General features: G+C 42.2%; 8 protein-coding genes across 8 annotated transcripts; all 8 read left to right on the forward strand.

The window, feature by feature from the left end:
* The first annotated feature begins 24,069 nt into the window (after window positions 1-24,069).
* On the forward strand, window positions 24,070-24,528 carry LOC133366437 (olfactory receptor 14C36-like). Its single transcript, XM_061589516.1, has one exon. It carries the CDS (start codon window positions 24,070-24,072, stop codon window positions 24,526-24,528), a length of 459 nt encoding a protein of 152 aa, XP_061445500.1.
* Window positions 24,529-48,878: 24,350 nt separating this feature from the next.
* Window positions 48,879-49,820, forward strand: LOC133367669 (olfactory receptor 14I1-like). The gene has a single exon (XM_061591764.1). The coding sequence runs from the start codon at window positions 48,879-48,881 to the stop codon at window positions 49,818-49,820; it is 942 nt and encodes a 313-aa protein (XP_061447748.1).
* A 13,421-nt stretch (window positions 49,821-63,241) lies between these two features.
* Window positions 63,242-64,249, forward strand: LOC133367670 (olfactory receptor 14I1-like). The gene has a single exon (XM_061591765.1). It carries the CDS (start codon window positions 63,242-63,244, stop codon window positions 64,247-64,249), a length of 1,008 nt encoding a protein of 335 aa, XP_061447749.1.
* Window positions 64,250-73,497: 9,248 nt separating this feature from the next.
* Window positions 73,498-74,454, forward strand: LOC133367671 (olfactory receptor 14A16-like). Its single transcript, XM_061591766.1, has one exon. It carries the CDS (start codon window positions 73,498-73,500, stop codon window positions 74,452-74,454), a length of 957 nt encoding a protein of 318 aa, XP_061447750.1.
* Window positions 74,455-85,569: 11,115 nt separating this feature from the next.
* LOC133367672 (olfactory receptor 14A16-like) lies at window positions 85,570-86,526 on the forward strand. The gene has a single exon (XM_061591767.1). The coding sequence runs from the start codon at window positions 85,570-85,572 to the stop codon at window positions 86,524-86,526; it is 957 nt and encodes a 318-aa protein (XP_061447751.1).
* Window positions 86,527-101,582: 15,056 nt separating this feature from the next.
* On the forward strand, window positions 101,583-102,539 carry LOC133367673 (olfactory receptor 14A16-like). The gene has a single exon (XM_061591768.1). It carries the CDS (start codon window positions 101,583-101,585, stop codon window positions 102,537-102,539), a length of 957 nt encoding a protein of 318 aa, XP_061447752.1.
* Window positions 102,540-116,544: 14,005 nt separating this feature from the next.
* On the forward strand, window positions 116,545-117,501 carry LOC133367674 (olfactory receptor 14A16-like). The gene has a single exon (XM_061591770.1). It carries the CDS (start codon window positions 116,545-116,547, stop codon window positions 117,499-117,501), a length of 957 nt encoding a protein of 318 aa, XP_061447754.1.
* A 21,080-nt stretch (window positions 117,502-138,581) lies between these two features.
* LOC133367675 (olfactory receptor 14A16-like) lies at window positions 138,582-139,204 on the forward strand. The gene has a single exon (XM_061591771.1). It carries the CDS (start codon window positions 138,593-138,595, stop codon window positions 139,202-139,204), a length of 612 nt encoding a protein of 203 aa, XP_061447755.1. The 5' UTR covers window positions 138,582-138,592.
* Window positions 139,205-144,179: the final 4,975 nt, after the last annotated feature.

Genomic DNA, 144,179 nt, shown 5'->3' on the forward strand with positions numbered 1-144,179 from the left:
TGCTCTACTCCAGAGAGTAATGGATCTGGATGGTTTCCTGGTGGAACTTAAGAAGTTTTCTATTTGCAGCTTGCAATTTTGTTGATCTTTACCATACATAGATGGCTCACACACTACAACTGCTGCAAGGTATTCTTTCCCAGCAACTAGATACCTGCTAGTCTTGGGAGATTTGGGGTGACAACAGTTACAACACTGAATTGATAAATCTACCCTTGAGCTGCTTTGGAGGCCTGCTCTGGCAGTGATGGCAACAAGCACTTTTCACTGCTGCCATGGCTCCTGCACATTGTCATCCAGCAGAGCTTTTCTGAGTGGTAATGGAACTTCTTAATATTGGATCATAGGTAGAGCAGTAGAGCCTGCTGTGACATTTTTTGTAACTCCCGATGAAATTGCTTGCTTCCAGTCTTCTGGCCTGGTTTTACAAACAGACAGGAACTATGCAACTATGACTTGGATGTAGCTGCTGCTGTGAAAACAGCAGTTCATTTTCTTCCCGTTCTGCTCCCCCTGCAGTAATGCCTAATATACTAAACTGGTGTTGTAAAATCAATGTATGAGTTTCTGTTCCCTTACCTACTTCATGAGGGCTGCCCACCAGTACTTGAATACAACATGGCTATGGTCCAAACTTTCCCCCCAACTTCCTGTCTGATGATGAAATTTTGAGGATCAGCTTAGATTTATTTATTTATTTATTGTGGTCACAAATTTGGTGCTAGAGATATTTGTTACAGCTAGAATACTTCCATCATCATCAGCTCCACCAATAGTGGTCTCTATAACCTGTATATAGCCCCTAGTTTTTAGCTCTATGGAGCTTATTCCAGTGAGGAAATGGTGATAACCAGAACGGATCAGAGACTGACCAAGAGTAAAATAAATAGGAAGATTAATGTAAATCACAGCAGACAAGTGATGGAAACACATAAACTCTGCAATAACTAAAATTGTCATAAACAATACAGAAATGAAACAGCAGTATATAGAAGGAAAGTACATTAAAAGATACAGCTGCAAATAAAGCATGTGTATTGCTAATCCTAATTTTCATCCTCCTAAAAACTTCATGCTCAAACAGCTTTAAAATAATTTCAACAGAATGATGGAATTGAGTGAGACTCCTTAGCAATTGTACACAGGATTTCACCTTAAATTTCTCAGCACAGCTTAATTAAATTGCTTCCACTTTCCACCTTGAGCATATTTCCTTTAACCGTCCACTGGCTTAGTAACTGTGAACTCCTCTTGAATTTAATGCTAATAGTATTTAAGTATTTAGTTGAAGAGGAATTCATAGGTGCCATCCAGTGGATAGCTGAAGAAAACAAGCTCATGCCATCTCATATAAGTGGTGAAAATAAAGCCTTTGATTAAAAACTAGCATTTAAAAAAAAATCATGAAACTACTGACTTAAAGGAATTGGAAGCAAATACATTGCCTGTATTTTGCCTGTGCTGGACAAAATTGGGAAAGTGAAGGGCGATAAGCAGATCATGCAAAAAAAAGCACTGCTCAGAGGTGGACTGTGATGTCCTTCCCTGGCACCACCTGTGTCGCTCTCACTCGTAGCTACCAGCAGTCAGGATCATTCTGTTTATTTTTACCTCTCTCCGCTCTAGCACAGATCTCAAAAGATCCCCCTGCTAGGCCACACTACCCAACACTCTGTGTATCCAATATAACCTCTAGACTGTGCCTTAGTATCTTCCTGGTTATTTTGATACCTTGTGTCTGTGTGTATAGGTAATTCTCAACCCCCCTGAAGCCTCTTGCCTATGAAGCTCACAGCTCTGGGTTGCTCTGTGGTACTGGATGGTGATACAATATCTCTTCCTTCACCGCTACCACCATTCAATACTATTTCTTCTTCAGCCTTGGTTACTCTGCCTCTCCCCTGGTCTGTGCACCCCAGCTGAGGAATCAGGCTTTTAAGTAAACCAAGAAAATATTTATTGATAACACTAAGAATAACAAGATTACTTATAGATTTCATTGACAAGCATATGGTTTCATATATGTTTGTTATGTTCCTAATTCCTAATATTTGCCTCAGAACTCCCAGTCCAATCTCTCAACAGCTACCTCTTACTCTCCACCTCAGCCTCCCTGTCCACAACCACCCTGTCCAACACCCCACCACTGACTCAACTGTCATCCTCCCATTTATACCTTCAGCCATTCAAACACACAGCCAATCATTCAGCATTCTACAGCCCATGTACTCCCATGTACTCCCCTTTCTCACTCACTCCACTTACCATATTTCCTATAATAAACCGGCACTTACCATATTTACATTACATTCACATACAGGAACATCACATGAACCAAACTACTTCCATGTAGCAGTAAATTGTTTCCTCCCAGAAATTCCAGCCCAATACCAAGTTGCTAAGCAAACAGCTGGAGTCAACAGTTCTCAGTGGTCAACTTGGCTGGGGAGGGACACTCAGTGTGAGGTCACAATGGCCAGTCTCTCTTAAGGTAAGCTGCAACAGTACCTTGGCCAGTTTCGTAGCAGCAGGAGCAGTGTTGGCATGTCTCCCCCCCCCTCAGAAGTAGGAGTGTGTGGACTCAGCCTCTTTCTCATAGAAGTGAGCAAATGCAGAACAGACTGAGGGAGGTGGGCAGCAAACAGTATGTGGCCACCAGTGTCTCATTGAAATGAGGGCTGAGAAGCAGAAGGTGTGGAGAAGAAGAGTTAGTAAGCAAGCACTCCAGCTGTTACAGAACTATCTGTGACAAGTGCCTCAAATTGGCCCCAAAAGGTGTGGAAATGGTAAAAGTGACAGAGGAATATTAGCAGCACCCCAGGTAGGCCCAGGATCAGTACTAGGCCAAATAGTGCCCCAGGCAAGAAACATCTTCAGCACCTCATATCATTGCAAGACGTAATTTGGTGAGTTACTTGCAAATGTAACTTCCCTGACTTAAGAAACCTTTTCAGCTGCAGAATGGAATATGGCTGCACAACATGAGCCACGAAAGCTGAAGCACAAGCTCTCCATTTCCAGCACAAGCCCTGTCTCTGTTTTCATTTTGAGGCTTTAAATTCAGCTTTAATAGGTCTGAGGGCAGATCTAGATAACTATGGAAAATATGATATTGCCCCCACCTTTCCTATACATCATGGGCTAATTTTGAGGGGAAGTGGAGCAACGCACAACATTTTTTTAGCATATAAAAGGTAAAGGTGTCCCCGTACTTGTAGTGCGAGTCGTTTCCGACTCTTAGGGTGATGTCTTGCGATGTTTACTAGGCAGACCGTATATATGGGGTGGGATTGCCAGTTCCTTCCCTGGCCTTTACCCCTCCAGCATAGGTTGGGTACTCATTTTACCGACCACGGATGGATAGAAGGCTGAGTGGACCTCGACCCCTTTTACCGGAGATTCAACTTCCTCCTTCCATTGGAATCGAACTCCGGCCGTGAGCAGAGCTTTGGCTGCGTTACTGCTGCTTACCACTCTGCGCCACGGAGATCTTAGCATATAAAGTAAGAAAATTCCCCTTCAAACTCAAAATCTCCCCCCTGAAGTGCCCTGTTAATTCTGCTTGGCCCCAGTATACGATTGAAGGGAAAATGCAGCTTTAGATGCTGTTTGTGTTCTGTACGCTCTGTGATTTAGGATTTGACATCCTGTAATCAATAAGCTATGTGCCTATGTAGCCCATATGACTTAATTAGACCTATTACTTTAAGGAGATTCAAGACTTTTGAGCTCTTGTGTGCAGACGGTTCTTTGGAAGCCATTTTGATGAAGAGTTGCAGGAGTGGAATGCAGGTAGTTTTTTTTAAAGGGTGAAACCCTACCTAGTTATTTTGAGGTCTCTGAAATTCATATGATGGGAGGAGCATACTTATAATAAAAATCCTCACAAAGATACTTCAACAGTTTCTAGAATCAATAGAGCCGGGAGTCAAGAACGCAATCAGGCTGCTCTGCTGGGACTCTTTCTCAGCAATCCTGCCTTTTGAGGTAGGAGAGTTGGAGAAGCAAATAGAGGTTCAAGGTCCTGGATGGAAGAGGGCTTTGGCTCATGGAAGTCTCTTGCTTTTTTCTGTAGTTAGAGCTTTAAAAGCCTGTTTTGAAGTACAGTTGAAACATTGGTCCTAAAAACCATTGAACTCAATAAGCATGAGTGCGGTCATCAGGAGTTTTGGAGTGCATTGCCACCAGTACGCTGATGACACACAGCTCTATTTCTCCTTTTCAACTTCTTCAGGTGAGGCTGTCAATGTGCTGAACCATTGCCTGGCTGCGATAATGGACTGGATGAGAGCTAATAAACTGAGGCTGAATCCAGACAAGACTGAGATGCTGTTGGTGGGTGATTTCTCTGATCAGATGGTGGATATGCACCCTGTTCTGGATGGGGTTACACTCCCCCTGAAGGAGCGGGTTCATAGTCTGGAAGTACTCTTAGATCCTTCCCTGTCATTCGAGGCTCAAGTAGTCTCGGTGGCATGGAATGCGTTCTACCAACTTCGGTTGGTAGCCCAGCTACATCCCTATCTGGGCAGGGAGGACCTCACCTCAGTTGTCCATGCTCTGGTAACCTCTCGATTGGATTACTGCAATGTGCTCTACGTAGGGCTGCCTTTGAAGACGGTCCAGAAACTACAGCTAGTGCAAAATGCGGCGGCCAAGCTGATAACGAGGACCAGGCGGTCCGAACATATGTTCTGGCCCACTTGCACTGGCTACCTATATGTTTCCGGGCCAGATTCAAAGTGTTGGTTTTAACCTATAAAGCCTTATATGGTGCGGGACCACAATACCTTCTGGAACGCCTCTCCCGATATGAACCTGCCCGTACACTACGTTCAACATCGAAGGCCCTCCTCCGAGTTCCAAGTTATAGAGAGGCTCGGAGGATGGTTACTAGAACCAGGGCCTTCTCAGTGGTGGCCCCTGAATTGTGGAATAGTCTTCCCATTGAGGTGCGCTTGGCGCCGACATTGCTATCTTTTCAGCGCCAAGTTAAAACCTTTCTCTTCGCTCAGGCATTTTAGTTTAATATGTTCAATTTGGTTTTAGATTTGTGGATTTTTATATATATGTTTTTGTACCGATTTATGTGATTTTATTGTATATACTTTCTGTTGTACACCGCCCAGAGAGCTATGCTAGTGGGGCGGTATAAAAATTTAACAAATAAATAAATAAATAAATGATCAAGCCTGTCCTCCCGTGCCCCTTCCTTTGCTCCTCCTTCTCCAATCCCCTCCTTCCCCCTCCCCTTCCTTCTGCTCCCCTCTCTTTCTCCTTTCCTCTCCCCTTCCCCTGCTCCTCCCCCATGGTCAGTTTTGACTTTTCCTAACCATGATTATGTAGGAGTAAATCCCACTGAAAATCAATAAACATGCAAATGATCAGACCTGCCTTTTCTCTCCTTCCCCTCTCCTCTCCCTTACTCCTCCCCTCTCCTCTTCCTTCCCCAAGAGGTCTTCTGTATCTTTTAAAGTTGTGCAGGGGGAAGGGAGAATTTCACTTTGTGGTTTTTCCCATTTCAGTGTTGCAAGAAAACCTGTACTTTGCTGAATTTTCTCTTCTCTTAAAGATACAGAATCATTCTCAGACCCTGAGCCTGGCAACCCTAATAATCGCTGAGTATTTTAGTAACACAGCATGCAACTAAACTGCACATACCAGGGCATAAGGAGAAACTGTATCTTGAACTTTGTTGTTCCAGGGGGTCGACAACTTTTTTGGGCCAGTAGGCACATTTTGAATGTTGAGCATGTGCCTTGGGTGCCAGTCATGAATTGGCTGCTGTAAGGGTACAACATAACACAGGACACCTGCCATGGAAGTGCAGCATAACACAAAATGGCTGTCACCTCTGAAAGAGCAGAAAAAGGGACAGGACCACAAAATGGGTTGGGTGTGTCATCCCATCAGCTGCCCCATCAGATGAACAACACTGAACAATCAATACATTTCTTTCAATCCTGCTGTAGTTTAAATGACATAAGTCTTGAACCAGGTCAATCAAGGCCCATTGAACTACAGCAGCTGCTAACACTCCTACAGGGCAGGCAGGCCTCTCCCAGGGACTGAAAAATCTGTCAATTTCGGTTCTTTCAGTTTCTAATTTTTCATGAGAATCTTCCAATCTTAAATTCAGTTCTTCATATTTCTGCAAAAATGTGTGGATTTCCCTCATGAAAATATATCATTATAGTACTTATCTCTCCTCATAAACACATTTTTGTATGCAGTTTTGATTAATGTACACATTTTTGCAACCAATTTCTCCTAACATAATGCATGTTTGAATGTTATTTTCACTCATATATTCATTTTTATGCACACTTTCCTCTAATATATCTATTTTTATAAGCATTGATTGGTTGGAGAAAAGCAATGCAGCATTTGGTAAATGCAAAGTTCAAGGGATGGCTGTGTTTTGATTCTCATATTGTTTCAGAACCTGCAAATTTAATAGATTTGGCTTTAAAAGAGAACTAAATTAAATTAACCCCCATCCCTAGCCTCTCCTTCCCCTCTTCACCACTGATTCACTGTACTTAAGCTTGATAGGCCAAGGCTTAGTTTAAGTCAAATATTCAAATGGGTCTCTCTCAATTGCCATATATCCTATGGTCATTTTAATCCACCTTTAGATGCTATTCTTGTGGGGGTGTGTGTGAAGGAAAATAGTGGTGCCTGAAGTGTGCAGGAAACCATGTACATCACAGGGAAAACAGGCTTTTCCACACTCAGATGCTTAAAACCTCAAGGGCTGACATAGAGGGTCCCATGTGACCATCTTAGTTTAATATTCCAAAGCTAAGAATGAATCAGGCTATTGGCAACTAAGTTGAATTTGGAGCTGCTCCAACTCAGACACATAATTCAGTGTTTGAATCCAGGTGTGTGCTGTGTGGATATCTTCTCATTTTGCTATATATAAACTTAGAGTACTGATCATTCATTCAGGATCATTTTATCACTGAGTTTAGATGGCGATTTACTACTGAAACAGTGGTCATGGTAAGCACCCTAGTAGAAGCTCTTAGTTAATTTTAAAAAGAGAGAAAAAAGAATTAAGTTAGAATAATCGAGAAAGGGAAATAGATAGAATCCTAACCTAAGCCAAAACTAAATTGATTTAGACTTGATCAGCTTTTGTCTTTCTTGCCTAGCAGATCATCATTTTTTTATCACCTTTGAGTCTTTCTTCTTCCTGGAGTAACTGCAATGCTGTAAGTATCTTGACCTTGTACCTCCCAGAAGATTCAAGCCACTTCAACATTTGTTCCTTTTCTCTATGAATAATGAATTTTAAATCATTTGTTGAACTGGCAGTGTTGTATTGCAGCCTACCATAACCATTGTAGCATAGCCATTGCAACATTTAACTTGTTGATTCTGTGAACCACTTTGAACACAGTGTTTGTTCAGAAAACACATGAGAGAGGGGTTTGGGGGATGCCCACACTAGCTCTGCCCCTACACCACACTCTAGTGGTGATTGGCTCACATAGGCTCACTGCATATTTTAGAATCCTGATTTTGTAAGGAGAGCCTTCATAGGTGTAGAAGGCTCCCTGCTGCAGACAGTCACCCTCTATAAGTTGAAGAATGATGGAAATGGCAATGGGATTGGAGGCAGAACAAGAGCCCTATTCCAAATGATTAGAGAAATTAAAGGGAAATTTAAGCCAAGGGTAGGGATGCTGAATAATCAACAAAGGAACACACTGACTAACCAAGATGAAATAAAAGGAAGATGGAAGCAATATACTGAAGAACTCTATAAGAAAAATGCAAGGATGACATATTCATTCACAAACCGTATGATGAAGAACCAGAACTTTTAGAAAGTTAGGTGAAAGCTGCTCTTAAAATACTTGGAAGAAACAAATCACCAGGAACAGATGGCATATCAGTAGAGTTGCTACAAGCAACTGAGACTGAATCTGTCCAAATTTTGACAAAAATCTGTCAACAAATATGGAAAACTAAACAATGGCCCACAGATTCCAAAGAAAGGGGACCCCAGGGAATGCAGTAATTATCAAACTATTGCCTTAATATCCCATGCAAGTAATGCTCAAGATTCTACAACAAAGGTTCTTATCATATATGGAGGCAGAAATGCCAGATGTCCAAGCTGGGTTTAGAAAGGGAAGAGGTACCAGAAATCATATCGCAAACATATGTTGGATAATGGAACCGACCAAGGAATTTCAGAAGGATATCACCCTGTGCTTTATAGATTACAGCAAAGCCTTTGATTGTGTAGATCGTGAAAGACTATGGAATGCTTTAAAAGAAATGGGGGTGCCACAGCATCTGATTGTTCTGATGCACAGAAGGAAAAAAGGGGGGAGAGTAATCCCCAAGCTGCAGAAGAAAAATATTTATGAAGGTAGTCCAAATGTTTTATTAAAAGGAAATGAACCCAACGCGTTTCGGCCACCTCAGGTTTGGCCTTCGTCAGGGGTGTCATGAAATCTAGCCCCCAAGAGCCACGATTTGCATGCTTCAGACCCAATTCCCACCCTTTGGGCAATTGATCTGGAACCCAATCACCAAATTCCCCTTGCCAAGGCTGTGCAAACCAACACCAACCTTGCAAGGTAGAAGATAGGCTGCCAAAACCCCTTCACTGGTTCAACTCTGAGCTAGGGGAACTCAAAGCCCAGAAATAGGTAAACCAAGGTTCAAATAGACAAGAGCCAGACACTCCTTGTCCAGAAACCTCAGAACCTCAGGATAGGCGGCTGGACAGGTGCACCCCCTTCCAGCTGCTTTGGCTGTAGAAGTGGCATGCTGTCCTCAGCTTCTTCATTCTCTGAGGCTCCATTTGCCCCAGCAGTTTGGGATCTAGTTACAGTCTTCTGCGACATCCTGCCACTGGCCTTAACTACCCAAAATAACAAATGGTTGTGCCAGAAATCTCTCTTAATTAGTTTTTGCTGCAATGCACTTAATTACACAGGTGCTCACCAGGAGTAAGTATGGTCACGAATCCCATGGCTGCCACCATGTCATGAAATCTAGCCCCCAAGAGCCATGATTTGCATGCTTCAGACCCAATTCCCACCCTCTGGGCAATTGATCTGGAACCCAATCACCAATTTCCCCTTGCCAAGGCTGTGCAAACCAAAACCAACCTTGTAAGGTAGAAGATAGGCTGCCAACACCCCTTCACTGGTTCAACTCTGAGCTAGGGGAACTCAGAGCCCAGAAATAGGTAAACCAAGGTTCAAATAGACAAGAGTCAAACAGACACTCCTTGTCCAGAAACCTCCGAACCACTTCCACCTCAATGAACACACCAGGTTAATAAGAAGTAGCTTTATTAAAAATATAAGTGCACATTAATATATAGAAGCAATACAATTCCTCAAAACCACACACCCAACCAGGGGTTCAGGTATAACATAAGAGAGTTACACACAACAGAAAATAACAAACTATCTAGCCTGTCTACTTACTTAAGAGGTAGTTGATGTAAGTCTCATCTCTCCTCAGAGAGAATAGCATCAGGTAAGAAGCAGTGGAACCCCACCTAGGTAACCACCCATCAAGATGGAATCCCAGGGGAACATTCAAAGGAATGTCCAGGGGGAACAAAGGCTATGGGTCTCAACCCCTATACTTAAGGAAAAAAGGCACCCAATGGTCCAGGATGAATTAACCAACCAGGGGCTTTCTGATGTAATCCTCTTCCTGAAGCTCCTTCACTTTTTCGTGCTTTGCAGCCCCCCCCATCTCTGATCTCAACCTTCTCAGGCCTGCAAGACCTTGAGTACCAGGCTCCCAGTGATTAGCAGAGATAAACAATATTTCTGTTCAGGTCTCCCCAACTGCTTGCAGCTGGAAACAAAACTTAACATTTTCCTCTCACAGAGGCCTGTCTCCTGCCAGGATGTAACTCCCATAATTCCTTGTAACTGAGCCAAGATACACAAACCAGGTTAACAAATGCACAGAAATTTACAATTTCATGACAAGGGACTGAAAGTTAAAACATACAAATATATATTCAGTAATTAAATCTCTGGTTTTTATCGTACGGTTCAAAATCACATGGTATGGGAAAAACACAACAACCATATTACTCACATACCAAGAACTAGATGTAACTTAGAAATTAACTTCTAGCTGATTGTTTCAAATGTTCTTGATAAAGATCCTTTGTAGTAAAGAATTGTCCATGTAGCATTTCTGATCATGAGCATAGGATTAAATACCTGCATTCAGCTGCCTGTAGGCTATCAGCCAGGGAAATAGGCTACAGCTGTGTCCAAGGGAACTTTCAAGGGAACGTCTCTAAAGTGTAAGACTCATAAAAAAGGAAGAAACTCCAGCTCTCCATTCAATCCATTAGGAATTTGTGTATTAAGTTCTATGATCCAAGCCGTCTCTCTCCTCAGTAAAATCTGTGTGTTATGCACATTTACCTTCTCTACCGCCCAGAAACTGAAATCTGTCGGAAAATGTCCACACCTGACGTAATGCTCGACCTGCTGTGCTGTTTTTGATATTGCTTATATGTTCACCAACTCATTTTTTAAGGATTCTGCTCGTCTGTCCTATGTACAATTTAGGACAGCTGCATTGGATGATGTATATGACGTTGGTTGTGTTGCATGTGGAAAAATGTTTTAAGGTATACTCCTGGTTAGTAAGATTAGTAAATCCTTTCCTCTTGTGTGTGTACTTGCAGTAGGCACAGTAGCCACAGGGGTGGTGTCCCATGGGGGCTTTTGTGCCAGCTATTGTCCTGAACTTTTGCAGATTCTCTTTGAAAGTACTTCTAACCAGTATGTCTTTTAGGTTCTTTGTTCTTTTGAAAGAAATCATGGGCTTTCCCACACATCCCGGGATGTGCTGCACAATATACCAGTGTCTATGGATGCTGTTCTGTAGTCTGTTGGTGTTCTGTGTGTTCTGATGCACAACCTATACTCTAGAGAAGAGGCTACTGTAAGGACAGAATATGGAGAAACGTTTTGGTTCCCCATCGGAAAGGGTGTGAGACGGGTGTATTTTATCACCCTACTTGTTTAATCTATACACAAAACATATCATACGGAAAGCAGGACTGGACCAAGATGAAGGAGGTGTGAAAACTGAAGAGAGAAATATAAATAATTTAAGATACGCAGAAGATACCATACTCTTAGCAGAAACCAGTAATGATTTGAAATGAATGCTGATGAAAATGAAAGAGGAAAGCACAAAAGCAGGACTACAGCTGAATATCAAGAAGACTAAAGTAATGACAATAGAAGATTTATGTAACTTTAAAGTTGATGACGAGGACATTGAACTTGTCAAGGATTATCAATACCTTGGCACAGCCATTAACCAAAATGGAGACAATAGTCAAGAAATCAGAAGAAGGCTAGGACTGGGGAGGGCAGCTATGAGACAACTAGAAAAGGTCCTCAAATGCAAAGATGTATCACTGAACACTAAAGTCAGGATCATTCAGACCATGGTATTCCCAATCTCCATGTATAGGCGTGAAAGTTGGACAGTGACAAAGCGGGTAAAAGGAAAATCAACTCATTTGAAATGTGTTGGAGGAGAGCTTTGCAAAATAGATGAATAATTGGATGTTAGAACAAATTAAACCAAAACTATCACTAGAAGCTAAAATGATGAAACTGAGGTTAAGTTAAGGGCAGCGGTGCACATGCAGCCGCAAAACACAAGACAGAAAGATAGGCAGAGCGAGGGAACAGGCGGGCAATGCTATCTGCGGCAGCGACTCTGCCTCGTATTGTGGAAAGGGAGTGCTACTCCCCCACCCTAAAGAGGGACCCTTTAGGGGCCCCTCTGGACCACAGGGCCCTCGGCTAGGGCCCAACCTTGCTGTCCTTTAGAGCTGCCCCTGCAGTTCCCTGACCAATGCTCTCATATTACTGAATTACAAATGGTACATTGTAATGTTGTTCTGTATGATATCTTATTTTGAAGCACCGAAACTCAAAATCAATTATTGTAAGGTGACATTTGTTTTATATTGGGAAATGTTTGTAAGAAACAAAAAAGTAAACATGTTGCTTGCAAAAGTATTCAACCCTGTGCTGTGTTAGCTCCCAGTTTACACAGATGAAAGGAAGGTAATTTATTTATTAGATTCATATCCTGCCCTTTCTCCCAGTAGGAGCTCAGGGCTGCTCCTGCTCTCCCACCTCCCTTGCTGGAGCAACCCTTCTATCCACCATGGGACCCCCTCTCTCTGAACATCCCCCCCCTACAAAATTAGCCTTGTTTTATTCTCCCTGTTAGGCCTCCATAACAAAGTATTTGCCTGCTGTAGCAGACAAAAGGTAGAGGTGTCCCCACACTTATAGTGCGAGTCTTTTCTGACTCTTAGGGTGACGTCTTGTGACGTTTACTAGGCAGACCGTATATATGGGGTGGGATTGCCAGTTCCTTCCCCGGCCTTTCTTTACCCCCCAGCATAGGCCGGGTACTCATTTTACTGACCACGGATGGATGGAAGGCTGAGTGGACCTTGACCCCTTTTACAGGAGATTTGACTTCCTCCTTCCATTGGAATCGAACTCCGGCCGTGAGCAGAGCTTCGGCTGCGTTACCGCCGCTTACCACTCTGTGCCACGGAGGGGTAGCAGACAAAGTTCTGTAGTAATTCAATCTTTGGACCAATACTAGGAGAAATGCTTACTCCTATCTCTAGTGGCAAATCCACTTAAAGTGATTAGTATAATGTCTGATTTAGACATAGGCTGGTTTGGACTCAAATGATACTAGTGAAGTCTGGCAGTTTTACTTCCAAGTTTTTGCCGTTAAAGATTTAGTGAATTAGAAACTAATTGTGGCTTCTAAACTTTGCTTCTCCATGGAATTAATTACACTGGTAAAATTGTAATGAGTTCATAGTCTTCCCCATGAGGATAGAGAACTTTGAAGTAAATTAACATCACAAAGAATTTCAAGAGCTGATCATCAAGATTGTATTTTTGTAACAATCCAACTACCATTGTTCACCTATGACAGCTGGGGGTTACAATGCAAAGGCAGACTACCCAAGTCACAAGCCACATCATTTTGTGTTCTACCATTGATATCACTTGTACTATTCTGGATAAAATTTGGTTGGTCACTACATAGATCTGTTTGTTTATTTATATTATTTATATTCCACCTTCTATAATAGAATCCAAGGTAGCATACATGCAGTTCCCAGGTGGTCATTCATCCAGGCACTGACCAGACTCACACCAACTTAGCTTCACCAGAGTGATAGTTTCATAAGGAGCACATTTGAGCAATATCATTTTAATCAAATAACAAAATTACAGATATTCCCAATGTTTAATATGTTTCAGTTAATGAAACTTTTTTTTTGAACTTGAATGAACTTACAAGGTCTGAACAGGGTGATTCATGACAGATGCTATTGGAGGTCGCTAATTCATAGGGTCGCCATAAGTCGTAATTGACTTGAAGGCACATAACAGCAACAACAACAACAAAGCTCTCTTCAGGAATTCCAGCTCATATTTTTCATTCCAGATTTTTGTTTTGAAGGCTTTGGTTGCTGGTTTTGGGGAGAAATGTTGGTAGTATCTGTATGTTTTATTTATGCCAACCTTCATCTACACAAATCACTGGTTTGTTTTGGTTCAGAATGACATTGTCTAGTTTCTAGTTTCAAGATGGCATGTGTTACTATGTCAGGTATGCTTTAAGTTGGATTCCTGCATTGAGCCTTGTAGGCCCCTTCCAATGCTACTGTCCTGTGATTCTATGTGCCTTCAAATCATGCCATGGGATCAGATAGCAACACTACATACACTGCTGTTTCAAATATCCTTACAAGGAAGCAATAATTTTGTCTACAACATCTGCATTAAAAAAAACTACTGGAGCATCTCTAACTAATTTTTCATGCTTGCAGTCAACTAAGTCTTACTCAGAGTAGACCTATTGTCATTAATGAACCTAAGTTAGTCATGTTTAATAACTTTAATGGGTCTATTCTGAGTAGGACTAGCACTAAATACCACCTATAATGTTGGGAATATATTCACATTAACTGTGCTGTACGTGCTCCAGTCTGCATGAAGAACAGCAAACAAACACTATTCTCCTCTAAGAATATGAAGTTATGCAACTTCTTGATACAAATTATGAACATGTGATCAGTCCTTTTAGTTTGCATAATTTACTATGCTAGGCACGTGGGGAGGCAATGGCCCTGCAGGGCAGTGTAGCCCTATCCTCTGAACTTGAAAATCTTATTCAGCAACTCCACCAGCTTCTAACACTTCATCGAGCCTTGCTGACACACTTTCAAGCATATTTTCTCAAACACAAGGGCCAGAAGGTGTTTTGCATATTTATTTACTATATTTCTCCTACTGGGAGGAAGGGGGGGAATATAAATTTAATAAATAAATAATAAATTCATACTCCACGTTTCCTCCAAGGAGTTCAAGATGACATCCATGCCTTCCCCACCCCCATTTTTATCTTTACAATGGCCCTGTGAGATATGTTAGGCTGAGAGTTGGTGACTGGCCCAGGATCACCCAGTGATTTGAACCCTTCTCAAATCTATGACATGTGTAAGCTGAGATCTTCAGGAAACTATACTGTATCTTGTGCTTTTCATACCTGTGTGGAATCACACTGCCCTAAACATAGTGTACTTGTGTTAGAATGACTGGTGTGTAATATAATTGTTCAATTACATTAATAATTACATATGATTAATAATAACTTTCATATTGGATTACTGCAATGCTCTCTATGTGGGGCTGCCCCATACTTGGCCTGGAAGTTGCAACTAGTGGCTCAACTGCTCAGTGGAGTAGAATATGACCATCATGATATACAGCTGCTGAAAGAATTGCCCTGGCAGCCAACTAGCTACCAGGCTAGATTCAAGGTGTGCAAAGCCATATACGGTTTGAGACCAGGTACATATAATATTGCCTCACACCTTATAAGTAATGGCTGTTGGGGTGATGTGGATGGGGCTGCATTGCTCTCCCATCTTGCCAACACTGGGGTTACTGCTACTTACCAAAAGGGAGAGGAGGAGGTGTGAGGGGCAGGGAGCCTGGTATGGTGTGCTGCACAGTGGCAGCCGCTTCGGACTGGGGCTGCCACTGTGCACCAGTGAGTGCCAAATTCCCTGTGCTTCCCCGCTTGCTAAGCGGCAGTGACCCACACTATTGGGAAGCCAGGAAAGCAACATAGCACCAGCAGCTACTGCCCCTTATCTATGACCCCAAATGATTATTGTGCTCTGCAGGAGAGGACCTACTGTAGGTACCATCTCATCCGAAAGTCCATTTCTTTTAACTAGAGATTTTTATCCCAGTTTGTATCTGTTTTAGACTTGATGTTGTTTAAATAGGTTTTTATTGTTGATATAGTCCTATTTAATGGTGGGTGTTCAATTCAAATATGAAATTAAATGGAATTACATGGCAGGGTAGGATATAGATGTAAAACAAACAAACAAAAAATTCAGACATGAAATTGTGGTCATGCAATAAGTGGTCATCCGTTTTTACCTTAAATTTCTGAACTTTGGAAGAAAAGAGAATAAGTTTGTCATTGTGCTTTGGAACACTTGGAACCCCCCTCCCCCCAAGTCTGAGTAGAGTCGCTGCTCATCCAGCACTGCCTACTACAATTCCCAGGTAACAAGGAGGGTAGAATGTTTTCCTATTACCAATGACTTGACACCAAGGAGGGAGGATAACTCAGTGTTGTATGATGCAGACAGTGAAATACTGCACCTGTGAGGAAGCCAAAAGCAGCCTGCAGTGAATTGTCATTAGTTTGTGGTGTAGGACAATGGCCCACAGCCTAGTTAGGCCCAACATGGGTCACAATTTGTTCCATGCGGCCATTCCCCATCCACCACACTAGGGATGAGTGGGAAATTCAATTCCGTTCACATTTAAAGCTGAATCTATTAAATTCGCCCTTTCTGAAACAATATGAGAACTGAAACACAGCCATCCCTTGAAATTTGTACTTATTTGAATTTTGCAATGCATTTTGCCAATCAAACAATGCTTACAGAAATGCATATGCTGAGGGAAAGTGTGCATAAAAATGAATATATAAGTGAAGATAACATACAAAAATGCATTATATGACAAGAAATTGCTTGCAAAAATGTGTACATTGGTCAAAACTGCTTACAAAATTATGTTTATTAGGAGAAAGTCTCAGTAAAATGCTGGGGAATTTTCATGAGGACTTTTTACAAAAAAATGCAAATTACTGCAGAAATGTGGAGAGATAAACTTAAGATTGGAAAAAAGAGAATCTGAGAGAACCAAAATTGACAGATCTTTCTATCCCTACACCACACCCACCCACCCCACACCTGATGTCTTTATGTCACAATGATTGACATAAACATTGAACATCAGACATGCTCAGTAAGCATCAACTGTCAGTGTTCTAAAAATCCAGACTCGGCTGCTTAGCTGATCAGGTGGCCACACTCAGGCCAGACATTTATTTCACTTTAGACAGTGATGTCTAAACAAGCCTGGGAATTGTAGTTTGTGAAGGATGCTGAGAATTGTTAGGAGACTCCTATTCCCCTGGCAGAGCTCCAGCGGCCAGAGTGGTTTAACAGTCAGCCCCTCTTCTGGAGATTATAGCTCTGTGAGGGGAATAGGGCCTCTCCTAGCAACCCTCAGCACCCTTCACCAACTACACTTCCCAGGTTTCTTTGGTGGAAGCCATGAGTGTCTAAAGTGAAATAAAGGTCTGGTGTCAATGTGGCCTTTGACAGCTTTCGCTTAAATTTGGGTGCAAATTTGAAACAAGATCAGCACAGCACAGCACAGGTCTTGTTTCTGTTATTTGGGCTAATTGCAGGTGTTGCCACCACTCACCACATGTTACCAAATTCTTCCAAACTACAGGAAGTGGATTGGACTGTGAAAGACCAACCCAAATGGTGTTTGCATTTTGACACATTTGTAGGGCAGTACAATATCTCAGAGAGGAGGTTAGGTTAGGTCTCCTGCTCCCCTGGTGCATTCACTATAACTGTGTAATTTCCCTGCTTTTTAAAGTTTGATAGAAATATCTGTTGGCTATAGGTACATGCTTAAAACGCAAGGGTTTTTTTGCCTGTTAGTGAAACAAATCTTACCCTAAGTTGCTTATTGTGGATCTATACATCAGTTATCTACAAAGGTGGCTCAGGCTGCTATAAGCCTTTGTTGAGGCATAGTGTCATGTTGCCCGGCAGCCAGAAGTCAACTCATGGCAGCTACCACAATTCCCTGTAACCTAGGAAGGAGCTTCTAGAACTATGGCAAGCATGGTCATGAGGACACCAGAGGTATCTGGAAGGCTATATCTGCAGACAGACAAGATAAAGCTGTGGTATGAACCAGCAAGGTAAGTGTTAAGATCTTACAATGGTGTCTGCCCCAAGACTATGGAACAGTTTACTAGTAGCTTAGCTCCCTCTTGGATCTATAGGTAGATTTATTCTGGTTGGGTTTAACATGCTAGGTAAATAAGGTTTTCTAATGGTTTAAGTATTAAAAAAAGCAGGGGGAGGCAGAGAGATTCAGCCTTGGCTTCCAGATATACTGGAGTCTCACTGTGTAGGTTACATACAGATTTCGAACATGAGAAAAGCAGCCTATTAAATAGTCTGTGCAGTGGAATGTCAAGATCTCTTACAGCATATAACATTTACAGGTGACATGATATATATAATTAATGTACGGTGTGCAAAAAGGAATAGTGACATTTTTCTCCCCTTCTCATAATGCTAGAACATGGGGACAACTGAATGTTGGAAGATGAAGGGTGGACAAAAGAAAATACTTCTTCATATAGTGCACAGTTAAACTATGGAATTTGTTTCCACAAGAGGTAGTAATGGCCACTATCCTGGATGATTTTAAAAGAGGATCAGACTATCTACGACTACTAGCCATAATGGCTATTTTCTGCCATCTGTTTTCTGTTGGAGGCAGTATGTCTCTGAACACCAATTGCTGGGGATCAGAGGTGGGGAGAGCACTGTTGCACTCAGATGGTTATTGTTATTGTGTTGCTTTTTACATCAGTGTGTCTCAAAGTGACTTACATAATAAAAATAATCAAATAATAAACATAATAAAACTAGAAATAACAAAAAAGTTAAAACCAAATAATACAAGACCTAAGGTTCTTATCCAAGAATATATACAAAAGGAACAAATCTTATCCACCCCACTTAAAAGAAAGTGCATAAAAAAGAGGCAGCAGACATAACTAGTGCTCTCTAACTAAGGACCAAAGGCCTGGGTAAATAAAAATAGTTTTCCTTGGCGCCTAAAAGCTAATTGTGGTGGTGCCAGGCATGCTTCTCAGGGAGAGCATTTCACAAGAGGGGATCCATGACTGAAAAGGCCCATTCTTATGTCACCTCCAGGGGTTTAGCTGTCCAGGGTCTTGGGTATGGGGTCTTAGACCCCTTACCTTTTGGGTACCAGTCCCCAGCAGGGTCCCTATGCCTACAGCATCCTATGAATCAATCAGCATGAAAAGGGAGTGTGCTGGACACTGAAAATAGCCTTCTAACATGCTTCCTTTTCTTTCCTGCTGATTGGAGCCAAGTAGAGAAAAAGGAGATGAGCCAGCCACTGAGAAGACTCTCCTCTGTAGCTAGCACACTCCCCTTTCATACCAATTAGCTCCTAGGGATGTCTGTTGTGGGAGAAGACATTAACAAGGATAGAGAAGCAGAAAGCAGTATTCAAACCTGGCCAGATCTTTCTATAGCCTTGGAAGGGGTATGGCTGTGAGGGGGTGTGGCTGTCACTATCATGAAGGGACCCTGACCTTCTAAATTTGCCACTACACTACTGTCGTCACCCTTCACATCTTCCTCAGAGAGGGCACACAGGGGGCCTCAGGTGCTGAATACATTGTTTGGGTTGGTTCATGTGGGGAGAGACAGTCCTTGAGTTACTGGGGTTTTGAGATGCATAAAAATGTATAGGTCAAAGTAACCCTTTCAAATAGGCCTTTGAATTGAGCCTAGGAACTAACTGGTAGTCAGGGCAGTTGTGCCAGTGTTAGTGTTACATGCTCAGACTATCTCGCCCAGGTCAGCAATCTGTCTTCTGAAATCTGCACGAGGTGCAGTTCCCAAACTGTTTTCAAAGTCAGCCCCGTGTAAAACACACTGCAGTAATCTAACCTAAAGATTAACAGCATAGACATCAATTTAGGACATCCCTATCCGGATAGGGGTATAGCTGGGATGCAGGCTGAAGTTAATGAATGCCTTCTACACCATTGAGGCCACTTGTGCCTCATGCAAAAGTCATGGATCCAGAAGTACCCCAAGTTATGCACAAGCTCCTTCAGTGAAAGTGTAACTGCATCCAGAGCAGGTTCTACTTACAGGCTTCCCATGGGTATTTGGCTGGCCACTGTGAAAACAGGATGCTGAACTAAACGGGCCATTGACCTAATCCAGCAGGGCTCTTCTCATGTTCTCATGAACATGGATTCTTTCATTTCCCCAAGAAACCACTTAAACCTTATAGCTGAAGTGCTTTTGAAACAGATCCTTAACTTGCTCTGACCAGCGACCACCAATTTGTGATGATTCCTACTTTGCAGTTGCTCCTCAGCTCTCTTCCTACAGCTTCTATCTACAAACAGCACAAACTTTGTGCTATGCCCTTTGCTAGTTTCCATGCCTGATATTTCTTCAGTATAAATTCATATGTTGTACAAACATTTGGGGGACAGGAAGTGTCAGTAAGCTGTGCTTCCCCTTACCTTTCTTGCTTAGACATCCAGTGCTGAGCCTGGGCATCTCTCCCCACAGAGGCTGAGAGTTATGTGGGCTTAACTTTGGATTTTGAAATGTCATGGAAAAAGGAAGTACATCTATATGTACCAAGGCTGTTTGGGAACCGTTTTGTGGCTTCTTTCCATGCCACTTTGGTTACATCTAGATGGAGGAGCGTTCACGTGACAGGAAACCACATCATTTGCTCAGCCCATAGGGATCTTCTATAATCTGGAACAAATAGAATATTGGATTGCATGAAATGGAGTGTAGAAGTAGTGCAGGCTCTGAAAGTCTGTCAAAGTAAAAAATAAGAAGAAAAATACATACTATTTGCCTCTGGACCTTTGAAACTGAGATGTACAGGGCTACAGGGAGTTAATCTCTGGACATCCACAAAAGCTAGATACTCCTTTCCATAACAACTCCCTATCACATCGAAGTGCTGCTTGAAATTAACCAGACACTCAGCTTATATACATATAGAGCGATGGGTTCATATGCCATCTATCTTCAGCCTTGGCCAAAGAAGTAGGGGACTCACTGTGGATGACAAAAAGGAATCAAGAGATGTAAGACTATTAATCTTCTTTACTATCCCATTCACGAGTGAAAGAAGACAATAGCAGATGGACAAACAAGCAAACCAATCAAGATAACCAGGCATCAGCGTGCCAAGAGAAGGTTTGAAGGAGCATTTCCACCAACCAGAGGAAGACGTTTAAAGAGAAATACGGTATTTAGCTGCACTTTGTGAATCTACATCTGTGGAAATTCTCATCCTATTTCTTATTTTTTGGGGGGTCACCCATTTATTTCTTTTCATTACTATTTGTCTCTTTTTCAGTCTATCTGTTTAATTATAATTCACTTTTTTGATCCCTTTCCCCCTAATCTCCCCTATTTGTATTCTTATTCCTCCTTTTCCCATTATTCCTTTTTAAATATTTTTCTAATATCATAGTTAATTAAAATATTTTTATTCATTTGGTGCTATTTTTCAGCAGATGTGTAAGAGTAATATTAGTGGGGAATACAAACTTCACTCAGACAAACTATCCTATTTTCCGGTAGACTACAAGCAATGGACCTGTTCCAGCTAAAATGACTTGCACTTCAGTCTCATTGAAAGTAATGGGGTTTTGGAGCACTGATAAGTTAGCTCATTGCTTTTGATGGGACTTGGGCACAGCTAACTCGTATCTCAGGTAAGCAGAAGAATTAGGACTTAAACTGATGCAGTCATGGTAAGGAGATTGAGCCATCGAACAGTGTGAACTTTTTTAATGATCCAAAAGCTCTGTAAATTAGGAGATGCTCTTTTTATTATGATTACTTGTTTATTTGCCACTTTTCAGCTAAATCATCTGCACCTTAAGAAGGATGCAGACAAACCTGCACAGGTTCAGAGGAGGGCAACAAGGATGATCAGGGGACTAGAAATAAAGTCCTATGAGGAGAGACTGAAAGAACTGGGCATATTGAGAAGAGAAAATTGAGGGGAGATATGATAGCACTCTTCAAATACTTGAAAGGTTGTCACACAGCAGAGGGCCAGGATCACTTCTCGATCATTCCAGAGTGCAGGGCATAGAACAATAGGCTCAAATTACAGGAAACCAGAGTTTGGCTGGACATCAGGAAAAACTTCCAAACTGTTAGAGCAGTATGACAATGGAACCAATTACTGAGGGAGGTGGAGGGCTCTCCAACACTGGAGGCATTCAAGAGGCAGCTGGACAGCCATCCTCGAGTATGCTGTAACTTGGATTCCTGCATTGATCAGGGGGTTGGACTTGATGGCCTTATAGGCCCCTTCCATCTCTATTATTCTATGATTCTATGACCCCCTCCTCCAAGCAGTGAACTGCATATTACCATGAAATATACAGCAGAGTACAATAAAATGCCACAAATCAATCAGCAAACAATATAAGAAAGCAAAATCACAACATAGGAAGGCCACAAGAAAGCCTTCTGAAGCAAAAGGATTAGAGGGAGCTCTTACCAACCCTACATCCCACACACTTAGGGGCCAGAACCCTGAACAGAAACGCTAAAAAAGCTTACCCCAACTAGTGATATCAGAGAAATCCAGTAAGAATAGTTTATCAATCAGATTTCCGCCTATCTGATAGTTTGTCCTTCCTTGCGGCAAGGATTCTTGTTATGAATGTTTTTCACCTTGTTTTTTTACGATGAAAATAGATATGCAAATTCCTTTGCAATGTATGTATGCAGAGAGAGTGGGAGAAAGTATACAATTTGTGACTTGAAGCTAGATAATTATGGTTGAGGGTCCTGATCCATCTAAAGTTAATTGTGCTTAAGTCCCTCTGAGAGCAACAGGGCTACAGTTAGTCATAACTAACTTGGCCCAATGAGTTTAGTAGAACTGGAGCACAACTAATTTAGTGGGATTCTGGCTATGGTCTCATATCTGCCATCTACATCAGAGTTAATCAGGAGAATTAGGGTTTAAATTAAAGTAGTCTGGTTAAGGTTGATCTTAAAACTCTGCAATTATTGATTAAATAGAATTGCAGATTTGGTCTTTATAACTAGAGCAGGGAGAAAGACCCTACAATTTGCTATTGTTTGCTTGATCCACAATCCACGTAGTTTAACACTGTGTTGTCTGTTATTAGGCAGGAGGGATGGACAAATCTATCAGTTTTGGTTTCTCTCTGTTTCTCATTTTTCCAATCTTTAGTGCTTCACATTTCCACCTCAGTTTGTGGGGTTTCTTCTAAAAAAAGATCTTCATTAAAATTTACTGGTATTTAAGTGCGAATTTCTCCCACTATACACACATTAATGCAGTTTTGCCAAACAGAAACATATTTGGCAAAGCAATTTCCCCAAATATGCATTTTACCTGCTATTTTTACTACTTATATACATGTATATGGACAATTGAGCCTAGTGCACGATGTTAGTATTTTTTTACACATTACTTGGCTGGAGAATTGTGGTGCAAAATTTGGAGAAGTGTGAATTTTAAAGGAAGGCTGTGTTTCAGTTTGCTTATTGTTTTGGAAAGTGTGAATGAGGTATATATGGCAAGCAGACTGAATCCAATTTCTTTCCCATCCCTGCTAGGCAGACAGCTGCAAAAGGGGACTTTGCATGCAATCTCCTGTTGACATGATCTGGTTATCAGATGTATACTGCCTTTGAACGTAGTCTTTACTATTCACATAAGGTAGAGGAGTGTAGGATGAAAAAGACAGTAAAGGTAGAGGAAGGGAAAGTATGTTATTATTTTGAAGAATTATGTTGAACTAAGGATGGCCCTTACTTGTTTCCGCTCTGAAACATTTTGGAAGGGAGCAAAATGTATCCATTCTAGTCTGCCAGAGTAGAACATTCAAGTTGAAATGAAAGTTTGTCAGGGTGTTGGCACAGCTTTGGGACCATCCCATTGGTTCTGCCACTGTGCCTGCACCCTGCTCACCTTCCTCCTGCCTTGCCCTCTCCCCTCCCACTCAGTAACCAGCAGCGATGCATCATGTTGGGAAGTCAGGAGGGCAACATAGCCCACCCACATAGCCTTGCTAGTGGCTACTGGATGTGATGGATTTCTTTTAAAAATTATGTTACCCTAGAAGGGATCTTTGGTTTTCACTACAAATGAAAGATACTGGTGTACACTTCTGGCAGTATCTCCTTATTTTAGCAAATGCCTTATGACAAAATTTGTCAGTTCCTGACCTGTTGCTGCTTTTTGTGGCAAGAACACACATTTGAAAAATGCAATATTGAATGTTTTGGCAATATATTTTGAAATTTATGAAGATAAATGATAGTGTTCCCATGATATAGGTTATGATTTCTGGGTTCTGATGATCAACAATTTGTGTGAAATCTTGAGCATGATGGAGAGAAAAGTTACCTCTGAGCCTGAGGAAGATATTTACAGTGTAATGTCTAATATAACTATCATCAAATATTTCCTGCTTCTGGGATTCTGTGACCAACGAGAGTTTCAGCTTTTACAGTTTGCAGTCTTCTCAGCAATGTATCTGGCTATCCTTCTGGGAAATCTTCTCATCATCATTCTAATAGTCCTCAACACCCACCTTCAGACACCAATGTATTTCTTTCTTGTCAACTTATCAATTGTGGACCTTGGATCCACCTCCGTCATTATTCCTAAGTCAATGGCCAGTGCCCTAATGAACTCAACATGGATTTCTTATTCTGAATGTGTCACACAAATGGTTTTCTTTGTTTTTTTCCTGTCATCAAATATGTTCCTCCTTACTGTCATGGCCTATGACCGATATGTGGCCATCTGCCACCCACTGCACTATACATCTGTGATGAAGTGGGGAAGGTGCATTCAGCTGACAGGTGGGGCATGGATGGCAGGTTTTCTTAATGCTGCTTTGCACACTGGTACCATTTTTTCAATGCCTTTCTGCTCCAATGTCATTAATCAGTTCTTTTGTGAAATCCCACACTTAATGAAGATCTCCTGCTCTGATTCATACTCCAGTGATGTTTGGGCTCTTCTCTTTAGTTCTGCCTTAGGGTTTGGCTGCTTTGTATTCATTGTCATGTCCTATGTGCAGATCTTTACTGCAGTGTTGAGAATGCCCTCCATGGCAAACAGGCAAAAGGCCTTCTCTACTTGCATTCCTCACCTCATTGTTGTCTCTCTCTTGGTTGGTACTATTCTTTTTACTTATCTCATGCCAACCTTCCAACTCTTCATACAATCTTGATCAGGTGCTTGCTGCGATATATTCTGTGGCTCCTCCAGTGATGAACCCAATAATCTACAGCATGAGGAATAAAGATGTCAAAGCTGCTCTGAGGAAGCTACTTTACTGGAAGTATCCAACCAAGAAGACAATGACTCATGTTCATTGATAACCCTGTGATTGTTGTTATGTGCCTTCAAGTTGATTATGAGTTATGGTGACCCTATGAATCAGCAACCTCCAATAGCATCTATCGTGAACCACCCTGTTCAGATCTTGTAAGTTCAGGTCTGTGGCTTCCTTTATGGAAGCAATCCATCTCTTGTTTGGTCTTCCCCCTTTTCTACTCCTTTCTGTTTTTCCCAGCATTATTGTCTTTCCTAATGAATCATGTCTTCTCTTTTTTTTTTTACAATAATTTTTATTCAAATTTTCATAAAACATAGAAAACAAAATCATAAAACATTCAAAGACAAAAAACAAAACAAAACAAAAATGATTAAACAAAAAAATAAAATGTTGACTTCCCATTTGTCACATATCAAATCAGTTATAGGTCTACAATATATAACAATCCTGTCTCTTAAATCATATTATAAAATCACTTTCCTCCAGTAGTTATCTTAATTAATCATCAAATCTCATAAACATTACTTTATTCTTTCCACAAAAAGTCAAAGAGAGGTTTCAATTCTTTAAGAAATATATCTATCAATTTTTCTCCAAATAAACATGTCAATTAATCCATCTCGTTAATAATTATAATAATCTTATTGTCATAACCATAGTCCAAATAAACATTTCGATTAATCCATCTCATCAGAATCTGTTAGGTCCAATAATTTCAATAGCCATTATTCCATTATCCCTATTAGTTCCATCTTCCATCTTCAATAGTCCTGTTAAGTCCAATAATTTCAGTGTCCAATCTTCCATTATCAGTATTCCATAATAATCTTGCTGTTGTAGCCATAGTCATATAATAAGAGTCTGATGGGAATTTCCTCTATCCCAAATATTTTCTTGCCATCCATTCTGAATAAGTTGCTGAAATACTGTTGTAAAGTCATATCTGTGTTCTTCTTTTTTACAAAATACACTGGCTCATCTCTTAAGAGTTTTTCCATTGTCACATGGCTGCAGTTAATTCCATAGATTTTCTCTATATCAAGCTCCATCACATCATTCCAGTCCAGAAGATTATCCAAGCCATTGATAACTTTATCTCTAATATCTTCATTAATTTCTTCAGAGATAACGTTAAATTCCAAACAGTAGATTTTATTTCTAAAATCCATAAACTCCAGATCTTTTTCCAATTCCACATTTGTTCCAATCTCCAGGGCTTGTATCTTCCCTTTATTTTTTCTTTTCTCATCTCTGATCTCATTCTCCTCTCTCACAGGATCCCCTATTTCTTTAAGCTCCTGCGTCATTTTGCTCAGTTCAATTTTCAGCTCCTTACTACCCTGTCGCAGGGTTTGTTTCGTTATCTCAATCTCATCCATTATTTTCTGAAACATAGTTACTTCCAGATTCTCAGCCACTTTCTTGATTGCCATTTTTAAAACCACGAAAACAAAGCAAAACAAAAATAAAGAAGAACCACTTCTTATTTCAGCAACAATTGGGTTAATATTCCAGGCTTGATGACATCACAGTATAAACAGAGCAGCCTGCCTTATCTCTCTATGTTCAAGAATGCAAAACAAATGTAGTTCCCAGCATCAAAACAGTTAGTGGCGTCGTGAAGAAGCAGATTCGTCAAAATAAAATAGACCAAAAAGAGAATAGTCCCAGACAATATAATATTCCTCGGAATAGAAATCAGGAATAGAAATCCCTCTTCTGTTTATATCTTTAGAATGCACTTCCAGGACAGCTTTTTGCGACAGAAACAGAGATAAGCTGTTAATTTCGTGAATAACAGAGAAGAGTTATAGCTCACCCAGAAGTTGTCCAAAGCCGATCAATCTGACAAATCTCCTTTTGCTGCAACAATTTAAACCAAGTAAAAAAAATAATAGAAAGAAGGGTGCTTGCCTGTTAGTCCGTTCTCTCTTTAAAGAAAAGATAAATGTATCGCTTAAACAGATAGAGCTTGTTCGGAAGTCCGTCCGGCATTGTTGGCTGGACCTTATCTCATAAATTAATGAAATCCAGTCCTCCCAACAAAAACAGGCTTTTGAGGTTGATCTCTACGTTTCTCCCTGCCCGGGAGAAATTTCATCAGTCAAAAAAAAATGTTCTGACTGATTTATATCTGAATAAGCTTCTTTTGAGGCGGGAGCCCGTCCCAAAAGCAGGCACAAGCGAAGTCACCCTTCCCGGAACTAATGATTCTAATGAATCATGTCTTCTCATTATGTGTCTAAAGTATGATACCCTGCTGATTACTTGTGCTTAAATATGGAACATCTTAATTAAAAATTGTATCAATTTTGTCTCATTTGTTCTTAGTATAGGTTTAGCTTTTAAGCACTTGTTGAAAACCTTTCAACATAAAAATTATGCAGGCAATTAAGAAGATGCTTTTTTCGCAACACTTGACCTTTATGTTTACTGCATTTTAGTGTATTTATTTTATTGCTATTGTGGTTGTTTTTAATGTGCTGTAAACTGCTTTGATGTTTTTAATGAAATAGCAGTATACAAATAGTTTTATAAATAAAATAAAATTATAAATAAAATGTATGACTAACAGTGTGTTCCTCTGCACAAAATGAAGACATATTTTCTTGATGGACAACATTTTTTCCTGTGATAATAGTTTCATACATTATCTCTGAAACTGCAAATAAATTATTGCTCATTACAATGTAAGAACAACATGGTCTAATGTGAGCTTCATTGATAGCATGTACTATGGGATAAATTACTTCCACAAGCACAAGGAGAAGAGGTATGGGGATTTACAACTGCCACTGTTCAACTGAAAAGGATTTCAGACATTTTTCAGGCAATAATTAGGCAGCAACTAGCTGTACATTGTTTAGTAGGGCTGTCACCTACATAAAGAAACCTCAGCTTACATTTTTTAAGAGACTTGGGGTGCAATGCAAATTATACTTGCACTGGGCTGGGGGGAGGTGGTTGTGGCAGACCCCAGCTGAACTGGCAAGCTCCCGGCAATGCCAGGCTCCGCTGGGCTCCACCATTAGAAGCCCCCATCCTAGAAGAGCCAAGGTGCCTCCAGGACCCTGCCAGTGCCACCAGGGATCCTCCAGGGACAAGCAGCACAGCGGACAGAGACAGGGCAGAATGCCTTAGGGAGTTCCAAGGGTGTGGCATGGGAGGAGCTGGGGGGGACTTACGTGACATCTAAGTCCCCCTTGGAGTGCTCCAACAGGTCACAATCCCCACAAGAATTCTGGTGGCTAATAGGCCAGTGCAATAAAAATATTCCCATGGCAGTCTACAGGAACTGCTTACTCCCCGGTAGGCCTGTTCATGGAAGTCGGCTCTTCCCTGCTTGCTCCCATGCTCAGCTCTCAATGGAGCCGATGCTCAGCCGGGTTGGTGGCTCCCAAATGGGGAGTGGATGCCACAGAGCATTCTGCCAGCTTCTCCTCCACCAGCCCCCCTCCCACCACTCCCCATCATTTGGATTGTGCTGTTATCTGGGAGTAAGTCCAATTAGCAGTGGATGCACTATACATCAATTAATTGTAGGAGTTTTAGCTAATTAATAAATTTATAAAATCTCCATCGATTTGCATATGACAAAAATATTTCTGTATGAAAAGCATAATTCTTTGGGTCAGAGCCTACTTTTGAGTAGACATTTATATGATTACACTACACATCGTTAAGGTGTTTCTTTATTGGCCTTACTACAATAGCCTAAATACTAAAAACATGATGCCTGATTAACCATTAGCACAGTTTAGTCATGGGAAGCCTTTTATTAATTAATAGAACAGATTCATTGGCTAAAAATTTCAACCTTAACAGTCTGTATTTTGTGACAAACCACAACAAAACCTCAATGGCTGCCCACCTAGCAGAGCATTCTGTAAATTCCTATTTCTTGGAATGAACTCATTCAGTTGAATGAAGTTCACAGAATTAGTTCAAAAATATCTGAACTACACTTGAAAGTAGTTCTCATAGTTATTGGGTAAACTAAAGATGAATTAAGTTCTTTTTGCAGCAGAACTTTGAACAATTTCTACTTCATCTTCACATTCATTTCCTCCCCTCCCAAAAAGGAGGCTTGGACTCTTAGATTAAAAAACAACAGTCAATTGGACATCTATAAAGAAAGATAGACAGCAAATTGTAAACATTCTAAGGATTATTAGGCAGAAATGGAGATGCTGCTGTTGGTAAGGGATGCTAAGTCACTTCATCACTGTTGCTAAGCAATCAGAAGGAAGGAATATGAGACATTTCTTGTATCTTCCCAGATGAAGACGAGATGAAGACATGATAGATATCACAGTATAGTTTCTATGGCTCTTCTAGAATGGCTATTCATAATAGCATTAATTAATCCCTAAATAAGGAACAGAATATTGTTACATGCCACCAAAATCTCTGAGCGGTGAGAGACTCCCAGAGGTTCCTGTGCTTTACCTGGGGTTTGGGTTGCTTGGAAAGAAGGTCAGCAGAGACTGTGGTGTCTGTTGGAAGCTGGCAAAAATGTAGTCGTGTAAGACACAGAGGGAGGTAGCAATAATATACAGCAGTCTATGTGCAAGAATACTTTACTTGTGCGTTCAGCATACAACATACAGCATTCTGGTTACAGATTACAGGATACACGGCAGCAGCATCAGTCCCCGACAGCATACAGTCTCGATATACGTAGCTCACTGTTAACTTCATCCCACTTTCCCCCCACACTCAACACATTCCCTCCTGCTTGCTTTATAGGGCCTTGGGCTCATTAGTGGTTACAGCTGCCTGATAGCAGTAACCTGAGTCTTGTTATCTCCCTGGCTCTGCCCAAGAGTAGCTTAACCCTTTCCTACCTTGTTTGTGAGGGCAACTGCTGGCTCTATGATAGCCAACATTCCCCACTTGGCATCACAAACATAACAATCCATATTTTTGCAGGGTGTGGTTACTAAGCTATACATAATACATGATATATTTTTATAACATGGGGTACATTTTCACATACATTAATATATAGGTTTACATATCTAAATATTCAGGTTCAAGTACATTAGGTTTCATCATATTCTAAGTGGTCAATCCAATCCCTTCCCCCATCCAACATTATGAACCAATTCCTATAGTCTCGTTCTGTCCAGTCATCTTTCTCTGGTGTTTCCTTTGTTACAGGGGTAGGTACTATTTTCTGTGTTGCTGCTTGCCTTTTTCTTTTGTCTACACTTGGTAATGTCTGCTTGTCTGGTTTAATTTTGGGTTTTATCTTTCCTTCACTCTCTGTGATAATAGACACTGTAAATCTTTCTGGTGGTTGTCCGAAATTGGACCTTTGTGACCGGCGTGGTCCAGTTTCTTGCTCTGAGCTTTCTGAATCTTCACTGCTCTGTTCTGCTCTAGCTACTGTGCTGCTTGTCGGCTCTTCATCATCAGCCGAGTCAGCCTCTGCACATTCCTGTTTCATTCCAGCAGGTTTGCTTTCTTTTCCTGCTTCACTGAGCACTTGAGGTTTTACTGCGCTATCTTGTGAAGCTGTGCTTTCTAAATATACCATGTCAAAGTGCTCTGTTTCTTCCCATGCTTTATCATTTGCATTAACACTTCTACCGACAATAACTCATCATTTGCATAAACACTCCTACTGACAATAACTCTTTCATCATTTGCATAAACACTCCTACTGATAATAACTCTTTGTTTGCCAGGCACCCATATTCTATACGAACCGCATTCATAACCTAAAAGGTTTCCCTTTAATGCACTTGCAGCTAATTTACCCTTCCTTTGTGCTTTAGGTATATTAGCCCAACAGGTGGTTCCAAAAGTTCAAATGTGGTTTAGCTTTGGCTTACATTTATACAACATTTCATATGGGCTGCAATTTACTGCCTTTGCATAAAGCCTATTCTGAACATAGCTCGCATACATTAGGCTTTCTGCCCAGAACATTGAGGGTAATACAGAGTCTTTAAGCATAGCACGTGACATGTCCTGCAGGTATCGATTTCGGCGTTCCGCCAAGCCGTTCTGAGAGGGTGAAAAGGGGGCTGTCAGGGAATGTTTTATCCCTTGTTCTTTAAAGAAGTTTTGCAGCCCTTGAGATAAGAATTCACCTCCTCGGTCTGAGTATAGCTGTGCTATCTTTTTACCAAACTTGTTTTCAACCCATTTAACGAAATATTTAATTTGCGCAGCAGCTTCTGCTTTGTTTTTCAATAAATATACAAAACCATATCTTGTATATGCATCAACCAGTATTAAATAAAACCTGGCTCCGCCTTTTGATTTCCGAAACGGACCAGCTAAATCCATGTGGAGTAACTCAAACTCCCTTGACACTTTTATATTACTTGTTTTCTCTACAGGCGCTGCAACAGATTTATGTTCTCTACATACATGGCAGTCTACATAATGGTTACAGCTTTTATAGGTTATGTCTAAGCTGTGCTTGGGTGTTGCTTGTAAGGTTGCGTAGCATGCATGCCCCAGTCTTTCATGGTACATGTGAATGCATCCATTATGGGGTGGCTTGTTAGTTATAACATTAGCAGTTCTCTCTGGGGTTTTAGCAATTACATACAGGGAATCACTTATAGTGCCTCTAGCAACAATATTCCCACCTTTCCTTATTTCACAAATCCCTTTAGAAAAGTTTACATCATAGCCCATTTTGTTTAACCTTATAACAGATAATATATTTGAGTCAAGCTGAGGCACGAATAGAACGTTTGTTAACAATGTATTTAGACATGGCATATACAACGTGCCCCTCCCTTTTACCTCTATAGTTTTCCCATCTGCCAAGGTGACGCTTTCACTTGCAGGAGTTAACGTTTGAAAGAGAGTCTTTCGTGTTGCAATACAATGGCTCGCTCCAGAGTCTATCGCCCATAATGTTTCTTCTTCAGTTTGATTGGAGTCCTTTCCTGCTCTTACTACATGCACTTGGTTGAGTTCCTTCGGCTGTTTGTTCTTCTTCCGGGTGCAATCTTTACGTAGATGTTGATTTGAGCCGCATGTGTAGCATAGTTTCACAGCAGGCGCTTTCCCTCTTGCTTCTTTTGGCTCTGGATAGCTAGTGTCTTGCTTCTGGTTCTTTTCTCCTCTCCTTTCCCATTCTTCAAGAAGTTTTCCTTTTACATACTCTAGAGTAAGAGTAGTCTCATCGATAGTCTCTAATGCGCAGACCAACGAATTCCAGGAGTCATTCAGTGTTGACAATAATAAGTACACCTGTTGCTGGGGAGAGTAAATAACGTCCCTCTCCTGCAGCTCCGAAAACAGGCTACTTAAGGTATGTAAATGTTCATGTATTGAAACCCCTTTCTCGAGACGCAATTGAAACAGCCTTCTAGCAATTCTTATCTTGCTCCCTGCTGTTTTCTTAACATGAACGTCCTTGAGGGTTTCCCAAACATTTTTCGCTGTTTGTTGATTTCTTACGTGGAGCAGCTGGCTGTCCTGTAGTCCTAAGATAACGCAGGCTTTGGCTTTCTTGTCCATACGAAGCCATTCAGCGGAGGATGGAGCTGTGGGAGGAAGACTTTCTATAACACACCACACTCCTTCTCTGCGTAGGTACATCTCCATTTGGACCTTCCAGGTGGCATAATTGGAGTCATTGAGCCTCTCCAGGGGCAACAAAGATGCATATGATGACATCATTGCTTCTTACTGCCTTCATTCTAGCACACTGCACTTGCTTACACTTTCACCTCTGAGCATGCACAGACTACAGTGTGAGCTCTGGGCCCATAACCCTTTGTTGGAAGCTTGCAAAAATGTAGTCGTGTAAGACACAGAGGGAGGTAGCAATAATATACAGCAGTCTATGTGCAAGAATACTTTACTTGTACGTTCAGCATACAACATACAACATACAGCATACTGGTTACAGGTTACAGATTACAGAATACACAGCAGCAGCATCAGTCCCTGACAGCATACAGTCTCAATATACGTAGCTCACTGTTAACTCCATCCAACTTTCCCCCCACACTCAACACATTCCCTCCTGCTTGCTTTATAGGGCCTTGGGCTCATTAGTGGTTACAGCTGCCTGATAGCAGTAACCTGAGTCTTGTTATCTCCCTGGCTCTGCCCAAGAGTAGCTTAACCCTTTCCTACCTTGTTTGTGAGGGCAACTGATAGCCAACAGTGTCTTATAGCAGATATGGTTTATTTACACATATATACAGCCTGAGTATAATATGGAGGGGTTCTCAGCATTAACAGTCCATCAGATCTTGCTCCCAAAGTCCCATAGCTTTGGGATCCCTTCAGACTCAAAGAGCAAATGAGCCTCTCTGCCTGTTTTCAGTTCCTAGCCTTTCCTCAGACTCACACTAACAGACACACAAACTACTTCCTTGTTGGGGGGGAGGCCTCTCTCCTGAAAGAGTTCTTAATGGCCCACATTGCTCTCCTGGCCAAACCCTACATATGTTAATGACAGACTTGACTGAATCGATTAGCTTATGAATGGAACTAGGCTGAGCAGTAGAGCACATTTCTTGAACTGCAGAACCCAACTCTCAGATACAGGGTTCCAAATCAAAGGCTGGAGAGGGGCCCCATAGGAATAATCAATCTGAACACCCAATCCCATAACAATATATTTCATTTTAACAAAAGCAAGACATAGCCAAATGTGAATGCTTCCTAGGAAGTAATTATGAATTTGAAGAGCTAAATATGTAAAAGCTATTCACTATAACACACAAAAAACCTTGTGGTTTAAGAATGTACCTATAGAATGTACTTTAAAAAGCAGGGAAATTGGGCAGCTATAGTGAATGCACCAGGGGAGCAGGAGACCTGAACTCCTCTCTGAGATATTGGATTGCCCTACAAATTGGTCAAAATGCAAACACCATTTGGATTGGTTTTTCACAGTCCAATCCACTTCCTGTGTAGGTTGGAAGAATTTGGTAACATGTGCCTCTGAGCAGGTTTGATCATTTGCATACTTATTGAGTTCAGTGGGATTTACTCCCATGCAATCGTGATTAGGATAGGTAAAATCCATGCAATAATGCATAAGATAGGTAAAATTGACCATGGGGGGGATGAGGAGAAGAGCGAGGAGGAGGGAGGTCTGGAGTGGGCAGGGGAGGAGGAAGAGGGGAGGGGAGGAAGAAGGGAGAGGGCAAAAGAAGGGGAGGGAAGGGGCAAAAGGGAGTTGATGGGGGAGGAGGAGGGGAGGGCAGGTTTGATTATTTGCATACTTATTGAGTTCAGTGGGATTTACTCCTGTGCAATCATGCTTAACATAGGTAAAACTGAGCATAGGGAGGGGAGAGGGGAGAGGAAGGAGAAGAACGGAATTGGAAGGGGATGGTAAGGGATAGGAGGGAGGCAGGAGGAGGAGCAGGAGGAGGAGCAGGAGCAGGAGGAGGGGAGGGCAGGTTTGATCATTTGCATACTTTTTGAGTTCACTGAGATTTGCTCCTGTGCAATCGTGCTTAGGATAGGTGAAACTGACCTGGGGGAGGGGGAGTGTGGAAGAGGGAGGGGAGGAGATTCGGTGGGTGGGCATTGGGCAGAGGGGAAGCCCTTTCCTTTCCAAAAGGAAAACATTGTGAACAGTAGCATTTTTTTCAACATTTCCCTCACCTTTTATTCTACAACAGGCACATGTAGTCTCCCACCCAAATTTAAACCAAAGCTGTCCCTGGCGACACCCACACCAGACCTTTATTTCACTTTGGAGAGTCATAGCTTCTCTCAAAGAATCCTGGAAAATGTAGTTTGTGAAGGGTGCTGAGAAGTTGCTAGGAGATGCCCTGTTCCCCTTCAGTCAGAGTGGCTGACTGTTAAACCAGTCTGGCCACTGGAGCTCTGGGGAATAGGAGTTTCCTCTCAGCACCCTTCACAAACTACACTTCCCAGGATTCTTTGGGGGAAGCCATGACTGTCTCAAGTAAATTAAAGGTCTGGTGTGGGTGTGGCCCTTGATTAGGCAAGCCAAGCAGCTGTGACTCTGGCTTTTAGAACACTGGCAGTTGGTTCTTATTGAGCATGCCTGGTTTTCTTTATCATTGAGTTCAATGCTAAATTTCTTAAATTAATTAAAAATCAGCTAGGCACTGTTAAAACTTTTAAACTGCAGAAGATGAAGGTCAGGGCACGGTCAGTAACAGGATTACAGTTGCTTTGTGAACATGGCTGATTTTTAATTTCAACAAATTGTGAGAACTCTGACAGAAAAAAGTCCAACAGGGGTCTGCTTTTTTCTTTTTTTACAATTTGAACTCTCTATTCTCTCTGACTGTCCTGGGTATTGCCATGAAAATTGAGATGGTTGTTAAGCAAGCATTTCTGAGTTCAGGACTATAAGTTTTGTAAGGTTTTGTTTTGAAATGAGCTTATGGGAAGCAGCAGAATGGCATGGGGGAAGTTTCAATTTAACATTGTGGAATGCGAAAAATCCACACTGGCTATAGTATACAGCCACTCTCGTGGCTGTGTAATACCTACATTGAGAACTGGAATGCAAGGAGAGAGCTTTGAAAGATGAAAAATGCTTTGAAAGGGGCAAGTTAAGAATGACAATGTTTGCCCCTGGAACTTGATACAGAATTGCACAGAACTTCCAGGGAGTTAATCCCTAGACACTGTTGCTACACTTGATAGCCCTTTGCCTTACAAGCCCCAAGTGTGTCTAGTGCATGCCTGCAGCGCGACAGGTTGCTTAATTCAAACCTCAAAGAAACAGGAAAGTAACAGTAAGTAAATGAAGTAAACACGGCCATTCTGTTTGCTGTCCTGCGTGATGATGAAAAATAGGTGGAGGGATGAATGGGGAGATGAAGGGATTGACAAAGAGGGTGTTATACATGAAGGGAAGAATTTCCGATGTGGTCTGGACCAAATTTCTGGAAAAGACAGTAGGATTTTAAACTCTTGTTCTCAAATCTGTCTCTCCTTCTTGTTTCCCCTATTTCAGTATTCTTTGTATCTACATATCTATTGCTAATTCCTCCCAACGTTTCCTAATCAAATATAATCTTTGTTATTTCCCCCTATAATATATTTTTGATGTTCTTCTGACATGTGCATTAATTTGACATAATAATTTCATTCCTTTATTCTCTTTGTGGGTGCCAATTCTCAGCAGATGTGTAAAGATCATATCATTAGTGTGATTCACAAACTCATAGTGTGAATCATTAGTGTGACTCACAAACCAGGGCTCGGTGTGATGTTTACCAGACAGTTATCTTCCCTGTTCCATGGCTTCCTGTGTTGTACAGAAATTGTGGAAAGAGAGGTAGTTGTCAAGTTACATTTCCTCTAAACAAGCTATGCTTGTTTAAGCATCCATTGCTATGTCTGTGCATGTCCCCATAGTGGAGTATTTGCCAACTGAACTACGGCTGCTTTCACACTGCACTTTATTCTGCTATTCTGTCAATTTCTTACCTGGTAATTTGTGCATTATATTTGATCTTTCACATGACATACAGCCTAGTTCTGAAATACTAGTGGAATATAGTCAAGTTTAGTGCTAATTTTCATGATAAATAATACCAGGAAAAATCTGTTTGCAACCTTGGGAACCCGGAAAACTGCAGGAGTTTTTTTGCTAATGCAATAAGCCCCGTATCTGAAAGCAGCCTATTGATGAGGGTTTTGATCCAACTAAAACTGGGAACACTTGCTGAAATCAATAAGGCTTGAGTTAGTCACAGCTAAACTGGACTATCAACAGCTGATTTCTGCTTTTTGCATAATTTTAGTTGTATTCTGACCATGGTCTCTCACATTCCAAACCAGAACCAAGTCAAGCAGAAAAACAAGGATTTAAACTGATGTTGATATGGATCAAGCCATTAATCTCACCAATTAAACTGCATATTAGATCGATTGGTTGCTTACTAGAAACAATTAGCTTTAAAGTCAGAGGGGGGAAAGAGAGAGCATATAAACAGCAATGCTCAGCTTGACCAGTGATTCAACTGTCTCAGCATAATGCCTGTCCTCTTCCAAAAACTAGCCCAATGCAAATGGGAAATGCACACAGAGTTTCTGAAAGAGATGATTATTCCTCTTGTTTGAGTCTGGTACTCAGACACATACTGCTTCTGAACAGAAAACAAATCATTCTTAGCTTTCAGGCAAGTACCAATTTAATGATTTAGGCTGCAATCCTAACCCCATTTACTTGGGAATAAGCTCCATTGAAATAATAGGGCTTACTTTTGCATAGATATAGTTAGGATTAGTTAGCAGCCTAAATCACACAAAGCAAAGTTTTCAGAAAGAAGTGATATGGTGTTAAAACTACAGTATGTTGTACAACATTGTACTGTTAAGTACAGGGATTTTTACACAACTGATCAGCATGCCTCCCCCCAATCCAGATTGGGATCCTAATGGGGGGGGAGTAGAGTGCTTTAATCTTTTACCTCCTTTGTGATCCCTGTCATGAACCAGCTCCGGTTCAATCCCAGGACTCAATTTCCAAACACAGGGCAATTGATCCTGGCAAGGCACAAACCCGTGCTTCTCTTACCAGGGCTGAGTAAACCAACAACAACCCTGTAAGGTCAGAAAAGTTCAGGGATTGTACACTCTCCTTTTCCCTAGGTTGCAGAATTTCCTGGGACTTGCCCACAGCTCCAACAGAAGTCTTAACCCCTTTTTAATTACTTTGATGATATCCAGACAAGATGTTCCTTCATTTCTGTAGGTTGGATCCAGAGGACCTTCCATTCACAGAGGAAGCTTCTCTGAATCCTATCAAGAGTCTTTTAATGTCTTGTGCACTGAATTTAGATTGTGACACTGTTTGGATTGTGACATTTCTATTCAGAACCAGATAGTTACAAACTCTGATAACATCACAGACATATTGGATAATTATACAGCCACAAGAGTGGCTGTATACTATAGCCAGTGTGGATTTTTTGCATTCCGCAATGTTAAATTGAAAATATCCCCCCCCGCCATGCTGATGCTTCTCATAAGCTCATTTCAAAACAAAGCCTTACAAACCTTATAGTCCTGAACTCAGAAACGCTTGCTTAACAACCCTCTAAATTTTCAAGGTGACACACAAAAGAGTCAGCACTGAGAGTTCAACGTCTGAAAAGAGAGGGGGGAAAAACCCCAGACCCCTTTTGGACTTTTTTTCTGTCAAGGTTCTCATAATGTGTTGAAATTAATTAAATATCAGCCGTGTTCACTGGGTACATGTAAGTAATCCTGTTACTGACTTTGCCCCATGCTCTGACCTTCCTCTTCTGCAGATTAAAACAATGCCTGGCTGATTTTTAATTAATTTAAGAAATTTTACATTGAACTCAATGATAACATTGGGCATGCTCAGAAAGAACTGTCAGTTTCCCAAAAGTCAGACTCACAGCTGCTTGGCTTGGCCAGTTGGGGCCACACTTGAGACAGTAATGGCTTCCCCCAAAGAATCCTGGGAACTGTAGTTTGTAAAGGGTGCTGAGAGGACACTCCTATTCCACTGACAAAGCTCCATTGGCCAGAGTGGTTTAACTGTCGGCCGCTCTGATTGAAGCTCTGTGAGGGGAACAGGGCATCTCCAAGCAACCTTCAGCACCCATCCTAGGATTCTTTGGGGGAAGTGTCTAAAGTGAAATAAAGGCCTGGTGTGGATGTAGCCAGGGGCAGCTTTGGTTTAAATTTGAGTAGGAGGGTATATGTGCCTGCTGTAGAATAAAAAGGTGGAGGAAACGCTGAAAAGCAATGATACTGTTCACAATTTTCCTTTTGTAAAGGAAAGGGCTTACCCTCTGCCCAGTGCCCACTGACTTAATCTCCTCCCCTCCCCCTCTCCTCCCCATTCCTCCCTCCCCTTGCTGCTCTGCTCCTCTTCTCCCCAGGTCAGTTTCACCTATCCTAAACATGACTGCACAGACATAAATCCCATTAAACTCAATGCAAATGATCAAATCCACCCTCCCTTCTCCTCCCTCCTATCCCCTCCCTCTTGCCCCTTCCCTCCCCTTCATTGGCCCCTCCCTCCCCCTCCCCTTCCAATCCCCTCCTTTCTCCTCCCCTCCTCCCCAAGTTCAGTTTTACCTATCTTAAGCATGATTGCATGGGAGTAAACCCCACTGAACTCAATAAGCATGCAAATAATCAAACCTGCCCCTCCCCCTTCCTTGGCCCCCCCTCCAATCCCCTCCTTCCCCCTCCCCCATCCTCCTCCACCATGGTTAGTTTTACCTATCCTAACCATGATTGCATAGGAGTAAATCCCATTGAACTCAATAATCATGCAGATGATCAGACGTGCCTTCCCCCTCCTTCCCCTCTTGTCTCCCTCCCTCTCTTCCTTCTTCCTCCTGCCCTGCCCACTCCAGCCATCCCTCCCTACCCCCCTGGTCAGTTTTACCTATCCTAAGCATGATTGCATGGGAGTAAATCCCACTGAACTCAATAAACATGTAAATGATCAAACTTCCCCTTCTCCTCCTCTCCCATTCCTGCCAGTTCCCATCCCCTTCCTTCCCTCTGCCCTTCCTCCCCTCTGCCCTTCTCCTCCCCTCCTCATCCCTTGTGGTCAGTTTCACCTCTCCTAAGCATGATTGCAGGGGAGTAAATCCCACTGAAAGAAGCATGCAAATGATCAACCCATTCTCAGCAAACTTGCACAGGATCCCATTTCTTACCTCCCGGATTAAAAAGCAGGAGAATTCACTCATAAGCAAAAAAACCTTGCGGTTTAAGAATGTACCTATAGCCCACAGCTATTTCTATCGAACTTTAAAAAGCAGGGAAATTGGGCAGCTATAGTGAATGCACCGGGGAGCAGGAGACCTGACCTCCTCTCTGAGATATTGGACTGCCCTACAAAGTTGTCAAAATGGCAACACAATTTGGGTTGGTCTTTCACAGTCCAATCCACTTGCTGTGCAGCTTGGAAGAATTTGGTAACATGTGCCTCTGAGCATATGGTGAGTGGTGGCAACACCTGCCATCTCCAAAGATAGAGAATTATATTTTTGTATGTTTGTTGGTGTTCTTCTTACTTTGCTTCTTTCCTGCGTTACTAATGTTTCTACAGAGAATCTAAACCAGAAAATTTTATTTCCCTCATTATTCATCCCAGAAATCTGTGTCAAATTTATTTTTTATTAATTTCAAAGCCTTTTTATTGGTCAGTGTCATATGATGGTGAAGACAGCCTTTTGTGTTTCAAACTGGAGGTTATGTTCTATTTCTATTTTGGGTGCATTAACAGTGGAATCTGAAACTGTAGTTTGATGTAAAATCAGACTGATTACACTATGTTGCTACTTCAGCAATGACTCTAGCTGTTGGAAAAAAGAGGATGCATGTTTTCAGCCTGCTAAGTTTAAACCACTTCATTTAAGGCAAGGTGGGCACAGTCAATTAAAAACATAGAGCACACCTAGCATTTTGCTAGAATATATTTCACCTCCCACTGTTTTAACTTGTGCAAATTGAGACACTCCTGAGGTCCACTGGAGACTATTCTGCAGAAGTCAGTGCCATTATTCCACAATTATGTTTGGAGTTTTTTGAGTGTAAATTTTGCAAAGAGTTGCTGTACTTCATATATTCACAGAAATAGAAACAAAAGAAAATGATTTCCTATAGGAAACTTCATTAAAAGTGCAAAGGAAATCAGACATATTCAAAGTGACCATCTCAACTATATCAACTGTCTTAATAATGTTGCTTCCTCCCTGCTAAAACAAGATCAGCACAGCACATGTCTTCTTTCTATTATTTGGGCTGATTGCAGGTGTTGCCACCACTCACCATATGCTCCGAGGCACATGTTAACACATTCTTCCAAGCTACACAGCGAGTGGATTGGACTGTGAAAGAACAACCCAAATGGTGTTTGCATTTTGACCAATTTGTAGGGCAGTCCAATATCTCAGAGAGGAGGTGAGGTCTCCTGCTCCCCGGTGCATTCACTATAGCTGCCCAATTTCCCTGCTTTTTAAAGTTTGATAGAAATAGCTGCAGGCTATAGGTACATTCTTAAACCGCAAGGTTTTTTGCCTATGAGTGAATTTCCCTGCTTTTTAATCCGGCAGGTAAGAAATGGGATCCTCTGCAAGCTTGCTGAGAATGGATTGATCATTTGCATGCTTATTGAGTTCAATGGGATTTACTCCCCTGCAATCATGCTTAGGATAGGTGAAACTGACCACAGAGGATGAGGAGGGGATGGGGAGGGGAGGGGGAGGGGGGAGGGGAGGAAATACAGAGGGAAGGACTGGGATGGGAGCAGGCAGGAGGGGAGGGGTGCAAAAGGACAGGTTTGATCATTTGCTTGTTTATTGAATTTACTCACATGCAATCATGCTTAGGATAGGTGAAACTTACTGGGGGGAGGAAGGGAGGGCTGGAGTTGGCAGGGGAGAAGGAAGAAGGAAGAGGAGAGGGGAGGAGGAAGGGAGAAGGGAAGAGAGGGGAAGGAGGAGGAAGGAGGGGGAAAGCAGGTCTGGTCATTTGCATGCTTATTGATTTCAAAGGGATTTACTCCTATGCAATCTTGATTAGGATAGGAAAAACTGACCATGGGGGAGGAGGATGGGGAGGGGGAAGGGGAAGGAATGTATTAGAGGGGGGCAAAGGAAGGGGGAGGGGAGGGTTGCCATATTCCAGTCCCACAAATCTGGGCAGGCTAATTTGCATATCATGCAAATTATTTGGATATTATTTGCATATCATGCCAATTATTTGCATATTAATATTTGGATTGTCCAGTTGTTTTGTTTTTGTGCCTGGGAATTACCACCAAAAACTGAGGAAAGATGTGAGAAATCTTTTTTTTTTAAAGCAACATTTTCAGCCTTAAATGCCTAGACTCTAGTTTCCAACACTATGGAATATTGATTGATTGATTAAGAGGATTTATATCCTGCCCTTCTGCTGTTAAAAACAGAGCTCAGCACAGTTTACAAATATAATAAAAACAATAAAAATACACAATCAATATAAAAACATAATAAAAACACAAAATAGCAACAAACAAAGTAAGTCAGGGCAGCAGTACGGTTAACCATTACAAGAAGCCAAAATGTTAGGAAAAGGAGTCTTTCACCACATGCTCAGTTGTAAATACTGTTGCAGCAAGTTTTACAAGTTCCTCCAGTATTCCACTGGTGCAGGCACTCAGACATTCAAAGTATCTGTATGTTTCTTAGGTTTTATAAAAGCAGAGCTTTGCTTAACTCAAAATTTCTTCTCCCTTTGATCAACCACATCTACACAGATTCCACCTCCATACTCAAAATGAAACTGGGCCTGGAAGTGTGCAACAATCCCACACATACCTTGCGAATTAGATTACCAATGCCAGGATGTCTGTCTTATTGACTACTCTCCTGCTCCCCCCCCCCAAGCAACATGAAAGACCCAGTCCTGGGCTCAGAAAGAAAATAAGTATCTGGTCCTCTTCAAAGCACTGATAAGCCTCTTGTTTTAATTAAAATAATAATTATAAATTCTTGCTCTTATCACTAATGGGAGTTAATTATCTTGCCTATAATGCTGTTGCTTCTATGGCTGTAATGGAGTGAGGTTAAAGATAAGTGAAATGCAAATAGGAAAACAACAACACAAAAGGCAGTAACACTTTCCTAAATGTAATACCATACCAACCACAACAAGATTCCTATGAGTAAGGCAGAAAACTCAGCATCCCACAACCAGTCAGGATTCATAACCAAAAACCCAAACTAAAAAAATCCTAGCAGACAGTCAGCCAAGGTCACAAAAATCCCCATGCAACAAAACCTGACCTAGGGACTGCAGTTAATGCAGAATGCTGCAGCACAATTGCTGACATGAGTGAGATCCTATCAGCACATAATACCTCTGCTCTGAAATCTGCATTGGTTGCTGATTTGCTACCAGGCCAAGTTCAAGCTATGCTTTCCATGTTATGGGTGCCACATAGTACTTGTTCTGCTCTTGTTAGAAATCAGTCCTTTTGTGTGGCATCACCTATGCTTTGGAACTCCTTGCCTATTGACATTAGGCAGACGCCTCTTTTCAGCACCTGCTAAAATCAATTTTCTTGAGGCAAGCCTCTCCAGGCATGTGGAAACTATTGTGTTTTTAAATCTGTTTTTAACTCATTGTTGGTTTTATTATTTTGAATGTTTTTAAGTATCTGTCGTTAACGACAGGGTAACAAGCAAGCTGGCTTTACCAAGCCCATTCATAAAGCCAAATGGAATGTGATCTTCTAGGTCGGATCATGCAGTCAGTTCTTGGCATAGGCAGCTCTCTCTAGTTAACTGTACAACGGCAAGAGTTCTGTATTGTTTTCCATATCTGTGGAGTGATTATTTTCTTATTACATTAAAGGTTTCAGTTGCTGGCTGCAAAAACTAAACTTGTTAGTAGATGCAAGAGGAGGTTAAAATTAAGGCTATTCATAAGAGATAAGGCAGGCTGTACTGTCTACACTGTGACTTCATCAAGCCTGGAATATTAACCCAATTGTGACTGAAATAATTTTTGTTTTTGTGGTTTTAAGAATGGCAATCAGGAAAGTGGCTGAGACCATGGAAGAAATTATGTTTCAGAAAATAATGGATGAGATTGAGATAACGAAACAAACCCTGAGACAGGGTAGACAGGAGATGAAAAATGAATTTAGTAAAATGACGCAGGAGTTTAAAGAAATAGTTGATGAGATTAGAGATGAAAAAAGAAAAATTAAAGGGAAGATACAAGCTCTGGAGATTGGAACAAATGTGAAATTGGAAAAAGATCTGGAGTTTATGGATACTCGAAATAAAGTTTACTGTTTGGAAATCAACGTTGTCTGTAGAAATTAATGAAGATAATAGAGATAAAGTTATTAATGTCTTGGATAATTTTTTGGACTGGAATGATGTGATGGAGCTTGATATAGAAAAAATCTATGGAATGGACTACAGATATGTGACAATGGAAAAATTCTTAAGAGAGATGAGCCAGTGCATTTTGTAAAAAAGAAGAACAGAGATATGACTTTACAACAATATTTTAGCAACATATTCAGAATTGATGGCAAGAAAATATTTGTGATAAAGGAAATTCCCATCAGACTCTTACTATATGACTATGGCTATGACAGCAAGATTAATATGGGATACTGATAATGGAAGAATGGATACTGAAATTACTGGACTGAACAGGACTATTGAAGACGGAAGATGGAATTAATATTGATAATGGAAGAATGGCTATTGAAATTATTGGCTCAAACAGGTTTGGCGAGATGGATTAATCTATATATTTATTTGGATTATGACTATGATAACAAGATCATTATGGGATACTGATAATGGAAGAATGGCTACTGAAATTATTGGACTTAATAGGATTATTGATAATGGAAGAATGGTTACTGAAATTATTGGACTTAACAGGATTATTGAAGATGGAAGATGGAATTAACGTTGATAATGAGAATGGCTATTGAAATTATTGGACCTAACAGATTTGAATGAGATGGATTAATCGACATGTTTATTTGGAGAAAAACTGAAAGATATATCTCTCAAGGAACTGAAACCTCTCTTTGACTTTTTGTGGGAAGAATAAAGTAATGTTAATGAGATTTGATGATTAATTAAGATAACTACTGGAGGAAAGTGATTTTATAATATAATTTAGGAGATAGGATTGTTATATATTGTAGACTTATAACTGATCTGCGACAAATCGGAAGTCAACATTTTATTTTATTGTTTAATTATTTTTGTTTTGTGTTGTTTTTTTTGTCTTTGAAAATTTGAATAAAAATTAATAATAATAATAATAATAAAATTAAGGCTATTCAAAGTCCCCCCCCCAAACACCTTTTGTCAGAGGTGGGTAGTACTTGCATAGCACTTAGCGGTGCACTTGGAGTCGCCTTGAGGTCACCTGGAGAAGAAGATCAGAAGAAGATTGTGGAAGATTCCTTGTCCTTACTGTTTTGTTTGGTTGTATTCTGTTATTTTTAATGCTGGTTAGGTGTTATTTCATTGTTTAGTTTTTTTAGATCTGTTGTTGTTTTTGTATCATTTTGCTTTGTACATCGCCTAGAGTGGCTGGATGGTCAGCCAGATAGGCGATTAACAAATTCAATAAATAAATAAATAAATAAATAAATAAATAAATAAATAAATAATGCTTTTGCCAATAATTTTATTGTTTTAATTCTTTCTGTAAACTGCTTTGAGATTTTTTACAATAAAGCGGTATATAAATGTTGTAAATAAAAATAAATAAATGTTGGAGTCACTGTGGCCCTTGAGTCTCTTCCCACTTTTAGGAACCAAGGAATCTGCCTTATACTGATTCAGGCCATTTCGTACCATGATTTCTTAAATGCAATACCATGCCAACCACAACAAGATTCCAATGAGTAAGGCAGAAGTCAGGATTCCCAACCAAAAACCAAAAATATGATAAATGAAGAAATATTTATATAAGCATGACTATCAGATATATTTATTATTTACACAAACTGTAAAGATATTTATAGTGCAATCCTAGGTTTATTTATTCAGAAGCAAGTCCCAGTGTATTCAGTGGGGCTTACTCAAACAGGGACAAAAGCAAGTATTGGGAAGGTTTTCAAAACACTGCCCAGGATCTGACTCCTGCACACAAGAGGAAAAAAAACTGAAACATATATACTTACCCAATTTATGAGATTTTCAGATAAACGGGGGGGGGGACCACCATTTTCTGGCATTGCAATGAGGTTTTCTAGACACTGCCTCAGGTCAACCAAATGCAACCCTGGCTTCACTGACAGGATGCAATCCTGAATGGGTGGGGTTAAAGCTATGAAGTGCTATACAGTACTGTTTAAAGAAAAATTTAACAGTCGGGGTGGCTGATGTTTTTATGTATGTCCCGAGAACCGGACCACCTAGAAACTATTTTTTTTAATTAAAGCTGAGAATCCAGGCCACCTAAGGGGCTAAACAGGCACCGGGTGGCATGCAAAGAATCTGGGTAAAATCCGGCTAACTGGGCAATATGGCAACCCTAGGGGAGGGGAGGGCAGGTTTGATCATTTCCATGCTTATAGAGTTCATTGGTATTCACTTCCATGCAATCATGCTTAAGATAGGTAAAACTGACCATGGGGAGGAGGAAGGGGAGGGGGAGGAGGGAGAAGTGGAAGGAGGGGATTGGAAGGAGATGGGGATGTGGAGGGAGGGGCAAAGGAAGGGGAGGGAAGGGGCAAGAGGGAGGGGATAGGAGGGAGGAGATGGGAGGGTGGGTTTGATCGTTTGCATACTTTTTTAGTTCAATGGGATTTATTTCTATGCAATCATGTTTGAAAATGGAAATGGACTGCCTTCAAGTCAATCCCGACTTATGTTGACCCTATGAATAGTGTTTTCATGGTAAACGGTATTCAGAGGTGGTTTCACGATTGCCTTCCTCTGAGGCTGAGAGGCAGTGACCAGCCCAAGGTCAGCCAGTCAGCTTCATGGCTGTGTGGGGATTCAAACCCTGCTCTCCCAGGTCATAGTCCAACACTGACCCAGGGAAGAGGCAGGGAGGAGAGGAGGAGGGGGAGGAGATTGGGTGTGTGGGCACTGAGCAGAAGGGAAACCCCTTTCCTTTCCAAAAGGAAAACATTGTAAACAGTATCATTGCTTTTCAGGCTTTCCCCCACCTTTTTATTCTACCGCAGGCACATGTAGCCTCCCACCCAAATTTAAACCAAAGCTTTCCCTGGCCACATCCATACCAGGCCTTTATTTCACTTTGGACAGTCATGGTTTCTCTGAAAGAATCCTGGGAAGTGTAGTTAGTGAAGGGTGCTGAGAGTTGCTAGGAGACGCCCTGTTCCCCTCACAGATTTCAATCAGAGTGGCTGACTGTTAAACCAGTCTGGCCAGTGGAGTTCTCTCAGTGGAACAGGAGTCTCCTCTCAGCATCCTCCATAAACTACGCTTCCCAGGGTTCTCTGAGGGAAGCCATGACTGTCTCAAGTGAAATCAAAGTCTGGTGTGGGTGTGGACCCCTGATTAGGGAAGCCCAGCAGCTGTGAGGATTTTAGAACTCTGACAGTTGGTTCTTACTGAGCATGTTCCGCGTTATCATAGGGTCCCAGCCAAAACATTAAATTAATTAAAAATCAGCCAGGCATTTTTTCAACTTTTAAACTGCAGTAGATGAAGGTCAGAGTATGGGGCAACATCAGTATTAGGATTACAGGTACTCTGTGAATATGGCTGATTTTTAATGAATTTCAACAGATTATGAGAACTCTGAGAGAAAAAAGTCCGAAGGGGCCCTGAGGCTTTTCTCTCTCTTTTTACACTTTGAACTGTCTATTCTCTCTGACTGCTTTGTGTATCACCAAGAAAATTGACAGGGTTGTTAAGGAAGCGTTTCTGAGTTCAGGACTATAAGTTTTGTAAGGTTTTGTTTTGGAATGAGCTTATGGGAAGCCTCCGAATGGCATGGGGGGTATTTTCAATTTAACGTTGCAGAATGTGAAAAATCCCCGCTGGCTATACTCTTGTGACTGTATAATAATGGCACTGACTATTCTGCAAAATAGTCTCCAGTAGACATCAGGAGTGTCTCAGTTTGCACAATATAAAACAGTGTGAGGTGAAATATATTCTAGCAAAATGCTAGGTGTGTTCTATGTTTTTAATTGACCGTGCCCAACTTTCCTTAAATGAAGTGGTTTAAACATAGCAGGCTGAAAATATGCATCTTGGGCAGGCTAAATTTGTTTTTTCCAACAGCTAGAGACATTCCTGAAGTAGCAACGTATTGTAGTCAAGTCTGATTTTACATCAAACTACAGTTTCAGATTCAACTGTTAATGCACCCAAAATAGAAACAGAACATAACCTCCAATTTGAAACACAAAAGGCTGTCTTTGCCTTGACCAATAAAAAGGCTTTGAAATTAATAAAAAATAAATTTGACACAGGTTTCTAGGATGAATAATGAGGGAAATAAAATTTTCTAGATTAGATTCGCTGTAGAAACAATAGTAACACTGGGAAGAAGCAAAGTAAGAATACCAACAAACATACAAAAATATAATTCTCCATTTTTGGAGGTGACAGGCGTTGCCACCACTCACCATATGCTCAGAGGCACATGTTACCAAATTCTTCCAAGCTACACAGGTAGTGCATTGGACTGTGAAAGACCAACCCAAATGGTATTTGCATTTTGACAAATTTGCAGGGCAGTACAATATCTCAGAGAGTGTTGCGCTGTGTGTAGTTGTGTTGCTTAATTTTGTTTAAAAGCAGCACCACAGCAGAAGAGAGTAACAGCAGATGTTGAAATGCAAGTGTGCCAGCGTGTGTGTGCGTTTACCTAAGAAAGCAGGCTTTTACCCTGCATCAGCATCACTGAGACTGGAGACTTGGTAAAATAAGAAAAGCTACTTTATTTATAGAAATACATAGTAGATAGAAAAGGCAAACCTAGTTCTAACTAACTAGCTAAGTTGGAGGCATAACGCCCAGGTGTAGGAGTTAGCCCCATGCTTGGAGAGAGAGCAGAGACAGAGGGATGTCTCCTCTCTCCTGGACAGCCGGAGGACAAAGGAATAGAAGGGCAGGAGGAGGAGGGGCAGGTAAGTTTCCCTAAAGACGTCACAGTCTAGCAACAGAAGGAAGTCAGTCAGAGCATCACACGTTAAAAGGTAAACAAAGCCTATCCATCTGGAGGACCCTAGCTCTATCTTCCTTCTGGGGCATAAACAAAAGAACAAAACAGGAGTTGCTCTTGCCCACTTCCAACAGAGAGGAGGTGAGGTCTTCTGCTCCTCTGGTGCATTCACTATAGCTGCCCAATTTCCCTGCTTTTTAAAGTTTGATAGAAATAGCTGTGGGCTAACGGTACATTCTTAAAATGCAAGGTTTTTTGCCTATTAGTGAATATACTTCTGTACTATATTAGATCTCAGCGGTACCAATTCCTTCATAAAGGATGTTAGTAACTTGATAAACTGTTCTGGAGTCAAAAGGTGGGCTCTACCTTACAGCTGTCCCTAAAAATATAACTGAAAAAATAAAGCAGTTGGAATATACCTCTGAATACCAGTTTCTTGGGGATACAATCTCATGTGCTGCTTGTGAGCTTCCTACAGGTCTCTGTCTGACCACTGCAGGAAAAGAATGCTGGACTAGATATGCCTTTGGTCTGTTCCAGAAAAGCCATTCTTATGAATATTTGTTGGAATAATGAAGAAGCAAAAATTTTATAATGGTCTCTTTCCTTCCCTCTACAGTCAAGATATGAATGAAGACATGTCTAATGTAACTATCATAACAGATTTCCTGCTTCTGGGGTTTTCGGATCAACAAGAGCTCCAGATTTTACACTTTGTGGTCTTCTCAGCAATGTACCTGGCTATTCTCATTGGAAATCTTCTAATTATCATTCTGGTAGCTCTAAACACCCACCTTCAGACCCCGATGTATTTTTTCCTTGTCAACTTATCGATCCTTGACCTTGGCTCCACCTCTACCACCATTCCCAGATCAATAGCCAATGCCCTCATGAACACAACACAGATTTCTTATCCTGAATGTGTTGCACAAATGCTTTTCTTTGTCTTCTTTGTGTCATCTGACATTTTCCTCCTCACCGTCATGGCCTATGACCGATATGTCGCCATCTGCCACCCACTGCACTATACATCTGTGATGAAGTGGGGAAAGTGCATTCAGCTGGCAGGTGGGGCATGGATGGCAGGTTTCCTTAATGCTGCTTTGCACACTGGTACTGTTTTTTCACTGCCCTTCTGCTCCAAAGTCATCGATCAATTCTTTTGTGAAATCCCACACCTCATGAAGATTTCCTGCTCTGATTCATACTCCAGTGAAGTTTGGGCTCTTGTCTTTAGTTTTGCCTTAAGTCTTGGTTGCTTTGTGTTCATTGTCATGTCCTATGTGCAGATCTTTACTGCAGTGTTGAGAATGCCCTCCATTGCAAACAGGCAGAAAGCCTTCTCTACTTGCATTCCCCACATCATTGTTATCTCTCTCTTACTCAGTACTGGTATCTTCTCCTATATCATGCCAACCTCCAGTCCTTCATATAATTTGGATGAAGTGTTTGCTGTGATATACTCAGTGATTCCTCCAATGATGAACCCATTAATCTACAGCATGAGGAATAAGGATGTCAAAACTGCCCTGTGGAAACTGTTTTACTGGAAGCTTTCAAACAAGAAAACAAGTGTATAGATTTTGTTAAAAAAACCGTTTGGTTTACGATCTAATTTACGGTACTGATAATTTCCATTTCTGCTCCAAATATGAAGGAAACAGGAAGTTAAGGGAAATGTGTATTAACTTTTATATCATTTAAGCAGTGAAGACTTGGACCAAACTTGCATATTATGCTTGCTTACAAATTTGGTTCCATGTATCCATACTTTGTTTTGGCCTTTCAGCGCACCGTTAAATTTGCGGTGGGGGGTGGGGAGGAGGAGGAGGAGGTATGTTTCAGGAAAAAATTGAACAGGTGCAGTAGCTTCCTTAGCCACTTGCTACATAGAGCTATGATAAATTTCTGCCTGGCACATCCATTCAAGGCACACTGCTTTCCCACCATATCAACAGCTATAGTGAATGTCCAGGCAGGAATTTTGTAAGAAAACCAGCTTCCTCCAGTTCCTTGCTACAGTTGCAGATGATGAATTTCTGTCTGACAGATCTGAACAAGGCACAATGCTTACTCCAAATGCCACTTACTATAGTAAGCATCCAGGCAGACATTCAAGAGCTTCATCCTAAAACTGGCCATAATCGAAAGAAGTAAGGGAGCAAATTGTGCTCAAGTAAGAGGTGTCTGGGAAGGAGGTAAAGAAAGAGGAACTGGGGATTTTTCACTCATGAATAAGCTTTGGGCTAATGAAAATGACACTGATTGGCAGACTGTCATCTAAGAAGATCATCAAATTATTCATATATTCAATAATTCACCCTTATCCAGTGTGGCGTAGTGGTTAGAGTGTTTACGACCTGGGAGGCCAGGGTTCAAATCCTCACACAGCCATGAAGCTCACTGGGTGACCTTGGGCCAGTCACTGCCTCTCAGCCTCAGAGGGAGGCAATGGTAAACCACCTCTGAATACCACTTACCACTAAAACCTATTCATAGGGTCGCCATAAGTCGGGATCGACTTGAAGGCAGTCTATTTCCATTTCAATTATTTTTATTACTAGGACAGGGGGTGCACTCTTGATGATGGCCGCATTCACACCATACATTTAATCCATTATCATTCAATTATAAAGAGTTATGGCTTCACCCAAAGAATCCTGGGACGTGTAGTTTGTGAAAGGTGCTGAGAGTTGTTAGTAGATTCATATTCTCACACAGCCACAATTGCCAGAGTGATTAACCATCAGTTCCTCTTCCCAGAGAACTCAACATCATTTCAAGCATTAGTTATCCCACACTTTCCAGAGCATTTCCCAGTCACTTTCCTTACCTCATAAAGTCCAACTGAAGGGAGGAGTGAGTTTTGCCACATCCGCATCGTACCTTTCTGAGAGGTCCTCTAACAACTGTCAGCACTCTTAAGATTAACTACAGTTCCCAGGATTATTTGGAGGACGTTGTGACTGTTAAAGTGGCATGAATGCTTTAAATGTATGGTGTGGATGTGACCTTTGTTGTGCAAGAGTGCTAAATCTACTTTGTGTGCAATCTGAATTTGCTGGTATGCTAGTGAATGTCCCGTCCAGAGCTGGAACCATGAGACTGAGACGCTGGTGCAATTAAATCTTGCTTTATTAAAGTAATGGAAACATCAAGAACATTACGCTTCATATAGAAACCTGCCTTACTCACTGGAAACCCCTAACTACACTCTAGACATGCTCTGCGGCATGTGAAGGAAGTTGACTCAGCGACTCCCCTCTGTGAGAGGCCAGCTTATGTACGGAATGTCCTCGATCGTAATCTCTGACTCCTTCGTAAGTCCTGTCTCTGCCCTGTCTGCTTCTCTCAGTGGCGGGCACGAGGCGAGGGGGCGCGCGTCTCCAACGGCTCATTGGAAGACACCTGCTCTTGGGCTGCAGGCTTGAGGTCAGGAGGTGGCATCACGCTGGAAGCGTCCTGGGAACTGCTTGGCAAGGGAGGAGCTGACACAACCTCTGGGGCGTCCCCTGACGAGCCCTCGGGAACAACTGGGGGCTGTGCCCTCTCCTCTAGAGAGCTCACATCACCTGTGGGAATTGGCTGGAGTTCAAGTTCACTGACCCCCCCAAGATCCCGAGCAGACTCAACAACTCCCTGATCTTCTGCGCCTTCTGGCAGCTGAGGCATCTGAAACTCATGCCTCTCCCCTCGTGGCTCCTTCAGGGAGAGCCGAGGCTCAACAGTGAATCCCACCCACAATGGTCTGAAAGTGCCCTTGTAAGGCTAGAAGATGACTAGACCTCTGAAGGAGAGACAGTCAAAGACAAAAGCTAGATGCTGTGATATAAGCCTGCCTTGTAAATGACCTTAGTGATAATGAGATGTCATAGGGTAGCTAGAATTCTATTACATGCATTTTTGTTGAGCTGAGATTCCATTCTATATATTTAACTTTTGTTTTCCTGTCATAACACTTTTGACTTTGGTTTATGAATAAAGTAAATGCATTGCGTGTTTAATGAAATTTTTGGTGTGCCTTCTGATTAGAAATTACTTCTGCATACTTCTCTCCAAAAATAATCTCACCAGTAGTATAGAAAGACCACCTGCTGTCAAAATGATTGATGATGACCCCTGACCCTGACCTCCCTCTGACCTCCCCCTGCCCCTCCCCTAGCCTCCATCCTTCCCCCAGCCCTTACCCCCCTTCCAAATGACATCACCAGTCCCAGCCCCTGTCTGTGGATCTGATTTATGGCCCCCTGACCTTCCCCTGACCTCCCTCCTACCCTCCTCTCACCCCTCTGGAAATGGTCCCCGAAGGGCTCCATTTCTAACCTTCCCCCTCCCCAAGGACTCACTGTTGCTATGGCAACCAGTAGACCATGGATTTGAACCAATCAGGAGAGGGGGCAGTCAGAGCAGGCATTTTGCATGCCCGGGTATGTCCTGAGCCTTGAACACATTCTGAGTTTTGAACATGGAAGCAGCCAGCACTCCTAAGAGTCCTCAGGAATTAACCAAGCAGCCAACTGTAGACATGGAAGCAGCCTGCACTTCTAAGAGTCCTGAGGAAAGCACTCCTAAGAGTCCTGAGGAATTAACCAACCAGCCATCGGTAGAGGGCCCTAACCCTTGAAAGCGCTATATTGGCACGAGTTCTGATGAAGATGATGGTTTTCCACATGCTAAATGGAAGCGATTGAGGTCAACAAAAGATGGATCAGCATGTTGGAGACGATTGCCTCTGATAACGCTGTAATGCCGGTAAGTGTCTTTGTTGCGTGTCAGTTTAATTTTCACATCCACTCCGTTCAGAAGCAATTTTTCTTGAAAAAACAGATCAGCATGGAGATGACCTAGGAGGTCTATTTTTTGGCTTTCAGCTGTCAGAGCAGCCCTTCTAACAAAGCCTAAATTTTCCCCATCCAGGGTTGCTGCCTCCTGATGTCCGGCTGTGTCTTTGTCAAATAACCCTGCAGAAAATTGTGTGGCTGGGGTGTCTTCGCTGTAATTCAGCACAGATTCTATGAAGGCTCTATAAGTGTAGCAGTTGTTGCTCTGACTGATGAGTCGGTGTCCCAGAGTCACATACAATTGGCTAAAGATGGATGCCAATGGATAATTCACCAGACCCACATTAGCACCTCTGGCCAGGTTTGTTCCATCCTGATTCACAATTTTGCAACTCACGTATAGCAATGTATTGTTTAAGTCCATATAATCTTTGCCATTTCCAGCGATGTAAAATTCTAGCGGTGCAGTTTCTGTCAGCACTGCCAAGGGTGGCACTTCGATAAACAAGCTTCTCTCGATACAGGTCTGCGTAGGCCCAATCTGTAATAGATCTAATTCAGATTTAGTGCATTCCTCAGAACTGCCATGGATGAAAGCCATGATGGCTTAAAATATATCTCCTTTTCGAGCTGGTGCTGTACGCCTCTTCTTTCTTGCAGCTTTCTGCTTCTGAGGTTCTTTCCTCATCAGTGATGTTCTTTTAAAAGGTCTGGGCGGGCCTGTTAGTTGTACCTGTGATGCGTTTCTTTTTGGGGCTTTTCTCCTTTTAATATACATCAGCCCTGATCCCTCTTGTGGATTAACTCTTTTCAAAACTGCCTGCGTAACCTGGCCAAGCACATCGTTAGCAATATTCCGAACAGCTTGTGGTTTAAGAATCTCTAGGCCTCTTCTCAAAAGCGGCATGGCTTTTTGAAAAAGGCTCCTGAATATTCCCCCTATTCCTGCCCCATACATAACCGGGGCGCTATGGTAACCCGGAAGAGCATTTCCTGCGGGTGTTGGGTATCAACCCTAATAGATAGGCTAGTTCTTTGCCGGCTTTAATAGCGTAACCAGCCTCTGCTTTAAGGCTAACCTTTCTAGTCACTTGGTCGTAGTGTAGGACCGCAATGAGGCGTTCGCCACTCTGGTTTCGTATAATGTTGTTCATACTGGAAAACAACACGCTATTAAATCACTACTCAGAAACACTTACCTGGGGTCCCCCATGCTCCATGTCTTCAATTAATTCTTCTGGTGGCACATTTTCTTTATCATCCATTTCCTCCAAGGGTTGAAAAATGACACCTCCATCCACAAACTCTACAGGTTTCATGAGTTCTTCTTTGGCTTTTGCGAAGTTCATCTTCAGATTATATCTGCAATCACACTCTAAGAGCTGATCACGTTTGCCAGTTCTTCTTTGGCTTTTGCAAAGTAAGTCTTCATATCACTAGAATTTGCCAGGAACATGGTTTCAGGGTCTGGATCTTGTCCGGCTGTAAACACCGCTACCAGTAAGCTTCTTGTTGAAACAGAACCTTTTTACCGAACTGCCCAGGCTCTTTCTTTCCAAGCTCTGATTTTACATCTGCTGGTGGAAATGATAAATGCCTAGGCTTTAAAGACCTCTTTGAATGCGCTTTCAGTGGTGCTGGAGGATAGGAAAAACCTAGTAGTCCATGTGCTGCCTGCTTGGTTAATTCCTCAGGACTCTTAGGAGTGCTGGCTTCTTCCTTGTTCAAAACTCAGAATGTGTTCAAGGCTCAGAACATGCCCGGGCATGCAAAATGCCTGCTCTGACCGCCCCCTCTCCTGATTGCTTCAAATCAATGGTCTACTGGTTGCCATAGCTACAGTGAGTCCTTGGGGAGGGGGAGGGTTGGAAATGGAGCCCTTCGGGGTCCATTTCCAGAAGGGTGAGGGGACGGTAGGAGGGAGGTCAGGGGAAGGTCAGGGGGCCATAAATCAGATCCACAGACAGGGGCTGGGACTGGTGATGTCATTTGGAAGGGGGGTAAGGGGTGGGGGCTGGGGGAAGGATGGAGGCTAGGGGAGGGGCAAGGGGAGGTCAGAGGGGGGTCAGGGGTCATCATCAATCATTTTGACAGCAGGTGGTCTTTCTATACTACTCTCACCCTCAATTCTGCTTCTAATGTATGGATTTTTAAAGTTTAAGAGTGCTCTCACTTGACCAGGATAAAGGGGCAGATCAGGGAATGATGGCAGTGAACCTGCGAGGCACAAATTGGCTATATTTTCTATATTGTTCCATTACAATATTTCTATATTGTTATATTACAATTGGAGCGCCTTCCTAAATCATAAGAAATAGGGAAGCGTTTCTTTCAGTTTTTCCTTGTTCTAGTCAGTTTTCCCAGAGCTTGGAAAAGTTACTTTTTTAAACTACAACTCCCCATCAGCCCCAGCCAGCATGGCCACTGGATTGGGCTGATGGGAGTTGTAGTTCAAAAAAGTAACTTTTCCAGGCTCTGAGTTTTCCACATCAGTTTGTTTGTTTGGCCACAGTGAGAACAGTGGACTAAATGGGCCATTGGCCTGATCCATTAGGCTTTTCTTATGTCCTTAAACACATGGATGGGGGGGAATAGCAGTGAAATGCAGAGTACGGTTAGCAACAATACTCTGTAAAGCTTAATGTAGTTACTTTGCAAAACACCAGTAATTGGTGATAGTACAACATTTATTCATGTGTTGTTCATGTGGTGAGAGCCAGTGTGATGTAGTGGTTAAGGTGTTGGACAACAACCTGGGAGACCAGGGTTCAAATCCCCACATAGCCATGAAGCTCACTGGGTGACCTTGGGCCAGTCACTGCCTCTCAGGATCATGAAAACCCTATTCATAGGGTCACCATAAGTCATAATCGACTTGAAGGCAGTACATTTACATTTTTTTGTTCATGTGGTAAGGCAAGCTTCCGCCACCCTTAACATCATGTCCCTGGCTAACCCTATCTCAAATATCTGGATGTTGAGTGCTAGCATTTGCAAATGAATTTCCCTGTGTAAGCATCTGCTCAGGCACAGTACTTCATTTGATCAGGACACATTGGCATATGGGCACTTGATTGCATGGAACCTCTATACATGAGCAACAGTTCCTACATATGACCAGGGCTAGCGGGGCACAAAAAGTCAGGGGTGGGGAGAGCCTGCTTTGCCTTAAGGTTGTCCTACAAGCAAATAACAGATATACAGGGATACAGTCAACTTAGCTTTGTTGTGTTGATTAACATTTGAAGTGGAAGAAGAAACCATCATCTTGTTTCAAGCCTAGACCAATATGATCAAACCTTGATAGGTTCTAATTCAACAGTTTCATGCTGGAGTCTCCCCTGAAAATTCCTTCATTGAAGAATGACATTTTTCTTCCTTTTTGAAATTCCCTCCATTTAATTTTTCTGGACACAGAAGCTGTCCCTCTTTATTCTTCTTCCTCTTGGAATATGATGTTGATGCTCACTGTGGGCACATAGCTCACATCTGTAAAGAGCAACTGCAGAAGAATTACAGAAGAATGGCCCATGTTGTTGACTGTTTATGCAAGATGTCTCAATATGCTTTGTAAACCGTCAGCATCTCAGCTGCCTTACGCAGAGCCAGCATATCTGTTTCTGCACTTCTTTGGGATACAGATCTTCCATTCGTAAAGGACTGTGTTTCAAGATGCAGACCTCCCTGCTATTATATCCAAGCATAATTAATGTATAGAGTCTTTTCCCATGAGATGTGGTGATGGCCATGCATTTAGAAGAGGTTAAAAGAAGATCAGATTTATAAAGGAAACGCCTACCAACAGCTACTGGTAATGATGACTATCTAAAGCCTGCAAGTTCAGATGCCTCCAACTCCCAGTTGCAACAAGGGAAAAGGGATATTGTATTCAGTCCCAGCTTATGGGTTTTCCAAAGGCATCTCATTGGCCACCAGTAGTAAGCAGTTGGTGGGGTGGCTCAGACACTATAGCATTAGTCATCTGCCTTCCAAACACTGAGCACCATTGCCAGTTCCTGAGAGGGAGAGGACAAGGCATAAGGAGTGAGGTGTGGGGCAAGCACAGCAGCAGAGCCAATCTGACACTCCTTCTGCTGAGCCATCACCACTATACTTCACTCCTCCATGACTTGCACCTCCCTCTCAGGAACCAGCAGCAAGGTTCAGTGTTTGGAAGACAGGTGAGCAAATCCACTCTGCCTGGACCACACCACTGGCAGTCGCTACTGTGGGCCACCATGGAAAACAGGTTCCTGGACCAAACAGACTTTTGGTTTCATCCTTAAGATATGTTTGTTCGTAATGGAACAAACAATGATTTCATACAGTTGTGGAAGCTGTTTGCGGCCAAAGGTTAAAATAAAACACACACACAGCAAGCTGGGTTGAACGAAGAGCCACTTTATTAAATTTCTAACAAACCCCTTAAATGAAACCTGCAGAGGGGAAACATAGGTGCAGTAGCTGTCTAATAAGCAAGCACTTAAAATACAGCTATAGGATGACCAGCCCCTGCTGGGGCAAGGGCAAGCCATTCCACTTACCCCTTACCCCCACCACACCATGTAGGTGAGCATGGGGGCCTTCCCAAATCACCACCCCCAGGGCCCTACAACTCTGGGTGGATGAGGTAAGTTAGCCCCAGAAGCAGCCTGTATCCTGCCTCTGGGCCCAACAGCCCTGACTTTCAGGCCTCCGGAGCCACCAATCACCTCCAAAGGTGCCTAAGGAGACCACCTAGCTGTCCTTTCCTACGTCCCTTCCTGCACCTTGCCACCACAAAAGGGGGGCAAATCTCTATTTAGTCTGCCTTTACCCCACTGTCCAGAACATGTCTCACAGACACCTCTGCAGGTCAGACAGAAAAATGTCATTCCCTGCATCTGTCAGGTCAACTCCATCTGCCCTGTAAAGTTCAACCCTGGAGTGCCATATATTGGGTGATGTAAAACCAACCCCCCCATGCACTGGGACAGCCACCCAAAGCTGTTGGTTGACCTTCTTCCAGGCCCTATCAATACCCCTCGGGTCCTCCAAACAATGCCAAACCTTGCGAGGGAGTACGTCTGACCATATCAGACACACTAGAGGCCAATGTTGCCTAATAACCTGCAGGTCCTGGCATGCCTGCAAAATGAGGGCTTTGCCCTTAAGTAGCCCAAGGTCATTCCTCCCCAGGTGAATGACCACAACCTGTGGAACCGTCTGCACCAAACCTTGCTAGAATAACATGGGTAGGAGCACATCCCAGCACATCCCTCATTGGTCCAGCCACTGAACCTTAGCCCACTGACTGAGGCCCAGCTGCAAACCAAAACATGACTTTGTGGCTCTACGACCTGCCCAGAAGATCATGCTATGGCCTAAGAGTAGGATGCGCATCTGCTCTTTCCCCAAACTGCCAAAAACAAAACAATTACAAACAGGCTTCCAGATCTCCAGGCTCACCAAAGGGCAAATGTAACTCCTGTATGCCCCTGGTTTCCACTGTCTGATGGCCTGCACCTGCTCTTGTGAAAACATGGAGGCAACTCTGATTCTAATAGAGTTGGTTGCAAACCCTGTGGGGTCCACTCCTTTGAAGTGCTAGTTTGGTGAAAAATGCTTTGAAAGGGGCATGCCAAGAGTGACAAAGTTTTGCCTCTGGGGCTTTGTTACAGAGTTGCACAGTACTTTCAGGGAGTTTATCCCTAGACACTGTTGCTACACTTGATAGTCCTTTGCCTCACAAACCCCTAGCATGTCTAGCACTGCTTATGCCTGCAGCATGACAGGTTGTTTAATTCAAACCTCAAAGAAACAGGAAGGTAAAAGTAAGTAAATGAAGTACACATGGGCATTTTGTTTGCTGTCCTGCGAGATGATGAAAGAGAGATGGAGGGATGAATGTGGAGATGGAGGGATTGACAAAGCTTGTGTTAAATGCCAAGGGCAGAATTTCCAATGTGGGCTGGAAAAAATCTGTGGAAAAGACATTAAGATCTTAAACTATTATCAAATCTGTCTCTCCCTGTTGTTTCCTCTGTTTCAGTATTTCTGTTCCTTTTTTTAATCATTTCTTTGTATCTACATATCTATTCCTAATTCCTCCCAACATTTCCTAATAAAATATAATCTCTTTGTTATTTTTTGCCCCCATAATAAACTTTTTTTTTACATTCTTCTGGCATGTGCATTAATTTGACATCATAATTTCATTCCTTTATTCTCTTTGTGGGTGCCAGTTCTCAGCAGATGTCTAGAGATCATGTCATTACTGGGATTCACAAATTCCAGGGAAACAGATACCAGAGCTCTGTGTGACATTTACCAGACCGTTATTGTCCCTGTTCCATGGCTTTGTGTGTTGTGCAAAAATTGTGGGGGGATAGGCAGTTGTCAAGTTACATTTCCTCTAAACAAGCTATGCTTGTTTAAGTATCCATTGCTATGTCTGTGCATGTCCTCATAGTGGAGTATTTGCCAACTGAACTATGGCTGCTTTCACACTGCACTTTATTCTGCTATTCTGTCAATTTGTTACCTGGGAATTTGCACATTATATTTGATCTTTCACAAGATGTACAACCTAGTTCTGGAATTCTAGTGGAATATAGTGAAAGTTTAGCACTAATTTTCATGATAAATAATACCAGAAAAAATCTGTTTGAAACCTTGAGAACCCGAAAAATTATAGGAGTTTTTTGCTAGCTGCAGCCGCTCATGGGACAGGCATCCAGGAATGCAGTGTGTTCCTGCCCTTTAGGCGCACAATTTTTTAGTGCCTGATGAAAATTGTACCAGTATTCCCGCATAGGCACAGATAGCAGTAGCATTCCCCTCCCTCCGTAAAGTCCGATGCTAAAAGGAGAGGGATCATATTGTGACGGGATGAGATCTTAGATCTCCTACACAGTGGAGAACTACAGTGCACATGTGTGTAATGGGTGAAGGACAAAAACAAGGTGTTGCTCATTGGCGTTCCTTAGCCCAACAGATAATGCATTGTGAATGAAATTTTAGAAATTGGGACAGAAGCACTACCATTTAATCCCTTAAACTAATGCAATAAGCCCCATGTCTGAAAGCAGCCTATTGATGAGGGTCCTGATCCAACTAAAACTAGGAACACTTTTTGAGATCAATAAGGCGTAACATAGTCCCAGTTAAACTGGACGGCTGATCACAGTGAGACTTGAGTGCACCTATTTTGTAACATTTTGATTGGCCTAAGAAGGGTATTGGCCTACTATGGATTTTTTTCTTGCAGCCAACACCAGACGTCTGCCTTTTGAGTAATTTTACTTGTCTTCTAGCCATTTGTCGTTGTTGTTATGTGCCTTCAGGTCAATTTTGACTTATGGCGACCCTATGAATCGGCTACCTCCAATAGCATCTGTTACAAACCACCCTGGTTCAGATCTTGTAAGTTCAGGTCTGTGGCTTCCTTTCTGGAATCAATCCATCTCTTGTTTGGTCTTCTTTTTCTACTCTCTTCTGTTTTTCCCAGCATTATTGTCTTTTCTAGTGAATCATGTGTTCTCATGATGTGTCCAAAGTATTATAACCTCAGTTACATCATTTTAGCTTCTAGTGACAGTTCTGGTTTAATTTGTTCTAACACTCAATTATTTGTCTTTTTCACAGTCCATGGTATGCGCAAAGCTCTCCTCCAACATTACATTTCAAATGAGTTTATTTTTCTCTTATCTGCTTTTTTCACTGCCCAACTTTCACATCCATACATAGAGATCAGGAATACTATGGTCTGAATGATCCTGACTTTAGTGTTCAGTGATACATCTTTGCACTTCAAGACCTTTTCTAGTTCTGCCCTCTCCAGCTGCCCTCCCCAGTCCTAGCCTTCTTCTGATTTCTTGACTATTGTCTCCAGTTTGGTTAATAACTGTGCCAAGGTATCGATAATCCTTGACAAGTTCAATGTCCTTGTTGTTAACTTTAAAGTTACATAAACTTTCTGTTGTCATTATTTCAGTCTTCCTGATGTTCAGCTGTAGTCCTGCTTTTGTGCTTTCTTCTTTTACTTTCATCAACATTCGTTTGAAATCATTACTGGTTTCTGCTAGTAATATGGTATTGTCTGCATATCTTAAATTACTGATATTTCTCCCTCCAATTTTCACACCTTCATCTTGATCCAATCCCGCTTTCTGTATGATATGTTCTGCATATAGATTAAACAGATAGGATGATAAAATACACCCCTGTCTCACACCCTTTCCAAATGGGAACCAATCAGTTTCTCCATATTCTGTCCTTACAGTAGCCTCTTGTGCAGAGTATAGGTTGCACATCAGAACAATCAGATGCTGTGGCACCCCCATTTCTGTTAAAAGCATTCCATAGTTTTTCATTATCTATACAATCAAATGCTTTGCTGTAATCTATGAAGCACAGGGTGATTTCCTTCTGAAATTCCTTGGTCTGTTCCATTATCCAAAGTATTTTTGCGATATGATCTCTGGTACTTCTTCCCTTTCTGAATCCAGCTTGGACATCAAGCCATGGTCTCTCACATTCCAAACCGGAACTGAGTCAAGCAGAAACATAAGGATTTAAACTAATGTTGATATGAATCAAGCCATTAATCTCACTGATTTAACAGCATATTAGATAGATTGGTTGTTTACTAGAAACAATTAGCTTTAAAGTCAGAGGGGGGAAAGAGAGAGCATATAAACAACATTGCTCAGCTTGACCAGTGATTCAACTGTCTCAGCATAATGCCTGTCCTCTTCCAAAAACTAGCTTGATAAAAATGGGAAATGCACACGCAGTTTCTGAAAGAGATGATTATTCCCCTTTTTTCAGTCTGGTAGTCGGACACATACTGCTTCTGAACAGAAAACAAATCATTCCTAGCTTTCAGGTATGTGCCCATTAAGTGATTTAGTCTGCAATCCTAACCCCATTTACTTGGGAATAATCCCCACTGAAATAATAAGGCTTCCTTCTGAATAGACACAGTTAGGATTGCAGCCTCACACAAAGCAAAGATTTCAGAAGGAAGTCATAGGGTGTTAAAACTACGTGGTACAACATTGTACTGTTAAGTAGAGGATTTTTTTTTACAAAACTGATCAGCTTGTCTCCCTGCAATCCAGATTGGGATCTTAATTGAGGGGGGAGTAGGGTGCTTTAAACCTTTACCTCCTCTGTGGTCCCAATCTAGCCCCCCTGCATTTGCATAGCAAAAAAGGTCAGTTATTTTTCAATGGGAGCTTTTTGCTATGCAAATTGCAGTGCTTGTGGGACTGCAATCCAAATTGGGACTGCAATGGGTGTGTGTGTGAAAGGTTGAAACTCCCTATCCCACATACTAGGGTCCCAATGCAGATCAGACCCCACAGGCTTGCAATCTCAGGAAAGGAGGGAGAGCAGAACTGAGGTCACATATGGCTTTGCCCTAGGTTAGAGAAACTCAGGGACTGTACACTCTCCTTTTCCCCAGGTGACAGAACTTCCTGGGACTTGCCCACATCTCCAACAGAAGCCTTAACCCATCTTTAATTGCTTAGATGATATCAAGACTAGATGTTCCTTCATCTCTGTAGGTTGGATCCAGAGGATCTTCCTTTCACAGAGGAAGCTTCTCTGAATCCTATCAAGGGTCTTTAAAGGTCTTGTGCACTGAATTTGGATTGTGACACTGTTTGGATTGTGACATTTGTATTCAGAAACAAGTAGTTGCAAACTTTAGTAACATCACAAACATATTGCATAATATACTTCTCTACTATATTACATGTCAGGAGTTGCTCTTGCCCCACTTCCAACAGAGAGGAGGTGAGGTCTCCTGCTCCCCTGGTGCATTCACTATAGCTGCCCAATTTCCCTGCTTTTTAAAGTTTGATAGAAATATCTGTGGGCTAACGGTACATTCTTAAAATGCAAGGTTTTTTTGCCTATTAGTGAATATACTTCTGTACTATATTAGATCTCAGCGGTACCAATTCCTTCATAAAGGATGTTAGTAACTTGATAAACTGTTCCTGGAGTCAAAAGGTGGCCTCTACCTTACAGCTGTCCTTAAAAATATCACTGACAAAATAAAGTAGTTGGAATGTGCCTCTGATTACTACTTGCTGAGGAACACAATCTCATGTCCTGCTTGTGAGCTTCCTACAGGTCTATGTCTGACCATTGTAGGAAAGAAATGCTGACCAGATATGCTTTGATCTGTTCCAGAAAGGCTGTTTTTATGTATACGTGTTGGAATAATGCACAAGCAAAGTTTTTATAATGGTCTCTTTCCTTCCCTCTTCAGTCAAGATATGAATGAAGACATGTCTAATGTAACTATCATAACAGATTTCCTGCTTCTGGGGTTTTCGGATCAACAAGAGCTCCAGATTTTACACTTTGTGGTCTTCTCAGCAATGTACCTGGCTATTCTCATTGGAAATCTTCTAATTATCATTCTGGTAGCTCTAAACACCCACCTTCAGACCCCGATGTATTTCTTCCTTGTCAACTTATCAATCCTTGACCTTGGCTCCACCTCTACCACCATTCCCAGATCAATAGCCAATGCCCTCATGAACACAACACAGATTTCTTATTCAGAATGTATGGCACAAATCCTTTTCTTTCTCTTTTTCATGTCATCTGATATTTTCCTCCTCACCATCATGGCCTATGACCGATATGTGGCCATCTGCCACCCACTGCACTATACATCTGTGATGAAGTGGGGAAAGTGCATTCAGCTGGCAGGTGGGGCATGGATGGCAGGTTTCTTTAATGCTGCTTTGCACACTGGTACTGTTTTTTCACTGCCTTTCTGCTCCAATGTCATCAATCAGTTTTTTTGTGAAATCCCACACCTCATGAAGATTTCCTGCTCTAATTCATACTCCAATGAAGTTTGGGCTCTTCTCTTTAGTTCAGCCTTAGGTCTTGGTTGCTTTGTGTTCATTGTCATGTCCTATGTGCAGATCTTTACTGCAGTGCTGAGAATGCCCTCCATTGCAAACAGGCAGAAAGCCTTCTCTACTTGCATTCCCCACATCATTGTTTTCTCTGTCTCACTCAGTACGGGTATCTTTTCCTATGTCATGCCAACCTCCAGTCCTTCATATAATTTGGATGAAGTGCTTACTGTGATATACTCAGTGATTCCTCCAATGATGAACCCATTAATCTACAGCATGAGGAATAAGGATGTCAAAACTGCCTTTTGGAAACAGTTTTACTGGAAGCTTTCAAACAAGAAAACAAGTCCATAGATTTTTTTTAAAAAAACCTTTGGTTTAAGATATAATTCAAGGTACTGACAGTTTCCAGTCCTGTTCCAAAAATCAAGGAAACAGGAAGTTAAGGAAAATGCATGTTAACTTTTATACTATTTAAGCAATGAAGACTTGGACCAAACTTGCATATTATACTTGCTTACAGATTTGATTACATGTATCCATACTTTGTTTTGGCCTTTCAGATCAACATAAATTTTCATCCTAATAATGCCCATAATTCCAAGAAGTAAGGAAGCAAATTGTGGACAAGTGAGAGGTGTCTGGGAAGGAGGTAAAAAAAGAGGAACTGGGGATTTTTTACTCATAAATAAGCTTTGGGCTAATGCAAATGACACTGATTAGCAGACTGTCATCTATGAAGCATCATCCAATTATTCATAGATTCAATAATACAATCATATTCAATTATTTTTATTACTAGCACAGGGGGTGCACTCTTGATAATGGCTACATTCACCCTTAATCCATTATCATTCCACTATAAACAGTCATAGCTTCCCCCAAAGAATGCTGGGAAGGGTAGTTTGTGAAAGGTGCTGAGAGTTCTTAGGAGACTCATATTCTCCTCACACAGCCACAGTTGCCAAAGTGAATAACAGTCAGTCCCTCTTCCCAGAGAACTCAACATCATTTCAAGCATTAGTTATCCCACATTTTCCAGAGCATTTCCCTGTCACATTCCTTACATCATAATGTCCAACTGAAGGGAAGAGTGAGTTTTGCCACATCCTCATCATACCTTTGTGAGCGGTCTCCTAACAACGGTCAGTGCTCTTAACAAATTACAGTTCCCAGGATTCTTTGGAGGCTACTGCAGGTAAAATCCTTGCAAGGATCCTTGCAAATCGCCTCCTACCTATCTCAGAAGAAATCCTCCGCAAATCCCAAAATGTTTTCTGCCCTTCCAGTGTGACAGTGGACATGATCTTCACTGCACGACAGCTTCAAGAAAAATGCCGGGAGCAAAACCGACCTCTGTATATGGTGTTTATTGATCTGACTAAGGCCTTTGATACTGTAAATTGAACTGTTCTCTGGAACATCCTTCTGAAAATTGGATGCCCTGAAATATTGATGAATATTTTGTGACAATATGAAGGTGACAATTTTGGATAACAGTGGCTCTCAAAGCAATCTATTCAGAGTGGGATCAGGTGTCAAACAGGGATGCGTCATTGCTCCAAACTTATTTGCAATTTTCATTGCCATGATTCTACACCTTGTTGAAAGGAAACTTTCCACTGGTGTGGAAATCACATATTGAAGAGATGGAAAGCTTTTTAATCTCAGTAGGCTGAAAGCAAAAAGTAAGGTAATTACAACCTCTGTTGTAGAACTTCAGTATGCCGATGATAATGTAGTCTCTGCACATTCAGAGGAAGAGCTTCAAACTATCCTAAATGTCTTTGCAGAAGCATATGGAAAGCTTGGCCTCTCGCTTAATATAAAAAAACCCCAAAATGCTTCATCAGCAGGTGCGAACTAGTCCCTCTGTAGCACCATCTAGCTTAATGTTGCGACACTGGAGAATGTTGATCTCTTTTCTTATCTTGGTAGCCATCTGTCTGTAAAAGCTGACATCAATGCTCAAATTCAACATCGTCTGAGCTCTGTGAGTGCTGCATTCTTCCGAATGAATCGTAGAGTGTTTGAGGATTGGGATATTCGCAGGGAAACCAAAATGCTTATTTATGAAGCCATTGTACTACCGACTTTACTGTATGCCTGTGAAACATGGACCATCTATAAACACCACTCCCAACTTCTTGAAAGATTCCACCAACACTGCCTCTGGAAAATTCTGCAAATTACTTGGGAGATAGGTGGACTAACGTTAGTGTATTGGAAGAAGCAAAGACCACCAACATTGAAACAATGATCCTTCAACATCAACTTCACTGGACCGGCCATGATGTTTGAATGCCTGATCACCATCTTCCAAAGCAGCTACTCTACTCCCAACTTAAGGATGGAAAACAGAATATTGGTAGACAGCAAAAGAGGTTTAAAGATGTTCTTTAAAATAACCTAAAAAAAATGTAACATGAGCACTGAGAACTGGGAAGTCTTGCCCCATGATCATCCCAACTGGAGGCCGGCTATTGTCAAAGGTGCTATGGACTTTGAAGAAGCACGAATACAGAGCAAAAGGGACAAATGAGCTAAGCCGAAGGCACCTCAAACAAATCCTCATTGCAACTGTCTTCCATCTATAAACCTATGTCCTCATTGTGGGAGGCTGTGTGGATCAAGGATTGGCCTCCACAGTCACTTACGGACCCACTGTTAAAGACTTTATTTTGATTGCCTGTATATCTATAACTCTTGTGCCTTTGGGTTACCAATAAAGAAATCTCATTGGGTATTTAATGAAATCTTGGGTGTGCCTCCTGATTAGAAATTACTTCTGCACAGTTCTCTCCAAAAATATCTCGCCCTCAACCTTGCTTTCAGTGTATGGCTGATCAGGGTAAAGGGGCAAATCACGGAATGATGGCAGTGAACCTGCCAGGAACAAACTGGCAATATGTTCCAGCACTGGATGTCGTATGTGTGAAAAATAGGGAAGGGTTTCTTTCAGTTTTTCATTGTTCCAGTTAGAAGGTCAGTTTTCCACATGAGTTTGTTTTTTTAAAAAGGAATCATGAAAATTCATCAACATTGGTGCAAATTTCGCCTACTCTACTCTGCAATTTTGGCTAATATCTACATTCTTGAAAAACAATTTCCCATAAACTAATGCATTTTGCATGCTATGCATTTTTGTGGAGACATTACCCCAGTATATGATTTTTTTACACGCTATATGGCTGAAGAACTGCATTGCAAAATTGAATTTTGAAGGATATTTGTGTTTTGGTTCTTATATTGTTTTGGAAAGTGCAAATTAGGTAAGTTCACCTTCAAATGTGAACTGAATTGAATTTCTCCAGCATCCCAAGTCACAATGCAGAAGAATGTTGCAAGTACCCGTGTTTTTCTGCTCTTGAAAAGAAAACCCTATATTTCTCTGTTACAGAGAAGCATCATGAACAGTCAGCAGGGCTGCATATCCTTACTGCAGGGGAGGGAAACGCATGGCCAGTCGGCCTAATTTTATGTGACCCTTGCTTTAATTTAAAAAAAACTTCTGCAACTGTTCAGTTCTGACCTCTGGCAGGAGTGACCTGACCCTTTCTCCAGCAGCCCATTTGGCAGGGAGGAAGAGGGAGAGAGAGGAAGTGTGTGGGGGGTAAGAGGGCGAATAGGAGAGAAAGAAAGGAGTGTACTACCTACTTTTGAGTCTGTCCCCTCCACTGACTAAACAGATTACCTCCAAGGAGATGCAGCTCACAAGAGAATAAGAAAATGTTGCCCATCCGGCTTTATTCGATCTGTGAACAACATGGCCGCTTAACTGTCCAAACTGTTCAGATCTGCTTTATAGTGCTTAGAATTCTGTTGCATTTGAGGGGGTGGATTTACGTTAACTGCATATACAGTGCACACACCATTGCCTATCTCTTTTGCCATTAAAGCCACTCTCAGATAGAGATGTAGTCTGCTTGCTGGTGCCAGTTGAGATCTCATTTCACAGAACTGTCAGTCAATTACTGTTGGTGTTCATTTTTTTCTGCTATTCTTTTGCTTTTACTGATCCTCACCCCCTCCAAACTCAATATTGTAACAGGGCTTTCATTTAATGGTAAGGAGCAAGATGAAGATGATGTTCCAGAAAAATGATGTTCTTCCACTGGTCCATCCCCCTCCTCATCTCACATGTCTGCCACCTCCTCAGAATCTCCTGAGCAGTGTCTTCTCCCCGCATCTGCCATTCCCCCTTCTCTCATCCCCTTCCTTCTCTCCCTTCCTCCCAACCCCAACAGAGGGTTTCACGAGGCACTGCTGTGATGGGGCAGAAGAACTGAGAGGATGCGAAGGCCCCCAGCAGTGACAGTAGTGGCGGCAGTGGGTTCAGCATGAATGTGGAGGGATGAGCATTTGCTTTCTGGGTCTAGCCCATCAATAGCAGCAATAAGAGGAGTAGAGTTATTGACTCTTCTACCACCATCGCTCCAGAGCTCCTCCCAGCTCCTTTTTACTACCAGACTTGCATCCATACCACAATTCCCACTTTCTGACCTTGTGCATTCCAGTAGCAAGTATCTCAGCATTTTAGATCAAAGTGCTTAATTATAACAGTATCATATTTATTTATTTATTTTATTATTTGGTTTATATCCCGCCCTTCCAGAAGGAGCCCAGGGCAGCAATATTTATATTATATTTTCATAGTTATATTTTGATATTTAATGTAGTTAAAAAAAATACCAGAGTTGGGAAAAGCCTCAGAAGGTTGCAAAGTTTTGCAAAAATAACGAACATGAAAACTATAGGAAAGTCTGGTGTCAAATTTGATTTTAGTGCAATTCTCTTCTATCCCTACTGTTAAACATGGCTGCTATTATTTGGAAAGGAGAAACTATCCCCTGTCCTGGCAATAAATTAAAAGTCTTTGCACATTCCTAATGCATGTACATCCGGTTTGTTCTTATTCACTTTTACTGGTTTTGTTCCCAATATGTCTTCGGCTGGATTACTTTATGTACAGATTATAATAATTTGTCACATATTATTCTAAACCAACAATATCCTCTTTCTTATACTGTACTTGAAATCAGGATACATGTCTTAAACATAGCAGGCCTGCCCTGCACATGATTTGTGGCCTAACAAGCTGAACTATGTACAACAGCAAGGTTTCTGAGAAACCTCCAGTTTATTCTGTGTTGGACTCATATGATGGTGGGAAATCACATGACATGCCACAATAAATGGCTAATGGGCTGCATTTGTCTTGGTGATTCTGCAGTCAGTTGCCTTGCTTGTTCCCCTTACAGACTCTCTCAGGTGTTAAGATCAGAGGGGGTCCATCACCCTCAGATGCTTGGAGATGGCATTCTCTAGGTTGTGGGACTCTCTCCCCACACAAGGGGTGTGTCTGGCACCTTCATGGTATGATTTCCAATATATGCTGAAGATGTACCTCTTAAACCTGGCTTTCGACAGCTGAGATATGTGTTTTCAGGACCCACCCTATTCCTGTGAATGTAACTATACAGCCACAAGAGTGGCTGTATACTATAGCCAGCATGGATTTTTCGCATTCCTCAATGTTATATTGAAAATATACCCCCATGCCATTCTGATGCTTCCCATAAACTCATTTCAAAACAAAACCTTACAAAACTTATAGTCCTGAACTCAGAAATGCTTGCTTAACTATCCTCTAAATTTTCATGGCGATACACAAAACAGAGAGAATCAAGAGTTCAAAGTGTAAAAAGAGAGAAAAACAGACCCCCTTTGGACTTTTTTCTCTCAGAGTTCTCATAATCTGTTGAAATTCATTAAAAATTAGCCATGTTCACAGAGTACCTTTAATCCTATTACTGACCTTGCCCCATACTCTGATCTTCATCTTCTGCAGTTTAAAAGTTGAAAAAATGCCTGGCTGATTTTTAATTAATTTAATAAATTTTGCATTGAATTCAATGATAATGTTGGGCATGCTCAGTAAGAGCCAACAGTCAGTGTTCTAAAAGCCAGACTCACAGCTCCTGGGCTTGCCTAATCAGGGGGCCATACCCACACCAGACCTTTATTTCAATTTAGACAGTAATGGCTTCCCTCAGAGAATCCTGGGAAGTGTAGTTTGTGAGGGTGCTGAGAGGAGACTTCTATTCTCCGACAGAGCTCCAGTGGCCAGACTGGTGTAACAGTCAGCCACTCTGACTGAAGCTCTATGAGGGGAACAGGGCCTCTCCTAGCAACTCTCAGCACTCTTCATTAACTACCCTTTCCAGGATTCTTCGGGATAAGCCATGCCTACCTAAAGGGAAATAAAGGTCTGGTGTGGATCTGGCCAGGGACAGCGTTCGTTTAAATTTGTGTGGGAGGCTACATGTGTCTGCTGTAGAATAAAAAGGAGAGGGAAACCCTGAAAAAGAATGATACTGTTCACAATGTTTTTCTTTTGGAAAGGAAAGGGGCTTCCCCTCTGCCCAGTGCCTGCCTAATGTCTCTGATGCTTCATGGGTGTAGAAATACTTCCATAATGATGAACAGAAATTTTCCATCCTTGTCAATAATGATGGACTGCTGTTGCATCAACCTCTGCAGCAATTTTACAGTTGCATTCATTCCCTTGTGTAAATGTCTTAAATATTGCCTCCCTATTCCATACGGGAATGATCAGCAACAGATGAGGAAGCTCTGAGTCTCCCTCAGTATGCAGCATGATAAAAAATAGACAATGGGAATACATGATGAAATATAGCCTTAGATTCAACACTTTGAAAGTATCCTGTTACACTCAGAAATTCAACGTTGTTGGCATTGGCTTTGGAACACTTGTGCAGAGTTTATCAGGAAAACAGGGAGCTAATCTTTAGAGATAAAAAGAAGTCAGGTACATACTTTCATTACATATGCCTGCCATTTTCATTTGAAATAAGCTTTTTCTCCAACATACACTTGTAAAGCCAGAGGAGTTGTGAATCAGAGAGAGAGAGAGAGAGAGAGAGAGAGAGAGAGAGAGAGAGAGAGAGAGAGAGAGAGAGATGTATATGCTTACTTGTTCGTTATTTGTATTACCTTCTTTTTCTACCTGATTATCCTTTCAGTTTTGTGTTACATTTTCTTATATCCACAAAGTTTTGTGGCTCAGTGATGCTCACTCTGTTATTTTCAGTCCTTTCCTAATAATGTTATGGCTTTGTGTTTCACTGCCACCAGATTCTAACCTGATGTTCTGATTAGTTGTCCACAAAGATCTCTATCCTGACAGCTTAGAATGCATCACTCTATAGGTGTAGTGGTGACACTTGATCTTAATGTGGATTATTGATGATCACTGAAAGAAGAAAATTCCCAGCAACCATCTGAAAGTGATGCTTTGATCACCACTCATTTGGGCACATGCCCATCCTGCCTGGTAAGAAAGCTGGGTGGGCTCTAGTCTCTATTCTTTTAATCTCTGCACCAAAAATGAATAATTCTGGATACTGATACTGCATCTAGTTACTTTTCCTGTTTGCAATAATTCTGGGCTTGGGGAAGATTGTCAGGAAAGGTGGGTCAAAAACAAAAAATAAAGCTATCAATTTCTAATTACCCCCCAGCCGTCAGTTGCGGACAAGGAAGGGGCTGGCTTGTGCAGCTGAGCCAGCTGGGGAGGACTAGCTCTCTGAATACTGCTTACCATGAAAACCCTATTCGTAGGGTCAAGTCAGGATCGACTTGAAGGCAGTCCCACCACTAGCTATGATGGCTATGTAGGTAGTATGCCCCTGAATGCTAGTTTCTGGGAATCACAAATGGGGAGAGTACTGTTGTTCTCCAGTCATGCTTGCAGGCTTTCCATAGGCTTCTGGCTTACGACTGCTAGAACGGGATGTTGGATTATAAAAGGCTTTGGTCTGATCCAGCAAGGCTTTTATATTCTGAAAACAAAAACAGACCAATATGTGAAGTAACCCAGGGTTGACTATAACATACCAAGGGATGGTGCTATTGTTTGTAGGATTTCTTCCTGCTGCCCTCACACACAGCTACTGCTTCTGCTATGGTTGTCATTGGTTAAATGCTCTCCACAGTGTAGAATGTTTGTTATCTCTTTCCAGACATGGTGCATTCCATGGTAGGCAGAAAAGGCAAGGATAGGAACAGAGATGAAGATTTGTCTAATGAGTCACTAAAATGAAGCATCAAAAACCAGTGAAGGTGAAGTAATATAGGGCTGATAGTGATTTAAAGAGTGCAGGGAAAGTATATGACTGTAATGTATTGATCTTGTGAGAAGGAAATTGAGAGAACTTGATAGCTGCTACTACTTTTAAGAGGATCTTTATACTAGGATTTCCAGGTTCTTGAAAAATATAATCTAAAATCCAGAGAAGTAAATTTAGAGTATTCATCATACCAATTTTTTGAGTTAAGATTATCATGCCTGTCATTGACACATAAAAATTCTTCCACTAGGCATATGAGAGTTTAAAACATTTTAGGCATGCAGATTAAAAAAACCCAAAACCTAAATGGGTGGTTGTAAACTTAATATGCTATGGTCAAGTCTTTCACATGTTAGCAAATAAGTTAGGGAAATGTCAGTGATGGTTGATGAATCACATTAAATTGGATCCTAGATATAAATAATCTAAAGGAAATTCCACAAGAAGAGTTTCCGCTCCTCCCTTTCCCCTTGTATCCACCTGTGACCCATGATAAGTTTCAACAGAATATTAGAGAAGGGTCCCTAATAATATGAGAGGTGGAAATGGGAAAATTTATTCTGTGAAAATAAGTTATTTTAGAATTCAAGTCATTATAAACTTATTTATTTGTGATATTTATGCTCCATTCTTTCTCTGAATATCTGAGAGTGGCTGATGGATGGTTCCTGTGTGACATTCTATCCAGGTAATGTTCATGACCAAATGTGCTTATCTTCAGGAACAGAGCTGCATCATGTGCCTTTAGGTTATTTTCTGAGCACCAAAACACACAATTGGCTTTACACTAACCTGATCTGTCAGTATTGCTTTGAAGACTAAAGGTTGGATCCAGAAAAGTGGGAGAACTCTACTTGCACATGGGGCTTTCCTGTCTGCTCCTCCCCATGACAAACCCTTGCACTCTCAGGACTGAAAGACTGTTACTAATGGGATGTGATGGGACACAAAAGTGGCCCAAGCAAAGGTAGTAAAAATCTCCAATGGAAAACTAAAATGGTACCATTCATCTAACAAAAAAGTAATACATTTGGAAGTGAATACAATTAAAAAAATGATGGAGACATTTCAGAATTTAGTGTGGCGCACAGTGGTAAGCGGCGGTAACACAGCCGAAGCTCTGCTCACGGCTGGAGTTGATTGCAACGGAAGGAGGAAGTCGAATCTTCGGTAAAAGGGGTCAAAGTCCACTCAGCCTTCCATCCATCCATGGTCGGTAAAATGAGTACCCGGCATATGCTGGGGGGTAAAGAAATGCTGGATACAGAACTGGCAATCCCACCCCATATATATGGTCTGCCTAGTAAACGTTGCAAGACGTCACCCTAAGAGTTGGAAATGACTCGCACTACAAGTGCAGGGACACCTTTACCTTTTACACATTCGTTTATGCAAGGAATTTATAAAAAATTCTCCTCTTTCCCCAACAGTCAACATGTTATAGACGCCATGTCGAACATAACTGTCATAGAAAGCTTCCTACTTCTGGGATTTTCTGGAGGCCGAGAACTTCAGGTTTTACACTTTGTCATCTTCTTGGCAATGTACCTGGCTATACTGATAGGAAATCTTCTGATCATTACCCTTGTAATTATTAGTAGTCACCTGCACACCCCAATGTATTTCTTTCTTGTCAACCTATCAATCCTTGACCTTGGATCAACCTCTGTCATCATGCCTAAATCCATGGCCAATTCCCTCAAGAATATACAGCTGATTTCATATTCTGAATGTGTTACACAAATGTTTTTCTTTCTCCTTTTCCTGTCATCGGACTTCTTCCTCCTCACTGTCATGGCCTATGATCGATATGTAGCCATCTGTCACCCACTGCACTATTCATCTATGATGAAGTGGAGTAGCTGCATCCAGATGGCAGGAGGAGCATGGATGGGAGGTTTCCTTAATGCTGTTTTGCACACTGGAACTGTTTTTTCACTGCCCTTCTGCTCCAACGTCATTAACCAGTTCTTCTGTGAAATCCCACATGTTGTGAAGATCTCCTGTTCTGATTCATACCTCAGTGAGCTTTGGGCTCTTCTCTTTAGTTCAATACCAGGTTTTGGCTGCTTTGTGTTCATTGTCATGTCTTATGTGCAGATCTTTACCACAGTGCTGAGAATGCCTTCTTTGGCAAACAGGCAGAAAGCCTTCTCGACTTGCATTCCCCACATCACAGTTATCTCCATACTTTTTGGAACTGGCATGTTTGCCTATTTTATGCCAACCTCTAACTCTCCATACAATGTGGATCAAGTGCTTGCTGTGTTATATATTGTAATGCCTCCAATGATGAACCCAATAATCTACAGCATGAGGAATAAAGATGTCAAAGCTGCCTTGTGGAAGTTGCTTGGTTTTATTCTTGGTAAGAAGAATAAAAAGATGCCTCCCATTCATCTGTAAGCCTGTTCCTCTTTCATCTTCTGTTGTGATGCAGTTTCATTTTTTAAAATAACATTGCAGGCATTTATAATAATTGTTTTCTATAATAAGAATCTGCATTGCCATTTGCAACACTTTAGGTTTGAAGAGACATATCTCATAACTGATTTTGACTTGACAGAGAGCATTCTTGGTTTCTGCCTTGGTGGATTGGTCCCAGTCCCTTGACATCTCCTGTCCAATGAGGAAGGCAACAAAACCAGTCCTGCAGCAGGCAGATTGAATTTCTCTTGAATTGTTCTCAAAGGAAGGCAAATTGTGAAAGGGGAGGCCTTACAATAAAGGATGGAAGTAAATGGCCCAAGAAGGCATTGGATGGGCCAGTTTTGCAGTCTTCAGTACTGCCCCCCATTGGATCCTGAATGGTTAATTTATGTCATAGTCTGTTGTTGATTTCAATTGTTCCAGGCTTTTCCAACTTTTTTTTAAAAAATCAGATTGAGGTTCCTATTTGAATCCATAGGGTCAATGTTGATTATGTTACAATGGCAGCACACAAAACCAGGACAGTACCACTTCCGGGAAGGGTGACTTCGCTTGTGCCTGCTTTTTGAGACGAGCTCTCATCTCAGAAGAAGCTTTTTCAGTTTTAAAATCAGTCAGAATGTTCTTTTTGACTGGTAAAGATTTTCTCCCTGGCAGGGAGAAATGTAGAGATTAACCACAAAAGCCTGTTTTTGTTGGGAGGACTGGATTTCATGAATTTATGAGAGAAGGTTCAGCCAGCAATGCCGGACGGACTTCCAACAAGCTCTAACTGATTAAGCGACACGTTTATCTTTTCTTCAAAGAAAAACGGACTTTAACAGGCAAGCATCCTTCTTTCTATTTTTTTTTCACTTGGTTTAAATCGTTGCAGCAAAAAGAGATTTGTCAATGAATCAGCTATAAAGAATTTCTGGGTGAGTTATAACTCTTCTCTTTTATTCACGAAATTAAGGAGGAAAGAAATTGAAAAAGCTTATCTTTGTTTTTATTGCAAAAGGCTGGCCTGGAAGTTCATTCTAAAGATACAAACGGAAGAGGGATTTCTATTTCGAGGAGGGAAAAAAATAAATAAATTTGATTTATGAACTTTGGAGTATTATATGTCCGGAACTATTTTCTTTTTGGTCTATTTCATTTTGACAAATCTACTTGTTCACGATGCCACTAACTGTTTTGAAGCTGGGAACTAAATTTGTTTTGTATTCCTGAACATATAAGAGATAAGGCAGGCTGTACTGTCTACACTGTGATGTCATCAAGCCTGGAATATTAACCCAATTGTGGCTGAAATAATTTTTGTTTTCGTGGTTTTAAGAATGGCAATCAGGAAAGTGGCTGAGACCATGGAAGAAATTATGTTTCAGAAAATAATGGATGAGATTGAGATAATGAAACAAACCCTGAGACAGGGTAGACAGGAGATGAAAATTGAATTTGGCAAAATGACGCAGGAGCTTAAAGAAATAGGGGATCTTGTGAGAGAGGAGATTGATGAGATTAGAGATGAGAAAAGAAAAATTAAAGGGAAGATACAAGCCCTGGAGATTGGAACAAATGTGGAATTGGAAAAAGATCAGGAGTTTATGGATATTAGAAACAAAGTTTACTGTTTGGAATTCAACGTTGTCTCTGAAGAAATTAATGAAGATATTAGAGATAAAGTTATCAATGTCTTGGATAATTTTCTGGACTGGAATGATGTGATGGAGCTTGACATAGAAAAAATCTATGGAATTAACTACAGATATGTGACAATGGAAAAATTCTCAAGAGATGAGCTAGTGCATTTTGTAAAAAAGAAGAACAGAGATATGACTTTACAACAATATTTCAGCAACATATTCAGAATTGATGGCAAGGAAATATTTGTGATAAAGGAAATTCCCATCAGACTCTTATTATATGACTATGGCTATGACAGCAAGATTATTATGGGATACTGATAATGGAAGAATGGATACTGAAATTACTGGACTGAACAGGACTATTGAAGATGGAAGATGGAATAAATATTGATAATGGAAGAATGGCTATTGAAATTATTGGACCTAACAGGTTTGATGAGATGGATTAATCGATATGTTTATTTGGACCATGGCTATGACAACAAGATTATTATGGGATACTGATAATGGAAGAATGGCTACTGAAATTATTGGACAACAGGATTATTGAAGATGGAAGATGGAATTAACATTGATAATGGAAGAATGGCTATTGAAATTATTGGACCTAACAGATTTGAATGAGATGGATTAATCGACATGTTTATTTGGAGAAAAATTGAAAGATATCTCTCTCAAGGAATTGAAACCTCTCTTTGACTTTTTGTGGAAAGAATAAAGTAATGTTTATGAGATTTGATGATTAATTAAGATAACTACTGGAGGAAAGTGATTTTATAATATAATTTAGGAGACAGGATTGTTATATATTGTAGACCTATAACTGATCTGCAACAAATCGGAAGTCAACATTTTATTTTATTGTTTAATTATTTTTGTTTTGTTTTGTTTTTTGTCTTTGAAAATTTGAATAAAAATTAAAGATAAAAAAAAAACCAGGACAGTACCACTGACTGGGTGTCCCGCCCAAAGTCAAAGGACTCAGTCTCAGACACATCACACAGGCTGAGTCCCAGGCACAAGTGGTGGGGGTGTATCCAATGGAGTCCAGTTCAGGCTGCACTTCGATGGGGGGGCAGGAAAGGAGGTGGCTGAGCTGTCCATGTCAGGAGTTTGGGCACACTGTAGGTGCACCTCAGTGCTAGTCCCTTCCCCAGTTTCACAAGCGAAGTCCTCATTTTCTGTGTCACCCTCGTCTATCCTTTCTCTCCCAGCCTCGCTCACAATATTTTTTTGGGGGGGGGATGGAAAGGGAAAAAAGTTCCTGATATTTGATATGCAGTTTATGGTGGGAGTTACTGCAGTAGATCTTGGATGTGAGAATTGTGTTTAAAAATGTGTCATTGTAGGAATTTTCCAAAATGTATTACAGCTACAATAAGCTCTTAGCATATGAAACACACCCCCTTGCTTTTATTACAATGGCAACATCTTCTTGAATTATTGAGGTAACTTGTGCCCACTTGAGTAAAGTGTCTAATGTCACTGTTGCAATGGGTAATACTTTTGGTTTAGGGAAGCCTTCCCAGACACGTAATTTTATGAAGTAGGAAAATTCCATGAAAATGTCGATGTACAGATCCATTTTTCATTCTCATATAAAGGTAACATGTTCTATACTATTTTAAATATTATTTTCTCAAATTTTCATTTTCATTATCTGGCAACAATTATTACCAACACACAAGAAAGTGCAGCAGAGAAAATAAGCCCCAAAGCCACTTGCTTGCATTGTGAGGTCAGTTTCCCAGGATTGTCAATGAACAGGAGGAAGAAAGGTAGGAAAGGAGGATGGCACTGAGAATGGCAACATTCTTCTCTTTTTGAAATTATATTCCTTTATAGGCTTTTTTTTCTGGATGCAGAAGCTGTCCATCCTCATTCTTCCTCCACTTGGAATATGATGTTGAAGCTTACTATGGGCATGTAGCTAACACCTGCAAAGAGCAGCTGCAGAAGAACTCATGGCACAATGTGTTGGCTGTTTACTCATGATGTCCCAGGATTTTTCCTAGGTCAACATCTCAGCTGCCGTAAACACATGTGCTGCTGCAGTTCTTTTTTGTACAGATCTTCATTTCTGAAGGAGTATGTTTCAAGATGCATCCTGCCAGTAGGGATGCGAGTGAAATACGATGCAGGTCACTTTTAAAGCCTTGATTTGGTTATGTTGAATTGAGGCGTGGTGGGAGACCTCCATGGTGAATACACCTATGTAACATGCTATGGGGCATCTACTATTGATTATTTTCTGGTTTCATCCAATTTGCTAAGTTGTGTGGTTAGCTGTAAGGTAGATATAAGAGCTGAGAGCGATCACCTCCCCCTGGTGCTCAGCTTGAGTAATGGGAAGCCATCACTGGACTGTGAACCAATGTATAATCTAGTGGCGGAGAGAAGAGCCGCCCGTATTAAGTGGACTCCTACTCTAGCACAGGATATATCCAAACTCTTATATTCCGCTGACAGTCTCAGCCTCCATGGTAGGTTCCTACTTGAAACTGTCCCCGAGTCAATCTCCTTACTGTTTCAAGAATTACTGAGATCTCTGAATAATGGCTTATACTTTAAAAATCATTTAAGACCTCATGCTACTGTGCAGGTCTCTAAGCCTTGGTTCGACCGGGAATGTGTCCTATTGAAGAATATTCTTATTGAAATCTATAGGAGGTATAGGGCTTCCGACCTGCCAACTTTGCCTGTAGAATACCTGAGTATCAAAAAACATTATAAAATCTTAATCAAAGAGAAAAAGAAACATTTCCAAAGAGAAGCTTGGCAAAGCTTAATAGAAGCCTCCAGACAAAAAGACTCTGGAACTTTCTGGAGGCTGGTTTCTAGGGGGTGCCAGTTTGCACCATCGTGCATTGATTATCATATATCGGCTAGTGAGTGGGAATCCTACTTTGCTGGCATTTTTGCTAAGAGCCAAAATATCAACAGCTTACCACGGGACGATCTTAATACCTTACCAAGCTGGCCCCCAGTTTCTACCTTTGAAATGACAGCACTTATTAACAAGCTCAAGATGGGCAAAGCGCCTGGTGTCGACAATGTCCCTCCGGAATACCTCAAGGAACACATAGATTGGTGGGCACCCATTCTGGCGGCACTGTTTACTGCTATCGATCAATCTGCTTGTATCACTGAGGACTGGCAGATGCCCATTGTTGTCCCCATTTATAAAAAAGGTAAAAGATCGGATCCATCAAATTATAGACCTATTAGTTTGCTAAGTGTCATCAGCAAACTATATGCTAGCCATCTCCTTGAGAAGCTATCCACTTGGATGGAGAACGAAAATATTTTGGCAGACAAACAAGCCGGTTTCAGACTAGGGTGCTCTACCATCGACCAGGGCCTCATCCTCCAGCACTTAGAGGAAAAATATTCCTCCCACAAGGGGGGGAGCACTTTTCACTGCTTTTATCGATCTTAAATCAGCATTCGATCTTATACCTCGGGACAGACTTTGGGAAAAACTACAGGCCACGAATATTGATAGACGCCTGCTGTGCTTAATTCACTGTTTACATGCGAAGACCTACTTAAGGTCAGATGCAATCGAGCCGGACATTTATCTGACCTATTCCAACTTTTAATGGAGTGAAACAGGGTTGCATCCTCGCACCCTCCTTATTTAATCTTTATACCAACTCTTTAGTCAAACGTCTGGAGGGGGTAAATTCCCACCCCCCTAACTTGGCGAAGAGACATGTGTCCTCACTCCTGTATGCTGATGACATTGTTCTATCTCAAACGACCATTGGTTTGTGCCGTCTGTTGAGAGAGCTTGCCTCCTTTTGTACAGAAGAACTACTAAAAATAATTATGCCAAATGTAAGGTATTGCTATTTTCCAGAAGAAGATGCAAACAACAGTGGCAAATTGATAATCACCCCATTGACCAAGTCACTGCTTTCAGATACCTGGGAATTCTGTTTCATTCTTTGGGCATCTGGAAGGCGCATCTGAATAGGTCTGCCAAGTCTGCCCAGAGAACGGTCAAGGCATTGCTTTCATTCTTCTATACAAAAGGTGGCCAATACGTCCCCTCGGCTGTACAGGTATTTAATGCCAAGGTCATTGCTCAATTACTTTATGGGACCCAAATCTGTAGCGGTGGTAATTATGCCCTGCTGGAATCTATCCAATCCAAGTGCCTGTGGTCAATAATGGGTGTCCCCAGTTGTGTCTCCAATGTGGCCTTACATTTAGAACTGGGAACACTATTAATTAATCAATTCCCCTGTCCCATGCTCCTGTCTCATGCCCCTGCACTGCAGCCAGGTGGGCCTCTTCCATGCTTTCTCACCCAGCCTATGTAGTATAAAACAGTACAGAAGTCTGGGAGACTTTTGTTTATGTAACAAAGATGAGGTAAGCAGAGGCTTTTAATTGGCTAAAATAGACAGTGAATGCCAATAGCTCATTAGTGAAGATGTTTTCTTAGGACTGGGAACCTGGCCTTCAAGGCAGGTGTAATGAATCATGCTGCTACAAAGCTGAAGGACTCTGATCAAAAGAACTGAAAACAAAGACAAAATTGTGAGACCCAAATTAAAACAACATCCCCATAGGTATAGCTAGTTAAAGTCATAGGTGCAAACCTGCACCCAGGTCCAGGGGCTCTTTTGGGTATAAATAAGGCTCCCCAACTCCTGTCGAGGAAGCTTCAGCACAGACCTAGACAGGAGGAGGTGCTGTGTACCTGTTGGCCATCAGCTGGGATCTCTCCATTGTTGCTGACCTGCGGCTCCCAACAACAGAAAGGAGACGTAAGATAACCTTGCTCATTAGTTGCTTGTATCTTTGTTTAAGGCCTTGCCTGCAATCAAATGCTATGTGCTCTCTAATAAAACAGTATATGCTTTCCACTGGTCTGATCATTGCCTTTGAAATCCCCCCACAAACCTCTTTCCTTGGCAAAACACCATCCTTCAAAATTCGCACATATTCACATTTTGCAATGCAGTTCTCCAAACAATGTTTACAATACTGCATATATTGAGGGGGAAAGTGCTTGAAAATCAATACATGGAAAAGGCATAAAATTCATTGTATTAGAAGAAATTGCTTGCATAAATGTGTACATTAGTGAAAACTGCATAAAATTGTGTTTGTTAGGAGAAATTCACACTGCAATGCTGAAGAATATTTGTGAGAGTTCACAAATTGCTGCAGAAATGTGGAGAGCCTGGGGATCCTGAGGAGGGATCCAGTGGGTTGTAACGAGAGGGGGCTGAAACAGGAGAAGATTTCAGCACTTTAGACATTGGATAGCTCTGCCCCTCTTGTTCAAATTAAACCTGAAGAAACACTGTCTGAGAATGAGTGAACCCGTTTCTCTCCCCTCAGCTCTCCCTTGTTGCCCGAGGTGCCACTCAGGCCGCCTCTTGATGAGGAATCAGAGGCTCAACCAGAGGCAGAGTCCGAGGAGGATCTCAATGAATTGCTACCATCACCAACAATGTGCAGGCAGATGTGCAAGTTTGTATAGGCAGTGCAAGCTTTTCAACTTGTCTGTAGGCGTGCTGGCTTGCTCATGCAGTCCCATTCAGAGAAACCTTTCCCACACAAATAGAGAAAGCCCCCTCTGAGCCTATACTTAAAGGGTCTTAGGGAGTGTGGCTTACTGCTGCAACAATGTCTTAGCATGAGTTGTCATACTTAGTTATGCTGCATAGAGACGTAGAGTTCTGTATAATCTGTAAGCTGATTTATGAAATGCTCTAAACTGAGATTTCACATTCAACATAGTAGAGAAAAAAACACCATGAGTCTGATTTTGAATCCAACTGGGTTGGCCAGAACAGAAGGGGTTCAAAAGGGATTAGAGAAATTAATGAAGGAAGGGTCTCTCAACAGGTGTTAGCAATGGTGACAGTAGGTATCAGTAGTGATGACTATATGGAATCTACAAATTCACATATCTGCAAGTGCCAGTTGTAATGAGAGAAGAGCGTTATTATTTTGTCAGTCTGCTCATGAGTTTACCAAAGGCATCTGTTTCTATGGAAAATAAGATACTGGACTAGATGGACCTTTGGTCTGATCCACAAGGGATCTTCTTTTGTTTCAACATTCTGCTGAAGGAATAGTTCTATTTGTTAGCAGGGAACCAAGACACATGCTCTGATGAATGTTAAGTGAGTACTAACCCTTCAGTAATTATGTTGGAAGTTTTTCTCGGAAGGCTTCTGGGCATGTGCTTAGGTGAACTTTACTTTTCTTTTGCAATTGAATAGAAGAAGGATCTTCAAGTTAGATGTATAACAGCAGCCTTAATGGGAGCCTTTTTCTGATGGCACTGTCCTATATAACTATGATGCATGTGTGGGTCCATTGCAACTATAAGGGCATGGGCAATTTACAGGATCCTGCCTAATGTCTCTGATGCTTCATGGGTGTACAACTACTTCCATAATGATGAAGAGAAATTTCCCATCCTTGGCAATGATGATGAAGAACTGCTGTTGCATCATCCAATGTAGCAAGTTTACTGTTCCATTCATTCCCTTTTGTAAATGTCTTAAGCATTCCCTTCCTATTCCATAGGGGAATGATTAACACCAGATGAGGAAGCTCTGGGTCTCTCTCAGTATGCAGCATGATAAAAATAGACAATAGATGAAAGGCAGCCTTTGACTGCAAACTCAGAATTGTTCTGTTACAGACAGAAATTCAGTGTCGTTGGCATTGTCTCTGGACCATTAGTGCAGAGTTATTCAGGGAAACAGGGAACTAATCTTTAGGGACAAAAAAAAGTCACCTATATATTTCTATCACATATGCCTGTTACTTTTACTGTGGCTTGAAATAAGATTTTCCTCCAACATACACCTGTCAAGCCAGAGGAGTTGTGAATCTGACAGAAGAGAGAGAGAGAAAGAGAATATCAAACAATTTCATGGGATGTGAAAGAAGTGTCATCAATGTGAGTAGAGAATAAGGAAATGGTCAATGTCTGCTTGTGGTATTTGTACTTTACTGAATAAAAAAGTAAGAGCTGACAGAAAAAGAGAGGCATCTAGGCCAACCAAGTAAATAGAAGCCATGTTGCTGATAAATGATTTGGAGCAGAATTGCAAATATCACCTTGATGAAATCTATTGGAAAATACAGTATGGATTTTATCTCTGTGTCCTCAGATCTTATTGGAAACTGTTTTCTCCCATTTCCCTTTCCTTGGCATCTTTTTCATTCATTCCATTTAATTCCATTTTTCTTTTTCCACCTTATTTAAAATATATTAGTTTTGTACTTACTAGTTTATTATTTGTGTTACCTCCTTTTTCTAATTATCCTTTCAGATTTTCATTCTGCTTCCTTAATCTTACCATATCCAACAAGTACTGTGGTTCAACGATGCTTGCTCTGTTATTTTCAATCCTTTCCTAATAACATTATGGCTTTATTTTTCACTGCCACTGGATTCTAACCTGATGTTCTGATTAGTTGTCCACAAAGATCTCTAGGCTGAGAAGCTAGAATGCATCACTCTATATGGGTAGTGGTAACATTTCATCTCAACATGGATTATTGTTGATTGCTGAAAGGACATTTTTCCCATCAACCAACTGGAAATGATGCTTCAATCATCAGGCATTTGGGCACATGTCCATCCTGGCTGGTCAGAGTGCTGAGTGGGCTCCAGTCTGTGTTCCTTTAAGCTCTGCCTAAAATATGGGTAATTCTGGATACTGATTCTGCATCTAGTTACTTTTCTTGTTTCCAGTTATCCTGGGTATGGGAAAAACTGTCAGGAAATATGGGTCTAAATGAAAAGAAGGCTGTCAGCATCTATTAGCTATGATGGCTAATAAGTAGTATGCCCCTGAATGCTAGCTTCTGGGAATCACAAATGGGGAGAGTACTGTTGTTCTCAGATCTTGCTTGCAGGCTTCCCATAGGCTTCTGGTTTACCACTGTCAGAACAGGATGCTGCATTAAAGGGGGCTTTGGTCTGATCCAGCAAGGCTCTTACATTCTTAAAACAAAACTAGACCAATAGGTGAACCAACCCATGGTTGTTTACAACATAGCAAGGGATGGTACTGTCTTTTGTGGGATTTCTCCCTGCCATCCTCACACCCAGCTATTGCTTCTGCTACTGTTGTCATTGATTAAATGCTTTCCACAGTGCAGAACTTATGGTATCTCTTTCCTGACATGGTGCATTCCATGCTAGGCAGAAAAGGCAAAGATAGGTACAGAGATTAGAATTTGTCTAATGAGTCACTAAGATGAAGCATCACACAGCAGTGAAGGTGAAGAAAGATAGGGCCAATAGTGATCTGAGAGTGCAGAGAAAATATATGACCGTAATGTTTTGATCTCATGAGAACTCAGAGGGCTATTGAGAGAACTTGCTAACTTGTACTACTTTTAAGAGGATCTTTATAATGGGATGTTCAGGTTTTTGAAAAATATAATCTAAAATCCAGAGAAGTAGTAAATTTAGAGTATTCATCATATGTATTTTTTGAGTTAAGATTATCATGCCTATCATTGACACACAAAAATTCTTCCACTAGGCATATGAGAGTTTAAAACATTTTAGGCATGCAGATTAAAAAAAACTGAAAACCTAAAATGGGTGTCTGGTTGTAACATCAATATGCTATGGTCAAGTCTTTCACATGTGAGCAGATAAGTTAGGGAAATGTCAGTGATGGTTGATTTATACCTAGATGAATCACATTAAACTGGATCCTAGATATAAATAATCTAAAGGAATTTCACTCAAGAAGAGTTTCCGCTCCTCCCTTTCCCCTTGTATCCACCTGTGACCCATGATAAGTTTCAATAGAATATTAGAGAAGGGTCCCTAATAATATGAGAGGTGGGAATGGGAAAATTTATTCTGTGAAAATAAGTTATTTTAAGATTCAAGTCACTATAATCTTATTTATTTGTGACATTTATGCTCCATTCTTTCTCTGAATATCTCAGAGTGGCTGACCTATGGTTCCTGTGTGACATTCTATCCAGGCAATGTTCATAACCAAATGTGCTTATCTTCAGGAACAGAGCTGCAACATATGCCTTTAGGCTATTTCCTGAGCAGCAGAACATAGAACTGGAGTTACAGAACTGGTGTTACGTGTGAGTATTGCCTTGAAGACTAAAGGCTGGATCTAGGACTTGCACATGGGGCTTTCCTGTCTCCTCCTCCCTGTTGTAAACCACTGCACTTTCAGGACCATAAGGCCATTATGAAAGGGACGTGATGGGACACACAAGTGGCCCAAGCCAAGGAGCAAAATACTCCAATGGGAGAACTAAAATCATGGTATCAATCATCTAACAAAAAAGTAATACATTTCATGAATCATACTTGGAAGTGAATACAATGTTGGAGACATTTCAGAATTCAGTGTGAATTCACATTCTTTTATGTGCAAGGAATTTATAAAAAACATTTCCCTCTTTCCCCAACAGTCAACATATTATAGATGCCATGTTGAACATAACCATCATAGAAAACTTCCTACTTCTGGGATTTTCTGGAGGCCGAGAACTTCAGATTTTGCACGTTGTGATCTTCTTGGCAATGTACCTGGCTATACTGATAGGAAATCTTCTGATCATTACCCTTGTAATTATTAGTAGTCACCTGCACACTCCAATGTATTTCTTTCTTGTCAACCTATCAATCCTTGACCTTGGATTAACCTCTGTCATCATGCCTAAATCCATGGCCAATTCCCTCAAGAATATACAGCTGATTTCATATTCCGAATGTGTCACACAAATGTTTTTCTTTCTCCTTTTCCTGTCATCGGACTTGTTCCTCCTCACTGTCATGGCCTATGATCGATATGTAGCTATCTGTCAACCACTGCACTATTCATCTATGATGAAGTGGAGTAGCTGCATCCAGATGGCAGGAGGAGCATGGATGGGAGGTTTCCTTAATGCTGCTTTGCACACTGGAACTGTTTTTTCACTGCCCTTCTGCTCCAACGTCATTAACCAGTTCTTCTGTGAAATCCCACATGTTGTGAAGATCTCCTGTTCTGATTCATACCTCAATGAGCTTTGGGCTCTTCTCTTTAGTTCAATACCAGGTTTTGGCTGCTTTGTGTTCATTGTCATGTCTTATGTGCAGATCTTTACCACAGTGCTGAGAATGCCTTCTTTGGCAAACAGGCAGAAAGCCTTCTCGACTTGCATTCCCCACATCACAGTTATCTCCATACTTTTTGGAACTGGTGTGTTTGGCAATGTTATGCAAACCTCTAACTCTCCATACAATGTGGATCAAGTGCTTGCTGTGTTATATATTGTAATGCCTCCAATGATGAACCCAATAATCTACAGCATGAGGAACAAAGATGTCAAAGCTGCCTTGTGGAAGTTGCTTGGTTTTATTCTTGGTAAGAAGAATAAGAAGATTTATCCCATTCATCTATAAGCCTGTTCCTCTTTCATCTGTGATTCAGCTTCTTTTTGAAAAATAACATTGCAGACATTTATAATAATTGTTTTCTCTAATAAGAATGTGTGTTGCCATTTGAAACACTTTAGGTTTGAAGAGACATATCTCATAACTGATTTTGACTTGACAGAGAACATTCTTGGTTTCTGCCTTGGTGGGTTGGTCCCAGTCCCTTGACATCCCCTCCCCAACGAAGAAGGCAACAAAACCAGTCCTGCAGCAGGCAGATTGAATCTCTCTCGAATTGTTCTGAAAGGGAGGCAAATTGTGAAAGGGGAGGCCTTACACTAAAATGATGGAAGTAAATGGCTGAACGGTTGGATTGGCCAGTTTTGCAGTCTTCAGTTCTCCCCCCCCCATTAGATCCTGAATGGTTAATTTATGTTATAGTCTGTTGTTGATTTCAATTGCTCTAGGCAATTTTTCCAACTTTTTTTTAAAAATCAAATTGAGGTTCCAATATGAATCCATAGAGTCAATGTTAACTTTATTACAACGGCAGCACACAAAACCAGGACAGTATCACTGACTGAGTGTCCTGCCCAAAGTCATTCTCGGACATCTCTGTGTTTTTTTCTCTTTTTAGTAAAGTTATCTATACATCGAAAGTGGTGCACCTCGTTAACCTAACAGTGCTTTCTAGGAACTTTTTCCTTGAATTAACTCTTAGTAATTATGTCTTTGCGTCTCTACGACATTGACTCAGTAATTGGGCCCCTCCCCTGCATCCACTTAAGTAGGCCTGGATCTCGCACGCAAAGGCTCCTCCTTAGCTCTGTCTGTTGAAATTCCAGCCTCCAACGCCTCTGAGCATGGGGTGAAAGTGGTTTGATCTCAGTCTTACCCTGAATGGCAGCACACAAAACAGGACAGTACCACTGACTGGGTGTCCTGCCCGAAGTCGAAGGACTCAGTCTCGGACGCATCTGTATTTTTTTCTCTTTTTAGTAAAGTTATTGATAGGCTTAGTATGGAATGATCCATTCCCCTGTCCCATGCTCCTGTCTCACACCCCTGCACTGCAGCCAGGTGGGCCTCTTGCATGCTTTCTCACCCAGCCTATGTAGTATAAAACAGTACAGAAGTCTAGGAGGCTTTTGTTTATGTAACACAGATGAGGTAAGCAGAGGCCTTTAATTGGCCAAAATAGATAGTGAATGCCAATAACTCAGTAGTGAAGATGTTCTCTAAGGACTGGGAACCTGGCCTCCAACGCAGGTGCAGTGAATCATGCTGCTACAAAGCTGAAGGACACTGACCACCAGAACTGATAAACAAAGACAGAGTCGTGAGACCCAAGTTAACACAACATCCCCATAGGTATAGCTAGTTGAAGAACTGTTGCTGCATCATCCTCTGTGGCAATTTTATGTTGCATTCATTCCCTTGTGTAAATGTCTTAAGCATTCCCTCCCTATTCCATATGGGAATAATTAGCAACCGATGAGGAAGCTCTGTGTCTCCCTCAGTATGCAGCAGGACAAAAATAGACAATTGGAATACATGATGAAATACAGCCTTAGATTACAAGCTTTGAAAGTGTTCTGTTACAGACAGAAAGTCAACGTTGTTGGCATTGTCTCTGGTCCATGAGTGCAGAGCTATTCAGGAAAACAGGGACCTAATCTTTAGGGACAAAAAGAAGTCACATATATACTTCCATCACATATACCTGGCACTTTTACTGCAGCTTGAAATAAGCTTTTCCTTCAACATACACCTGTCACGCCAGAGGAGGAGTTGTGAATCTGATGGGGGAAAAGAGAGGGAGGGAGGGAGGGAGGGAGGGAGGGGTATGCTTACTTGTTCATTATTTGTATTAACTTCTTTTTCTAACTGATTATCCTTTTGGTTTTGTGTTACATTTTCCCAATCCTACTATATCCAACAAGTTTTGTGGCTCAATGATGCTTGCTCTGTTATTTTCAATCCTTCCCTAACAATATTATGGCTTTATTTTTCACTGCCACCAGATTCTAACTTGACGTGCTGATTAGTTGTCCATAAAGATCTCTATCCTGACAGCCGAGAAGGCATCACTCAATAGGTGTAGTAGTGCCATTTGATCTTAATGTGGATTATTGATGATCACTGAAAGAAGAAAATTCCCAGCAACCATCTGGAAGTGATGCTTTGATCACCACTCATTTGGGCACATGGTTGGACTCGATGGCCTTATAGGCCCCATCCAACTCTTCGATTCTATTATTCTATTTCATAGCTATTTTGAATGAAAGATATGGTTCAGTTCTACACATCTGTTCTTAATGTTAGCATGAAATTGCTGTTTGTAGGTTCTATTTCACTGGCAATTTATTTTATACTTGAATCCCATTCAATCGATATCTATAATCCATAAGAAGAGTGTGCATTTTAGGAAGCAGTTGTTTAAAAGATCTCACAGATTTTATCAGCTGTTCATACTTATTATTTATTGATTTATTACATTTGTATACCGCCCCATAGCTGAAGCTCTCTGGGCAGTTTACAACAATTAAACAATGTCTTGGGTTATGTTCTGATCTAGTTATGACGTCCTTCATTCCCATTTATTTCAGAGAATAGCACTGTGGAACTCTATGTTTACACTTTGGCAACTGCATTGTGGGATGGCACAAGTTACTGCTTTGTCCCCAATGCTTTATAACATTTAGAGTATATGACGCTGTTGGTAGCATTCATCAGGAGATTTGGGACATAGCATCACCAGTATGCTGATGACACTCAGCTCTGTTTTTCCATTAAATCTGAGTTGGGAGAGGCCATGCAAAAGGTGGGCCAGTAGTTCAATGCAGTGGTGGGCTGGATGAGGGCCAATAGACTGAAGCTGTATCCTGCTAAGGCAGTGACACTACTGGTGAGTGGTCCTGAGGTCTGGGTATTGGGGACTTTGCCATTTCTAGATAGGGTTGCACTCCCTCTGAAGGAACATGTACACAGTTTAGGGGTGCTTTTGGAACCATCTCTGTCCATAGAGGCCCATCTGGACTCCCTGGTGAAGAGTGCCTATCACAAGCTTTAGTTGGTTCATCAACTGCTCCCTTTCCTGGACAGGGTTATCCTGGCCATTGTGACTCATGTGCTGGTAACCTCATATTTAGTCTATTGCAGTGCATTGTCTGTGGGGTTTCTCTTCTGGGTGGTCTTGAGACTGCAGCTAGTGCACAATGCTGCAGAATGGGTAGTGGTGAATGGTGCCCCTTAGTGGATGCACATCATACCACTGTTATGACATTAGCACTGGCTGCCAATAAACCACTGAATCGGTTTCACATTCATGCTACTTACATACAAAGCCCTAAACAACTCTGGACCAGATTATCTGAAATACCAGCTTCCCCTCCATTGCCCAGTAATGGCATAAAGATCAACAAATGGAACCTGGTTTCTTTTGCCATGGCCTGATGATTATTGACTTGTGGTAACATGGGGGTAGGCTTTCTCACTGTGGACTCCAGTGTTGTGGGATATTCTCCATGCTGAGATATGAGAGGCCTGATTGGCATTGGTATTCCACTGGCTCTTTAAGACACATCTGTTGAAAGCCAAGCTTTGAGCCTTGGCTCTGGGTGTTAATTGTGGGGCGGAGCGCACCCCAGACAGTGACGGGAGGGAGGAATTAGTATCTTCCCATCCATGTCCCATCTCTTGCGGGATTACCTGCAATCCCGGGCAATTTGTGACAGCAGCCAAAAGGTGGAGCCAGGTCCATGCCTTTAAAAGGCCCCAGTCAGCTGAGAGCCGGCCTCTTTCTTCACACACCGGCTTTGGAGGAAGGACTTCTCTGGATCAGACCATCGGAGAGTCATGTGGACAGCAAGGTCGGTATGGTAAAGAGCTCTCTGGCAGCTTTCTTTGGGGGCCTGGGGGGGCGAGCAGCTAACTTTGTGCAAGACAGATAAAGTTTCTTACAATTTCTACTACAATTACTACCACTATATTATTATTATTATTATTAATAATATTAATATTAATATTATTACCACTACTACTACTTACTGCTACTACTACTGGTAATTTTATTGTTATGCTGGTGGTCAGGGCCGGTTCTAAAGGGCGGCCAGGTTGGGCACTGGCCCGATGGCCCCTGGAGCTACAGGGGGCCCCTCAGCTGCCCCTCCACTCCCCTTCTGTGATCCGCACCTCCCCACATCTCCCCACTTACATGTGTGCTGTCTTTTACTGTTGCCCTTAACAAAGATGGCGGCTGCGATTTCTGTAAGGTACTGAAGTCCCTGCCACCATCTTACTTGATGGCAGAGATGCGCGCGTGTAGCACACATGCATGCCATCAACAAAGATGGCAGCAGAGGCTTCACCCCTTTAGGGAAACCACGGCCGCCATCTTGGTTAATGGCAGTAGTAAAAGACAGGAGACTGGTAGGTGGGGGTGGGCTGGGCTGTGCACATGAGTGAGCGTGCATGCGAATGCACATGCGCACATGCACTGGGGCCCAGGGCAAGCTGATGCCCAAGGGCGCCAGCATTCCTGGAGCCGGCCCTGGTAGTGGTGGTTGTGATTGTTATTGGAAGGGTGGTAGTAATAAGAACTCTAGGTACTAGGGTGCTGAGCCACATTGATCTTATCAGTATCTAATGAGCACCAACATACATGGGGTGGCACTGGTAGGATCTCCGATGTTACGCTACAGCAATATGGCTGCTTCTTCTTCTTCTTGTTGTTGTTGTTATATTATTACATGTATTATTATAATTTTACATGGATTCCTGCACTGAGCAGGGGGTTGGACTCATTAGCCATATAGACCCCTCCCAACTCTATTTCCATTCACAATATCATGTGGGTTGGGCTAATGTCAGTACTAAAGCTGTATACTGCCTGTGAGCACCAGGGTTCTCAGTTCATGCCTTGAATTAACATGTTAGTCCTGCAGTTTTCTTTCAGTTGCCATGCCCCCCCAATGTGCCACTGTAGCCTGCAAGCCTTCCCTCTCACCTTCTCATAAGAAGAGTGTTGGGGCAGGAGAGGTAGGCACCCGCCTCACTAGATGACATGCCAGACAATGCAGCCCTCTGGCAAGCTATGCAGAAGATGAAGGAGGTGGTGATGCAGTTGTGGGTGGAGAACTGTCAACATCAGCCATCCCACATGGGGGGAAATCCACAGGGGTGACCTGGGTGGGGCAGCAGGCAGCAGCTACCCCCCAATGCCCCAGAAACACTGGGGCCAACTCTGAAGGAGCCAGGACAGCACAGATCCCCATCCCGATCCAGGCACCATTGTTGTAGGAGAGACCACTGGGATGGGTCAGAATCTGACACTGAGGATAATCAGGTGAGTCTTCTTCCTTGGATGTGGATGAACCAAATGAAGGACTTACATACTGGAGATCCAGAGGTTCAACCCCAGGGCTCCTGGAGTGGGCATGGTGCAGATATAAGGAATTGACCACAACAATGGCCTTCCTATGGGAAGACTGGGGGTATAATGTGGACACCCATCCAAGGGATGCACTGTCCACCATTTAAGGACCCCGGGTGAACATCTTCCCTGCAGAGTCAGGAAAAAGATCCTGGATGGCCACTATGTGGACATTTTCTCCCTCCTCACATCTGAGGAGGAGGATCAATCTGACTCCAAGCATAAAAGGGAACATAGGAGACATGTCAAGAGGACTTTGACAACTGGGCACAGGGATACCTAATTTTCATGGGGGTTGTACAGGCAGCCTACCCTGAACAAGACTGGCACCTATCCAACCATATTATTTATTTATTTATTATTTGATTTATATCCCACCCTTCCTCCCAGCAGGAGCCCAGGACGGCCTATGAGTTCTGTTTATATGGCCAGGGCTAAGGCTGGTGATCATGCAGCAATTACCTATGATAAGAAATTCCATTGCAAAGCAGCCAGTAATAAGAGCATGCAGTGGGACTTCATTTGCAACAAACTATGGATTTAGGAGGTGAGCGAGGGGAGGCCTGACTCAAGCAAAGCTAGGAAAGGTCTCCAGCTTTGCTGAAGGGAATGGTCCAAGAAAATATGTTGGGAGTTCAACCAGGGCAAGTGCAACAGGTCCAGATGCAGGTATGCTCATGACTGCGAATCCTGCATGCCAGGATATCATGCCGCAGCCCTAGGGCAGGGCAGGGCAGGGCAGGGCCCCTTTTGTAGCTTTCACAAACCCCACTGCTGGGAATAAGAGAGAGACCTCCACCTCCACCTCCACAGCTCCCCCTTCCAAGTAATGGATACCTGAAACCAGGGGTTGGCCCCTTGGCTTTGGCTGCTATCCCAGTCCGATCTTGGACTCTCTGTCCCTACCTCGACGGTTACCCAGATCATAATGGAGCACGTTACAACTGGGAGGGAATTACACAAGGCTTCCACATTCCATTCTGGTTACTGAGGTGCTACCATGGCTCCCAATCAAAAATCTGTCCTCGAGTTGCCAGAAATTGCGGCTAACAAAATCACAAAGGAATGTGCAGCAGGTAGAGTTGGAGGCCCCTTCATTTTACCCCCTCTAGAGGACCTACAAGTCTCCTCACTGGGAGTGGTCCCCAAGAAGACGTCAGGGGAATTCTGACTCATCCATAATCTGTCTTTCCTGAGGGGGTGCTTCAGTCAATGAATCAATTCCACCCAAGTTATGTTCAGTACGCTATGCATCTTTTGACCAGGCTATGCAAATAGGGAGAGAGTGTGGGCCTGGGGCACTCATGGCCAAGTGTGATATACAATTGGCCTTCTGTCTCCTAACAGTACACCCCAGGATATTAGCCTCCTTGGGTTCAAGTTTGGTGAATGCTGGTATGTAGACAAGGCCATGCCCATGGGTTGCTCCACTGCCTGTGCAGCATTTGAATCCTTCAGCATTTTTCTGGAATGAGTTGTTTGCCAGGAATCAAGGAGCTGCCAGGTCACCCACTAACGGAATGATTTCCTACTCTCAGGCTCTGCTGGTACTGAGGAGTGCTGAAAACTACTGGGTACGTTCCAAAGGCTGGCCGATCACCTCGGGTCCCTCTGGTTCCCAACAAACAGAAGGGCCCACATCCACACTCACATACTTAGGCATTCAGCTGGACTCCGTTGCAGCCACCTCTAGCCTTCCCGCCGACAAGCTAGTTACCCTGCAAAGCCTCTTACAGGAGATGCTGGCAAAACCAAAGTGCAGGTTCCGAGATTTGCAGGTGCTGTTTGGGCATTTAAATTTTGCCTGCAGGATCGTTAGGCCAGGGCGGGCATTCTGTGCAAGGCTTGCCCATGCCACAGGTGGGCTCCCCTCACCACATACACCTCATGAAACCCATAAAGGAAGACCTGTGGGTCTGGGTCTGCTTTCTAAGCAATTCAATGGCATGTACTTTTGGCAGAACAGCTTGGAGGCAGGCACAAGCATTCAGGTTCAATCTAATGAGTCAGGGAACTTGGGTTTGGGGTATACTTCAAAGGCCAATGGTGTGCCAGGTGCTGGCCTAACAATCGGGTGGCTGCAGGATTTACCAGGGATCTCACATTTCTTGAACTCTTTCCCATAGTGGCAGCAATTTCCCTGTGGAAAGAACATTTCAGGAATAAGAGAGTCAGATTTTGGCGTGACAATCAGGCAGTGGTCAGGGTCATTAATCAACAGTCATCTCGCTCTGAGCGGGCAATGACCTTGGTTTGGGAATTTGTCTTTTTGTGTCTGGAGGCTAACATATGCTTCTCAGCAGATCACGTTCCAGGTGTAGACACCAACATCTCAGATGCCTTGTCTTGTTTTCAGGAATACAGATTTCAAGCCCCCATCCCCTTGGCCGACACGGAACCAGAGCCATTCCTGGAAGCCTTGTGGGAGATTGGGACAATAACATCACCCAGGGAGTATTAGATTCTGTTGCACATTCCACTTTCCATTCAGACACAACAGCAGGGGAAGCATTTGTTAATTTCACCAAAGTGAAGGGATCTCTACAACCTTGGCCAGCATCTGCAGCTAAAGTCCTCAGTTACCTATCCCATCTGAGGGATCAAGGATGGGTCCTCAGGACCATGACATCCCATTTAGCTGCTATTTCCCTCTTTTCCATGGCACTGGGTTATCCTGACCTCTGCAACTTGGCCAGGGCATGGAGAGCCATTGAAGGATGGTGGAGGAGGGATCTACCAGGAAGGATTCCCAACACCCCATCACATATGACATTCTTTCTTGAATGCTGGAAAAACTACACAGGGTATGCTGGTCTACCTAAGCTGTGCTGTTCAAGGCAGCTTTCACACTAACTTTCTTCAGGGTCCTGAGGGTTGAGGAGTTCATGGTGCCAGCTAAGGGAGATACCTCGGCCGTATCCTTTCAATGGGATGATGTCGTGGTTTCCAAGTCCAAGCTGTCAGTGACCATTCAGAAATCAAAAACAGACCAAGCGGCAAAGGGTACTTCCTTTTCACTCAGGCCATCTCCAAAATGGGATCCTCGCCCACTTTGTGACACCAAAGTTTATCTCTGCCTCTGGCCTCCAAACTCAGGGCAGTTCTTTATTCATAAGGATGGCTCTCCCCTCACAAGGCACCAGTTTACAGGGGTGCTAAGGCTATGCCTGGCAAAGGCAGGCTTCCCAGAGAAGGCATTTGGCACACATTCCTTTAGGACTGGGGCTGCCACCTCAGCAGCAGAGCGGGGCTTGATTACAACTCAAATCAAGGCCATCGGGTGCTGGAGATCTCATGCCTTTAGAAGCTATATCTGCCCACAAGCAAAACCTAAAGCTGACAGTAACCTATGATCTTTTTCAGACCTAAAAAGGGTGTGGATGTTTGGTCACAGCATCATTCATTGGGCTGAGCATTATGCTGGATCCACTCTATGGTCTGAACAGCTCGCATGTCATCCTGGGCAAGAGTGTGCTGGATAACCAGATGTGGTATGAGGTGGGAACAGTTTTGACTCTCGTTGGATCAACAGTTCTGTCGCTGTGGCCCTCCTGACTTGCTGCTCATACACCTGGGGGAGAATGACTTTGGGATCAGGACAGGTGTTGACTTGAAGTGGTCTGCAATATCTGACCTTATCCATTTGGCTGAAAGGTACCCATCCATGTCATTGGGTGGTCAGCCTGGCTTCTGAGGCTGCAATGGAGAAATGTGCACAAGGGGGGAAGCATAGAGGCTTCCCGCTGCCGTATCAGCAGAGCCATAGTGAAAGCGGTCTGAGCAAAAGGGAGCCTCATTATTTGTCACCTGCTCATCAGGCGCTCATGCCCTGAGTTGTTTCACATGGATGGAATTCATCTTTCCATGAAGGGGAATGATGCCTGGCTTGGCAATCTTATCAAAGGAGTATGGGCTTGGTTTCAGCAAGTGAATGAGGTTGGCGGCCGGTCAGGAAGCAGGGCTCCCCTCCCTTGTGGTGGAAATGGCATTGGGCAGGATCAATCATAAGGGGGACTCCCACAAGGAGTCCAGTGGGGTACACGATGGCCACTCCACTAGCTTGAGAGGGGTGTCACCTCATCCAGCTCACAACCCCTCCCATTGTTTGGTCAGTAGGACCACAGGTGCCTTGAGTTCGCACCCCACTTGGTTCTAAAGCAGATCAACTCCCAAGGGTGGTTCCCAACTGCATGTTGTTTGACTCAGCATTCCTCCAGGATGGGCTGCCGGAATGAAGCTGATCCTGGTGCTACTGCCATGCCAACCCTACTTTACTTGTTCTAATCAATAAAGCTGTGGCCCTACTTCACCCCAAAACCTGTGTCTGGTTGTGTTATTCCCATTGCTAAAGGGGGCACGACATGGTCCTACCACACAACAAGCATTCTCCTGATCTCTTGACCTGAACCTCCTGTTCTAATTGCTTTAACTGCTAGTGTTTGAATTGTTGTGTTGTTTTAATGGGCTTGTTTAATAGTACATTTTAATTGTGGATGTTTATTGTGATGTTTTGTTGTTGTTTTATTGTATGTTTAAATTAAGGTGTTTTATTTTATTTTTTATTTTATACTTGTAAAACACAGTTGAAGAAGTTCTGTTTCAGTCTCACTGAGTAAGCAGCCAGACAAAAATAAATAATTGGAATAGCAGACTGCAATTTTTGTTCTGTTGTTTATTCAGCAGAGTCAACCTTTTTGGCATTGGCTATAGGCCATTAGTGCCGAGCTGTTCAGGGAAACAGGGAGTGGATCTTTAGAGACCAAGAGAAATCAGGGGTACAATTCTGCTACTTAAGCCTAACACTTCCACTGTTGCTTGAAGCAAGCATTTCCTTCACCATTGAGAACAGGAGTCATGTATCGGGGGGGGGGAGAGAAATATCCCACAACTGCATAGAACATGACAGATGAACAATGAGAGCATGAAAGATGAATAATTTGAGAGAAAACGGAAACAGAAGATCTACACCTGATTGGCTTTTACTTTATAGAAAGATGAAGTGCTGATAGAAAAAGAGAAAGAGATCTGGACTATCAACCAAGGTAAATAGAAACCATTGTGCTGATAAAGAATGTGGAGCAGATTTGCAAATATCAGCTTGATGAAACCTGTAGGAAAATACAGAAAGGATTCTATATGTATTGTTAAGTCTTGTTGGAAACTGTTTTGCCATTTCTCCTTCTTTGACATATTTTAAATTCATTCAATTGCTTTCCCCTTCCCCTTTTTATTATTGCTAGATCCTCCTCCTCCTCCTCCTCCTCCCTTTGTTTTTCTAGCTGATTATCCTTTCAATTATATGTTTCCCCAGTTCTACTAAATCCAACATATATAGCACCTTGATGATGTATGCTCTGTTATTTCCAGTTCTTTCCTAATAACTTTGTAGTTTTATTTTTTGCAGCCATCAGGCTCTGAACTGATTTTCTGCCGAGTTCCCCGTTTCTTTAGCAACTTAGAACAGGGGTTCTCCAATTGTAGTCCATGGGCCACCAGTGGTCCACGGGCTTAGTCAGGTGGTCCACAACATGTATGCATTCAATATTCACATATTCATATTGATTTTTCATTCTATTTTCATTGTTTCTTTTATTTCTTACATTACATTTTATTGTATTACTTTTTGAATTCTATAGAATGCCGATTGTAATTCAATAAAGTACAATATAAGAAATAAAAAAGCAATAAAAACACAATTAAAAACCATATAGCATCTAGCACAGCACATTGCAATTGCTACAACAGGCAAAAAAAATCATGAAGTGGTCTGCCAAGACCTACAGCAATTTACAAGTGGTCCATGGACAAAACCTTTGGAAACCACTGACTTAAAGAACATCACTCTATATGTGTAGTTGTGTCTTTGATCTAAGTGTGGATTACTGACGACCACTGAAATTGAAATTTTCCAAGTTGGCCAATTGGTAGCAATGTTTTGACAACCAGATGTTTGGGCACAGGACCATTCTGGCTGGGACAAAAAGGTGATTCTTAGTCAGGGGTGTAGTAGTCCAGGTGGTGGTGGGTCTTAGACCCTTTATTTTTTGGGAGCAGGGTCCCAGCAGGGTCCCTATGTCTCCGGCATCCTGTAAGCATGAGAGTATCTTAGCCACTGAGAAGAATCTTCTAACATGCTTCCTTGACCTTTCCTGCTGATTGGAGCTAATCAGAGTGAAAGGAGGCAAGTCAGTCACCGAGAAGAGTCTTTGCAGTAGCTAACACTACTACCCTTTCATGCTTATTGGCTACTAGGGATATCTATTGTGAGAGAAGGCATTAAGAAGTATCTCATTCTCAACTCCGCAGCAAAAAAGGGGGAGGAAAAAAAAGGGCTACGACTAACATGAAGGGAGCGTGTACTTCTGAATTTGCCACTGCACGACTGTCAGAGTGCTAAATGGACTCTAGCGGTGATGGCCCTATGATTTTGGGGGCCCTGGGCAAGAGAGTCATTTGGGGCCCCTTAAAAGTCTAAAAGCAAGCCAGGCATAACATTTCTGTTACAGAATTAACATTTGCAGACGTCCTCACAGTATTATTGTCATGTGTGCCACATTGGTTCTGTGGGGTATCTATTCTTTTTCTGTCATCAACTTAACTATCACATTGTTGTTGATCCAAAACTAATTCAACCAGTTGTGTCTCATAAGTCTCATGTTCAGAGCTACAATTGCAGGGAGCCCAGCTTCAGCATCCTGAACTTGTAAATCAGGGGTTGTGCTTTCCTTCTTTTGGTTGATGATTGCATAATGGTAATGACGTGATGCCATCTTGATTTGGCGGTTAATTGAATGCAGCCTCTCCTTTTGCTGCTGTGTTTTCAACAATAAATAGCCAATGCAGAAGAGATATCCTGACACATGTCCCCTTTCTTAAAACACACTGCTTCACACACTGATCAGCAGAAAAGAGAGGTAATGGGGTTTAATTATAGGCCTGTTTACTTGAAGTAGGTCCTAATATGTTCCATAGGATCAACTCTTAAACAAACGTGTATAGGATTGCAGCTGGACGTTTTCTTTGGGCAAGGAAGTTTCCATCAGGGGTGAGAAATTCCAGTTTCCCCCCTCTCTTAAGCTGAAATTCTGTTCAACAACTTTCCTCTTCCAGTGCCACCTCCCCCGTTCTTCTTCCACTTCTGATCAGAGCCAACAGAAAAAGCTGAACAATATTTTCTTCACTCTGCTGAGATTTCATTCTGAAACAATACGTGTGAAATTGTGATTCTCTTATCCTTGCCCCTCATATGTAAAGAAAATGGCTGCTGTCTTTTCCTGATGTTCCGAGTGAACTGGGGAAGAAGTGGGCATGTGCAGAAAAAAAGGCATAAGGACAGCTCCTAGCCAAGGCAGTAGTGGAGGGCCTCCTAGCCAAGGCACTGATGTGGATGGGGCTGGCTTAAGAGGGAAAAGGCCCTCTACCTGTGATGTTGTAGGGAGGGACTTGCTTTTCTGCAATGATGCTGAGTTACTGTAAAAACAAAGCAGACTGAGACTGACTCTCTATAAGGGAGACAGGCAGGATTTGTACAAGAGTTTACCCAGTCTGTGCCCCTTAAAGCCACAACTAGTTCCTGTCTACATTATTTTAATCTCTGAAGAAAATATGTATAATTCTTGACACTGATTCTGCACGTACTTACCTTTCTTGTTTCCAAACTTCCCTGCAAGGGGAAGCTTGTCAAGAAAGATGGATCTAAATGAAAAGGATAAGGCTATCAATGGTTGCTAGCCATTATGGCTCTGTACTACCTCCAGTATTAGAGGCAGTATACTTCTGAGGACAACTGCTGCCTGGTCACTAATCAAAACCTGGCAGAGTGCTGTTGTGCTCATATCCTTTCTGGGGGCTTCCCATAGTCACTTGGTTGGCCGCTGGGAGAACAGGATGCTGGACTAGACAGGCTTTTGGTCTGATTCAGCTGGGCTCTTCCTACAACTGAAATAGATATAAAGATATAGAATACAGGAAGCTGATTTATACAGAGTCAGATCATTGGTCCATGTAGCTCAATACAATTCACACTGACTGGCTTTACTCTCAAGGGTTTCAGACAGGGGCAATTCCCAGGTCCACCTAGACGTTCTGGGAACTAAACCTCGAACATTCAATAACAAATGTTTCACCACCGAGCTACACCCCTTCTGTAGTCCTGCATCAACCGGGAGAAGGGGATCTTTTGAGATGTTATTTCCAAAAGCTACATTAATAATCTTATTTCCCCCCAAATGCTGAAGGAAACAAGTCAGCCCACATCAACGTCCGATGTACAAAAATGATACTTATTGGCCCAAAGACTGTTCAAAATGAGGCTAATTATGCTGCCTTTCCAAGTCATTCATGCCAGTCAGTGATTAGAACTTCTCCTAAGTGTTCCATTTCAATTGAATATACAAGTATGGCTCCATAGCTCCAGAAGGAAGTGCATGCGTGGGACAGTATTACCTGTGCCAAGGTTTGCAGGTGGCAACAATAAGCAAGTATAGCATATAAGTCAGAAAGTATCTTTATACAAGCAGTAACTGATTACACATTTTTTGGAGTAGGGATGGAATTTGCTTGTTGGTGTTAGTTCAGGTCTCAGTTCACTGAATTTGCAGGCAGTTACATTTCATGTTAGTTCATTTTCTACTATCTTTTGGTTTTATCACTTATATTTGTGTTATTTGTGTTATTGATCAGTGATGCAACTGTTCAGTCAAAGGTGGTGGAGGGCGTGTGTGTGAGAGAGAAAGAGCACAAAAGAAAGTACCTTTTGCTTCTGGGGTTGCTGCTGAGAGTGAGGGGGAAGGGGAGCCCCAGCTGGACTGGACTGCCACAACCATGTTTGTTTGTGTGAGAAGACAGGATGGCAGGGAAAGGGGTTGCAAAATAAGGGAACCAGAGGCAGGGAAGCTCAGCTTCTCTCCCTCCAGCCAGTCTCAGCATGCACATCACCTCTCAGCTCAGAAACTGGCTCATAAATCCGTGATCCATGTGATGTGCGTGTGTGTGTTCAGGTGTGTTCTTTTGCTACTCGTGAAAGTGACCAGCATGCATGTTTTTTTCTTAATATGACAAGAAAATGAAAAAAGAAAAGAAAGAAAAGAAGAAAAAAGGCAGAAATAGGAAGCAAAATTCAAATCCAATAGAACAAGAAAATGTATATCTTAAAATAAATCATATAATCATAAGAACATCTCATAAAATTGAGAAAAGGTTATATCTAACCCCCACCTGCTTACTATTCTAACATTCTGTAAATTGCATCCAGTTTTGTTCAAATCAGTTTAGCTGCTTTGTCTGTGTGTGAACCCACATAAACCATGTAATTTTATTCAGAATATCCATTCCCATAATTTGATATGCCATGCTCTGGAATGGGGATTTTTACCCCCAGTATTTTGCATATCCATGCCACCTCTATGATATATAATAACAAACTGCCCTCCTCTTTGGACACTAGATTTTCCAAATATGTAAGCAGAATATTCATGGTATTCTTCATTTAACAAAAAAGTAATAAGTTACAGGAATCATGTTTGGAAGTTAATAGAATTCTGGAAATGATGGGAAAAATAGGATTTAGAATGAACTTACATTCTTTTATATACAGGGCACTTAAAGATATTTCTTCTCTTCCTCCAACAGTCAATATATTATAGATGCCATGTCCAACGTTACTGCCATAGAAAAATTTCTACTTCTGGGATTTTCTGGAGGCCGAAAACTTCAGGTTTTACACTCTGTGATCTTCTTAGCAATGTACCTCATTGTTCTAATTGGAAATCTTCTGATCATTACCCTGGTAGCTGTCAACAGTCACCTGCACAACCCAATGTATTTCTTTCTTGTCAACTTATCAATCCTCGACCTTGGATCAACCTCTGTCATCATTCCAAAATCCATGGCCAATTCTCTCATGAACACAACATGGATTTCATATTCCGAATGTGTCACACAAATGTTTTTCTTTCTCCTTTTCCTGTCATCGGACTTCTACCTCCTCACTGTCATGGCCTATGACCGATATGTAGCCATCTGTCACCCACTGCACTATGTGTCTATGATGAAGTGGAGTAGCTGCCTCCAGATGGCAGCTGGAGCATGGATGGGAGGTTTCCTTAATGCTGCTTTGCACACCAGTACTGTTTTTTCACTGCCCTTCTGCTCTAACATAATCCATCAGTTTTTCTGTGAAATCCCACATATTTTGAAGATCACCTGCTCCAGTTCATACCTTAATGAAGTTTGGGCTCTCCTCTTTAGCACAATATTTGGTCTTTTCTGCTTTGTGTTCATTGTTATTTCCTATGTACAGATCATTACCACAGTGTTAAGAATGCCCTCCATGGCAAACAGATGGAAAGCCTTCACTACTTGCATTCCCCACATCACAGTTGTCTCCATATTATTTGGCACTGGTATGTTTACCTACTTTGTTCCAACGTCTAACTCTCCATACAATCTGGATGAAGTGCTTGCTGTGTTATATACTGTGGTGCCTCCAATGCTGAACCCAATAATCTACAGCATGAGGAACAAAGATATCAAAGCTGCCTTGTGGAAGTTGCTTGGTTTTACTCTTGGTAAGAAGAATGAAGAGATACCTCCCATTCACCTATAAACCTCTTTCCTATTTTCTTGTGACCCCTGTCTTCATGAGCAGCACTCGCCAGTGGTATCTTTGGCCAGAGTTACCATGCAACCTGGTAAATTTCAAGATTCTCCAAAGCTGACAGACTTTGGTATAAGGTGATGGGTGACAGTGATGTATCACTGATAGCAGCTCAAAATCCCAAGAATCTGACTCAGTTTAAAGTACCCCTATACAGGCTTGCAATCTAAAGCTCTTTAGTGAGGGTTTATTGTTTTTGTACATTGTTTTTTTTAAAATGTGTTTTTATATTTGTATATTTGTTTTTAATGTTTCTAATTGTTGTAAACCGCCCAGAGAGCTTCAGCTTTGGGGCAGTATACAAATGTCATAGATAATAATAATAATAATATATAGCAGCTTTTTATAATAATTGTTTTCTGTAACAATAAGTTATATTGTCATTTTAAAACATTTTAGATTTAAAAGGGATACAACTCGTAACTGGCAGGAACAAAAGAGAGAAGCTTCTATCTGTAATTCTGTCGCCTGGCTCTGGAATTCCTTGCCAGGGAAGGTCCAACAGTCAAAGGCATTTTATTTAGATACGCTTTTGCACTATAAGATGATTTGTAAACCTGTTGTAAGTCGTTCTAGCTGGTCATTTTGTTGGTTTTATCAATGTTATATCTCCCTTGTTTTTGGAGTGTTATTTTGCTTTGTATTATACTGCTGTTTTGTAGTATTTTATTATATTTTATTGCATTTGCCTTCCTGCTGTTAACCACCTTGAGCACCATTTGGTGGAAAGATGGAACACACATTTAGTACTTGAATAAGAAATGAGTGAATACAACTTTGTTTGAAATCATAGGCCACCACAATATAAATAATTGCATGTTTTTAAATTTTTAAAAAGTCTTTTGTCATCCGCACAATAGACTCATTCAGTTTGGTTGATGCTTGCTTCGTTTTATGTGGCACTAACTATTTCCCAGTGAATTTTACTGTTTGTAAAATTGGGATTTGTTGAAAAATTGTGATTTGTCAGATATGTAGCAACTGAATGATCTGTCCTCTCCATTTTTCATTTTTCCAATCTTCAGTTCTCTACATTTCTGCAGCAATTTGTGATTTTTTTACAAAAGGGATTCTCGTGAATATTCTCCAGCATTTTAATGTGGATTTCTTCAAATAAATACATTTTTGTAGGCGGTTTGGCTAATGTACACGTTCTTGCAAGCATTTTCTCATCACATGATGCATTTTTATATGTTATATTCATATATTCATTTTGATGTACTTCCCCCCCCTAATTTATGCAATTTTGTGAACATTGAATTTAAACGATGGCTGTGTTTTGTTCCTCATATTGTTTTGGAAAGTGCGGATTTGACAGATTCGGTTTGAAATGCGAACTGAATAGAAATTCTTCTCTCATCTCTAATGTTGATAAATGTTACGTCTACTTGTTTTAAAATCTGATTTTTAAATTAAATTAATGATATTAATTAACAAAAATATAATTCTTGTTATTTCAATAAATACATAAAGAATATATTTTGTTTCATAGCTATGTATATTGTTTTTTCAGATTTATTCCCAAATTGTTTGCTGGTCCCACTGCATTGCCAATTCCTTTTATACTACCACTGTGGATGCTTTATAATCCCATTGAATTAAGATCCATAAGGACAGTGCACACTTTAGAAATCCCTTCTTTTAAAGATGTAACGGGTTTTACCAGTGGTTTACTTAGGGAAGAATCCAAACCAAGATCCATTGATACAAGCAAGTTAGGATCTGGGAGATCTCTGGTTCAGCCAGCTGGTTCCTGGCTCAGCTGGGCTATGCTGGTGTATGTTGCTTATCCTGGCTCAGCTGGAAATATGCCAGCTTAATTTGCTGATGGCAGCTCAGCTGAGCTGGAGATCTGGCTAGATCCTAACTCGCTCATCCTGGTGGACCTTGGCTCAGCTGGGTGAACTGAGACTGGCATAACTTATGCCGGCATAATCTTAAAAATAAACGTATATCTGAGGAGTGGCAGAGGTAAGACCGAGGGAGAGACTCCCACGGAATCCTGAGTCATGGAAGCCAGGATAATTTATACTGGTTTAAGTTAAGTCACTGTAAAGTAGAAAAGATCCAAATTCCATTCAGAGTGGCACACACGCGTGCCATCCACAAAGATGGTGGTGGAGGCTTCATCCCCTTAGGGAAACCACAGCCGCCATCTTGGTTAATGGCAATAGTTAATTGGTTAATGGTGGGCTGCGCTGCGCACATGAGTGAGCGTGCATGCGAATGCACATGTGCACATGCACTGGGGCCCAGGGCAAGATGATGACCAAGGGCACTGGCATTCCTGCAGCCAACCCTGGTTGTGGTGGTTGTGATTGTTATTGGAAGGGTGGTAGTAATAAGAACTCTAGGTACTAGGGTGCTGAGCCACATTGATTTTATCAGTATGTAATGAGCACCAACATACACGGGGCAGCACTGGTAGGATCTCCGATGTTACACTACAGCAATATGGCTGCTTGTTGTTGTTGTTGTTGTTATATTATTACATGTATTATTATAATTGTACATGGATTCCTGCACTGAGCAGGGGGTTGGACTCATTAGCCATATAGACCCCTCCCAACTCTATTTCCATTCACAATATCATGTGGGTTGGGCTAATGTCAGTACTAAAGCTGTATACTGCCTGTGAGCACCAGGGTTCTCAGTTCATGCCTTGAATTAACATGTTAGTCCTGCAGTTTTCTTTCAGTTGCCATGCCCCCCCAATGTGCCACTGTAGCCTGCAAGCCTTCCCTCTCACCTTCTCATAAGAAGGGTGTTGGGGCAGGAGAGGTAGGCGCCCGCCTCACTAGATAACATGCCAGACAATGCAGCCCTCTGGCAAGCTATGCAGAAGATGAAGGAGGTGGTGATGCAGTTGTGGGTGGAGAACTGTCAACATCAGCCATCCCGCAAGGGGGGAAATCCACAGGGGTGACCTGGGTGGGGCAGCAGGCAGCAGCTACCCCCCAACGCCCCAGAAACATTGGGGCCAGCTCTGAAGGAGCCGGGATGGCATAGATCCCCATCCCGATCCAGGCACCATTGCTGTAGGAGAGACCACTGGGATGGGTCAGAATCTGACACTGAGGATAATCAGGTGAGTCTTCTTCCTTGGATGAGGATGAACCAAATGAATGACTTACATACTGGAGATCCAGAGGTTCAATCCTAGGGCTCCCGGGGTGGGCACGGTGCAGATATAAGGAACTGACCACAACAACGGCCTTCCTATGGGAAGACTGGGGGTATAATGTGGACACCCCATCCCAAGGGATGCACTGTCCACCATTTAAGGACCCTGGGTGAACATGATCTCTGCAGAGTCAGGAAAAAGATCCTGGATGGCCACTGTGTGGACATTTTCTCCCTCCTCACATCTGAGGAGGAGGATCAATCTGACTCCAAGCATAAAAGGGAACATAGGAGACATGTCGAGAGGACTTTTGACAACTGGGCACAGGGATACGTAATTTTCATGGGGGTTGTACAGGCAGCCTACCCTGAGCAAGACTGGCACCTATCCAACCATGTTATTTATTTATTAATTATTTGATTTATATCCCGCCCTTCCTCCCAGCAGGAGCCCATGACTGCCTATGAGTTCTGTTTATATGGCCAGGGCTAAGGCTGGTGATCATGCAGCAATTACCTATGATAAGAAATTCCATTGCAAAGCAGCCAGTAATAAGAGCATGCAGTGGGACTTCATTTGCAACAAACTATGGATTTAGGAGGTGAGAGAGGGGAGGCCTGACTCAAGCAAAGCTAGGAAAGGTCTCCAGCTTTGCCGAAGGGAATGGTCCAAGAAAATATGTTGGGAGTTCAACCGGGGCAAGTGCAACAGGTCCAGATGCAGGTATGCTCATGACTGTGAATCCTGCATGCCAGGATATCATGCTGCAGCCCTAGGGCAGGGCAGGGTCCCTTTTGTAGCTTTCACAAACCCCACTGCTGGGAATAAGAGAGAGACCTCCACCTCCACAGCTCCCCCTTCCAAGTAATGGATACCTGAAACCAGGGGTTGGCCCCTTGGCTTTGGCCGCTATCCCAGTCCGATCCTGGACTCTCTGTCCCTACCTCGACGGTTACCCAGATCATAAGAACATAAGAACATAAGAACATAAGAAGAGCCTGCTGGATCAGGCCAGTGGCCCATCTAGTCCAGCATCCTGTTCTCACAGTGGCCAACCAGGTGCCTGGGGGAAGCCCGCAAGCAGGACCCGAGTGCAAGAACACTCTCCCCTCCTGAGGCTTCCGGCAACTGGTTTTCAGAAGCATGCTGCCTCTGACTAGGGTGGCACAGCACAGCCATCACGGCTAGTAGCCATTGATAGCCCTGTCCTCCATGAATTTGTCTAATCTTCTTTTAAAGCCGTCCAAGCTGGTGGCCATTACTGCATCTTGTGGGAGCAAATTCCATAGTTTAACTATGCGCTGAGTAAAGAAGTACTTCCTTTTGTCTGTCCTGAATCTTCCAACATTCAGCTTCTTTGAATGTCCACGAGTTCTAGTATTATGAGAGAGGGAGAAGAACTTTTCTCTATCCACTTTCTCAATGCCATGCATAATTTTATACACTTCTATCATGTCTCCTCTGACCCGCCTTTTCTCTAAACTAAAAAGCCCCAAATGCTGCAACCTTTCCTCGTAAGGGAGTCGCTCCATCCCCTTGATCATTCTGGTTGCCCTCTTCTGAACCTTTTCCAACTCTAGAATATCCTTTTTGAGATGAGGCGACCAGAACTGTACACAGTATTCCAAATGCGGCCGCACCATAGATTTATACAATGGCATTATGATATCGGCTGTTTTATTTTCAATACCTTTCCTAATTATCGCTAGAATGGAATTTGCCTTTTTCACAGCTGCCGCACACTGGGTCGACATTTTCATTGTGCTGTCCACTACAACCCCGAGGTCTCTCTCCTGGTCGGTCACCGCCAGTTCAGACCCCATGAGCGTATATGTGAAATTCAGATTTTTTGCTCCACTATGCATAATTTTACACTTGTTTATATTGAATTGCATTTGCCATTTTCCCGCCCATTCACTCAGTTTGGAGAGATCTTTTTGGAGCTCTTCGCAATCCCTTTTTGTTTTAACAACCCTGAACAATTTAGTGTCGTCAGCAAACTTGGCCACTTTACTGCTCACTCCTAATTCTAGGTCATTAATGAACAAGTTGAAAAGTACAGGTCCCAATACCGATCCTTGAGGGACTCCACTCATCATAATGGAGCACGTTACATCTGGGAGGGAATTACACAAGGCTTCCACATTCCATTCTGGTTACTGAGGTGCTACCATGGCTCCCAATCAAAAATCTGTCCTCGAGTTTCCAGAAATTGCGGCCAACAAAATCACAAAGGAATGTGCAGCAGGTAGAGTTGCAGGCCCCTTCATTTCACCCCCTCTAGAGGACCTACAAGTCTCCCCACTGGGAGTGGTCCCCAAGAAGACATCAGGGGAATTCTGACTCATCCATAATCTGTCTTTCCTGAGGGGGTGCTTCAGTCAATGAGTCAATTCCACCCAAGTTATGTTCAGTACGCTATGCATCTTTTGACCAGGCAATGCAAATAGGGAGAGAGTGTGGGCCTGGGGCACTCATGGCCAAGTGTGATATACAATTGGCCTTCTGTCTCCTAACAGTACACCCCAGGATATTAGCCTCCTTGGGTTCAAGTTTGGTGAATGCTGGTATGTAGACAAGGCCATGCCCATGGGTTGCTCCATTGCCTGTGCAGCATTTGAATCCTTCAGCATTTTTCTGGAATGGGTTGTTTGCCAGGAATCAAGGAGCTGCCAGGTCACCCACTAACGGAATGATTTCCTACTCTCAGGCTCTGCTGGTACTGAGGAGTGCTGAAAACTACTGGGTACGTTCCAGAGGCTGGCCGATCATCTCGGGGTCCCTCTGGCTCCCAACAAACAGAAGGGCCCACATCCACACTCACATACTTAGGCATTCAGCTGGACTCCATTGCAGCCACCTCTAGCCTCCCCCCCCCGACACGCTAGCTACCCTGCAAAGCCTCTTACAGGAGATGCTGGCAAAACCAAAGTGCAGGTTCCGAGATTTGCAGGTGCTGTTTGGACATTTAAATTTTGCCTGCAGGATCGTTAGGCCAGGGCGGGCACTCTGTGCAAGGCTTGCCCGTGCCACAGCTGGGGTCCCCTCACCACATACACCTCATGAAACCCCTAAAGGAAGACCTGTGGGTCTGGGTCTGCTTTCTAAGCAATTCAATGGCATGTACTTTTGGCAGGACAGCTTGGAGGCAGGCACAAGCATTCAGGTTCAATCTAATGAGTCAGGAAACTTGGGTTTGGGGTACACTTCAAAGGCCAATGGTGTGCCAGGTGCTGGCCTAACAATCGGGTGGCTGCAGGATTTACCAGAGATCTCACATTTCTTGAACTCTTTCCCATAGTGGCAGCAATTTCCCTGTGGAAAGAACATTTCAGGAATAAGAGAGTCAGATTTTGGCATGACAATCAGGCAGTGGTCAGGGTCATTAATCAACAGTCATCTCGCTCTGAGCGGGCAATGACCTTGGTTTGGGAATTTGTCTTTTTGTGTCTGGAGGCTAACATATGCATCTCAGCAGATCACGTTCCAGGTGTAGACACCAACATCTCAGATGTCTTGTCTTGTTTTCAGGAATACAGATTTTCAAGCCCCCACCCCCTTGGCTGACACGGAACCAGAGCCATTCCTGGAAGCCCTGTGGGAGATTGGGACAATAACATCACCCAGGGAGTATTAGATTCTGTTGCACATTCCACTTTCCATTCAGACACAACAGCAGGGGAAGCATTTGTTAATTTCACCAAAGTGAAGGGATCTCTACAACCTTGGCCAGCATCTGCAGCTATAGTCCTCAGTTACCTATCCCATCTGAGGGATCAAGGATGTGCCCTCAGGACCATGACATCCCATTTAGCTGCTGTTTCCCTCTTTTCCATGGCACTGGGTTATCCTGACCTCTGCAACTTGGCCAGGGCATGGAGAGCCATTGAAGGATGGTGGAGGAGGGATCTACCAGGAAGGATTCCCGACACCCCATCACATATGACATTCTTTCTTGAATGCTGGAACAACTACACAGGGTATGCTGGCCCACCTATAAAGCTGTGCTGTTCAAGGCAGCTTCCACACTAGCTTTCTTCAGGGTTCTGAGGGGTGGGGAGTTCACGGTGCCAGCTAAGGGAGATACCTCGGCCATATCCTTTCAATGGGATGATGTTGTGGCTTCCAAGTCCAACCTGTCAGTGACCATTCAGAAATCAAAAACAGACCAAGCGGCAAAGGGTACTTCCTTTTCGCTCAGGCCATCTCCAAAATGGGATCCTTGCCCACTTTGTGACACCAAAATTTATCTCTGCCTCTGGCCTCCAAACTCAGGGCAGTTCTTTATTCATAAGGATGGCTCTCCCCTCACAAGGCATTAGTTTACAGGGGTGCTCAGGCTATGCCTGGCAAAGGCAGACTTCTCAGAGAAGGCGTTTGGCACACATTCCTTTAGGACTGGGGCTGCCACCTCAGCAGCAGAGCGGGGCTTGATTACAACTCAAATCAAGGCCATTGGGTGCTGGAGATGTCATGCCTTTAGAAGCTATATCTGCCCACAAGCAAAACCTAAAGCTGATAGTAACCTATGATCTTTTTCAGGCCTAAAAAGGGTGTGGATCTTCGGTCACAGCATCATTCATTGGGCTGAGCATTATGCTGGATCCACTCTATGGTCTGAACAGCTCGCATGTCATCCTGGGCAAGAGTGTGCTGGATAACCAGATGTGGTATGAAGTGGGAACAGTTTTGACCCTTGTTGGATCAACAGTTCTGTCGCTGTGGCCCTCCTGACTTGCTGCTCATACACCTGGGGGAGAATGACTTTGGGATCAGGACAGGTGTTGACTTGAAGTGGTCTGCACTATCTGACTTTATCCATTTGGGTGAAAGGTACCCATCCATGTCATTGGGTGGTCAGCCTGGCTTCTGAGGCTGCAATGGAGAAATGTGCACAAGGTGGGGAGCATAGAGGCTTCCCGCTGCCGTATCAGCAGAGCCATAGTGAAAGCGGTCTGAGCAAAAGGGAGCCTCATTATTTGTCACCTGCTCATCAGGCGCTCATGCCCTGAGTTGTTTCACATGGATGGAATTCATCTTTCCATGAAGGGGAATGATGCCTGGCTTGGCAATCTTATCAAAGGAGTATGAGCTTGGTTTCAGCAAGTGAATGAGGTTGGTGACTGGTCAGGAAGCAGGGCTCCCCTCCCTTGTGGCGGAAATGGCATTGGGCAGGATCAATCATAAGGGGAACTCCCACAAGGAGTCCAGTGGGGTACACAATGGGCACTCCACTAGCTTGAGAGGGGTGCCGCCTCATCCAGCTCACAACCCCTCCCATTGGTTGGTCAGCAGGACCACAGGTGCCTTGGGTTCACACCCCACTTGGGTCTAAAGCAGACCAACTCCCAAGGGTAGTTCCGAACTGCATGTTGTTTGACTCAGCATTCCTCCAGCATGGGCTGCTGGAATGAAGCTGATCCTGGTGCTACTGCCATGCCAACCCTACTTTACTTGTTCTAATCAATAAAGCTGTGGCCCTACTTCACCCCAAAACCTGTGTCTGGTTGTGTTATTCCCATTGCTAAAGGGGGCACGACATGGTCCTACCACACAACAAGCATTCTCTTGATCTCTTGACCTGAACCTCCTGTTCTAATTGCTTTACCTGCTATTTTAAGTGTTTGAATTGTTGTGTTGTTTTAATGGGCTTGTTTAATAGTACATTTTAATTGTGGATGTTTATTGTGATGTTTTGTTGTTTTATTGTATGTTTAAATTAAGGTGTTTTATTTTATTTTTTATTTTATACTTGTAAAACACAGTTGAAGAAGTTCTGTTTCAGTCTCACTGAGTAAGCAGCCAGACAAAAATAAATAATTGGAATAGCAGACTGCAATTTTTGTTCTGTTGTTTATTCAGCAGAGACAACCTTTTTGGCATAGGCTATAGGCCATTAGTGCCAAGCTGTTCAGGGAAACAGGGAGTGGATCTTTAGAGACCAAGAGAAATCAGGTGTACAGTTCTGCTACTTAAGCCTAACACTTCCACTGTTGCTTGAAGGAAGCATTTCCTTCACCATTGAGAACAGGAGTCGTGTATCGGGGGGGGGATAGGAATATCCCACAACTGCATAGAACATGACAGATGAACAATGAGAGCAGGAAAGATGAATAATTTGAGAGAAAACGGAAACAGAAGATCTACACCTGATTGGCTTTTACTTTATAGAAAGATGAAGTGCTGATAGAAAAAGAGAAAGAGATCTGGACTATCAACCAAGGTAAATAGAAACCATTGTGCTGATAAAGAATGTGGAGCAGATTTGCAAATATCAGCTTGATGAAACCTGTAGGAAAATACAGAAAGGATTCTATATGTATTGTTAAGTCTTGTTGGAAACTGTTTTGCCATTTCTCCTTCTTTGACATATTTTAAATTCATTCAATTGCTTTCCCCTCCTCCTTTTTATTATTGCTAGATCCTCCTCCTCCTCCTCCTCCTCCCTTTGTTTTTCTAGCTGATTATCCTTTCAATTATATGTTTCCCCAGTTCTACTAAATCCAACATATATAGCACCTTGATGATGTATGCTCTGTTATTTCCAGTTCTTTCCTAATAACTTTGTAGTTTTATTTTTTGCAGCCATCAGGCTCTGAACTGATTTTCTGCCAAGTTCCCCACTTCTTTACCAACTTAGAACAGGGGTTCTCCAATTGTAGTCCATGGGCCACCAGTGGTCCACGGGCTGAGTCAGGTGGTCCACAACATGTATGCATTCAATATTCACATATTCATATTGATTTTTCATTCTATTTTCATTGTTTCTTTTATTTCTTACATTACATTTTATTGTATTACTTTTTGAATTCTATAGAATGCCGATTGTAATTCAATAAAGTACAATATAAGAAATAAAAAAGCAATAAAAACACAATTAAAAACCATATAGCATCTAGCACAGCACATTGCAATTGCTACAACAGGCAAAAAAATCATGAAGTGGTCTGCCAAGACCTACAGCAATTTACAAGTGGTCCAAGGGCAAAACCTTTGGAAACCACTGACTTAAAGAACATCACTCTATATGTGTAGTGGTGTCTTTGATCTAATTGTGGATTACTGACGACCACTGAAATTGAAATTTTCCAAGTTGGCCAATTGGTAGTAATGTTTTGACGACCAGATGTTTGGGCACAGGACCATTCTGGCTGGGACAAAAAGGTGATTCTTAGTCAGGGGTGTAGTTGTCCAGGGTCTCGGGGGCTCTTAGACCCTTTACTTTTTTGGGAGCAGCATCCCAGCAGGGTCCCTATGTCTCCAGCATCCTGTAAGCATGAGAGTATCTTAGCCACTGAGAAGAATCTTCTAACATGCTTCCTTGACCTTTCCTGCTGATTGGAGCTAATCAGAGTGAAAGGAGGCAAGTCAGTCACTGAGAAGAGTCTTCGTAGTAGCTAACACTACTACCCTTTCATGCTTATTGGCTGCTAGGGATATCTATTGTGAGAGAAGGCATTAACAAGTATCTCATTCTCAACTCCGCAGCAAAAAAGGGGGAGGGTGTGTGGCTACGACTAACATGAAAGGAGCGTGTACTTCTGAATTTACCACTGCACGACTGTCAGAGTGCTAAATGGACTCTAGCGGTGATGGCCCTATGATTTTGGGGGCCCTGGGCAAGAGAGTCATTTGGGGCCCCTTAAAAGTCTAAAAGCAAGCCAGGCATAACATTTCTGTTACAGAATTAACATTTGCAGATGTCCTCACAGTATTATTGTCATGTGTGCCACAATGGGTCTGTGGGGTGTCTATTCTTTTTCTGTCATCAACTTAATCCAAACCTAATTCAACCAGTTGTGTCTCATAGGTCTCATGTTCAGAGCTATACTTCTGTTGAACAATTGCAGGGAGCCCAGCTTCAGCATCCTGAACTTGTAAATCAGGGGTTGTGCTTTCCTTCTTTTGGTTGATGATTGCATAATGGTAATGACGTGATGCCATCTTAATTTGGGGGTTAATTGAATGCAACCTCTCCTTTTGCTGCTGTGTTTTCAACAACAATAAATAGCCAATGCAGAAGAGATATCCTGACACATGTCCCCTTTCTTAAAACACACTGCTTCACACACTGATCAGCAGAAAAGAGAGGTAATGGGGTTTAATTATAGGCCTGTTTACTTGGAAGTAAGTCCTAATATGTTCCATAGGATCAACTCTCAAACAAATGTGTATAGGATTGCAGCTGGAAGTTTTCTTTGGGCAAGGAAGTTTCCATCAGGGGTGAGAAACTCCAGTTTCCCCCCTCTCTTAAGCTGGAATTCTGTTCAACAACTTTCCTCTTCCAGTGCCACCTCCCCCATTCTTCTTCCACTTCTGATCAGAGCCAGCTGAACAATATTTTCTTCACTCTGCTGAGATTTCATTCCGAAACAGTACATGTGAAATTGTGATTCTCTTATCCTTGCCCCTCATATGTAAAGAAAATGGCTGCTGTCTTTTCCTGATGTTCCGAGTGAACTGGGGAAGTGGGCATGTGCAGAAAAAAAAGGCATAAGGACAGCTCCTAGCCAAGGCAGTAGTGGAGGGCCTCCTAGCCAAGGCACTGATGTGGATGGGGCTGGCTTAAGAGGGAAAAGGCCCTCTACCTGTGATGTTGTAGGGAGGGACTTGCTTTTCTGCAATGATGCTGAGTTACTGTAAAAACAAAGCAGACTGAGACTGACTCTCTATAAGGGAGGCAGGCAGGATTTGTACAAGGGTTTACTCAGTCTGTGCCCCTTCAAGCCACAACTGGTTCCTGTCTATATTATTTTAATCTCTGAAGAAAATATGTATAATTCTTGACACTGATTCTGCACGTACTTACCTTTCTTGTTTCCAAACTTCCCTGCAAGGGGAAGCTTGTCAAGAAAGATGGATCTAAATGAAAAGGGTAAGGCTATCAATGGTTTCTAGCCATTATGGCTCTGTACTACCTCCAGTATTAGAGGCAGTATACTTCTGAGGACAACTGCTGCCTGGTCACTAATCAAAACCTGGCAGAGTGCTGTTGTGCTCAGATCCTTTTTGTGGGCTTCCCATAGTCACTTGGTTGGCTGCTGGGAGAACAGGATGCTGGACTAGATAGGCTTTTGGTCTGATTCAGCTGGGCTCTTCCTACAACTGAAATAGATATAAAGATATAGAATACAGGAAGCTGATTTATACAGAGTCAGATCATTGGTCCATGTAGCTCAATACAATTCACACTGACTAGCTTTACTCTCAAGGGTTTCAGACAGGGGCAATACCCAGGTCCACCTAGACGTTCTGGGAACTAAACCTCGAACATTCAATAACAAATGTTTCACCACTGAGCTACACCCCTTCTGTAGTCCTGCATCAACCGGGAGAAGGGGATCTTTTGAGATGTTATTTCCAAAAGCTACATTAATAATCTTATTTTCCCCCAAATGCTGAAGGAAACAAGTCAGCCCACATCAACGTCCGATGTACAAAAATGATACTTATTGGCCCAAAGACTGTTCAAAATGAGGCTAATTATGCTGCCTTTCCAAGTCATTCATGCCAGTCAGTGATTAGAACTTCTCCTAAGTGTTCCATTTCAATTGAATATACAAGTATGGCTCCATAGCTCCAGAAGGAAGTGCATGCGTGGGACAGTATTACCTGTGCCAAGGTTTGCAGGTGGCAACAATAAGCAAGTATAGCATATAAGTCAGAAAGCATCTTTATACAAGCAGTAACTGATTACACGTTTTTTGGAGTAGGGATGGAATTTGCTTGTTGGTGTTAGTTCAGGTCTCAGTTCACTGAATTTGCAGGCAGTTACATTTCACATTAGTTCATTTTCTACTATCTTGCTTTTATCACTTTGGGTTTTTTCCTCATGGAAAACAATATTTGTGTTATTGATCAGTGATGCAACTGTTCAGTCAAAGGTGGTGGAGGGCGTGTGTGTGAGAGAGAAAGAGCACAAAAGAAAGTGCCTTTTGCTTCTGGGGTTGCTGCTGAGAATGAGGGGAAAGGGGAGCCCCAGCTGGACTGGACTGCCACAACCATGTTTGTTTGTGTGAGAAGACAGGATGGCAGGGAAAGGGGTTGCAAAATAAGGGAACCAGAGGCAGGGAAGCTCAGCTTCTCTCCCTCCAGCCAGTCTCAGCATGCACATCACCTCTCAGCTCAGAAACTGGCTCATAAATCCGTGATCCATGTGATGTGCGTGTGTGTGTTCAGGTGTGTTCTTTTGCTACTCGTGAAAGTGACCAGCATGCATGTTTTTTTCTTAATATGACAAGAAAATGAAAAAAGAAAAGAAAGAAAAGAAGAAAAAAGGCAGAAATAGGAAGCAAAATTCAAATCCAATAGAACAAGAAAATGTATATCTTAAAATAAATCATATAATCATAAGAACATCTCATAAAATTGAGAAAAGGTTATATCTAACCCCCACCTGCTTACTATTCTAACATTCTGTAAATCGCACCCAGTTTTGTTTAAATCAGTTTAGCTGCTTTTGGGGTGTGTGAACCCACATAAACTATGTAATTTTACTCAGAATATCCATTCCCATAATTTGATATGACATGCTCTGGAATGGGGATTTTTACCCCCAGTATTTTGCATATCCATGCCACCTCTATGATATATAATAACAAACTGCCCTCCTCTTTGGGCACTGAATTTTCCAAATATATAATCAGAAATATTCATGGTATTCTTCATTTAACAAAAAAGTAATATGTTACAGGAATCATGTTTGGAAGTTAATACAATTCTGGAAATGATGGGAAAAATAGGATTTAGAATGAACTTACATTCTTTTATATGCAGGGCACTTAAAAATATTTCTCCTCTTCCTCCAACAGTCAATATATTATAGATGCCATGTCCAACGTTACTGCCATAGAAAAATTTTTACTTCTGGGATTTTCTGGAGGCCGAAAACTTCAGGTTTTACACTCTGTGATCTTCTTAGCAATGTACCTCATTGTTCTAATTGGAAATCTTCTGATCATTACCCTGGTAGCTGTCAACAGTCACCTGCACACCCCAATGTATTTCTTTCTTGTCAACTTATCAATCCTCGACCTTGGATCAACCTCTGTCATCATTCCAAAATCCATGGCCAATTCTCTCATGAACACAACATGGATTTCATATTCCGAATGTGTCACACAAATGTTTTTCTTTCTCCTTTTCCTGTCATCGGACTTCTACCTCCTCACTGTCATGGCCTATGACCGATATGTAGCCATCTGTCACCCACTGCACTATGCGTCTATGATGAAGTGGAGTAGCTGCCTCCAGATGGCAGCTGGAGCATGGATGGGAGGTTTCCTTAATGCTGCTTTGCACACCAGTACTGTTTTTTCACTGCCCTTCTGCTCTAACATAATCCATCAGTTTTTCTGTGAAATCCCACATATTTTGAAGATCACCTGCTCCAGTTCATACCTTAATGAAGTTTGGGCTCTCCTCTTTAGCACAATATTTAGTCTTTTCTGCTTTGTGTTCATTGTCATGTCCTATGCACAGATCATTACCACAGTGTTAAGAATGCCCTCCATGGCAAACAGATGGAAAGCCTTCACTACTTGCATTCCCCACATCACAGTTGTCTCCATATTATTTGGCACTGGTATGTTTACCTACTTTGTTCCAACGTCTAACTCTCCATACAATCTGGATGAAGTGCTTGCTGTGTTATATACTGTGGTGCCTCCAATGCTGAACCCAATAATCTACAGCATGAGGAACAAAGATATCAAAGCTGCCTTGTGGAAGTTGCTTGGTTTTACTCTTGGTAAGAAGAATGAAGAGATACCTCCCATTCACCTATAAACCTCTTTCCTATTTTCTTGTGACCCCTGTCTTCATGAGCAGCACTCGCCAGTGGTATCTTTGGCCAGAGTTACCATGCAACCTGGTAAATTTCAAGATTCTCCAAAGCTGACAGACTTTGGTATGAGGTGATGGGTGACAGTGATGTATCACTGATAGCAGCTCAAAATCCCAAGAATCTGACGCAGTTTAAAGTACCCCTATACAGGCTTGCAATCTAAAGCTCTTTAGTGAGGGTTTATTGTTTTTGTACATTGTTTTTTTTAAAATGTGTTTTTATATTTGTATATTTGTTTTTAATGTTTCTAATTGTTGTAAACCGCCCAGAGAGCTTCAGCTTTGGGGCAGTATACAAATGTCATAGATAATAATAATAATAATACATAGCAGCTTTTTATAATAATTGTTTTCTGTAACAATAAGTTATATTGTCATTTTAAAACATTTTAGATTTAGGACTTCCGGGAAGGGTGACTTAGCCTGTGCCTGCTTTTGAGACGGGCTCCTGCCTCAAAAGAAGCTTATTCAGATATATCAGTCAGTTTTTTCTTTTTTTTTTGACTGATTAAACTTCTCCCGGGTAGGGAGAAACGAAGAGATTAACCTCAAAGCCTATTTTTGTTGGGACGACCAGATCTCATTAATTTATGGGACGAGGTCCAGCCGACGAAGGTGGGACGGATTTTTAACAGCAAGCTCTATCTGATAAAGCGAACGTTCACCTTATCTTCTAAGAGAGAACGCACTAACAGGCAAGCACCCTTCTTTCTATATTTTTCTTTTACTTGACTTAAATTGTTGCTGTTTAAAAGAGATTTGCCAGATTGATCAGTTTTTGACATCTCACTGGGGAGCCATAACTTCTCTCTGCTACGCACTAATTAATAGCTTATCTCTGTTTTTGTTGCAAAAAGCTGTCCTGGATTTGCATTCTAAAGATATACACAGAAGAGGGATTTCTATTCCAGATTTTTATTTTGAAAAATATTATACTGTTTTGAGACTACTCTCTTTTTGGTCTATTTTATTTTGACGAATCTGTTTCTTGACGATTGCCATTAATTGTTTCGATCCTGGGAACTGCATTTTGTTTACTTAACTATTGGAGAGATAAGGCTGTCTGCTCTGTTTATACTGTGATGTCACCAAGTTTGGAGTATTAACCCAATTGTTGCTGAAATAAGAAGTGGTTTTCCTATATTTTTCTTTTAAAATGGCAATTAAGAAAGTGGCTGAAAATCTGGAAATAACTATGTTTCAGAAAATAATGGATGAGATTGAGATAACGAAAATTGAATTGAGTAAAATGAAGCAGGAGATTAAAGATATAAGGGTCCCTGTGAGAGAGGTGACCCTGGAAGGGGTCCCTGTGAGAGAGGAGACCCCGGAGATTGGAACAGGGGTCCCTGTGAGAGAGGTGACCCTGGAGACTGGAATAGGGGTCCCTGTGAGAGAGGAGATCCCGGAGATTGGAACCAACGTGGAACAGGAACAAGATTTGGAGTCTATGGACTTTAGAAATAAAATCTATTGTTTGGAACTCAATGTTATCTCTGAAGAAATGAATGAAGATTCTAGAGATAAAGTTATCAATGGCATGGATAATCTTCTGGACTGGAATGATGTGATGGAGCCCAATATAGAGAAAATCTATGGAATTAACTGCAGCCATGTGACAATGGAAAAACTTTTAAGAGATGACCCAGTGTATTTTGAAAAAAAGAACAGAGATATGATTTTACAGCAGTATTTCAGCAACCTATTCAGAATGGATGGCAAGAAAATATTTGGGATAGAGGTAATCCCCATCAGACTCTTACTATATGACTATGGCTTTGACAGCAAGATTATTATGGAATACTGATAATGGAAGATTGGATATTGAAATTACTGGACTTAACAAGACTACTGAAGATGGAAGATGGAAAATGGAACTAATAGAGATAATAGAACAATGGCTACTGAAATTATTGAACCTAACAGATTCTGATGTGATGGATTAATTGAAATGTTTATTTTGACTATGGTTATGACAATAAGATTATCATAATTAGTAATGAGATGGATTAATCGATATGCTTATCTGGAAAAAAAAATTGATAGATATATTTCTTAAAGAATTGAAACCTCTCTTTGACTTTTTGTGGAAAGAATAAAGTAATGTTTATGAGATTTGATGATTAAGTAAGATAACTACTGGAGGAAAGTGATTTTATAATATGACTTAAGAGACAGGATTGTTATATATTATAGACTTATAACTGATTTGATCTTTGACAAATGGGAAGTCAATATTTTACTCTTTATTTTTTATTTTTGTTTTTTTTTTTTCTTTTTTTCTTTTTGTTTAACTATTTTTGATTTTGTTTTTTGTCTTTGAATGTTTTATGATTTTGTCTTGTATGTTTTATGAAAATCTGAATAAAAATTATTGAAAAAAAAAAATAAAACATTTTAGATTTAAAAGGGATACATCTCGTAACTGGCAGGAACGAAAGAGAGAAGCTTCTATCTGTAATTCTGTCGCCTGGCTCTGGAATTCCTTGCCAGGGAAGGTCCAACAGTCAAAGGCATTTTATTTAGATACGCTTTTGCACTATAAGATGATTTGTAAACCTGTTGCGGTCGACGGGTGAAATAATACGCAGAGAACTGCAGCTATGGTTGAATAAAGGGCCACTTTATTAAATAACAAACAAGAATGTTTAAAGCGACCTGCAGAGGTGAAACCTAAGTGTGGGAACTAACTATAGGTAAGCAGCTTGCCCTACAGCTCTCGGGCGACCAGCCCCTGCTGGGGCAAAGGGCAAGCCCCTTCTGCTTACCCCTTGCCCTGGCCACACCTTATAGGTGAGTAGGGAGGCCTTCTCATGTCACCACCCCCCGGGGCTGTAGAACCCTCGGGTGGATGAGGTAAGTTGGCCCCAAAAGCAGCCCATATCCTGCCCTCGGGCCATAAAACCTTGAGAAACAGGCCTCCGGAACCACCAATCACCTTGAAAGGTGCCTAATGGGGCCACCTAGCTGTCGTTACCTATTTCCCCTCCTGCACTTTACCGCCACAAAAAGGGGACAAATCTCTATTTAGTCCCCTTTTCCCCACTGTGCAGAAGAACTTCCAGCAGACTCCTCTGCAGGTCTTGTAAAACTATGTCGGTCCCTGTGTTTGACAGGTGAACGCCATCGGCCCTATGGAGTTCAACCCTAGAATGCTGTATCAATGGATGTGGAATGGGCAACCCACCATCCCCAAGAAGCGCCAACTGAATCTGTCGGTTGACCCTCTTACGTGCCCAGTCTATCCCCTTGGGGTTCCAAACTCCACACCATTCCCTGCGTGGCAGAATGTCTGACCAAAGCAGACAAACTGAAGGCCAATGCTGCCTTATAATGTGCATGTTGCTACATGCCTGAACAGTAAGGGCCCTGCCCTTAAGTAAACCCAGGTCATTACCTCCCAGGTGAATGACCAAACTGTGCGGAACTTCACGCACTAACCCTTGCCGGAACAGGGCAGGTAGGAGCCCATCCCAGCGCATTCCTCGCCGGCCAAGCCATTGTACAGTAGCTGTTGACTGAGCCCCAGCTGTGAGCCCATTCGAGATGACGCAGCCCTATGGCCCACCCAGAAAATCATGCTGTGGCTGCAGATTAGGATGCTCATCTGCTCCATCCCCCTCTGGCAACCTGCCAAAACAAGGCAACACCGTTAGGCTTCCATATTACCATGCCCACTCATGGGGCGGACATAACTCCTATATGCCCCAGAAGCCCATCTGCCAACAGCTTGCAGCCTGGCCCGTGGGAAACCCAGTCCTGCTGCTGTGGAAGCCGCTCCAATTCTAAAAGGGTGGGTCCCAAAAACTGATGGGTCTATTCCTAATCCGTGCAGAGCCTTCTTAGTAAGTGCCCAAAGTTGATATTTAGTGAGAGGATCACCGTTCCTGTGAACAAACAAATATCCACTCACTGCTCCTCTAGCTGTCATAAAGGTTTGCAGGGCCATCACTGGGCAAATGTGTGGCAAAGGGGAAGGAGCTAAAATAACAGTCCGTCCCTTACCCCTCTGGTCAGTCTTAGACCTACGTAACGTAAGGTAAGCGCTGCCTGCTTTCATGTTGATATCTGAAATTAAGAGGGCGCGCTGTGACTGGTCCAACTTAGACCCAGCCACTACTTCTCCAATTCGAAATGCCCCCAAAATAATGTAAGGGACACTGCTCGAAATAGCTGGATTTTGTAGTTGGAAGAGCATACTGCTGACCGTTGGCTCATGAGTTTCTCTAAAAGCTCTGGAGATATAGGATGGCGGTGATCGGGGCAGCTGGGCGCTCCCTAGCCCACCCAGCCAACATGCACCGGACCCTAAAATTCGTGGAATGATCTCGAAAACCCTGTGCCTTAGCTAGGAGTGGAAAAACTCCAGGATCCTAATCTGCAACAGTTAAAGCATGTCCCTGTGCATCTTGCAGCCCTGGGCCGCAGAGTCAATCTTGATACCCAGAAGGTGAACACTGGCACAGAGGCAATCTTGATACCCAGAAAGGTGAACACTGGGGAAGGATCCTCCATATTCCCAGTTTTCAAGGGAACCCCCAGTTACATATCCATACTATAAGCTGTGACCTCAGGTGCTAACATGCACCCCAAAATCTGCCCAACCGATGAACAGCCCATCATACAGATAGTGCCCCACTGTTTCTGAGTCCACTTGTCTTCTGACTGCCCCCTACCAGAAGGATCTGAAGCACTCCATGCGAGAATTATAGCAGTCCATAGGCAATGCTCTGCCACCTGCGCGCACCATGTTAAATGAAGCATAGAGCACCGGTCCTAGACTATCAGGTATGAATCCGTAACTGCCTGACCCTTTAAATAAGACTGGTTGTGAATCAGGCATAATTTGCCCACTGCCTTTTAAGGCCCTACCCGACTGGGGTGGCCAGGAAGGGGCCAAGAACTCTGCCCAACTGTACATCTTTACACTCTGTCCCTGGCAATTACCGCCATAACTAAAACAGATTGAAGATTGTAGGCCATGAAGGCCAGCCGGGAGTTGGAAGCCATGACTGCCCTCCCCCAGAAGGAGCTGCAGCACTCCATGTGAGCAATATAGCAGTCCATAGATAATGCTCTGCCACATAAAAATGCATAAGGCATCTCTATCACAGGCGCGCAGCATGTTGAATGAAGTGCAGCGCACTATCCCAGGCTATCCAGTATAAACCCATCACTGCCTGACCCCTTAAACAGGACTGGTGGTGAATCAGGTGTAATATGCCCTCTGCATCCTAGGGCCATAACTACGACAGATTTAAGACTGTATGCCCTGAAGGCCAGCCGAGAGTTGGAATCTGGGATCAGGAAACCAAAAGAAAAACACCATAACACAGACAAACCTCCCTTTAAACCGGGTAGCCAGTAAGCGAAATTCGTAGTACCTCAAGTCTAACTGGGGAGGGGCACATGTCCCTGAGCAGCTTAAGCTGGGGGCTTCCTCTTACCCCCTTGAAGGCCTCCGGCCTAATATCTCACTGCTGTGCACATCCTTCTGCAAAGAAAGGAAGTAAATCATTTATGAGTAAGTACACTTTACCAACTACTATTCCATAGCAGCTAATCCAGTTCCCCTAAAGCACAGAGACTGAGAATATGCTGCTGTCATCAATATTTGGACCCACTGCAGCTTTCTCCTAGCGGGTTTCCAAACAACCATAAGAATAAATGTTCAAATGTAAAATGTGCATGCTACATTGATTTCAAGTAACTGATATCAAAATAGAAGTGCCAATGTAAAAGTTGCATGCTATATATGACTACAGGTAAATGATATCAGAAATCCTAACAAAGAAGGTTTTTGTTGTTGTTGTTGTTACAAAATCATCAGGAAACGGTGAAGAGTCTGCCTGGAACTTAAAAGGCAGCTTCTGTGTCAACAAGAATCTAAACTCCTGTCAAGGCACCCCTGCTTTAGTAAAGGCTAAGATCCTGGAATTAGGATAAGAGCCTTATAAGCAGTCTGGCTTTCCTTTTTATTCCTATCCTCCCATCAAGCCACATTATAATCTGCTAGACCTTCAATTCCCTGCAGAAGTTTGCATGCCCTTCTTTAATACAACAAATGCCATATGCTTTGTTTTTGATACGAGACTAAATTCAAATAAATGCAACTTCTGTCTCAGAGGTAACAATTAGCGTGGCACTGACACTTGAAAAAGGATCACTGTCAACTAAGTTATGGTGATTTAGACATTTTCTAGCAAAACCTTGTCATCTGTGCACACCACTAGTATCTAACCAGGACAGGCACAAAGTCCCAGAAGGCTCACCCGGCCCCACCAAGGCCACCATATAATGTAATGATAATAGAATTAATTACCTCAACCTAATATATTCCTGGGCCTAGCAAGAAGTCGGAAGCTTAACCAAGAGCTCCGTATCCCCAAACAGCCACCATGTAATAAATTAATGGAATAAAGTACCTGCAACCTAATATAGGCCCGGGTCTAGGAAAAAAACTGTAAGCCTAATCAAAGAGTCCTGCACAATTGCCAATAGAGGCTGCCAGGGCCTCACCCACATCCCTCACTGTGTTGCGCCCCCTACCTAGGCTGAACTCACACCCAGCCTTGGCAATCAAAGGGGGAAATAGGGCCTGTGCTGGTAGGCTCGAAAAGCCTGTGCAGCCTCCTCCCATAATTTGCTCTGAGCCTGCAGTAACTGGCCCAAGGTCACCCATTGTGCCTCACAGCTGTTGGGGAGACTCGGACCCTGGTCTCCCGGGTCACAGTCCAACACCCTAACCACTACACTAAACCACCTTTTCTCCCACAATCTGCCCTGGGCTAAGGGTGTGTGTGTGGTTTTAAATGCCCAAAAGCCTAGGCATCAAGGAGTTGCCAAATATATACAGCAAGTTTGTTAGCTTGTTTATTGTATTTTACTTTATTTTATAAATGTGTTTCTTTTACCATTATCAGCCCAGATGCTTCCCGCCCGCTAGGCCCTTTTAATGAGGCCTGCTGGCTAGGCACATGCCCCATTTGGCCCAACTTTCCCCTTCTTAGGAGGCATTGGGCTCATATCTGTTTATCATTAATTATTTAATATTGAACATAAATGTTCAATATATCTAAGTGGTACTCTTATATTACCTTCACCCCCTTCCTTTTTATGGGGGGGGGAGAAATCAGCAACCCACAGGGATGCGTCTGTCTATCTATCTATCTATCTATCTATCTATCTATCTATCTATCTATCTATCTATCTATCTATCTATCTATCTATCTATCTAAATATACTTGCGTAATATTTAAATGTATGTGGTTGTAAGCCTTGTTTAACATCCACTCCCTCCTCCCTGTATAGGGGGGAGGATGTTTGTGTAATCTTGCTTAACTTGGCCAGGCCTCACCACCAGGCCACCTGCAGCCACGCAGCAGCATTAACAGTCATTGCCCTCATGGCTGCAACCTTAAATGGGCTGATCAGGCCCAAGCATCGACTATGCAGCCAGAAAATGGCCACCGCTCTCTGTCCCTCGCTGTTCAGTAGCTCTGTCTTGTCCCACACCCTCATTCTTCCTCTCTTTGTCGTCGTGAGCCAAGAGGAAGTCAGAGGCGGCAGCATGGGCTTAAATAGCCCCTTAGCTCCGCCTCCTCCGTGCAGAACGTCGCGTGTCATCTCAAGGCAACGCGTGATGTTCCCTTCCTTAAAATGGCTTCTGCGGCTTCACCCTTGGCCGCAACTATGCTCCGCTCCCCAGAGCTTCGCACAGGGAAGCGAAGCTGCACTTGTAAGTCGTTCTAGCTGGTCATTTTGTTGGTTTTATCAATGTTATATCTCCCTTGTTTTTGGAGTGTTATTTTGCTTTGTATTATACTGGTGTTTTGTAGTATTTTATTATATTTTATTGCATTTGCCTTCCTGCTGTTAACCACCTTGAGCACCATTTGGTGGAAAGATGGAATACACATTTAGTACTTGAATAAGAAATGAGTGAATACAACTTTGTTTGAAATCATAGGCCACCACAATATAAATAATTGCATGTTTTTAAATTTTTAAAAAGTCTTTTGTCATCTGCACAATAGACTCATTCAGTTTGTTTGATGCTTGCTTCGTTTTATGTGGCACTATTTCCCAGTGAATTTTACTGTTTGTAAAATTGTGATTTGTTGAAAAATTGTGATTTGTCACATATGTAGCAGAGCTTGGAAAAGTTACTTTTTTGAACTACAACTCCCATCAGCCCCAGCCAGCATGGCCACTGGATTGGGCTGATGGGAGCTGAAGTTCAAAAAAGTAACTTTTCCAAGCTCTGGTAGCAACTGAATGATCTGTCCTCTCCATTTTTCATTTTTCCAATCTTCAGTTCTCTACATTTCTGCAGCAATTTGTGATTTTTTTTTACAAAAATGATTCTCGTGAATATTCTCCAGCATTTTAATGTGGATTTCTTCGAATAAACACATTTTTGTAGGCGGTTTGGCTAATATACACGTTCTTGCAAGCATTTTCTCATCACAAGATGCATTTTTATATGTTATATTCATATATTCATTTTGATGTACTCCCACCCCCCCAATTTATGCAATTTTGTGAACATTTTTTGGTTGGCAAACTGCATTGCAAAATTTGAATTTAAACGATGGCTGTGTTTTGTTCCTCATATTGTTTTGGAAAGTGCAGATTTGACAGATTCGGTTTGAAATGCGAACTGAATAGAAATTCTTCTCTCATCTCTAAAGTTGATAAATGTAATGTCCACTTGTTTTAAAATCTGATTTTTAAATTAAATTAATGATATTAATAAACAAAAATATAATTCTTGTTAATTCAATAAATACATAAATAATATATTTTGTTTCATAGCTATGTATATTGTTTTTTCAGATTTATTCCCAAATTGTTTGCTGGTCCCACTGCATTGCCAATTCCTTTTATACTACCACTGTGGATGGTTTATAATCCCATTGAATTAAGATCCATAAGGACAGTGCACACTTTAGAAAGCCCTTCTTTTAAAGATGTAACGGGTTCTACCAGTTGTTTACTTAGGGAAGAATCCAAACCAAGATCCATTGATACAAGCAAGTTAGGATCTGGGAGATCTCTGGTTCAGCCAGCTGGTTCCTGGCTCAGCTGGGCTATGCTGGTGTATGTTGCTTATCCTGGCTCAGCTGGAAATATGCCAGCTTAATTTGCTGATGGCAGCTCAGCTGAGCTGGAGATCTGGCTAGATCCTAACTTGCTCATCCTGGTGGACCTTGGCTCAGCTGGGTGAACTGAGACTGGCATAACTTATGCCGGCATAAGCTTAAAAATAAACGTATATCTGGGGAGTGGCAGAGGTAAGACCGAGGGAGAGACTCACACTGAATCCTGAGTCATGGAAGCCAGGATAATTTATACTGGTTTAAGTTAAGTCACTGTAAAGTAGAAAAGATCCAAATTCCATTCAGAGTGGCACACACGCGTGCCATCCACAAAGATGGTGGTGGAGGCTTCATCCCCTTAGGGAAACCACAGCCGTCATCTTGGTTAATGGCAATAGTAAAAGCATGTGAATGCACATGCGCACATGCACTGGGGCCCAGGGCAAGCTGATGCACAAGGGCACTGGCATTCCTGGAGCCGGCCCTGGTAGTGGTGGTTGTGATTGTTATTGGAAGGGTGGTAGTAATAAGAACTCTAGGTACTAGGGTGCTGAGCCACATTGATCTTATCAGTATCTAATGAGCACCCACATACACGGGGTGGCACTGGTAGGATCTCCGATGTTACACTACAGAAATATGGCTGCTTGTTGTTGTTGTTGTTGTTGTTATATTATTACATGTATTATTATAATTTTACATGGATTCCTGCACTGAGCAGGGGGTTGGACTCATTAGCCATATAGACCCCTCCCAACTCTATTTCCATTCACAATATCATGTGGGTTGGGCTAATGTCAGTACTAAAGCTGTATACTGCCTGTGAGCACCAGGGTTCTCAGTTCATGCCTTGAATTAACATGTTAGTCCTGCAGTTTTCTTTCAGTTGCCATGCCCCCCCAATGTGCCACTGTAGCCTGCAAGCCTTCCCTCTCACCTTCTCATAAGAAGGGTGTTGGGGCAGGAGAGAGAGACCTCCACCTCCACAGCTCCCCCTTCCAAGTAATGGATACCTGAAACCAGGGGTTGGCCCCTTGGCTTTGGCTGCTATCCCAGTCCGATCGTGGACTCTCTGTCCCTACCTCGACGGTTACCCAGATCATAATGGAGCACGTTACATCTGGGAGGGAATTACACAAGGCTTCCACATTCCATTCTGGTTACTGAGGTGCTACCATGGCTCCCAATCAAAAATCTGTCCTCGAGTTTCCAGAAATTGCGGCCAACAAAATCTTAAAGGAATGTGCAGCAGGTAGAGTTGGAGGCCCCTTCATTTTACCCCCTCTAGAGGACCTACAAGTCTCCTCACTGGGAGTGGTCCCCAAGAAGACGTCAGGGGAATTCTGACTCATCCATAATCTGTCTTTCCTGAGGGGGTGCTTCAGTCAATGAATCAATTCCACCCAAGTTATGTTCAGTACGCTATGCATTTTTTGACCAGGCAATGCAAATAGGGAGAGAGTGTGGACCTGGGGCACTCATGGCCAAGTGTGATATACAATTGGCCTTCTGTCTCCTAACAGTACACCCCCAGGATATTAGCCTCCTTGGGTTCAAGTTTGGTGAATGCTGGTATGTAGACAAGGCCATGCCCATGGGTTGCTCCATTGCCTGTGCAGCATTTGAATCCTTCAGCATTTTTCTGGAATGAGTTGTTTGCCAGGAATCAAGGAGCTGCCAGGTCACCCACTAACGGAATGATTTCCTACTCTCATCTCGGGGTCCCTCTGGCTCCCAACAAACAGAAGGGCCCACATCCACACTCACATACTTAGGCATTCAGCTGGACTCCATTGCAGCCACCTCTAGCCTCCCCCCCCCGACACGCTAGCTACCCTGCAAAGCCTCTTACAGGAGATGCTGGCAAAACCAAAGTGCAGGTTCCGAGATTTGCAAGTGCTGTTTGGGCATTTAAATTTTGCCTGCAGGATCGTTAGGCCAGGGCGGGCACTCTGTGCAAGGCTTGCCCGTGCCACAGCTGGGGTCCCCTCACCACATACACCTCATGAAACCCATAAAGGAAGACCTGTGGGTCTGGGTCTGCTTTCTAAGCAATTCAATGGCATGTACTTTTGGCAGGACAGCTTGGAGGCAGGCACAAGCATTCAGGTTCAATCTAATGAGTCAGGAAACTTGGGTTTGGGGTACACTTCAAAGGCCAATGGTGTGCCAGGTGCTGGCCTAACAATCGGGTGGCTGCAGGATTTACCAGAGATCTCACATTTCTTGAACTCTTTCCCATAGTGGCAGCAATTTCCCTGTGGAAAGAACATTTCAGGAATAAGAGAGTCAGATTTTGGCGTGACAATCAGGCAGTGGTCAGGGTCATTAATCAACAGTCATCTCGCTCTGAGCGGGCAATGACCTTGGTTTGGGAATTTGTCTTTTTGTGTCTGGAGGCTAACATATGCTTCTCAGCAGATCACGTTCCAGGTGTAGACACCAACATCTCAGATGTCTTGTCTTGTTTTCAGGAATACAGATTTTCAAGCCCCCACCCCCTTGGCTGACACGGAACCAGAGCCATTCCTGGAAGCCCTGTGGGAGATTGGGACAATAACATCACCCAGGGAGTATTAGATTCTGTTGCACATTCTACTTTCCATTCAGACACAACAGCAGGGGAAGCATTTGTTAATTTCACCAAAGTGAAGGGATCTCTACAACCTTGGCCAGCATCTGCAGCTATAGTCCTCAGTTACCTATCCCATCTGAGGGATCAAGGATGTGCCCTCAGGACCATGACATCCCATTTAGCTGCTGTTTCCCTCTTTTCCATGGCACTGGGTTATCCTGACCTCTGCAACTTGGCCAGGGCATGGAGAGCCATTGAAGGATGGTGGAGGAGGGATCTACCAGGAAGGATTCCCGACACCCCATCACATATGACATTCTTTCTTGAATGCTGGAACAACTACACAGGGTATGCTGGCCCACCTATAAAGCTGTGCTGTTCAAGGCAGCTTCCACACTAGCTTTCTTCAGGGTTCTGAGGGGTGGGGAGTTCACGGTGCCAGCTAAGGGAGATACCTCGGCCATATCCTTTCAATGGGATGATGTTGTGGCTTCCAAGTCCAACCTGTCAGTGACCATTCAGAAATCAAAAACAGACCAAGCGGCAAAGGGTACTTCCTTTTCGCTCAGGCCATCTCCAAAATGGGATCCTTGCCCACTTTGTGACACCAAAATTTATCTCTGCCTCTGGCCTCCAAACTCAGGGCAGTTCTTTATTCATAAGGATGGCTCTCCCCTCACAAGGCATTAGTTTACAGGGGTGCTCAGGCTATGCCTGGCAAAGGCAGACTTCTCAGAGAAGGCGTTTGGCACACATTCCTTTAGGACTGGGGCTGCCACCTCAACAGCAGAGCGGGGCTTGATTACAACTCAAATCAAGGCCATTGGGTGCTGGAGATGTCATGCCTTTAGAAGCTATATCTGCCCACAAGCAAAACCTAAAGCTGATAGTAACCTATGATCTTTTTCAGGCCTAAAAAGGGTGTGGATCTTCGGTCACAGCATTATTAATTGGACCGAGCATTATGCTGGATCCACTCTATAGTCTGAACAGCTCGCATGTCATCCTGGGCAAGAGTGTGCTGGATAACCAGATGTGGTATGAGGTGGGAACAATTTTGACCCTCGTTGGATCAACAGTTCTGTTGCTGTGGCCCTCCTGACTTGCTGCTCATACACCTGGGGGAGAATGACTTTGGGATCAGGACAGGTGTTGACTTGAAGTGGTCTGCAATATCTGACCTTATCCATTTGGCTGAAAGGTACCCATCCATGTCATTGGGTGGTCAGCCTGGCTTCTGAGGCTGCAATGGAGAAATGTGCACAAGGTGGGGAGCATAGAGGCTACCTGGTGCCGTATCAGCAGAGCCATAGTGAAAGCGGTCTGAGCAAAAGGGAGCAAGGTAACTGCCAGAAAACCAAAATCATGGTTTTTGGAAATAGATATAGACAGCACAAATGGTCTATGGGAAATCTCCCTATAGAACAATGTCGCTATTTTAATTATCTGGGGATATGGTTCCAAGACAACCTCTCCTGGAAAAGACATCTTAATACTATTAAACAATCAGCAACTAGGGCGGTGGGAGCATTACTTAGATTTTACAGGACGGTGGGGGGCTTCCAAGCGGCCGCTGCATTGAAAATATACCAGCACAAAGTATTATCCCTGATTTTATATGGAGCGGCAGTCTGGGGATGGGATGCTATTGCATTCCTGTCTCTTGAAACAGTCCAAAACAACTTTCTAAAACAATTACTACGTTTACCACCTGGCTCCCCTTCAGCCTTCCTACTCTCTGAATGTGGACTTTTACCAATTAGCGCCCATATTCTTAAGAACTTATTAACATACTGGTCTAATTTAAGCAACTCAGCTACTAAGATTCTAGCAAAGGCCTGTTTCGATCAGTCCATGGGGTCCAGATTTTGGAAACAGAGATCCCTTAGCATTTATAAGCATTACCATTTTACGGTACAATCTCCCTTTTTACTTGATAAATCCAATATTCGTGCCCAGATAACACAGCATTCCAACTGGATAGATAAAATAACCATTCTTAACTCTAAGTTCTCAAAGTGGTTCTGTACATATAAATGTGAACACACAAGGACTGATTATTTGCTAAATCTTCAATCAGTACATCTAAGACATGCATTTACAGCCCTTAGATTCCAAACCATGCCCTCTGCTATAACATCAGGTCGCTACTTACAAACTCCATGGGAACAGCGTTTGTGTATCTGCCTCTCTGGGCAGGTAGAAGATTTGTCACATTACTTACTTGCCTGCCCCTTATATAAACAACCAAGAGCTATTTATCTGGACCCTGTGATTAATAATTTGGGCACTACGGATGTCTCTCAAATTATTGTTCTCCTTCTTTCTGATAAAGATCCTCAAATTACTAATATGGTGGCCCATTTTGGTTTTGTTGCGCAAAAATTGAGGGCTAAATTCCTGAACATTTCTGAATTTTAGAAACTTTGTCTAGGTTTCTGGTTACATATGTTATTACTCTGAGAATTTTATTATGGTTTTAATTGACTAATGTTTTATATGTAAAATGCATGTTTAATTTTGCGTTGGCTTATGGCTTGGCAATAAATCTTGACTGAGGTACCCATCCATATCACTGGGGTGGTCAGCCTGGCTTCTGAGGCTCCAATGGAGAAATGTGCACAAGGTGGGGAGCATAGAGGCTTCCCGCTGCCGTATCAGCAGAGCCATAGTGAAAGCGGTCTGAGCAAAAGGGAGCCTCATTATTTGTCACCGGCTCATCAGGCGCTCATGCCCTGAGTTGTTTCACATGGATGGAATTCATCTTTCCATGAAGGGGAATGATGCCTGGCTTGGCAATCTTATCAAAGGAGTATGGGCTTGGTTTCAGCAAGTGAATGAGGTTGGCGGCCAGTCAGGAAGCAGGGCTCCCCTCCCTTGTGGCGGAAATGGCATTGGGCAGGATCAATCATAAGGGGAACTCCCACAAGGAGTCCAGTGGGGTACACAATGGCCACTCCACTAGCTTAAGAGGGGTGTCGCCTCATCCAGCTCACAACCCCTCCCATTGGTTGGTCAGTAGGACCACCGGTTCCTTGGGTTCACACCCCACTTGGTTCTAAAGCAGACCAACTCCCAAGGGTGGTTCCCAACTGCTTGTTGGTTGACTCAGCATTCCTCCAGCATGGGCTGCTGGAATGAAGCTGATCCTGGTGCTACTGCCATGCCAACCCTACTTTACTTGTTCTAATCAATAAAGCTGTGGCCCTACTTCACCCCAAAACCTGTGTCTGGTTGTGTTATTCCCATTGCTAAAGGGGGCACGACATGCTCCTACCATACAACAAGCATTCTCCTGATCTCTTGACCTGAACCTCCTGTTCTAATTGCTTTACCTGCTATTTTAAGTGTTTGAATTGTCATGTTGTTTTAATGGGCTTGTTTAATAGTACATTTTAATTGTGGATGTTTATTGTGATATTTTGTTGTTGCTGTTGTTTTATTGTATGTTTAAATTAAGGTGTTTTTTTTTTTATACTTGTAAAACACAGTTGAAGAAGTTCTGTCTCAGTCTCACTGAGTAAGCAGCCCGACAAAAATAAATAATTGGAAAAGCAGACTGCAATTTTTGTTCTGTTGTATATTCAGCAGAGTCAACTTTTTTGGCATTGGCTATAGGTCATTAGTGCCGAGCTGTTCAGGGAAACAGGGAGTGGATCTTTAGAGACCAAGAGAAATCAGGTGTACAGTTCTGCTACTTAAGCCTAACACTTCCACTGTTGCTTGAAGGAAGCATTTCCTTCACCATTGAGAACAGGAGTCGTGTATCTGGGTGGGGGGGGGAGAGGAATATCCCACAACTGCATAGAACATGACAGATGAACAATGAGAGCATGAAAGATGAATAATTTGAGAGAAAACGGAAACAGAAGATCTACACCTGATTGGCTTTTACTTTATAGAAAGATGAAGTGCTGATAGAAAAAGAGAAAGAGATCTGGACTATCAACCAAGGTAAATAGAAACCATTGTGCTGATAAAGAATGTGGAGCAGATTTGCAAATATCAGCTTGATGAAACCTGTAGGAAAATACAGAAAGGATTCTATATGTATTGTTAAGTCTTGTTGGAAACTGTTTTGCCATTTCTCCTTCTTTGACATATTTTAAATTCATTCAATTGCTTTCCCCTCCTCCTTTTTATTATTGCTAGATCCTCCTCCTCCTCCTCCTCCTCCCTTTGTTTTTCTAGCTGATTATCCTTTCAATTATATGTTTCCCCAGTACTACTAAATCCAACATATATAGCACCTTGATGATGTATGCTCTGTTATTTCCAGTCCTTTCCTAATAACTTTGTAGTTTTATTTTTTGCAGCCATCAGGCTCTGAACTGATTTTCTGCCAAGTTCCCCACTTCTTTACCAACTTAGAACAGGGGTTCTCCAATTGTAGTCCATGGGCCACCAGTGGTCCACGGGCTTAGTCAGGTGGTCCACAACATGTATGCATTCAATATTCACATATTCATATTGATTTTTCATTCTATTTTCATTGTTTCTTTTATTTCTTACATTACATTTTATTGTATTACTGTTTGAATTCTATAGAATGCCGATTGTAATTCAATAAAGTACAATATAAGAAATAAAAAAGCAATAAAAACACAATTAAAAACCATATAGCATCTAGCACAGCACATTGCAATTGCTACAACAGGCAAAAAAATCATGAAGTGGTCTGCCAAGACCTACAGCAATTTACAAGTGGTCCAAGGGCAAAACCTTTGGAAACCACTGACTTAAAGAACATCACTCTGTATGTGTAGTTGTGTCTTTGATCTAAGTGTGGATTACTGACGACCACTGAAATTGAAATTTTCCAAGTTGGCCAATTGGTAGCAATGTTTTGACAACCAGATGTTTGGGCACAGGACCATTCTGGCTGGGACAAAAAGGTGATTCTTAGTCAGGGGTGTAGTAGTCCAGGTGTCGGGGGCTTAGACCCTTTATTTTTTAGGAGCAGGGTCCCAGCAGGGTCCCTATGTCTCCAGCATCCTGTAAGCATGAGAGTATCTTAGCCACTGAGAAGAATCTTCTAACATGCTTCCTTGACCTTTCCTGCTGATTGGAGCTAATCAGAGTGAAAGGAGGCAAGTCAGTCACCGAGAAGAGTCTTCGCAGTAGCCAACACTACTACTATTTCATGCTTATGGGCTACTAGGGATATCTATTGTGAGAGAGGGCATTAAGAAGTATCTCATTCTCAACTCCGCAGCAAAAAAGGGGGAGGGTGTGTGGCTACGACTAACATGAAAGGAGCGTGTACTTCTGAATTTGCCACTGCACGACTGTCAGAGTGCTAAATGGACTCTAGCGGTGATGGCCCTATGATTTTGGGGGCCCTGGGCAAGAGAGTCATTTGGGGCCCCTTAAAAGTCTAAAAGCAAGCCAGGCATAACATTTCTGTTACAGAATTAACATTTGCAGACGTCCTCACAGTATTATTGTCATGTGTGCCACATTGGTTCTGTGGGGTATTGTGATGTTCCTATATTAATGTATATATGGTAAGTGTTGTTGTTTTAGAAGATACATGGTAAGTGGAGTGAAAGAGGAGGGGGAGTGAATGGGCAGTAGAATGCGAGATGATTGGCTGAGTGTTTAAAATGGCTGAATGTATAAAAGGAAGAGTGAGAGTGGAATCTGGGGGGAGAAGAGAACTTAGTGGGTTGCTTGGTGGGGTTTAGAGAGTTGTTTGCCAGGAGGGAGGTGGAGTTCGGATTAGTATTGAGTAAAACCATATGCTTATGTGCCTTAAGAAGAAATCTTGTTAATCTTGTTAGCTTTGTTATCTGTAATAAATACTTAATTTGGTTTACCAAAGGCCTGATCCTTGGCTGGGGTTTCACAGACCAGAAGGGAGGGTAAGGTAATGACCAAGGCTGAAGGGGAACTGTAACAAATGGTGGCAGCGGTGAAAAGAATAACAATACCAGTATTCAGAGTCTCTGGGAATACTAGTATTGGGACGTTACTGGTGGTTGCCTAGCAGGGGGATCTGTTGAGATCTGTGCTAGAGCGGATAGGTAAACCATAAGAGAGTGCGGTCCGGACTGGTGGAGTCCCTGGTGGTGCCTAGAGACAGGCAGTAACCACGAGCAGGTAGGAACCTGACAGGGAGAGCCAGGGAAGGACGCATCACAGGTATCTATTCTTTTTCTGTCATCAACTTAACTATCACATTGCTGTTGATCCAAACCTAATTCAACCAGTTGTGTCTCATAAGTCTCATGTTCAGAGCTACAATTGCAGGGAGCCCAGCTTCAGCATCCTGAACTTGTAAATCAGGGGTTGTGCTTTCCTTCTTTTGGTTGATGATTGCATAATGGTAATGACGTGATGCCATCTTGATTTGGGGGTTAATTGAATGCAGCCTCTCCTTTTGCTGCTGTGTTTTCAACAATATATAGCCAATGCAGAAGAGATATCCTGACATGTCCCCTTTCTTAAAACACACTGCTTCACTCACTGATCAGCAGAAAAGAGAGGTAATGGGGTTTAATTATAGGCCTGTTTACTTGGAAGTAAGTCCTAATATGTTCCATAGGATCAACTCTCAAACAAATGTGTATAGGATTGCAGCTGGAAGTTTTCTTTGGGCAAGGAAGTTTCCATCAGGGGTGAGAAACTCCAGTTTCCCCCCTCTCTTAAGCTGAAATTCTGTTCAACAACTTTCCTCTTCCAGTGCCACCTGCCCCTTCCACTTCTGATCAGAGCCAGCAGAAAAGGCTGAACAATATTTTCTTCACTCTCCTGAGATTTCATTCTGAAACAATACATGTGAAATTGTGATTCTCTTATCCTTGCCCCTCATATGTAAAGAAAATGGCTGCTGTCTTTTCCTGATGTTCCGAGTGAACTGGGGAAGAAGTGGGCATGTGCAGAAAAAAAGGCATAAGGACAGCTCCTAGCCAAGGCAGTAGTGGAGGGCCTCCTAGCCAAGGCACTGATGTGGATGGGGCTGGCTTAAGAGGGAAAAAGGCCCTCTACCTGTGATGTTGTAGGGAGGGACTTGCTTTTCTGCAATGATGCTGAGTTACTGTAAAAACAAAGCAGACTGAGACTGACTCTCTATAAGGGAGGCAGGCAGGATTTGTACAAGGGTTTACCCAGTCTGTGCCCCTTAAAGCCACAACTAGTTCCTGTCTACATTATTTTAATCTCTGAAGAAAATATGTATAATTCTTGACACTGATTCTGTACGTACTTACCTTTCTTGTTTCTAAACTTCCCTGCAAGGGGAAGCTTGTCAAGAAAGATGGATCTAAATGAAAAGGATAAGGCTATCAATGGTTGCTAGCCATTATGGCTCTGTACTACATCCAGTATTAGAGGCAGTATACTTCTGAGGACAACTGCTGCCTGGTCACTAATCAAAACCTGGCAGAGTGCTGTTGTGCTCATATCCTTTCTGGGGGCTTCCCATAGTCACTTGGTTGGCCGCTGGGAGAACAGGATGCTGGACTAGACAGGCTTTTGGTCTGATTCAGCTGGGCTCTTCCTACAACTGAAATAGATATAAAGATATAGAATACAGGAAGCTGATTTATACAGAGTCAGATCATTGGTCCATGTAGCTCAATACAATTCACACTGACTGGCTTTACTCTCAAGGGTTTCAGACAGGGGCAATACCCAGGTCCACCTAGACGTTCTGGGAACTAAACCTCGAACATTCAATAACAAATGTTTCACCACCGAGCTACACCCCTTCTGTAGTCCTGCATCAACCGGGAGAAGGGGATCTTTTGAGATGTTATTTCCAAAAGCTACATTAATAATCTTATTTCCCCCAAATGCTGAAGGAAACGAGTCAGACAACATCAACGTCTGATGTACAAAAATGATACTTATTGGCCTGAAGCTTGTTCAAAATGAGGCTAATTATGCTGCCCTTCCAAGTCATTCATGCAAGTCAGTGATTAGAACTTCTCCTAAGTGTTCCATTTCAATTGAATATACAAGTATGGCTCCATAGCTCCAGAAGGAAGTGCATGCGTGGGACAGTATTACCTGTGCCAAGGTTTGCAGGTGGCCACGATAAGCAAGTATAGCATATAAGTCAGAAAGCATCTTTATACAAGCAGTAACTGATTACACATTTTTTGGAGTAGGGATGGAATTTGCTTGTTGGTGTTAGTTCAGGTCTCAGTTCACTGAATTTGCAGTGAGAAGACAGGATGGCAGGGAACGGGGTTGCAAAATGAGGGAACCAGAGGCAGGGAAGCTCAGCTTCTCTCCCTCCAGCCAGTCTCAGCATGCACATCACCTCTCAGCTCAGAAACTGGCTCATAAATCCGTGATCCATTTTTATTTATTTATTTAGTTTAATTTATATACCGCCCTAAGCCGTGTGTGTGTTCAGGTGTGTTCTTTTGCTACTCATGAAAGTGACCAGCATGCATGTTTTTTTTCTTAATATGAGAAGAAAATAAAAAAGAAAAGAAAGAAAAGAAGAAAAAAGGTAGAAATAGGAAGCAAAATTCAAATCCAATAGAACAAGAAAATGTATATCTTAAAATAAATCATACAATCATAACAACATCTCATAAAATTGAGAAAAGGTTATATCTAACCCCCACCTGCTTACTATTCTAACATTCTGTAAATTGCACCCAGTTTTGTTCAAATCAGTTTAGCTGCTTTGTGTGTTTGAACCCACATAAACCATGTAATTTTATTCAGAATATCCATTCCCATAATTTGATATGCCATGCTCTGGAATGGGGATTTTTACCCCCAGTATTTTGCATATCCATGCCACCTCTATGATATATAATAACAAACTGCCCTCCTCTTTGGGCACTGAATTTTCCAAATATGTAAGCAGAATATTCATGCTATTCTTCATTTAACAAAAAAGTAATATGTTACAGGAATCATGTTTGGAAGTTAATACAATTCTGGAAATGATGGGAAAAACAGAATTTAGAATGAACTTACATTCTTTTATATGCAGGGCACTTAAAAATATTTCTCCTCTTCCTCCAACAGTCAATATATTGTAGATGCCATGTCCAATGTTACTGCCATAGAAAAATTTCTACTTCTGGGATTTTCTGGAGGCCAAAAACTTCAGGTTTTACACTTTGTGATCTTCTTAGCAATGTACCTCATTGTTCTAATTGGAAATCTTCTGATCATTACCCTGGTAGCTGTCAACAGTCACCTGCAGACCCCAATGTATTTATTTCTTGTCAACTTATCAATCCTCGACCTTGGATCAACTTCTGTCATCATTCCAAAATCCATGGCCAATTCTCTCATGAACACAACATGGATTTCATATTCCGAATGTGTCACACAAATGTTTTTCTTTCTCCTTTTCGTGTCATCTGCTGTGTATCTTCTCACTGTCATGGCCTATGACCGATATGTAGCTATCTGTCACCCACTGCACTATGGATCTATAATGAAGTGGAGTAGCTGCCTCCAGATGGCAGCTGGAGCATGGATGGCAGGTTTCCTTAATGCTGCTTTGCACACCAGTACTGTTTTTTCACTGCCCTTCTGCTCTAACATAATCCATCAGTTTTTCTGTGAAATCCCACATATTTTGAAGATCACCTGCTCCAATTCATACCTTAATGAAGTTTGGGCTCTCCTCTTTAGCACAATATTTAGTCTTTTCTGCTTTGTGTTCATTGTCATGTCCTATGCACAGATTTTTACTACAGTGTTTAGAATGCCCTCCATGGCAAACAGATGGAAAGCCTTCACTACTTGCATTCCCCACATCACAGTTGTCTCCATATTATTTGGCACTGGCCTGTTTACCCACCTTTTACCAACTTCTAACTCTCCATACAATCTGGATGAAGTGCTTACTGTGTTATATACCGTGGTGCCTCCAATGATGAACCCAATAATCTACAGCATGAGGAACAAAGATGTCAAAGCTGCCTTGTGGAAGTTGCTTGGTTTTACTCTTGGTAAGAAGAATGAAGAGATACCTCCCATTCACCTATAAACCTCTTTCATATTGACTTGTGACGCAGCTTAATTTTTAAAATAACTGAATCCATCTTACATTGGTGTTTGGTCAGACCCCTGTCTTCAGGAGCAGCACTCGCCAGTGGTATCTTTGGCCAGAGTTACCATGCAACCTGGTAAATTTCAAGATTCTCCAAAGCTGACAGACTTTGGTATAAGGTGATGGGTGACAGTGATGACAATAGCTCAAAATCCCAAGAATCTGACACAGTTTAAAATACCCCTATACAGGCTTGCAATCTAAAGCCAGAGAGCTTCAGGTTTGGGGCGGTATACAAATGTAATAAATAATAATAATAATAATATATAGCAGCATTTTATAATAATTGTTTTCTGTAACAATAAGTTATATTGTCATTTTAAAACATTTTAGATTTAAAAGGGATACATCTCGTAACTGGCAGGAACGAAAGAGAGAAGCTTCTATCTGTAATTCTGTCGCCTGGCTCTGGAATTCCTTGCCAGGGAAGGTCCAACAGTCAAAGGCATTTTATTTAGATACGCTTTTGCACTATAAGATGATTTGTAAACCTGTTGTAAGTCGTTCTAGCTGGTCATTTTGTTGGTTTTATCAATGTTATATCTCCCTTGTTTTTGGAGTGTTATTTTGCTTTGTATTATACTGCTGTTTTGTAGTATTTTATTATATTTTATTGCATTTGCCTTCCTGCTGTTAACCACCTTGAGCACCATTTGGTGGAAAGATGGAATACACATCTAGTACTTGAATAAGAAATGAGTGAATACAACTTTGTTTGAAATCATAGGCCACCACAATATAAATAATTGCATGTTTTTAAATTTTTAAAAAGTCTTTTGTCATCCGCACAATAGACTCATTCAGTTTGTTTGATGCTTGCTTCGTTTTATGTGGCATTAACTATTTCCCAGTGAATTTTACTGTTTCTTACACATGTTGAAAAATTGTGATTTGTCACATATGTAGCAACTGAATGATCTGTCCTCTCCATTTTTCATTTTTCCAATCTTCAGTTCTTTACATTTCTGCAGCAATTTGTGATTTTTTTACAAAAAAGATTCTCGTGAAAATTCTCCAGCATTTTAATGTGGATTTCTTCTAATAAACATATTTTTGTAGGCGGTTTGGCTAATGTACACGTTCTTGCAAGCATTTTCTCATCACATGATGCATTTTTATATGTTATATTCATATATTCATTTTGATGTACTCCCACCCCCCCAATTTATGCAATTTTGTGAACATTTTTTGGTTGGCAAACTGCATTGCAAAATTTGAATTTAAAGAACGGCTGTGTTTTGTTCCTCATATTGTTTTGGAAAGTGCGGATTTGACAGATTCGGTTTGAAATGCGAACTGAATAGAAATTCTTCTCTCATCTCTAATGTTGATAAATGTTACGTCTACTTGTTTTAAAATCTGATTTTTAAATTAAATTAATGATATTAATTAACAAAAATATAATTCTTGTTATTTCAATAAATACATAAAGAATATATTTTGTTTCATAGCTATGTATATTGTTTTTTCAGATTTATTCCCAAATTGTTTGCTGGTCCCACTGCATTGCCAATTCCTTTTATACTACCACTGTGGATGCTTTATAATCCCATTGAATTAAGATCCATAAGGACAGTGCACACTTTAGAAATCCCTTCTTTTAAAGATGTAACGGGTTTTACCAGTGGTTTACTTAGGGAAGAATCCAAACCAAGATCCATTGATACAAGCAAGTTAGGATCTGGGAGATCTCTGGTTCAGCCAGCTGGTTCCTGGCTCAGCTGGGCTATGCTGGTGTATGTTGCTTATCCTGGCTCAGCTGGAAATATGCCAGCTTAATTTGCTGATGGCAGCTCAGCTGAGCTGGAGATCTGGCTAGATCCTAACTCGCTCATCCTGGTGGACCTTGGCTCAGCTGGGTGAACTGAGACTGGCATAACTTATGCCGGCATAATCTTAAAAATAAACGTATATCTGGGGAGTGGCAGAGGTAAGACCGAGGGAGAGAATCCCACGGAATCCTGAGTCATGGAAGCCAGGATAATTTATACTGGTTTAAGTTAAGTCACTGTAAAGTAGAAAAGATCCAAATTCCATTCAGAGTGGGTTTCCTGCCAGCTGAGCTGGCTCAAGCCTGGCAGAGCGAAAACAAGCCTGTAAAATGGAGCTTGACTTACACCAACGTACAGTAAGTTCCACTGGATTGCCAGGTCCTGTGACTGACGCAATTTCTAGTCATTCCCCTTTTGCCCTTACTGCTCCCATATCTGCTCTAGAAAGTTAAGGGACCCTTTGTAGAAGATTTATGAGGGCATGAGGAGCAAGGAGGAATCATCAAAACTTGCCTCCCTTCCTGTTCCATTGACAAATGCTTCCATCAGTTCAATTGGATATCATCCAATATAATTCATATCTAACAATATGGCGGCAGGACAGCAGCCAAGCAAGGCAAGGGTGTAAGGGAAGCAAAGATGGCAGGCAAGTGAGTGGGGGCACTGAGCAGGTGAGCAGGGGGACGAGTGGGCAAATGAATAGGGGCAGGTGAGCAAGTAGGGGGAGGGCAAGCAGGGGGAAGGTGTGAAGGTGTGAAGTTAGGGGGTGGGCAGGCAAGCAAGTGGGGAGGCAGCTGATGGCAGCAGGGGGAGTGAGTAAGTAGATGGTTGCAACAATGCACCACTTCAATGCATCACTTCTTTTATTTCTTAAATAGCATTTTTGTATTACAATTTGAATTCAATGCAAACTAATACTATACAATACAATATATAATAGAAGCAATAACAGTACAATGATAAATCATTCAGCATCTAGCACAGCACATTACAATTGCTACAACAGTCCAAAAAGTCAGTAAGTGGTCCACCAAGACCAACAGTAATTTTCAAGTGGTCCATGGGGAAAAAAGTTTGGGAACCACTGACCTAAGTAAAAGCTACTTCCTTCAGTGTCTATTGTTTGCATTCTATGAAGATATCATGGGATCTCTAATCCCAATTATGGTCACAGTCAATTGTTACTCTATCTCATGATTGTATTCATTTTCACCCATTTACCTTAAGGTATCTTGCTGGTTATTCTGGAAAGGTGAGTTTTTATTATGAGCCACACAATTTTGCTTTGCACTGTCACAGTGATGTTTCATAGCCCTAACTCTAACCCTAACCCTTGATGGTCAGAGGGAAGTGTCACTATGCAATACAGTAGAGAAAGGGGCACTTGGAAAATACAGACTTGAGTTCCTTGTCAACTTGCTTAATTTCCCTTCACTGATTTATTTTAAAGGTTAGTCTTTGAATCTCCACCAAGATTATTTATTAGGTCAGCGCTGTCACTGAAATATTATTACCACCTCTTTCCCAGATGGAAGTGTCTACACCTTTCATGACAAGGTAGAAATTCCATGAATCCAACTGTCTCAGCCACCTCAGATCCATGATATGAAAAGCTGCATCTGCCAAAATTCTGTCCCTTTGTCAGTTGCTGCCAACTTTCACCATCATCTGGTGGCAGATAACATTGTTCCAACTAAAACAGTTAAGAGGAACTGACATATAATCAAGAGGCTTCCTTTCTGGTGATCCCTTAAAACAGAGGGATCAAATAGGAAGACTTCCTAGAGAAAGGACCCCTCCAATTAGAGTATTTCCTGGTTCACACTAATTATTTTGAATGTTTCTTCTATTACTGATTATGCCTAGTCTCACACAGAAGACAAGATAGGAGCGGAAGATCAGGGAACTTGCTCAGTGGCAACACGCTTCTCCAGGAGGTATTAACTTGAGATTTATGAACCATAGTTGTCCTTTCATCTCTCTGGAAACAATCAAGCAAATGAAGGAGCCCCCCCTCTAGCTGCAATATTTGGAGTTGATACAGTGAAGTGGATAGGGTTAGGATGCAGAATTCTTACTTGGGTTCAGACCTCATCCTGGGCAAATCCCCTTAGATCAGCCAACAGCTGTCAAATAGGAGAAACCAGTTTTAAGGGGTTACTGTGAAAGAAAAGTACATTTGTAAAGTGCTTTGGACATCTCAACTAGCACATAAAATACTGCATCCACATTCCCCTGTTCAAGTTTAGTTTTGCACATCTCTCAGCTTTGATCAAATTCAAGAAATGGAGAGACGGGAAGTGTAACTGTTAATAGTGAGGAAGTGGACTTTTAGATTTTATTCATTTAAGTTATATGCTGCTTTTCCATGGTGGGGCATGCCCACCACAGTTTCCAATAAATAAAAAATAACATAATAAATGTACAATTTGTTATAAAACATAAACACATTCAAGTAGGACAAATAAAACATACAGTAAAAAGAGAGGCAAAGATAGAGATATTGAGAAAAATATTTTTGTTGGAAGGTGATATTGGTGTGCTCGTTTTGTTAAATTTCATTTTTGTCTGCTGGGGGATACTACTGAGTCTATTTTTATGCCTTGTTCTGTAACTTATTGATTTTTTTAACATTGTTATTTTATTGTTAAACTTGATGGTTATTTTTTAAACTATGTGTCTAAGTAGCTTTGAGAAGTTTTGTATTAGGAGACAAAAATTGGATAACAACAACAACAACACAGATAACTGATTTAGATATTACTAATGACTGGAGGGAAATCAGCTACAAAACTGCAAATGCTCCTTATTACCCATTAAAATGCAAAAAAGGAATAGCATCCAGTTTGATAAGATTGACCCTAGGTCTAAAGTGGCAGGGCTCTTATGTTTTTATTCAGTGGTATGGAGAAAACAGCAAATTGAATTAAAGAAGTGAACGACAATGCCTGTCTGACAGATTTTGTTTAATTGTCAGTACTTCTGCTGCTCTTCTTACAGGAGTTGTGCATCCTCATGACTCCCTTATAATTCTGCCTAGGATTTAGTACAGTCAGGGCCAGCTCCAAAGTGGCCAGGTGGGGCCCTACTGAAGGCCCCATGGCCCACAGGGGCCCCTAAAGAGCCCCTTGTTATGGTGG

Source organism: Rhineura floridana, chromosome 11 (genome assembly GCF_030035675.1).
Source record: "Rhineura floridana isolate rRhiFlo1 chromosome 11, rRhiFlo1.hap2, whole genome shotgun sequence".
Lineage (NCBI taxonomy): Eukaryota > Metazoa > Chordata > Lepidosauria > Squamata > Rhineuridae > Rhineura > Rhineura floridana.

What these genes read in the sequence shown, in the direction of transcription:
- LOC133366437 (XM_061589516.1), top strand. Translation starts at nt 24,070, where the DNA reads ATGGCCTATGACCGATATGTGGCCATCTGCCACCCACTGCACTATACA.
- LOC133367669 (XM_061591764.1), top strand. Translation starts at nt 48,879, where the DNA reads ATGTCTAATGTAACTATCATAACAGATTTCCTGCTTCTGGGGTTTTCG.
- LOC133367670 (XM_061591765.1), top strand. Translation starts at nt 63,242, where the DNA reads ATGCACAAGCAAAGTTTTTATAATGGTCTCTTTCCTTCCCTCTTCAGT.
- LOC133367671 (XM_061591766.1), top strand. Translation starts at nt 73,498, where the DNA reads ATGTCGAACATAACTGTCATAGAAAGCTTCCTACTTCTGGGATTTTCT.
- LOC133367672 (XM_061591767.1), top strand. Translation starts at nt 85,570, where the DNA reads ATGTTGAACATAACCATCATAGAAAACTTCCTACTTCTGGGATTTTCT.
- LOC133367673 (XM_061591768.1), top strand. Translation starts at nt 101,583, where the DNA reads ATGTCCAACGTTACTGCCATAGAAAAATTTCTACTTCTGGGATTTTCT.
- LOC133367674 (XM_061591770.1), top strand. Translation starts at nt 116,545, where the DNA reads ATGTCCAACGTTACTGCCATAGAAAAATTTTTACTTCTGGGATTTTCT.
- LOC133367675 (XM_061591771.1), top strand. Translation starts at nt 138,593, where the DNA reads ATGGCCTATGACCGATATGTAGCTATCTGTCACCCACTGCACTATGGA.